This window comes from Podarcis muralis, chromosome 2 (genome assembly GCF_964188315.1).
Source record: "Podarcis muralis chromosome 2, rPodMur119.hap1.1, whole genome shotgun sequence".
In the NCBI taxonomy this organism is placed as follows: domain Eukaryota; kingdom Metazoa; phylum Chordata; class Lepidosauria; order Squamata; family Lacertidae; genus Podarcis; species Podarcis muralis.
This window is the reverse complement of record NC_135656.1, coordinates 14274553-14383220: the sequence shown is the minus strand read 5'-3', so window position 1 is coordinate 14383220 and position 108668 is coordinate 14274553. Positions and strand designations below refer to the sequence as shown.

General features: G+C 46.8%; 1 protein-coding gene across 2 annotated transcripts; it reads right to left on the bottom strand.

The window, feature by feature from the left end:
• Positions 1-6790: 6790 nt before the first annotated feature.
• RBMS2 (RNA binding motif single stranded interacting protein 2) lies at positions 6791-81047 on the bottom strand. 2 transcript variants are annotated; one of them, XM_028710280.2, is made up of 14 exons: positions 80859-81047; positions 30770-30954; positions 24414-24472; positions 23436-23527; positions 21065-21222; positions 17327-17406; positions 16165-16274; positions 15094-15140; positions 14806-14899; positions 14482-14532; positions 13260-13370; positions 13078-13158; positions 8604-8690; positions 6791-8372 (listed from the first exon to the last, which is right to left on the bottom strand). In XM_028710280.2, the coding sequence occupies exons 1-13, from the start codon at positions 80922-80924 to the stop codon at positions 8610-8612; spliced, it is 1215 nt and encodes a 404-aa protein (XP_028566113.2). In that variant the 5' UTR covers positions 80925-81047; the 3' UTR covers positions 6791-8372; positions 8604-8609. The 2 variants fall into 2 exon arrangements, with proteins under 2 accessions (XP_028566113.2, XP_028566128.2); XM_028710295.2 differs by lacking the exon at positions 80859-81047 and adding an exon at positions 32657-32689.
• Between the last annotated feature and the right edge of the window lie 27621 nt (positions 81048-108668).

Sequence of the window (108668 nt, the reverse complement as noted above, 5' to 3'; positions counted from 1 at the left end):
GTTAGTAGCGTAAACTGTTTTAGCTCCTGGACAGACAAAAAGTGAGATTTCTGGAAGACGAAACGTTGACTTTTCTCCTTTTGCCCAACTCGCAATCGCCAACAGCTCTAGGGGTACTGCCTCTGACAGAGGAAATACATGGCAAAAACGGAAGCAGGAGGCCACAGCGCAACCTTGGGCCCTGCTGGAATAGAATTGGTTTGGAATACTATCTGCTTTATTTGCTAGCATGTTTGGTGTTGCCTCCATCCCACTGTCTGCTTTGATGGTGCTGGGTACGTGTGTGTTTTGAGCTGAGGTATTGGTATTTGTCAAGAGCATCACTTCTGGATAGAAGAGGCTCCCCAAAGAGCAACAGCTGCTGTTTGACAGCCATTAGCTCAGAAGTGTCTTACTTGGCTGTGCAATCACTTTTGGGCAGCTTAGAGCAGCCATCCTGTATCGTAGACAAACACATCCAGCTCCCTATCCAGTGAGCCAGTACTAGACATTCTAACAGCACAGCAATACCAAAAGTACTCTACCCCCAGCAAATTTCATTGACCTCTGCTCATTTTGATTCTGCAAGCCATGGCCCAAGGCAAAGAGTTCATTCCCTTTTGCTAACGGGATCGTTGCTAGTTCAGTTTGTTGTTTTGCAGTCACCACCTGCATAACCTGAGGCCAGTGGTTTTCCTTTCTCTTACGGAAACCAAATTCCTGCAAACTCAGTATTTAGCTAGAGCCCCAGAGTATGGAGTCTGAAAGCCTGTTCATGGCAGGTTGGTTTAAAGGCAAGATCCCTTGTGCTGTGACTTTTGACCGTTCAACTGCTCCCAGGGGGTCCAAATAAATCCACTGTTTTGCTTCAGCGAGCCCTTTTAAAAATAAAAAAGGCTGCTTTGAAAACCAACAATGGCTTATGCCATTCCTGGACTTCTAGGTGGAAACTTTGCAGCATTCATCACTTATGAATTCTTGCCATGCTTGGGGGTCGCACACTGAGGTCACAAAACTGTGCCCTACCTGTGGGCCAAAGATTTCTGCTCAAGTTCAAAGAAACGAACTAACGCAGCGTCAACACACTTTACAAAGGAAATTTTAAAAAAGCAAAATGTGGTACATCTTAACAAAACTCTCCAGTAATTAGCAGCAACACAGGGGTTATTAATCTTTTTTTTTTTTTTTAAAAGACAAACATTTCTCTTCCACCTACCCCCTTGAAACAAAGCAGAGGAGCCCAGAGGGTTTTCTAAGGGTGAGGTGGGGGAACTCGCCCCCCCTGGAGAAGGTGCAGTTTGCCGGTTCAGGATGTACAAATGAACTGCAAGTACATGTGAGGTAGATGTGTAGCTAAGAATGACAAAAAACAAACAAACTGGAACTGGTGTGCATAAAAAATGAAGGGACGTTCTGAACCGGGTTTATTTTATTTTCCTCCCCCAAATAGCACCAACAACTTCCAAGGAGGACGGGGTTTTGATGCAAGCATGGAATCGGCAGGCAAAGAGTTTTGGATGGTGGAGCTTGTTTTTGTTTTAATAAAAAAAGATGCCAGCATTTAGGAGAGACAAAGGTTTTGAGGCTCATCTACAGTCTACTCTACTAGGTCTCTTGAGGCAGCCAGCTGCTTCCTCTTCCTCTTCCAGCATGGTGGGAAGGCTGGGTGGGGCAAGCGTGATGCAGGAGATGACAAGAAGGGGGGTGGGCTGGTTTGTGCAGAGGGAAGCTGGGCCTTGTTGGGCATAGAGTGGGACAAGGCGGCAAGGTCATTCATTCACCAAGTGGGGAAGGAGCAGGTCGGGAGAGGCCTTTACTAGACGGGAAGTTTAAAGTGCAGGGACTGGTTCCCCCCACTGGCAGAATGGGATAGGGGAAATCAAGGCACAAGATTAACAGAAAAAAAAATCTAGCAGCTCAGAGGTCCATGCTCCTAGGGCCCAGGGTTTTTGCTTTTTTTGCCTACGGTCCCTATGCTACACATGCACGCTTGCAAATCATGCTTTTGCGCAGCGGTCGATTCCCAGAGTGTAGGAAGGAGCCATGAGGATGTGAGCGGAAAGCTCAGACCGCGACTTTGCTCATGAGAAAGCCACAGATCGGGCTGAAAGCAAAGGTGCTCCACGAAAGCAGCCAGGAGCCTTCCTAGCAGTTAGGAGCTGGCGTGGTCAGGGGGGGGGGGGATGAGCGGTGCCATTTGACGGCCGGTCTCTGCAGCCCGTGGAGGATATTCTCGGATGCTTCTCCTAACTGCTAACCCTCCTTCCAGACCTGGGACGATGGGGTCAAAGGGCCCCAAATGCAATGACTCGTTTGTCTGTCATAGGTGTCCCCCTCAGGAAAAGAAAAGCTAGGAAGTGCTTTAGGGAAGGTGTGGGGAGTGAGAACAGGGCTTAAGACCATGGGTAAGCTTTGCAGTGGCAAAGTGTAGGGTCTCTATCTGGGCCCGCAGCACACAATCTCTCAGGTCTGTGCACGTCCACCTTTCCCCCACTGTAATCTTACTTCCTCTCACACTGCATTAGCATCCAGCCGTACGCATACCCTAATTCTTCCCTTTACACCCTATCCTTTCTCCTTACCCACCCAGCCCTGGCCACAATCTCTCCCTTGCCTTCGCTACCCCTACCCTCGGCCTCCCTCTCGCGTCTTGTGTTCCTTGCTGTTCTTAAACCAGCCCTTGCTTCCTTTCTGCATGGGACCGGGCCTTAATAGACAGCTGCATCTGGCTTAAGACTCGGCTCAGGTAGAAACCACACTCCATTTTTGTTCGTTCTTTTAAAAAGCGCAGAGTGGCACCAGGTTAGCCCTGGGAGACCTTGTTTATATCTTTGGCAAACAAAAGAAAAATGTGGCAAAGAAGAGGTAGGGACATCGGCATGAACGCTTAGGTCGAAGCTGCTCCTGTCCTCCTCTGCTGGGTTTTGACAAACACAAATAACGTCTCCAGTCCCAAAGGCTGCCTTGATGCAAAATGGGACTCAAACTCTTCCTTTCCTTTGCGTTCCTCCTCTCACCCCACTTCCACCAAGAGCTGCCTCCTAGTCTAAATGAGAGAGCGACTGACCGGGGGGAGTGGGGAGGCTAGAATAGAGGGAGCTCTTAAACACACCGGAGGAGAAAGCAGATGAAACAAGTCTGCAGAACAACTATTTTTTAAACAGGCTTAGGATGAGAAGGAAGCATGGGCAACAGCTAAGCAATTTGCCCTGATCCAGAAAACTGGGGCAGCGGCTTAGGATGGCTCGTACGCACTCAAACCTGGATGGAAGAGATTTGTAAGGGGTTGCCAGGTGTGTTGCAGTATGGCATCTGTTTAGTTTTGTGCTGCTGGCTGCCTAAGCTCCTCTTGAACAAATGCAGAGAGACTTTCTGCAAATAGATTGGAGTCCCTAGCAAAAGACGGATACGGCCTGTGAAATGCTGATCCTATAGTAAAGCCAAGTCTTTCAGGGCAGTGAGAGAGATGAAGGAACGCAGAAGTAAAATGCAACTAGCCTAGGAAAACATTGCAACGTTAGCTACTGCTGAGATGGAGGTCAACCTCAGTTTTGGGAAATGAAACTTATTTAATAATATAGCTGCATGCCAGCCATGAAACACAGGGACACACATTGAAAAGACCATTCCCACAACATTCCAAAATGCACTCCTTTCTGAACTGGAATTTAATCCCGAAAAGATTCGCAATCCACGAAATCTGTGGCGTGCACAGCAACCCCACCAGGAAGGCTAAAGACTGCAGTCCCCGGTTTGAAAGCAGAAATTATTTCATGGAGGGTGATGCACAGTCACTCTGAAACCAGCACTGAAGTATTTGTATCCATGATACCAGGAATTCCTTGCTTCCAAACCAGCTCTTGTTATAGATAACTAGTCACAAATGGCAATTGGGCAGTTTCGGGTGTATATGCATTCCTATGCACAATGAACACATCCAGCCAGTTCAGTAAGACCCAGATAAATATTGCATCCAGATGTACATCTAGATTAATATCTGCAACTGCATCCCTACGCACTTCACAATGCTGTTTCCATGCATGGCGCGCCCTTGATGGAGCTGTCAGACTTTGCTGTATTCCTTATTTCCCTAAACAGAATCTTATGAATCCTGACTTACTGAATTCATAGGACCTAGAGGATTGAACCTTTGGCTACAACTAACTTTTGCTGGACTGAGTTTATTTCTTTGTTTTATATTTTGTTAGCACTGCAGAGGTGGAACCAGAGCAGGGTCATAATCGAAACTGAATTAAGCTGAAAAAAGGGATAGTGGGAGTCCCATACAGACATCATGTTTTGAGTGGGGTTTGTTTACCTTAACCATGGTTTAAGTGTTACTTTACATCTGACTTCCTAAACCATGGTTAAATGTTCCTTCTGCACTGAGCAAACCATGGTTAAGGCAGTTTCTCCATCCTTCGGCCTGCAAGACGGCAAGCAGATCTTGCTGGTGTCTTATTATATACATGCCCTCCAGGGGCAGGTTAACAGAAGCTAACCATGGTTTCAGTATATTCTGAAATACTAATCAGAGGTGGCAGCAAGCCATGGTTAATGCGAACCATGTTTAAACATTATGTTTGCATTGAACCATTGTTAGAATTTAGTTCTAAGGACATGCTTTGGAAGATGATCAAGACTTTTACATGGCCATGTGCATCTTACCTACATGGGCTGAATAAATCACATCCTTGGCCACCAGCATCGAATGTCTATATCTAGTGTATTTCAAGCTTTGCTAATTTATCCGAGTTTATCCATTAAAACTTTGTTATCAAAAGCCTTATATAAAACGGTGATTAAAATAACCAATATAGGAGGGGAACATAATTTCATGCTCACATACTTAATTGGTTCTTGGTATGCAGTAAATTTAAGAGAAGGCTCAATATACTGTTTTCACAAATCTCCATGCTCCTTTTTTCTCTTCTTTCAAAACCTGGGATTCTCTAAGCAGTTATGTACTACCATTTGCCTGAAATCCCAACACATCTGATCATGTTGGACAAGCAGAACCCGCAAGGAAATTATCCTGCGTAAGCTTTATTAAAATTAACGGCAGTGGCAGAAGTGCTCCTGTGAAGCTTCTAGCCGTGTCAATCCAAACAAAACTTCCTAATGGATCGGTGTGATCCAGAAGGATTGCATAGAGGACTCAGCCGAAAACTTGGAAAGTGGCTTCTGATGCTGTGCGATGTATTTTATTTTGGGCAGTGGGGGTGGGATATCAGGAAATCTGGTGCAAGAATGGAAATGTTGGTGCAAAAGTATTATTTGGGTTGCTGTCCAGATTTGGAGCACACTAGAAAACCAATTAATTGAGCCCGAATCTTTTTACAGCTTGATCTAAGGAACTGCTGTGGACAGCACAAGTTGGGTGTGTCATGTGCTACACCGAAACTACGTTTTTGAATGCTGTGGTCTGCTGGCACCCAAATGAAGTAAAGACTGACTTGCGAAAAAATAAGACAACCAGCTCTCAGTTCCTGGAAACTGCCACTTGGGTAACAGGATGATGATGTGCGTAGGGGGGGAGTTGTTCTGCACCCATATCTCTATGGTGCGGTGCGCTTTTGGCCATTTGAGTGGAATATTGTGACAAGCAAAGTTCAACAGAAACACAAGACACCTTTTGCTGATTAATTTTGGCCTAAATCTCTTCCCCTACTCAGCCGGCTGTTAGGCCTCACCTTGCAGAAGTCAGTTTAGCCCCTGCCGCAAAGCTTTCAGCGATGAAGGTGTGCGGGGGCCCGCTGCCCAAATGAAGGCACTTCAGTTTAGCTCAGCACCTTGGGGTAAATTCTCAGCTGAATTTGATTCAGTCTAAGCTCCAGTCCGGGGAAGGGGCACAAAAACAGCATTCTGGGAATCGACTGATGTTACAAGCAGCGATTCTGCTTGCTTATAACGAGACCTCTCCCTTGCCGATATCTGAGGTATTAAGTGGGGGTGCCTCAGTCCTGCGTTGCCACCAATTAAGGGTGCAAATTTGGGGGGGGGGGTGTGGCTGAGGAGGACAGACAACAAAGAAGCGTATGACTTAGGAGCTATGCAAGGCGGGTGGGTGTACTGAACCCTTATCTTTCCAAAAACCTCAAACACTCCGGTTAGGGAGGAAAACCTGATCCCACTTAACAGTCAGGACAAAGTACAAATCCTTTAAAAAGAAAAGAAAATACCAATGTCCTGAGAAACGCAAAATTAAAAACAAAGGGAAAAAAGCCCAGTTCTGCAGGGATACCTTCTCCCAATGCCATTCTACATGTGCTGTGCATACATACAAACACACACACACACACAGACAGACACACACACACACACACACACTTCCACGCTCTCAATCCCTGGCTCACATGACACCCGTATGGCCTCTGCAATTAAGTCCTCCCTGATTGTCAGCTGCATAAGAGCTATTTCGTCAAAGGTATGTCAAAGGTATGAGTTGGGCGTCAAGAAAGGAGGAGGGGGGGGAAAGGTTTCTCATGATCACATCTGGAGGGTGGGTTGGGAAGCGGGAAGCAACATCTAAAAACAAGGTGGAAAGGGTCAGCTTCATGCCAGCTGGGCTGATTTTATGGTGGAAGAGAGGATAAGTCTTTTAGCACCATCTGGTTGGGAGAAAGCGGGGGGTTTTTTTTGGGGGGGGAGAAAACGGAGAGAAAACATGCAGAGGTGGTCTAAAGCACTTGGTACCTTCGAAAGGCTCTCCAGGGAAACGCGCTGTAGGAAGGGCTGGATTATTGCACATAGTCTCCTGCTATTGCGAATCTGGGGAGCCAGCAACCAAGGGCTTGGGGTTTTTTTTGGGGGGGGGGTGAGGAAGGGAAACGTGCATAGTAACTAGGATATCCGTTTCGAGGTGGGGGTGGGGAACTCAGCCATCCCCTGCAAGGTGCAAGATGCTCCCTGTTTTGTGTGTGGGTTTTTTTTTAAAGCAACCGAAACAGACCTCCCTGCCCCCACCCCCCACCCCAAATCCCCCCCTGCCAGCTGGAAGCATCGACCTCTGCGCCCCCAACTGGTTTGCCAAGAAAAGAGAGAGGCTGTGTGCACCTGGGTTTGACAGGCATGCAGGAGTCGGAGGGGGGGCATACGGCAGCACAGTCCGGACCGCAGGCAGCAGAAGGCACTGTGTGTGTGTGTCCCAAGGGAGGGTCGGGAGGTGGGGCAGGAGAGGGCAGGAGGGCGAAGCACTGTTGCTGGCAACGCGTCCATTCAGTGTCCAAGAGTCCGGAAGCGACGACACATCACGGGGCAGCAGGTTCCTCAATCAGTTTATTGTTCCCCTGATCCAGAGCAGGGCGGGCGAGGGGGGAAGTCCGTGTGGAAGCAAAGAAGGGTCTGCGCAGAAGCTCAAAACAGAGTCCAAAGCAATCCAGCAAGAACCGGTCCCATCGGACAGGGTAGAGGGCAGAAATCGAGGTCTGGAGCAAACTTTCTTTCTTTCTTTTTTTTTCTCTCTCTCTCTTTCTCAGCTGGGGCAGAACTTTTGCCCCCCGCAAAATAGTCCGTTCATCAAAAGCCACCAGCCACTTCATCTCCCTCCAACTTGACAAGTTTTTACGCAAGCCCCTCTTGCTGCCGTCAAAAGTTCATATTTTTTTTTGTAGTTTTCATTTTTTTGTAGATTTTTTTTTGTAGGTTTCCTTTTTTGTTTTTTTGTAAATTTGTCTTTTTTAGAAAAAAAAATTACCCTCTTGAAATAATAAAATAATCCTTTCAAAGCAAAATCCCCACTCCCTCCCCACTCCCACCCCAAGGAAGAAAAGAAGAAGTCTGCATTGATTTTTTTTCCCTAACAGCTGCGAGGTGGGGCTTTCTCAGAGCATTTTTTTTTCTTATAAAACAACAAAAAATATTCAAACACTTTTGCATATTTGTCCTTTAAAAAATCTTTTAAATGACCAAAGAAAATAAAACAAATTAAAAGGAGCAAAAAAAATCCTCCCAGAGTTGGAGAGCCATCTTTCCAAAAAAGAGAGCGAGGAAAAAAACACAAAACAATAACAATTGTTCTTCTCTGGGGAATTTTGTGGCATCCAAAGCGTTTGACTTTGCTGTTAACAAGAAAATTAACGCGCAAACACACGCACACGCACACACAAAAATGTTTTCCTTGTATTAAAATAGTCCTTAGTCCATCTGTACATCTAAGGGTCGGGGGGCCATAGCCTTTCCACCCCCACGCTAACCTCCTTTGGTTCCTCGGTGTCAAAAGTCTATTGCGGTTATTTCCTTTTTTAAAAAAAAACACAACAAAAACAAAAACAACCTTTTTTCTTTGCAGGGAAAATAAAAATGGTTCCATCTTCTAAACGCAGCACAAATTAAACAAAAATAAAAGTTGTCTCCCTCGAAGTGATTGCTCAGAGCTGAGCTGCTCGATGGTGCTAGAAGGATGGAAAGTGGAGGTAATTACGAGGGCGGGTGCTCTCCTGAGTTGGCCCCTGCTGCGCTTGTGGCCCCGGGGTCAAGTCAAAGTGGTCCAGCCTCTGGCACCATCCCCGGCCCTCCTGGAACTTGCTGATAACCAAGCCTTAGACAGATGTTGCTTTTGCCCTCTGGGAGAGATGGAGCTGTCCTTCCACGCCCCACACAATGCCTCCCCACTTCCACCTTACCTGTTGTTACTTGTTGTACTGGTATGAGTAGGCAGCATGATCCGATGGGGACTCCACTGTCACATGGCTCTGCTGGCCACTGTTCTCCTGTGACAAAACACAGCATCTTAGACAGCGTCTTAAAAAGCAGAGACATCACCTTGCCAACAAAGGTCCGTATAGTAAAAGCTATGGTTTTCCCAGTAGTGAAGTACGGAAGTGAGAGCTGGACCATAAAGAAGGCTGATCGCCGAAGAATTGATGCTTTTGAATTATGGTGCTGGAGGAGACTCTTGAGAGTCCCATGGACTGCAAGAAGATCCAACCTCTCCATTCTGAAGGAAATCAGCCCTGAGTGCTCACTGGAAGGACAGATCCTGAAAGCTGAGGCTCCAATACTTTGGCCACCTCATGAGAAGAGAAGATTCCCTGGAAAAGACCCTGATGTTGGGAAAGATGGAGGGCACTAGGAGAAGGGGATGAGAGAGGACAAGATGGTTGGATAGTGTTCTCGAAGCTACCAGCCTGAGTTTGACCAAACTGCGGGAGGCAGTGGAAGACAGAAGTGCCTGGCGTGCTCTGGTCCAGGGGGTCATGAAGAGGCGGATATGACTAAACGACTAAACAACAACAACACGTTTCCTCCCGAACCTATCAGGTCCACCAAGTTAAGCAAGGCCGAGTTGGATCTGCACGGGTGTGGCAGGCCTAATGTGCACGGCGACTCATCTCTGGTAGGTCTTGCCCCCATGAAGCAGCTGGGGAGACTGAAGGTCCCCACCTCCCCCACAGCTGCCTAAGTCCCCTCCTCTCCAGAGTTTCCCCCAAGCAATCTGAGACTGTGCCTGCACGAAGTGAACTCCTCCTCTCCCCTCTTCATGCCTCTCCTGGTTCTGGGAGACCAGCGGGGAGAGGAGCTCATTGCAGCAAAAGCTGGAGACCCCAGGACTCTTCACTAGCCTGTCTCATCTTTGCCTCTTGGCTTCCCTCCTGCTTCAGCTTCTGCCTCTGATTCTGGTCTTCTCTCGGCCACAGACTCTCCCTGCTCATTGAGCCCTGTTACCTCTTCAGTTGCCAGCACCTCCTTCTCCCAGTCTTGTCCTTCTGACAACTCATTGTTGTCCCACCACCAATCCCCGGGCTCTGAGCCTTCTTCCCTTGGGGGTTCCTCAGCTGCTGCCTCTCACCATTCCTCTGTGTCCAAACAGCTTGTGACAATCTCCTAGTGTAGGCCTTGCTCTCTGCCCCATCCCCCTCACTTCCCTTCTTGTGTTTTTCGGCGGCTCTCTCTCATTTTCCTCCTCATGGCACACACACACAGGAGTTTGCTGCTAAGGAATGTAAGCAGAGAAATGTTGACACTGGCCCTTTAGCCAGGCCTCCACTCGCATGGAAATGAGTCAGGGGGCCAGGTGATCTTGCTGCCCCCTCTACAAAGATGATCCTTGTTAAACATTAGTTGGAAACCAAAGTCCTACACCAACTTAAAATGGTTCAGTAGAACGATACAGTCATACCTCAGGATAAATACACTTCAGGATAAGCATTTTCGGGTTGCGCTCCGCGGCGACCCGGAAGTAACAGAGCGCGTTACTTCCAGGTTTCGCCGCTCGCGCATGTGCAGACGGTCAAAATGATGTCACGCGCATGCGCAGAAGCGTCGAAACACGACCTGTGCACACGGTCGTGTCTTACGTTCTGTTCAGGATGCGAATGGGGCTCCGGAACAGATCCCGTTCACATCCCGAGGTACCCCTGTACTTTATATCTCCTAAAGCCAGAGGGCAGTAGTGGGGAGGAAGATGGTTTCACAAAGCTCCAAACAGGCCAGACCATTTTGGCAGTAGGATCAGGAACTAGATTTATTTCTCATGCGGGCAAGAATTGCCTTTGAACACGGTGGTTGGGGTCTAGGCCTGGGCTGTGTACACACCATAATTTAAAGCGCCCACACGCGCACACACTCTCCTGAGAACTGCAGTTTGTTAAGGGTGCTGAAATGGTAGCTTTGTGCAGATCCTAAGATTGTTTCAGAAGGGGGTGCTTAAATGTGCCTTAAACTTATGGTGTATACAGTGTTATTTTTCTAGAAAAGGGGTTCCGGAGTTTGCAGTGAACTTCTCCCTTGTTCTCTTAGAATGGCAATGGCATCCACCTGACAGGGGCCAGAACTGAGTTCCTGCAAGTTTTGGCTAGGGAAAAAAGCCCTGGGTGTGTATACACACCGGATTCCTTCCTCCCACTCACCCACTTGCCTGTTTTAAACACAAACAGGTGCCTCATCCCTACAGCTGTTCTTAGGCCAAGATAGCCTGGCCACTATAATCCACTCTCTGATAATCTCAGGATTGGATTACTGCACTGTGTTCTAAGCAACCCAGGAGCAGAAACTAGCGTTGAATGCTGCAGCTCGGTTACTTTATGGCAGGGGCGGGGAACCCCTTTTTGGTTGGTGGGCTGGATGCAACTGTGGTCTACCCTTCATGAATCACATTTGACGGCAGGGCTGCCAATCACATGACCTCACACAACACCTGGTGGGCCCAACCCCTTGTCAAAGCAGCATGTCTTGTATTTGGTGGCAATATTATTATTATTATTATTATTATTATTATTATTATTATTATTATTATTATTTATACCACGCCCATCTGGCTGGGTTTCCCAGCCACTCTGGGCGGCTTCCAACAGAATATTAAAATACAATAACCTATTAAACATTAAAAGCTTCCCTAAACAGGGTTGCCTTCAAATGCCTTCTAAAAGTCTGGTAGTTGTTCTTCTCTTTGATATCTGGTGGGATGGCGTTCCACAGGGCAGGTGCCACTACCGAGAAGGCCCTCTGCCTGGTTCCCTGTAACTTGGCTTCTCTCAGTGAGGGAACTGCCAGAAGGCCCTCAGCACTGGACCTCAGTGTCCGGGCAGAATGATGGGGGTGGAGACGCTCCTTCAGGTATACTGGACCTAGGCCGTTTAGGGCTAAACGCAAGCAGCACTGGTAAAGGGGCAACCAGGAGCCTGCGCTCCCACCTGTTCCTTTGCGAGCATATCTTGCGCTCAACAGCCTTTAAATTTGGCAATGAACGCTAGTGGGTTCCTGCGTGGATCCAACCCCAGCAGCACAGCTTGCCCCACGTATAACGGTGGCTTATGCCAGCCACACTTGTGAAGGCAGAATCAGGAACACACTCTAAGGCTCTCAGCTGTTGCTTTTCAGCTTCAGTTTCATCTGATGTCAGGTGAGTGACAGGTGTGTTCCTGGATGGGGGATAGTAACTTTGTGGGGCAAATTAAGAGTCCTGGCAGGGCCAGAGGTTTGCCGTGCCTGCTGTATGATGTCCCAAAGCGGAATCTTTCAGGAGTAGCCCTGGGTTCCTGGGACTGATTTAAAGTTTTGACTTTAGTTGTCTAAAGATGCAAACGGCCTAGGACCCAAATAGAGCGGTATCTCTGGTTGCGAACGGGATCCGTTCCGGAGCCCCGTTTGCAACCTGAGCAGAACACAACCCGTGTCTGCGTGTGCGCGGGTCGCAATTTGCCACTTCTGCGCATGCGCGTGACGGCATTTTGAGCATCTGCGCATGCGCGAGCGGCAAAACCCGGAAGTAACCCGTTCCATTACTTCCGGGTCGCTGCAGGACACACCCTGAAAAGATTTATCCTGAAGCGCCTTTAACCCGAGGTATGACTGCACATGGCAGACAGCCTCTCCCAGTACATCCGACCTGGGCTTTAAAATGAGTGGGGAGGCCCTGCTGGCCATGTCTGTTATAGGCACCCAGAACAAAGCCATTACAGCAATTACAGAACTCCTTCCCATTAGAGAGATGACTGGCCAGTATTGCTTTTAGCCATCTTTTGAAAGCACTTTTTCCTCCCTTATTCTGGTTTCTGGAAGAAAGTGACCCAAAAATATTCAGAATTGACTGTGATGGTGCCGGCTGTGGAATACTTGGAAGTCGAATGGAATCCGTTCCAGAAGTCCGTTCGACTTCCAAAACGTTCGGAAACCAAAGCGCGGCTTCTGATTGGCTGCAGGAACCTCCTGCAGCCAATCGGGAGCCGCGGAAGCCCCGTCAGACGTCCGGGTTCCAAAGAACATTCACAAACTGGAACAATCACTTCCAGGTTTTGATGATTTGGGAGCCAATTTGTTCAGGAGCCAAGGCGTTCAAGATCCAAGGTACGACTGTACTATGTATTTTGCAGTACAGTGGTACCTCGGGTTAAGTACTTAATTCGTTCTGGAGGTCCATTCTTAACCTGAAGCACCACTTTAGCTAATGGGGCCTCCTGCTGCTGCCGCGCCGCCGGAGCACAATTTCTGTTCTCATCCTGAAGCAAAGTTCTTAACCCGAGGTACTATTTCTGGGTTAGCGGAGTCTGTAATCTGAAGCGTATGTAACCTGAAGCGTATGTAACCCGAGGTACCACTGTATATTGGTGCCTGGCATGCACCCCCAACTTAGAGAGAAATAACAAAAGGGCCTCTTACCTCAACTGCGACACTAGAGGAAGGCACAGGTGTGTACTGGGGGATGTAGGCTCCTTGCATAGCTGCTGCTGCTGGCATGTACTAGTGGGACGGAGGGACAGGAGACGTCAAAAAGGCGCAGGAGACGAGGGCTAAAGCCCCTCCGAGAAGGGGGAAGGGTAGAGGAGGAAGAAGACACTTACCGTGCCAGCACTGCTGAGGGACAGGTGGCCCAGCTGCTGAGTCAGGGGCCCCATCATGGAAGTGGGCTGGATGGAAATCGCATGGTCCATGGTAGGTGTCAGCACTGTGCCCTGTTTAGCAACAGCAAGAGAGAGAGAGAGAGAAAGAGAGAGAGAAGGAGAGAGAAGTTAAAGAAAAAAATTGTGGGAATAAGAGAATGGAGAGAGGGAAGTGTCCATAAAGGGCCTGGAATAACTCATGGCAGAGGAGACACTGGCAGCAGTTAAAGGTGGGGGTACCTTTGAAGGTGGCCCGGAAACTACAATTAACCCAGAATGCGGCAGCTAGACCGGTGACTGGGAGCAGCTGCCAAGACCACATAACACCGGTCTTGAAAGACCTACATTGGCTCCCAGTATGTTTCTGAGCACAATTCAGAGTGTTAGTGCTGACCTTTAAAGCCCTAAACGGCCTCGATCCAGTATACCTGAAGGAGCATCTCCACCCCATCATTCAGCCCGGACACTGAGGTCCAGCTCCAAGGGCCTTCTGGCAGTTGCCTCACTGCGAGAAGAGAGGTTACAGGGAACCAGGCAGAGGGCCTTCTTGGTAGTGGCGCCTGCCCTGTGGAACACCCTCCCAGCAGATGTCAAGGAAATAAACAATTGTCTGACTTTTAAAAGACATCTGAAGGCAGCCCTGTTTAGGGAAGTTTTGAATGTTTGATGTTTTATCGTGTTTTTAATATTCTGTTGGGAGCTGCCCAGAGTGGCTGGGGAAACCCAGCTAGATGGTCGGGGTATAAATAATAATAATAATAATAATAATAATTGAAGTGAAGTCAGGAGAAGCCTCTGTGATTTAAAATAATTAGGTGGCGTATGCTGGCTGCAAGGCAGGGGTGAAGTTTTCTCTACATTCATCATGGTCCCCTCAGCTTTCTGGGTGCAGAGGATACCTAGCCAGCCTTGGGGAAAGAGGGTGTCGTCTAATATCCTGGACCAGAACTGGACAAGGGCCTCAGGCTTTATGTTGCTCTCTCATGTGATGCTTAGATGACTTTTTGCATCTCCTGCAATTGCAAAATACAAACTTCACGAACGTTTGATTTTAAACTGGCTCTTCTGCTCTGCATTCTGCATCCAAGTAAGTTTATGTTCCAAACAGAAAGGGTGTTACTTGCAAATAAAATGCCCTTAGACAAGAACTCCAGGTGGATATTATGGGAGGAAGGGGTCTCACCGTGGGCGGCATGAGGTATGACTGATGGTGCATCCATGACGGGCTGTGAACCTGCAGAGAGTAATAGAAGTAGATAGTTACCAGTAACACATTTCACTTAGTAATTCTTGGAAAAGCTCTTAAAAGTCGGCCAGTCTTATTATCCCCATATCACTGATAGGGAAAGGGCTGTGAGATAAGTGGCTGAGGTGAGATTTGAAGCAAAGGCTTCCAGATTTGCAGCTCACACTCGTAGGCCCAAAACAGATCTATGACAGTAGATGTTTGAATCAAGGCCTGTGCTGATCACATACAAAGCTGGGGGTAAGAGTAAGAGAGAAGTACCTGGTAGGAAGAAACGGGTGACGGGAGATAAGGAGAGAGCGCAGTCTGGGCAATCATCCTGTTGGGGGCCAGGCTGTAGGGTGTTGTGTAGAACCTGCAGAGGGTATGGGGAGAAATCGTTGAAGAGCTTCATATAGCTTCAGAAGAAGCTGAATGTACAGCCCTTCCCATAAGCTCACAGATATGCAGATCTTATTCTGCCAGGTCTCCTTGAAGGCTATGGCCAGATCGCCTACCAAACTATTTCTCGGTTACAATGTGAAGAAACAGGCAAAGCAGAAGACATACCCATTTTGTAGCGCCGTTGTGGGGTCATAGGTCAAGGTCATCCCACCCTGCATGGAAATAGTAGACAGTTCATATGTGGCTCCTCCCATTCTCCTGACCCATCAAGATCCCAGCTCAACCAATCAGCAACTGCTTCTCTGCCTTCCTAGGGGCAGGTTGCAAGCCTCGCCCTGCTTAGTGGAACCCCTGATGATGCCACCTCAAACTCCTGCAGCCAGCCAGGACCCTAAAAGCAGGGGCAGGAACACTTTTCTGTCCAGTGTGCCAGATGCTAATCTCCCCAACCCATGGCAGGCCAAATTGGGCAGGTGGGTGTCCCCCTGCCAGTTACCTGGCGTCATAGTAATGTCCACCAATCCTGCACTTTGAAGCCCCAATTGTCGGGACTTCAAAGCACAGCACAGGGCTGTTTGAAAGCCCTTTGTAAGCAGTGCAGTGATACTCCTTAAACCTCCAAAAATTGAAGGCTTAAAGAGCTCGTGAAGGGCTTTCATACAGCCCAGCACTGCCTGTTTGGTTTCTGGACATTCAAAGAGGGAAGGAGGGAAGGAGGAGCGGTTTCCACTGAATGGAAACAGCTTTACCTTCCTTGATCAATGCACACTCTCATCATCAACTGATGGGGGTGGGAGCGCACTTTGCTCCATCAAAGGAACAAAATGAGCTCACTTTAAGCTCTGAATTGAAGTTCTACTCTTACCTGCCCCACAGCTGACGTCGTGTATTATCTCAGGTGTAGGGCAGGTGGGCGTGGCTTCCAAAATATAGGGAGCCCTGGCAGGCTCTGTTCGGCCTGTGGACTGGAGGTTCCTCACCCCTGCCCTAAAGAGAATGTCTAATCCCCAAGCCTGCAAAACCTATGGCCAGCCCACTAAACCAAAGGCCGTCCACCAGCCACACGAAATAGCCAGCCAGGAGTGTGACAATCACTCTGTTTTTGCAGTTTCACACATGCAACAAAATGTTCACACGAGAGGGTTGTTGAGCTCTGGGCTGACTGCCGCATGTGGCTAACGGACTGGTCTCCGACTGTTGCAGCCTCCCCCCATTCCCTGCTGCCCCCCCCCTTACCGTGTCATTCTCCCGTGGCCAGGCTCGCCCGTTCTGCACATATTTGCCCTGATTCTGGCGCTTCTTCTGGCCGCCATCAGCAAATTTGCAAAGCAACGGATCTGGAGGTGCTGCAAAGGGAAAGGAGCATTTTGTGAGGGGGAAATCACGACATGCAGTTTCCCAACTGCACTGCAATGTAGGTCTCTTGAAAGACCTACTTTGGCTCCCAGTACGTTTCCGAGCACAATTCAAAGTGTTGGAGCTGACCTTTAAAGCCCTAATCGGCCTCAGCCCAGTATACCTGAAGGAGCGTCTCCACCCCCATCGTTCTGCCTGGACACTGAGGTCCAGCGCTGAGGGCCTTCTGCCGGTTCCCTCACTGAAAGTTACACGGAACCAGGCAGAGGGCCTTCTCGGTAGTGGCGCCCGTCCTATGGAACGCCCTCCCACCAGATGTCAAAGAGAAGAACAACTACCAGACTTTTAGAAGACATCTGAAGACAGCCCTCTTTAGGGAAGCTTTTAATGTTTAACAGACCACTGTATTTTAATACTCTGTTGGAAGCCACCCAGAGTGGCTGGGGAAACCCAGCCAGATGGGTGGGGTATAAATAATAAATTCTATGCTATGCTATTGGGACGCGGGTGGCGCTGTGGGTTAAAACACAGAGCCTAGGATTTGCCGATCAGAAGGTCGGGGGTTCGAATCCCCGTAACAGGGTGAACTCCCGTTGCTCGGTCCCTGCTCCTGCCAACATAGCAGTTCGAAAGCACGTCAAAGTGCAAGTAGATAAATAGGTACCGCTCCGGCGGGAAGGTAAACGGTGTTTCCGTGCGCTGCTCTGGTTCACCAGAAGCGGCTTAGTCATGCTGGCCACATGACCTGGAAGCTGTACGCCGGCTCCCTCAGCCAATAAAGCGAGATGAGCGCCGCAACCCCAGAGTCGGTCACGACTGGACCTAATGGTCAGGGGTCCCTCTACCTTTATGCTATGCTATGCTATTCAAAACAAAACAGCATTGGAAAAGCTTTATCGCTTGACTTTGCGGCATGCAGAAAATGGCTCAGAGTTCTCCCTTGCTGTTCCTCACAAGAGCAGTCCACACATCCTCCCGAGACAGTCTTAGCTGCCAGGCTCCCAACCACCACTCAACCCTCACAGCCAACTGTGCTTCTCACCTGGGACCCCTGGAGGTGTTTTGATATATTTGCCATTGAAGTGCGTGATGATAGCTTCACACTTTTCTGTAGACTCCATCCTGGGGGAAGAAGGGAAAAGAAACCATTGGTGACGCTGGGCTGGGAAGGGTGTCAATGTAAGCGGAGGAGCCACACTTATTGCAAAGTTGTAGCCCGCCTGCTCCTGGTCACGCTGAGATTCCTACAGACGTGAAGCAACAGTGGGATAAAAAGGAGGGAGGGACTAATGCTGTTCTAGGTTGCATCAACAGAAGTCTAGTGTCCAGATCTAGGGAAGTAATAGTACTGCTCTATTCTGCCTTGGTCAGACCACACCTGGAGTACTGTGTCCAGTTCTGGGTGTCACAAATTAAGAAGGATGTTGACAAGCTGGAATGTTTGCAAAGCAGGGTGGCCAGTATGATCAAGGGTCTGGAGGAATAGTTGATGGACTTGGGTATGTTAAGCCTGTTTAAAGAGGAGACTGAGAGGAGATATGAGAGTCATTTTTAAATATCTCAAGGGCTGTCACATGGAAGATGGAGCAAGCTTGTTTTCTTCTCCTGTTCCAGTGGGTAAGACTGGAACCAATGGCTTCAGGTTACTAGAAAAGAGATTCCGACTAAACTTCAGGAAGGGAATTCCGATGTTAAGAGCTGTCACCCACCTTCTCCCATCAGGGCTTCTGTGCCTGTAATGGCTGTGTGTGAGAGAGGAATTCAACAGTAATGCTTTACCCAAGAGAGATGTGTAGAGATGGAAAATCTCTAGTTGCTGGATTTCTGCTTGTCAGGAAAACTGCCCGAGGTGAGCTAGCAATCCTAAGTAGAACACTTCTATCTTATAACCAGTTTCTAACTCCTTTCCGCTCAAGGATTCACATATTAAAAGTGATTCAGTGAGCGCATATGTAAATAACAGTTAAGACAAGAATCAGCTTTCTATGTGACTTTACCAGAATCTAACCCACAGACAGGATTCTTAAGGACCCTGCTTGCAGATTCCACTTGGGAAAGTTATTTAGGTGGTACATTCCCAATGAACATTTCTTTAAAAATGAATCCAAGAGCTCAAGACTTAAGATTGAAACAGGCCTGGAAAGCCCAAATTACTGCGATTCATTCCATTTTGTTGACTGAGCACCTGTCTAGAATCGCTTTCATCTCCGGGCAATCAGATGCATCAAATCCAGGGCTGCAAGGAGCTGCTGCAAAGTTGGCGCGTGTCTATACACTGCTATGCTGTAACAACTGCACACATTATTATTCCCTTCTAGCTTTTAAGAGCTACTGGACTTGCAGTTCCACATTCCCTGCCACAAGGAGGCGCAGGAGAATATTTGGCTTGGACAAACTGGAGGAGGATGCCAACTTGGAATTAGGTGTAAAACTATCTGAATTTCTCTCCTATCCCATCAGGAACAATGACGTCCGGTGCCACCAGCTGGCTAGAAAATAAAGTAGCCAAGGTACAATTCCTAATTCTAATTTAGGGAATGGTGCAATCCAAAGTGCCCCCCTTGGGTATGTTGATGGTGATAGAAAGCTGCAAGGTGGTGCTGGTTGGAGGAGTCGGAGGAGTCAGGGCCCATCTGGTGTAAAATGCAAACCTGGCAGCAGGGGGCATTGCAGGACAGAACAGAACAGGAGAAGCTGTTCCAGCTGGTAGAGGAAGCAGGGAATGTGGGAACTGAGATGGCTGTGTCCACCCAGATGTGTCTGAGCGGATGAAGACCACCAGGGTATGTCTGCCTAAAAGTACTTCTACAGCCTGGCAAATACCTTGCAGTGAGTTTGGCATTTGCAGAAAGGGGATTGATTGAAAAACTCAATACAGCGGTACCTCGGTTTACGAACTTAATCCGTTCCAGAAGTCCATTCTTAAACCGAAACCGTTCTTAAACAGAGGCGTGCTTTCCCTAATGAGGCCTCTCACCACCACCGTTTGGATTCCATTCTTAGACTGAGGTAAAGTTTGCAAACTGGGACACTACTTCCGGTTTTGCGGAGTTCGTAAACCGAATACAGTGGTACCTCTGGTTAAGTCCTTAATTCGTTCCGGAGGTCCGTTCTTAACCTGAAACTGTTCTTAACCTGAAGCACCACTTTAGCTAATGGGGCCTCCTGCTGCTGCCACACCACTGGAGCAAGATTTCTGTTCTCATCCTGAAGCAAAGTTCTTAACCTGAAGCACTATTTCTGGGTTAGCGGAGTCTGTAACCTGAAACGTCTGTAACCTGAAGCGTATGTAACCTGAAGCATATGTAACCTGAGGTACTACTGTAGTTCATAAACAGGGCAGTTCTAAAACCGAGGTACCACTGTATTGTGAGTCACACAGCGTGTTGCAATAAACCAGGGAAGGGGACCTGTTGCCCCTTAGATGTTGCTAGGCCCCAACTCCCATCAACCTCAGCTGGCATGCCCAATGGTTGGAGAGATAATGGAAGCTGGAATCCAGCAACCTCTAGTTTTCCCACTCCTGCACTAAACAATATAGCTGTTGCATGTATGTGGGGAAACAGACACAGGGATGTGGATCCCCTTGTTGAACATAATGCCTAGATCAGCTGAGAAGGAAAACTGCAGCCTTGGACAACCTTGTGGTCCAAATGAGCAAGAAACAGACAAATCTATGTAACCTCAAGGTTAGATTACTGCAATGCGTTATACGTAGGGCTGTCTCTTAAGACGGTTTGGAAACTTCAGCTAGTGCAGAATTCAGCAGCCAGCTTGCTCACCGGGGCAAGACAGTTTGAGCATATTACACCGATCCTGGTCCGACTGCACTGGCTACCAATTAGTTTCTGAGCCCAATTCAGAGTGCTGGTTTTGACCTATACACCCTTAAACGGCTCAGGACTGCAATACCTCAAGGACCGCCTCTTTCCATATGAACCTACCCAGACCCTGAGATCATCTTCTGAGGCCCTTCTTCGTGTGCCTCCTCCTCGAGACGTCCAAAGGGTGGCAACACGAGAACAGGGCCTTCTCTGCAGTGGCTCCCTGTTTGTGGGATGCTCTCCCCAGGGATGCTCTGCTGGCGCCTTCATTATACACCTTTAGGTGCGAGGCAAAAACGTTCCCCTTTAACCAGTCGGCCTTTGGCTGATTAACATCAGATGCCCTTTTAAAATGTGTTGGGGAGGGGGGCGTTATTGGGTTGCTCTTTTTATTTTTATTAGGTATTTTGTGTTTTTGTATTGTGTCTTCATGTTGTGAACTGCCCTGAGACCTGTGGGCACAGGACGGTAAACTAATTTAATTTAATAATAATAATAACCATCAACACTAGGCCCTAGGAATAGGGCATACATCGTATAAGTGGAAATGCAAACATTCCCCCCAGGTGAGGGAGTGTGTGTTTGTTCAGCATATCTGCAAACCTTCCATACATAAGGGAGGGTTTGTCCTAGCAAGTCCCTGGGCAAAAGCCCTTGTGGAAGCAAACGCTTGGACAAAGGCGTCTAGGTCAAGACTCGGCCAGGTGTGGGCTTGCTAGCCTCTGGGTGGCCAGTGATTTCTGGGTCTCTGTGAAAGCAGAGCAGCGCAGCGACAGAGACAAGTGAGCACATGTCTGCATGGGAAGGTGCACAGACACGCCTGCCTCAGGGAGCATACCGGCGCAAGCTGCCACCATTGTGTGAGGCGAGATCACAGGAGTTAAGAAGCCAGACCCCAGCAAGGGCTGGAGCACAAGGGAGTCTGCCTGTAGACAGAGAAAGCCCGCCCTCCTGACCTGGCAAAGCCGACCCCTCGGCTGGTACCGCTGGCGTCGCGAAGGATGCGCGTGGAGATGACTTGTCCAAAGGGCTTCAGCATCGACTCCAATTCCGCCTCGTCCATGCCCAGAGGCAGGTTTGACAGGTAGAGGTTGGTGGGATCCTGCTCCTGTTGCTATGGAAACAAGAAAGTCAGGCTGTTGCCTAGCAATCGTCCATCCCGTCCCTGGGGACTCGTTCCTTTCAGGCCGCCCCTTCCCTTCCCAAATTCGCAGCCTGCCTCAGTTCACGAGACTGGCCGTTCCCCAACCTCAGTCATATCACAAAGACTCTCAATGCCTAAGAAGGAGGCAAGGCACAGAATTTGGTCCGTGATCACAGTCTGCACCCTGGAGAGCCCTGTCGAGAAACACCCTACAGTGGTACCTCTGGTTACGAACTTAATTTGTTCCGGAGGTCCGTTCTTAACCTGAAACTGTTCTTAACCTGAAGCACCATTTTAGCTAATGGCGCCTCCCACTGCTGCTGTGCCGCCGCTGCGCAATTTCTGTTCTCATCTTGAAATAAAGTTCTTAACCCGAGCTACTACTTCCGGGTTAGCGGAGTCTGTAACCTGAAGTGTTTGTAACCTGAAGCATTTGTAACCCAAGGTACCACTGTACTGGGATATTACAGGGCAGCTTAAGGCTTAGGATTTCTGCGTATCAGAAGGGACCCATGATTTCATACAGAGAGTTAGCGCTCGTCCGAAGCTCCATTTGGCCTGCTACTTTCTCTGGGAAAACCCACTCTTTACCACTATAAACGGCAATCATAGAATTGTAGAGTTGGAAGGTAACCCAAAGGCCATCTAGTCCAACCCTTGCAATGCAGGAATAATGCAGGTTTGTTCCGATTCAGCTGCAAAGAGCATGTTTCCCAGGGGAAAGTTGCAAAACAGCCTGGACCTGTGCCTAGAAAATGTGGGAGAAGTAGAAAACCACCTGGACCCATGCTTTCTAGGCCCGGGACCAGCAAAAGTGTGGCTGAGCCCTCAGGCAGCATACAAGACACCTATGTCTGTTGCATGCATGCATGCAAGTATTACGACGCTACACAGTGTGGACGATTCATTTGAAAACCCCATATATATATATATATATATATATATATATATATATATATATATGCAGGTTTTGGTGTCCTCGGGTGTCTTCCCGTGTAAAAGTTGGGGTGTCTAGGCGACGTTTCGACGAGGTCTCACTCGTCATCTTCAGGCTGGTGCTTTCGGCTTCTTGTTACTGGAACAGAGCAGGATCTCAGTGTTTGAGTTCCTATAAATACTGTTGAGGAGGTGTGGCCTCCAATGTTCTGGGCAGAGAGGAAGTTCCCAGGCTAGTGTGCCTTTTCTTCTTTTGTTCCTTAATTACTTGAGGGATATCTTGAGTGATTTCTTGAGTTGTATCCTGAGTACCACTTAGGTGGGTCATTAGGTGTGGATTAGTTGCTAAAGCCTTTGTGTCTTGACCTCTTGAACTTTGTGAAGAGTTTTTCTGAGAAGATGGCTGTACTGCACTTAGTTGTGCTCTGGCTTGGCTTCGTGTATAGGGGCGAGCTGTGGTTTTGTGGCCTGTGCCAGCCAGATCTGTGTAGGGATTGCAGGGGGGTGCAGCATCCCGAGGTGCCACCATGGTTTGGCTACTGGATGGTGTCTGTAATTTATCTGTGGAGAGGGTCTGGGTTTGGGTCTGGTGTGGTTGATTGGTGATGGCGTTCTGTGTGCCTCTGGATCTGGTGTCAGTTTTTGTGTCGCCTAGACACCCCAACTTTTACACGGGAAGACACCCGAGGACACCAAAACCTGCATTCCTGTACCCGTGAAAATCTACGAAAGCATATATATATATATATATATATATATATATATATGCAGGTTTTGGTGTCCTCGGGTATCTTCCCGTGTAAAAGTTGGGGTGTCTAGGCGACGTTTCGACGAGGTCTCACTCGTCATCTTCAGGCAGGTGCTTTCGGCTTCACCGAAAGCACCTGCCTGAAGATGACGAGTGAGACCTCGTCGAAACGTCGCCTAGACACCCCAACTTTTACACGGGAAGATACCCGAGGACACCAAAACCTGCATTCCTGTACCCGTGAAAATCTACGAAAGCAAATATATATATATATATATATATATATATATGCAAGCTGGGAAGCCTGCCCCAATCACAGTTGCCAAACACATGTACACAGATGTTTAAAAAGACAAGCTTGTATTGTGTATGTTTTCTGCATTATGTAGGGAGCTGGCCTGGGATTTGAACTGCAGCCTAGAGGCTGCCCTCCTGTCTTCCCTCCTGGAGAAGGAAGGACTGGCATCTTCCCCCATAGGTGCTGGGGCACAAGTCTTACCTTGGCCATCTGGGCCTGAACCCCACTGGCTTTGAGTGCAGTCACTGCCTTCTGGGCCGCTGTGGGGCTGTCAAAATCCACAAAGCCATAGCCTGCAGAAATCAAGGAGATGGAAATAAGAGGGCAGGCCTTGCGTACCTTGCTTCGAAGGTGGAGAAACGGCCTGTGCAGAGAAACACTCAGCTTTCTACTAGTTAGCATGGCCTAGAGGAACCCCCCCCCCCAATGTCTATGGCGCAGTAGACCCCTTTCCCTGACCTTCCCCCCACCATGCGCACATGCGCACACTTTTCATTAGCTTGCAGTGCCACACCCTCCAGCTGAATTCTCAGATGAATTCTGAGCGGGCAATGCTGAGCTTGTGTTACCTGGCTAGTTAGCAAACATTGGCAGGAAAGCGAGGGAGGGGGAGCCCGCCTCTCACTGTCAGGAAGACCGCAGAGCGATTCCCCTTCCCCTCTCCAAGCCTCTGTTCTGAGTGGATGCTGCTCCCTCCCTCCCCCCCATCCCATCCCATCCCTCAGCAATGTCTGGCATGTCAGGAATTCCAATCCCCCCACCCCCCCACTGGCACCTCCCTCTCACACAGATAACCCAGCCCCACCTCCCAGACAGAACCAATCTTCCCCCCAGAAACTTGGCTCCGGAATCGAATTCTCATCCTTTCCTCTCCCCCTTGCCCCTCTTTCCTTTCCAGAGTTATGAGCCCCCTCCCTGCCAAACCCGCACCCCTTGAGATTGAGTGAACTTGTGCAGGGAAAGGTATCTCCTTGGGGAGAAGGCTCGGTCCCAGAAATTGGGTGAAGGATGCAGTGAAGCACTCCGGCCTCTTAGCTCTCCCTCTTCAAAACCACAAGCAAAACCCCATCTGCCCTGAGCTGCGATTCCAGCCCCATATGCCCTTTCCTTCTCAACGCTGCAGCACTGTGCTCCCCTCACCCAGTTGGCAGCGCACCGCCCCCCCCAATCTGCACTTGCCTTTGCATTTGTTGGTCGTTTTGTCCAGGATGGCCTTGGTGGAGACAATTTTGCCATATCTGTGGGGCACAAAGGAACATGGTGGAATTAATGCCGTTGCTGTTCATAGCCAACATCCAAAAATATGCCACATCCTTCCTTCCTTCCTTCCCTGCTGAGCAGTCCAATAAGCTCCAAGCGTCTAGTGGTTTGTGCAGGCCTGAGCAATCCCCTGGGGAGAAATCCGAGAGAGTGCTACATTTCTAAACAGGCCTCAAAAGCCGGGCTAGGAATCATGTCTCTACTGGGTAAGGCCTTGCCCTCTTCTAGAAACCCGAAGAACATTAATACATTCTGTAGGCGATGCTTTCCCCCATCACTAGAATTGTGCAACTGCTGAAGGTGTGGTTCAGGGGAGGAAAAGTGTCGGGCAAGTAACAGCTCCTGGACAGAGGGCTGACTATGGGCCAAATGTCACTTTACATGGCAGGCAGGTTTGCTGCTGGCTAGCGGGGCTGGGCGATGTTGGGTTTTCAACACTGCAGTGTATCACCAGCCAAACACGATATACCCCAATGTTGAAAAAAGCTGCGTTAGCTCCAGCCGGCGAGATACCGGGTGAAACTGCCGCAGCTCTCATTGTGGGAGCTGAAGCGCTTTCACCCCAGCGCCTTGTGGGCTGTGGCCCCAGCCTGCTGCTCAGCTGGGGGGCGGAAAGGCTCCTGCTCCTGCCCCTCTTTCCTCCGGTGGGGTATGTGTGTGTCGTTCATTCCAGGAGGAATGACGCAGCCTGCCCTCCCGGGCGAAGTCCACAAGGTGCGGGGTACAAAGCCACCCTATCCACACCTTGCGGAGAAGGGCTGCTGGCGAGCGCTGGGCCTGCCGGCAGCACCAAAGAGCCCCTACACCGCTGCCATCCACCGGGAGGGCGGGCTACATCTTTCTGGGAGGAAAGGCGCAGCACACCTCCTGGAGAAGGCAGCCAGGTGGGGTCAAACTGCTCTCAGCTGGGAAGGGCGGGCTTCGCCCTTCCCAGCCCCAAACCCCCTCCTACTGGCATGCAAGCAGTCCCTCTGTCTCCAGCAGCCAGCTAGTTTGTCTCTCCCTCAGCTCGCTGGGTGCTGGAGGCAGAGGGACTCAAGAGCGGTGATGGTTTCGCCAGCAATATACCGCTGAGTGAAGCTGTCATCGCGGCCTGCCCCCACATACCGGTCCTGGGCGATATAGTGATATATCACCCAGGCCTACTGGCTGGTCATATGTCTCCTGGTGAAGACTCCCAAAGTCTGAATTCTGTAAACGTGTAATGGGTATGTGTGCCAGGGAGTTCCCCTTAAAATGTTACAGGTGCTGATTAGGAAAGATATGTCGCTGTCAGGTGGTGGACACATTACCCTGGCACACCACACGAAGGGAGTAGGGCTAAGCCGGGGTGAGCCCTAAAGGTGGTGATGGATAACTTTGAGGCAGGTTACCAGTGACAACACAGCGCAAGCTGTGCCCAGCAAATAGGTGGCAACAGGGAGAAGGAGACTTCTAGACCAGGAAATGCCAAATTCAAGCGTCTTAATTATGATTACCTTGCATAATTTATTCTGCTTTTCTGCCTGCCATGAGGGAGGAACAAGGAGTGATGTGGAACACCTAACACAGTTGCCAGCCAAAGCAGAATAAATTATGTGAAGCAATCAATCTACGCAAATTAACAAAACTCAAGGTTTTAAAATTGGACTTTCCTTGGTGTAGAAGTATGGGGGTGCTGCTGTTGCTTTTTAAAATCCCTCACCAGATATTAAAAACCCACTGTTACATGATACGACCGCAGACATTTAGAACGCACAGAGTTCAGATTGTAGCTCTTATGTATATCCAGTGCAAACCTGCAAATTGCCTTTATAGCGATCTACTTTAAAATAATCAGAACATTAAAAGTGCCTTAAATGGGTGGCCCATCCTCCCAGCATGCCCCAAGGCAAGAATAAGAAATCCCTGGAGCTATGGAAAATTGTCTTTAACAATGCTGGGGTTGACTCCTCTCTGGCCAGAAAAGTTTTGAACCTTTTGAACCCCTCCTCCCAAAGAGAAGCATTCCTTCCAACTGCTGTTATATGAAGTGAGGGTGCCGTCCAATCTCAGGCATGGATATTGAGAAGTAATTCCCACTGACTTCAGCAGGAGATTCTCCCTGGGTCGCTGCCTTACAGACACAAAGCGCTTATTTAGAAAGTGCTAGGCACCCCTGCCCGTACGGGCCAGTTTTGCCAGACTCCAGGGTTGTGCGCTCATCTCACTCTATAGGCCGGGGGCCAGCGCTGTCTGGAGACACTTCCGGGTCACGTCACCAGCGTGACAAGCTGCATCTGGCGAGCCAGCACAGCACACGGAACGCCGTTTACCTTCCTGCTGGTAAGCGGTCCCTATTTATCTACTTGCACCCGAAGGTGCTTTCGAACTGCTAGGTTGGCAGGCGCTGGGACCGAACGACGGGAGCGCACCCCGCCGCGGGGATTCGAACCGCCGACCTTTCGATCGGCAAGTCCTAGGCGCTGAGGCTTTAACCCACAGCGCCACCCGCGTCCCAAGAAAGTGCTACTCCCAGCTTAATGTATACAGGATTGCAGCCCTTAAACATCTCCAGCCTATTGCAAAAACCCGGTGTGAACGCAGCTGCCAATAACCGGCCAGCCTTTCTCAAAACAGGCGACGGAGTCCGATACTCCTTCCCCTCCCCCAAACAATGAACCCTTCAGAGTCCATCCCAGCTGCCCCCTCCAACCCCAAACCGCCCCCCCCCCACCAATGCTTCCTGCTCACCCTGAGCAGGATTTCCTGCCCAGGAAAGGACAAGCCCAGGAAATCCGACCGGCGCCAAGAACAGCCAAGTTCTGGCGCCTCCCAGCCAGCACACAGGGGAATCCAGCTGCAGGGTTTCAAGAGCAGGATGAATGCTGTGGTTGCAGCGATGAGATCTCAGGCTCGGGGAGGGCGGTGGCGGCGGAGGCTGCTGCTCTGCAGATGTGGGAACCGAGAGGCGGCAGGGGCACGGCACGCAAGTGATGCAAGGCAGTGGCAAAACCAGGAATGCAACCCACAATCCTCAGCTCCAAGCCACTACCAGCGTTCGACTTCTAGGCCCCATTCCCTTCCCCATCTCCTCCCCGCCCCCTGCTCACAAGCAGCTTGCAGAGATCCCTTCCCTCACACTCAGCCCAGGCAGATTCCTGGTTTTGAAGGAGGCGTGTTTGTCAAGTGTGGCTTTGGGGCCAGATCCAGCATTCCAGGCTGGGGTGAGCTGAGGTAAGAGAGGAACAGCCCCCTGCCCGCCCCTCCTAGCCACTTAGCTTTAAGCACTCTAGCCTATTTCAGTCTTCTCCAGGCAAGGAGAAGTGGGATCGGGCAAGCTATGGCAGAGAACATAAATACACAGGCGTCTCTATGTCAATACATAACTGCAGTACTCTCTCTGTGAATGCGCACACTAGTAGGCCCCCTAATTGCCACCGCCTCCCAAAATCCCTTACAATAATCTTTACTTGGGGTACAGCTATCTTCACATGGCCACTCATGAGATCAGGGATGACCCAAAGAAATGACATTTCTTGCCATTCAGAGTTAGGGTATTAGACAGGCTACTGCTGAGGTCCACAAAGAGCCCCCTAAACAGGATGGCAAAGCTGGAACCATTGGAACTGCTGTAGCTGTTATTGGGCTTATTTATGTCCTTGGAAGGGATGCAGGTGGCACTGTGCGTTAAACCACAGAGCCTAGGACTTGCCGATCAGAAGGTTGGTGGTTCGAATCCCCGTAACGGGGTGAGCTCCCGTTGCTCGGTCCCTGCTCCTGCCAACCTAGCCGTTCGAAAGCACATCAAAGTGCAAGTACATAAATAGCGGGAAGGTAAACGGTGTTTCCGTGCGCTGCTCTGGTTCGCCAGAAGTGGCTTAGTCATGCTGGCCACATGACCTGGAAGCTGTACGCCGGCTCCCTCGGCCAGTAAAGTGAGGTGAGCGCCGCAACCCCAGAGTCGGTCACAACTGGACCTAATGGTCAGGGGTCCCTTTACCCTTATGTCCTTGGAGCATTGGTGATGGGTAACAAGATTGCCCGAAGGTCACCACTGGAAGGCAGGCAGGCATCCCATCTGGCAGGGCCCTGAAAAAGATTTCAAGGAAGGGGCCGGCCCCCCTCAAAATTCCCTGGCAGCCATGTACACACTCCAAGAGGTGTGCTTGTGTCACGCCGCAAACCACGGGGCATGTGTACAACACATCAGCGGGGCGTGCTGACATCTTGAGTGCAACCCTCTCACTGCAGCATCTGCATGCAGCCTGCTGACGTCACACAGCCCCGGCTCCCTCAATCACGGGGGCAAGGAGGTGCGCTCACTAGGAGGTATGTTATGCCACAAGGGTTGCAGGGTCTCAAATATGGGTTGCTTCCAGACAACCTGCTTATTGAGCATTCATCCTGATTTGCTTGCATAGAGTTTGCTGGGAGGCTATGTGACACTGCGCTCACTAGAAGGACAGATCGTGAAGCTGAGGCTCCAGTACTTTGGCCACCTCATGAGAAGAGAAGACTCCCTGGAGAAGACACTGATGCTGGGAAAGATGGAGGGCACAAGGAGAAGAGGGCGACAGAGGACGAGATGGTTGGATAGTGTTTTCGAGGTTACCAGCATGAGTTTGACCAAACTGCGGGAGGTAGTGGAGGACAGAGGTGCCTGGCGTGCTCTGGTCCATGGGGTCACGAAGAGTCGGACACGACTAAACGACTAAACAACAACAACAATGTGACACTGCATCAAGTAATTGCTATAGTGCACTTTCCAGTGCGTTATCCTGGCATTTCCCTTTCCACAGTAAAACTGATTTTGGGGTGTCGGGGGCAAGGGAGTGGCTTTGTTATAAAGGTAAAGGGACCCCTGACTGTTAGGTCCAGTTGTGACCGACTCTGGGGTTGCGGCGCTCATCTCGCTTTATTGGCCGAGGGAGCCGGCGTACAGCTTCCGGGTCATGTGGCCAGCATGACTAAGCTGCTTCTGGCATACCAGAGCAGCGCATGGAAACGCTGTTTCCCTTCCCGCCAGAGCGGTACCTATTTATCTACTTGCACTTGACGAGCTTTCGAACTGCAAGGTGGGCAGGAGCAGGGACCGAACAACGGGAGCTCACCCGGTCGTGTGGATTCAAACTGCCGACCTTCTGATCGGCAAGCCCTAGGCTCAATGGTTTAGACCACCTCACCACCCGCGTCCTAGATAAATATATAATTATAGTTAAAATAGCTTGTTGTGCATGGAAGTGCTCCCCTTCACGATGGGTTGGTGGGGCCTGTAAAACCTGGATTGGAGGTGAGGATACAGATTCCGTGCTGCCTGTTTGCCATCCTCACATTTAAGGACTGGGCCTCATTGGAAAGGTGCAAACGGCACGGCCGAAAGCAGTTTGTGCTTCTTCTAGCCCCATGACCTCTCCACATGGAGCGCCTTCAATGGGCCAGGAGGCAAAGTGCCAGCCAATCTATCCACTGACGATTTGGCTCCAGTTTAGTTAGTAGGGGGAGGCGAGGCAAAGGTGTAGAGAGTCAAGAGGGAAAATAAACCAGAAGAGAACACACACACAAAAAGGCAACAGGAGATCTGTAGGCAGCAGCAGAATTGCTCTAATTCTTTGTTTGCTCTAATAAGCAAGCATGACCTGGATCTGGCCTGCCCTGACCTACTGTAACTAAGGCTTCCTTACTGATTTAGCGGATTTCCCTATAGCAACCTCCTTTGGCCACAACCAACCCCCAACCCCTAAGTCTCGATCCTTTCTCCTCCTAATCCACACAGAATCATAGAATTGAAGAACTGGAAGGGACCCTGAGAATGATCTAGTCCGATCCCCTGAAATGCAGGAAGATGCAGCTGTCTCATACGGGGACTGAACCTGCAATCCTGGCGTTATCAGCACCACGCTCTAACCAGCTGAGCTATCCAGCATGCTGTCAGCTGCAGTGATATTACTGGATCTCTTGTCGTTGTTGCTTCTCCTAAAATCCCTCCTGTTGGCCCATGAGGTCCCGCTGGATCTAACTTAGTAGCCCCCACCCCTTGTAAGCATAGGAGGAATCTCTGAAAGCCGTTTACTGCCGATGTCTGTCTTGCAGGGAATACGTTTTGGGCGGCTTAAATGCTAATGCCTCCATTTGAGAACCCTGACCTTAGAGGGGCTGATGAAAGCATCTTCTCTAAGACCGGGGTTTTCACTCGGGGTGGGGAGGGGCTGCCATGGAGATGGTTGGGAGGGCAATAAATTATTGACCCGGTTCTTTTCAGCTTCCGTTTACAGCATGACACCGCCCTCCCGGGTCTCTTCGTCCCAGTAACTTACGGTTGGCACAGCTTGACAAGGTCCTGGTCTGTGGTACCCGGGTGCAGGCCCCGGATGTAGAGATTTGTTTTGCTCAGCTGGTCCCCTCCGCCGCCTCCGCCGCCTGGCCCGCTGCTGCTGCTGTTGTTGTTGCTGCTGCCACTGGGACTTGGGGGTGCCATCTGCTGGGCCACTGAGACATAAGGCTGCAGGGCAAAGGAAGAGAACAAAATGAGGGTCTGGGACTGCGGGAAGGTGCAGATGAATTACAAGGAAAGGTCAAAAAGATTTAGGGCAGCATATAGGAAACTTGCTAATAGGACTAGACTTCCAAGGGCATGGAAGGAGCAACGTGGAACCCAAATCGCCCCCACTCGGCTCTTTCTTTCACTTCCTCCTAAACTTTCTAGGATATATAAAAAAGCGAGCTGCAACTGTGAGATCCATGTGCAGAATGCCTTGCAGAGAGAGGGAGTTGGTAGAAGACAGAAGGCTCAATTGTCTCCTTTTTGCATAAGCTCCCTGAGATGCAGCCAGTCTTGGACAGCATCAGATAAAGAAGCTTTTGGGACAAAGATAACCATCATTTCCTCTCTTCTTCCACCCCTACTTTAAAATCAACCAGCCGACATGCATTTGTGAGACCAGGGCGACCTATGCCAAGTTTGCTTTAGGGAGCTTTGAGTCGTTCTCCCTCATACCACCCTTCCTGGCCAAAAGAGGTCCCTGATCAATTGCCTTCAGTCCCCTGATGGGGAGAAGTAAGGAGGTTTCCTCATCCAGGATGATCAGAAGTTCCACCCTCCCAATGGATCTTAACCCCTGAATGCAACAAAAGCCCCCCAACACTGCCACCATCAGAGAAGAGAGCACAAAAAGGAAGGGGAAGCTGCCTCTCTACCATTGGCCAAGCCACCTTTGATGTCACAATCACGCCAGTCAACAAGCAAATTTAGTTGGAACATTCTCATCTTGGGGGGCTTGTAGACAATCCTTTTCTTTAACTAACAAAAGACTTTCTCAGTACCCTGAACAACAATTTATTTTTATTACTATTGCTCCAAAAATCTAATACTTATTTTAGTTAGCACGTCCATTCTTAATGGTGATTGCTATGTACAGAATTATTCCCTGATACCAAAGGTGCTTCCAGGTGGGTTTTTACTGTGAGATGGGTACTCCTCAGGCAAGCAAATTTTTCACAGCAACCACACATCATTGACATCAAAATGCCAGCCTGCATTCCCCCCATTTAATCCAGATTTACCCCTTTGAGGAAAACACTAATAAAGTTTATTTTTAAATTGCTTACAGTATCTGAATGTCCCATTTACAAAATTCAGCATAAGCCACATCTCCCCTCCTGCCCATACCATTTTGATCTTTTCTTAAAAAAAAAAAAAAGCTCTTCTGCTACCCTGTTCCAGCCCCTTAAAAAAAAAAGAATGCGTTATGATGCTTTTGGCAGTAAACTGGGGTTCATACAAGTGAATTCAACACTCATTTCCTCTTGCCAGTCAATCCTAGGAATTGTACTTCTATGAAATAGGGTTACGGACAACAGTATTCTCAGAACACCACCAAACAACAATTTCCAGGATCCTTTAGGGAAAGCTAAGATAAAGTTGCATGGAAACCGAAGAATGTTTGGAATGAAGATATGCCCTTATGCCTTTTGAATAAAATCTTTTAAAAAAATAATTTGGAAAGTCCCTTGAAGACTAAAGTTGCCAACTGGCCAGGGGGAAAAAACTGGCTTGGCCTGTCCCTTGCACCTTTAGCAGAAGTGTGTTCTGCAGAAATAAGCTGCTGCTTCTTTTTACAGGACGGTGATAAACATTAGAACCTGACAATGTCTGCAGATCAAGCTGCTGTTAATGATACAAAAGCAGGGTCTGGTATATATACCTTGGCAACCTTATCCATATCCTTCCATATTTCATTTCCTTTTTCCACGCGTGAGGAGCAACTAAATATTATTTCTTCTATCTCTCCGAGCTTGCTTCCCAGAGCAAGCCACAGCGGCTCAACGCTCTTCGCAGAGATCCTTGTGGCGTCTCAGAACATTACCCGTTCCTCAGGCCGCTGTCAAGGTCTTGTGACTGCAGGAGGAGGGGAAGGAGTCTAAAATACTGGGTTGTTGAGCATTCAAAGTCATTTCTCTGCTCCGGGGCATGTGTGGGGCTAGACAAGATGCACATGTGTTTGGCCGCGCATGGAGACGCTCCGTTCCCATCATTCATTTGCTAAGTGCTGCTGAAGTCACCGAGTCTGCCCTGCCCACTGGGACAATTCTGGGTGGGGTATTCATATTGCAAAACTGCTATGCTATCCAGCAGGCCTGCTAAACGCTCGAGAGAGGCCTAAGCTGGGATCGGAAAGGAACAGACAGAGAAGCATCAGCGGAGTTAGAGCGGAGTTAGAGCGGAGGGGAAACCCACATGCAAGGACAGCAGGGGCAATGCAAAAGAACGTTGTAGGCTCTTTTTAATTCACTGCTACACCCTGATTACTTTGAATTCACTAGCAAGGACCAAAACCAACCTCCACTGCTTGTTAACCATCCACTAAAAGGATAGAAAAATGTAATTTTATCACTTTTAAACACCCTTATTATTGAGGCGCGTTTACAACTAACTTTTCAAGCGATAGTCCTCAAGAAATAAGTCCCACAGCAAAACACTTTAATACTGGGCTGTTTGCCCTACCGTATCAGCGCAGGGTGGATGAGTTAAATAAATGTGATTTTGATCCATGCTGTAATTACCAAGAAAAATGTATCAATTTGAACAACTGATTTAAAACAAATTTTTTCCTATTGTGCAAGTTATACTACCTGAACAAGGCTATGTATATTACCATAATAATTACTATACGACTACCATGATAATAAAAATGAATTGGTTTAACACAGAATAAAACCTTTATACAATCTAGGCACATAAACAAACACCTTTGGACTGATTGATTGATTGATTGATTGATTAGAGACAATATGAGCAATGGTGAAAATGAATGGATTTCTGTTTACCTGTCTCTAGGGCGGCCAGATGCAAAAGCTGATATGATTCCTTCACCTTTAATAGCTGTCATGTATGTTACAACTGCTGAAGCTCCCCTCTTCTGAACAATGCATCTGGCCATCATACACATGGGTTTGGTTTTTAAAGGCAGACTTGTGGTGCAATTCTAGCATGCATGCATGCACGCCCTCCATGTTGATGTGGCTGGGGCTGGACGGCGCATAGCTGCCTCTCCGCTGACCTCCCCTGTGGTGGTGATGTCAGTACCACCCAGATGGAAGGAAAGCAGTAGCCAGCAGAAGGCCCCAATGTGCCTTTCAGGGTGGGGATCCAAGAAATCTAAAGCCATGGGAATCCCCCTGAGGGGCCTGATCTTCAGGACCGCTACCACCAGCCTGGAGCTGGCATAGACTGTCCTGACCAGCACAAGCCAGTAGGGCAGCAGACAGCGGATTCACTAGCCCATCCCTCTGTTCTCTGCCCCCACGCTGGTTTATGTTAAAGTCAGATTTGATTTTAAATGAGGTCGTTATCGCAAAGAGATTTTCAGGCTGCAATCCTATGGCCACCGACCTGGAAGAAAGCCCAGCTCAATTCAGTGGTACATATGTCTGAGTGAATAACAACAAACAAACAAACACACAAACAGCAGCAACAACAAAATTATTTATACCACGCACATCTGGCTGGGTTTCCCCAGCCACTCTGGGCAGCTCCCAACAGAGTATTAAAAACATGATAAAACATCAAACATTCAAAACTTCCCTAAACAGGGCTGCCTTCAGGTGTCTTTGAAAAGTCAGATAGTTGTTTATTTCCTTGACATCTGTTGGGAGGGCATTCCACAGGGCGGGCGCCACTACCGAGAAGGCTCTCTGCCTGGTTCCCTGTAACCTCACTTCTCACAGGGAGGGAACCACCAGAAGGCCCTTGGCGCTGGACCATAGTTTCCGGGCTGAATGATGGGGGTGGAGATGCGCCTTCAGGTATAGTGGGCCGAGGCCATTTAGGGCTTTAAAGGTCAGCACCAACACTTTGAATTGTGCTCGGAAACGTACTGGGAGCCAATGTAGGTCTTTCAGGACCGGTGTTATATGGTATCGGCAGCCTCTCCCAGTGCAATGAATATGATTGCACTGTTAATACAACTGGGTTAAATGCCACCTTTAAACTGGGGTGGGGTGGGGTTTAAACCTCTCAGGTTTAGTTTTTAAAAATCTGATCATTGTAATTTTTAACAGATTTTTATCCACCCTGCTTCAGTGAGGAGCACATTATTGTTCTCTCTCCCTGTTTCGATCCCAGGTACGATCTTCCATTGCCCCTGGCAATAGGTACTGGGTGATGGCATGACAGCAGGGAATCGCACAGCTATTTCTTCCCAGCAGAACAGGAGTTATATACTACTCCTGAACTATTCAAGCAGTCCAAGGAAAACAGCATGCAACTGCTGCTGGGTCATGCAACCATTGTACACCAAACTGCCACTGGCCAAGCAAAAGCCTTAGAGCAGCAGGACTGCACAGCAGTTCCAGCAGCAATCTGTTATTGTGAATACATCCATAGATATGGGAGTTAAGGAGCACACCAAGTTAAGTAACTAACGTCATCAAAAGCAAGAGAAGATTGGGTCCTTGTGCCTTTAATGGCTGAGCAGAAGAGAGAATTTCAGCCGGTGCAGCTCTTCTTGCCCCAGAAGAACTCTGAATTGGCAAGCAAAACTTCCTGAAATTCCCTCTTCTGCAGTGAAGGTTTGATGCAATGTTCAGGTTCAGCGAGAGCATGTTCTGAATACCTGTTATCATGTAGACTGGCAAGCAAGAGTGCTGGCAGTAATTTCATGTTGTATTTGCGGGCTTCCTGGAAGCACCTGTGATAGATGTGATAGAAGTTTTAGCTATTCTCTATTGCACCACCCTAGGTAGCTGCAGGGGGCGATTCAACTGATCTGGCTGCAGGGCCAGCCTTGCGTCAAGGTTTGCAGGCTGCTTAGCCAAAAGCAAAAGCAGAGGGCAAGGTCATTTTTTCCTGGCCCGGCCAACTTGCTTGCTTACTTATTTATAGCTTTGCGAATTAGGTGAACAGTTTGCTTTGCTGCTGGGCTCCCCCCCCCCCCCCAGCCAAAAATGGCCAAGCTGGCTTCACTTTCTGGTTCCTTCACAGGATCTGATTGGTGCTGTGCTCGCTGTCCCAGAAGGCTGTGCCTAGCTCAGAGAGATGTGAAAACAGAAGAAAGATGCATGCCTCGAATTTCTGGTTTGCAATACAACTTTTTTTAAAAAACAACACCTTCACCAATGTGGAATTGAGAGCTGCCTGGAGAAAACAATTGAGGAAGTCAACATTTTAGTGTGCCTGCATATGGACAATGGGTACCCTCCCCAAAAAGGAACAGGTAGCAGCAAAAATGGGAGTCACTACTCTTTCAGATTGGGATCTTAGTTTGTGTGGAGGAAAGGGGTTTTGTTTTGAATATTTAGAAGTGTAATCAGGGGTCCCTTTACCTTTACCTTTAAAGGTAAAGGTAAAGGGACCCCTGACCATTGGGTCCAGTCGTGGCCGACTCTGGGGTTGTGGCGCTCATCTCGCTTTATTGGCCGAGGGAGCCGGCGTACAGCTTCCAGGTCATGTGGCCAGCATGACTAAGCCACCTCTGGTGAACCAGAGCAGCGCATGGAAACGCCATTTACCTTCCCGCCGGAGCGGTACCTATTTATCTACTTGCACTTTGACATGCTTTCGAACTGCTAGGTTGGCAGGAGCAGGGACTGAGCAACAGGAGCTCACCCCGTCGCAGGGATTCGAACCACCGACCTTCTGATCGGCAAGTCCTAGGCTCTGTGGTTGAACCCACAGCGCCACCTGCATCCCTACCTTTACTTTTAACCTGTCTGCAAGCAGATCAACTGAGCACAGTGCTTCTGCATGAAACTGAGGGCTTCGCCACACCTCCAACTACCTTGCCACTTTCCTCAGGAAAACCTGAATCAGACCAAATGGCAACTGAGTTTTCCTTGAATTGCCATTTGTTCTGATTCAGCGGTAAAGTGTGTGTTTTCCAGGGGAAAGTAGTGGGGCAAACGCAAAACTGCTCGGATCCATGCCGAGAAAGCATGGGGCAAGCGGAAAACCTCTAGGACTCCTGCTTTGTAGGCATGGAACAAGCAGAAGTGTGAACGAGCCCTTAGACTGGGAAGGAAAACTGAGGGGACAATTGAACCAGATTGCGGCAAACTACAGGACATTTTAGACATTATGAATATTCAGTAGAATAGGTAAAGGTAAAGGTACCCCTGCCCGTACGGGCCAGTCTTGCCAGACTCTAGGGTTGTGCGCCCATCTCACTTAAGAGGCCAGGGGCCAGCGCTGTCCGGAGACACTTCCGGGTCACGTGGCCAGCGTGACAAAGCTGCATCTGGCGAGCCAGCACAGCACACGGAACGCCGTTTACCTTCCCGCTGGTAAGCGGTCCCTATTTATCTACTTGCACCCGGAGGTGCTTTTGAACTGCTAGGTTGGCAGGTGCTGGGACCGAACGACGGGAGCACACCCCACCACGGGGATTCGAACCGCCGACCATGCGATCGGCAAGTCCTAGGCACTGAGGTTTTACCCACAGCGCCACCCACGTCCCTTTTCAGTAGAATATAAATATCTAAAATAGATAAATATGGAGGATGTTTGACTTAAGAATCGAAACCAGCCTCAGTTCCAGCTCTGATCTGTAACATTAACTGTGGGCTACACTGCAGAGCTGTTATAAACTACAGTGGTACCTCAGGTTACATACGCTTCAGGTTACATACACTACAGGTTACAGACTCTGCTAACCCAGAAATAGTGCTTCAGGTTAAGAACTTTGTTTCAGGATAAGAACAGAAATCGTGCTCCAGAGGCGTGGCGGCAGCAGGAGGCCCCATTAGCTAAAGTGGTGCTTCAGGTTAAGAACAGTTTCAGGTTAAGAACGGACCTCCGGAACGAATTAAGTACTTAACACGAGGTACCACTGTACTGTCTCTCAGCACAGCCCCACAACCAGCAATAGTGTAACAATAACAGTGGGCTACGCTGCAAGGTTGTTTGCAAGCTTATTCTCTGAGCCCCTCAGCCCAATCCTCAAACTGCTACCGATGTATTATAATAATTGTAGGTTTGTTGTAAGCCATTCTCTCCCCCTTAGGCTAATCCACACAGACCTTTTGCCCCAACCTGCAATCTTCAGTGGACTACACTGCAGAGCTGTCACAAATCGCTCTCCTTGCCGTAGTTGCTAATGTGAAATATAGGGAATAACACTGCACGTGAACCTCATTTGGCAGGGCTGTTATTGAAACTCTTGGTTTAGTTTTTCAGTATTTATCCCCCCCCCCCCAATGAAATAATACCTGGCTTCAAAAGAGAAATGCCCTATGCAATCACAGAGATAGTTCTGGAGCCTACAATTTTGTAAATTCAAAAACGGGCACTCTGGATACTTATTGCCCCTGCTTTGTCGGCAACCCCCATTTCACCTTCTGGCCTTCCAACCAGTCCCTCCATTTCTACTTCTCCTGCTACAACATAGCAGGCAACTTCAGTTTAGTTATGTACTCTTCTCCTAGGCTTAGGAAAATAGTCTAAATAGGTCTGGGATACAGCAGTAAAGAAATCTGAGACAGCTGCTGGCTCCCACAGGGTCTGTGCTATTGGGCAATTCCCTTCTGCAAATCAAAACGCGGCGTTACATCCCCACTTCCTCTAGTTTTATTGATAGAGAATATGTTGGTTCCTGTCAACCTGCAACTGTTCCAGCACAAGGCCCTTTCCCTTATCCAGCTGATTTCAGCAACCACTGAGCAAATGCAACATAAAGACGTCACTTCGTCGTGGTGGGTGGATATGCGCTTACTCTAGTAAGTCCCAAACTGAGTGCCGGGCGTGTAAGTGTGCCACAAAAAAATAAACAGAAATAAAATACTTAAAAAGACTCCTGCGAGTGCCCACCCACAGAGGAGGGCTGCCTGCTGCAATTGTGCGTGGTTTATTTCTCAGCCATCAGCTCCTTCTAATCAGTCTCTGATTCAATGGGTAATTCTGCCCTAGCAGGTGTGATAGGAGCATTCACCAACTCCCCATACAGAGACTCAGAATTAGCCCTCTATAGAAAGAGCTGCCTGTTGCTTCCTTGCGCAAATTAATGCTACAGGCTTGCTTGCCTCCTTTCAATAAAAAAACATGCCCAGAAGAGTCACAGAGCACAGCACAGCGCATAGGGCTGCTCTGGGCAGAGGGGAGGATAACTCCCACCTTTTCACATTTTAACAGCAATTTGTAAACCACTCCCGAGAAGCAGTGGGCTGACATTTCATTTTCATTTTTCCAGGTAGGTTAGTGAATTAAAATGGAATGATATTCTTCTGTGGACAGCCCTGCAAGCTTGCTGGTATGAGGCTGATTTGGTTGAGACCTAACAATTGTCAAGTGCGGCACAACCAGAAGTTTCCTGTGTCTTCACTCGCTTTTTTATTTCGACATGGTCACACTCACCCCAGTTCCCATTTTCACTTCATGCACAAGGAACATCTGAGAATACAACTTGCTCGTTGTATTTTTAACACTTCTATAGTTTATTGTGGAGGGATAATGTGTGATTCATATGGGAGGGCAGAGTATTACTTTTCTGTTTTCTTTTGTATATCTGTCATCTGTGGAATATGTCAAGAATGATTGTTTGCTGTATTTATATTGCGGTGGTGGATGGCTTTAAACAATAACGTTTCATTCATTCAACTGTGAAGATATGTTGATACAGATCAACATCCAAAAGGGTTCTAAGAAACACCAGGCCCACAGAACTCATTCTTCAGCCGCAGGCCTCTAAACCAAGGCCCAGGGCCAGATTGAGACATACCGAGGCCTCATAGCATTACCAAAAAATTATTCTAACATCAAGGACAACAATGGAAATGTAAAATAAACTTTTCCTTCTGCAAATATACTGGTACAAAAAAACAACTAAAAGCAAACCATCTAAATAAAGCATATATTTTGCAACAAGCCTGTTTGCAGACGAAATATTGTCTCAGAGCAACAATGTCTGTTTTAGAGTCGTTTACTTTTTTTTTTTAAGCAGTTGTGTCAAATTTGAAATTTAGTAGTTTTTTAGTATGCGTCGAGACTTGAGGCCCCCAGAAAAAGAAAAAAAAAGGGTACAGAAACAGGTTAAATTTTTGGATAAGGATTTGCTGAACTAACAATTTAAATTGGAATACAAGAAGGGGAGGTATGAGAAAGTCAGTGAAATATGTTATTGAAAAATAGGTATTGTGAAACTTATGTGTTTTAAAACTTTTTTGCTTTTTTCTTTTTTGATTCTTTTTTATTGTATTAAATTTGAAAACTTTAATAAATATCCTTAAAAAAAAAAAGAGAGACTTGAGGCCCCCATATATTGAGGCCATAAACTGTAGTTTACTGCAGACGCTCCTAGTGTCCCTGTTTTCCAGGGGCAGATTAACAGAAGATGTCCCGGTTTCTGATTTGATCCCAGAATGTCCCACTTTTCCTTAAAGGTAAAGGTAAAGGGACCCCTGACCATTAGGTCCAGTCGTGGCCGACTCTGGGGTTGCGGTGCTCATCTCACTTTACTGGCCGAGGGAGCCGGCGTACAGCTTCCAGGTCATGTGGCCAGCATGACTAAGCCACTTCTGGCGAACCAGAGCAGCGCACAGAAACGCCATTTACCTTCCCGCCAGAGCGGTACCTATTTATCTACTTGCACGTGATGTGCTTTCGAACTGCTAGGTTGGCAGGAGCAGGGATCGAGCAATGGGAGCTCACCCCGTCGTGGGGATTCGAACTGCCGACCTTCTGATCAGCAAGTCCTCGGCTCTATGGTTTAACCCACAGCGCCACCCACGTCCCTCACTTTTCCTTAGGACGTCCCTATTTTCTTCAGAGAAATTTTGGAGGGTATGGAATTATGCGACTCCCAAGCTAAGGAGATAAGTGACTATACCACCTTTAGAAGACATCTGAAGTCAGCCCTGTATAGGGAAAGATTTAATTTTTAAAAATGTTTTTATATACTGTATGTTGGAAGCCACCCAGAGTTGCTGGGGCAACCCAGTTAGATGGATGGGGTATAAATAATATTTTGATTATAATAACTATTATTACAGAATAGGACATCGTCATCAGAGAAATGTTGGAGGGTATGGCATATATTTTGCAACAAGCCTGTTTTCATAAGAAATGTATCAGAACAATCATAGCTGTTTTAGAGTCTGCTTTCCTTTATTTTTAAAGCAGTTATGTCGAAATTGAAACTTGGTAGTTTTTTTAATACATGTTGAGACTCGAGGTCCCTCAGAAGTGGAAGCTATAAACTGTAGTTCACTGCAGTTGTTTGTAAAGCCAGCCCAGCCCACGCCCCTGACCCGCAGTTGGTCCAGGGGTCAGCAAACCTTTTCAGCAGGGGGCCGGTCCACTGTCCCTCAGACCTTGTGGGGGGCCAGACTATATTTTGGGAAAAGAAAAAAAAAGAACGAATTCCTATGCCCCACAAATAACCCATTTTAAATAAAAGCACACATTCTACTCATGTAAAAACATCAGTCAGGCACCACAAATAACCCAGAGATGCATTTTAAAGAAAAGGACACATTCTACTCATGTAAAAACACGCTGATTCCTGGACCATCCATGGGCCGGATTGAGAAGGCGATTGGGCCGGATCCGGCCCCCGGGCCTTAGTTTGCCTACCCATGAGTTAGCCCAACTGGAGGGCCACTCTGAGGCATGAAGGTCGCAAACCCGTCTCACCTCTGGGTTGAAAATTTGGGAGGCGGACAGGACTCCTCAGGTGGGCAGCTGTGGTACAGGAAGCCTCCACGTCTAAAATCTCTGCCCTAAGCCATCTGTCATATGCACATCAGTGTCTTGCTCCCAGGGGGAACAGGAGAGCCGGCTTGGGCAACAGCCCGACAGAGCCCGGGCAAACTCACCACCATGCTACCTCTTCAGCCTCCTAGGCTGAGCCAGTCAGCCATTTTCCAAGGCAGGAAAAAATGTGTGGTTGCTAGGAGACGCCATTGTATGCTTCTAACCAGACAAACCCGCTGGGAGGGCAAACGTGAGAAGGGCAGGAGGCCGCGGACCTGGACCCCTAATTTTATGCCAGGGGTTTATGGCCTTTTGGGTGGGGGCCTGCGGGCACATTTGCAAACTGGAGAAATGGTCACAGGCACCCCACAACTAATGGCTCCAATACAATGCTTTTTTCAAGCTTCGTTTCAACCCGGGGGGGGGGGCACCAGGGAAGGCCTCTCTGGGCATGTTTTAGGGTACCCACAATTCTAGGGCAGCTCCTAGTCATGCTTATTTTAGTATTCATTTAGACCTATGGCCTGTCCTATATCCAGGCTCCAGGGTGACTTGGATCAATTGACATTCAAGGAACGTGTCTGCACCTAAAGGACTTGGAATCTAAACATAGCCAGTAAAAAGACTTGCAGGGCAACCAAGGAATTCTATATGTGACAGCAATATATATATATTCTTTCCTATTATATATATTTTCTCCTATTATTTAAACTAATTATTTAACACTTGAGTTTTGTTTTTGCAATTTTACAAAAAAACCCACCAATAATACACACCGTATTTTCCTGTGTATAAGACTAGGGTTTTTTCCTGAAAAATGTCAAAAATTAGGGGGCATCTTATACACGGATATATCTTCCCCCATTTTCTTAAATCTGAGTCCCCAAAAATAGGGGGTGTCTTATACATGGGGGCATCTTATAGACGGAAGAATATGGGGTGGGTGGGTGTATGGGAAGAGAAGGCCCCCTGGAAAAGACCCTGATGCTGGGAAAGATGGAGGGCACAAGGAGAAGGGGATGACAGAGGACGAGATGGTTGGACAGTGTTCTCGAAGCTAGCAGCATGAGTTTGACCAAACTGCAGGAGGCAGTGGAAGACAGGAGTGCCTGGCGTGCTCTGGTCCATGGAGTCACAACAACAACATATATATATATATATATATATATATATATATATATATATATATATATATATAAAAAATAAAACCTATTGAGATACTGGGAAAATTGTACTGACTGAACAAGTGAAGGCCCAGGCTAAATGTGAGGTAATCTGAAGAAAGGAAGTTCCATGGTGAACCATGGTGTTTGCTCAGGTATACAAATGCAGCCCTACTCAACTTCCACTGCCACCTGACATCAAAATGAGGGTGAGAAGCTGCAGGGTTTTCTCAGTGATGTGCCCTGCTCCCCACAATGGAATTCTCTACCCCGTGGAAGCCTGCGAAGCCAGCTCTATTTTAGAGTGAAGACAGACCTACAATAACTCCCAACAGTTTCCTTCCAGCTTCGCGACGGAACTGACAAACAGGTGGACACCTCTGAGTTCCGACATCTTGGGGCTCTCCAGACATCCTTTTTATTGTGCATTTGTTATTATTTGTGTTCATAACGGTATTGGGATAGTATTGCTTTCAATACTGTTTGTGTCTGCCAAGGTTTTGGGGCGGTCACACTGCTTCATTTCAAATCAGTGCATACCCCACGTACCTTCTTCCGCTGAAATCCCCTAACTTTTCATACCACAAATGGTCTGGGGTTTTTGTGTGTGTCATGGTAGCATTGGGGATCAGGATAACTCCGCCGCTAATGCGCTATTATTGTGTGAAGAACATGTTGCAGAAGACACCGGCAATAAAACACACCAATCTGGAGAAGCCCGAAGTGTGGCTATCAAAAGCTTCTGTGCAACACAACACAAGAATTTATTCAACTTATTAGCAGCATTATAAATAATCAGGAAAAATATACAAGGGAAGAACTGCAAGAGAGGACCTGCAACGTCAAGCAAGGTCAGGCAAAAACTCTTTGCATGACTCCTGCAAAGTTAAATAAAGTTTTGCAAGAGGTCGGCTTCAGTTAGATTAGTTCTAACAAACAGAATAGAACACCAGGAAGAATCTCTCTTATCCAATTTACCGGTAATTAAAACATTGGCAAAGTTTTTTGCTTTTAAGGCACATTTAGGAATGTGATTTGAATAAATGCATGAAATACTTGACATACATTTACAGGCTACACTATGAGGGATGAGCATTATGGGGAGGGATTTTTTAGGTGGCAGGAGAAGCCTTAACCTACCTACCTGCGATTGGGAAAAGCTGGCACATTTATATCACAGTTTTATACTGTTGATTACCAACATGTTTGAGGAGCATAATGTTGCTATGCTGAGGCCGTTTGTGGAGCTCCCCAAGGGCCAAGGCTCCTGAAAACAGCTGATTCCAAGTTCAACCCTTTCACAATTCTGCCACTGGTGGAGTATAATGAACTGCTGAAATGAATTCTGCATAAGGACCAAGGTAAGGGAGCCAACAGAGGACGCGGGTGGCGCTGTGGGTTAAACCACAGAGTCTAGGACTTGCCGATCAGAAGTCGGCGGTTCGAATCCCCGCGATGGGGTGAGCTCCCGTTGCTCAGTCCCTGCTCCTGCCAACCTAGCAGTTCGAAAGCACATCAAAGTGGAAGTACAGTGGTACCTCGGGTTAAGCACTTAATTCGTTCCGGAGGTCCGTTTTTAACCTGAAACTGTTCTTAACCTGAAGCACCACTTAAGCTAATGGGGCCTCCTGCTGCCACCGCGCCGCCAGAGCACGATTTCTGTTCTCATCCTGAAGCAAAGTTCTTAACCCGAGGTACTATTTCTGGGTTAGTGGAGTCTATAACCTGAAGCATTTGTAACCAGAAGCGTATGTAACCCGAGGTACCACTGTAGATAAATAGGTACCGCTCCGGCGGGAAGGTAAATGGCATTTCCGTGCGCTGCTCTGGTTCGCCAGAAGTGGCTTAGTCATGCTGGCCACATGACCCGGAAGCTGTACGCCGGCTCCCTTGGCCAATAAAGCGAGATGAGCGCCGCAATCCCAGAGTCGGTCACGACTGGACCTAATGGTCAGGGGTCCCTTTACCTTTAAGGGGGCCAACAGGCCTAAGGACCGGCTACAGTTGCCATGATTCTCACTAGTCTGTTGGCTTTGTGACATGATTACCAGCCTTTTTCTATAAAGCTCCCTGCCTTGTCCTCCAGTTCTGCTTGCCTATTTGGGCCAGAGGCCTGTCTAGAAGCCTATGAAATGTGCAGGATTGCAGCCACTATGCTTTCCAAACAGTGAGCTCACCTGTTTTCAAAGCTAACGGTGAAAACTGAGCTGCTCCCAGTGGATTGAGCCAACAGTGAGGAAAGTAGTCTAACACGATAGATGGGTGCAGCGGTGTCTGGAGAAATGTATAGAGTGGGATTGCCTTACTAATGAAATTTGGAGTTGGGCCATTCCCGAAAGTGATGCTAAAAGCATCTTCAGGCCTCTCTTGAAACACTGTTCTGCATGTGTGAATGGCTTTAATGTGGCTTTAAACACATTAGGGTTTTTTTTAAAAAAAAAAACTGGTTGAAGCTGGATTTCCAAATGAATAACAGACCAGGCAAGCATCTCTGCATATCTGTGAAAAGTGGAGCTCTTAGTGAATTGCCTTAATGATCTTGACCACAATGCATCATGAGCTCAAACAAGGGTGCCTCTTCTCCTGGGTAAGCTGTGGAGTGGGAGATTGCAGGACAAAAATTCGGCACCAGCATATAAAACCAATTCTGGCATGACTGCATTGGCTATCAATTAATTTCCAGGTTCAATTCAAAGTGCTGGTTTTGACCTACAAAGTCTTATGTGGCTCAGGATTCCAGGACCGCATGGACTAAGGGAGGTGTGAAGAGTGGCAACACAAGAACAGGCCTTTTCAGTGGTGGCTCCCTTTTTGTGGAATGCTCTCCCCAGGGACTCATGGCCAACACTGGCTGCTTTTAAGCACCAGGCAAAAATATTTATTTTCAGCCAGGTTTTTGGCCCTTAACCTGAAGAGTTTTAGATACAGTGGTGCCTCGCAAGCAGTGGCGTAGCGTGGGGGGTGCAGGGGGGGCCGGCCGCACCGGACGCAACATCTGGGGTTAGGGCAAATCCACGGGTTAGGGGGCGCAAATCCACGGGTTAGGGGGCGCAAATTACTTGCCTTGCCCCGGGTGCTGACAACCCACGCTACGCCACTGCTCGCAAGACGAAATTAATTTGTTCTGCGAGTTTTGTCGTCTTGCGATTTTTTTCGTCTTGCGAAGCACGGTGTCGGGAAAGTTTTGGAAAAGCTTCAAAAACCTCAAAAAGCTTTAAAAACCTCAAAAAAGGCTACCACACCGCGTTCTATGAGTTGCTCCTCGAAGTCAAGTCGCAACTGTATTAATGGTGTTAAGAAAAAGGAAACAAACTTGCAAGACGTTTCCGTCTTGCGAAGCAAGCCCATAGGGAAAATCGTCTTGCGAAGCAGCTCAAAAAACGGAAAACCCTTTCGTCTAGCGAGTTTTTTGTCTTGCGAGGCATTCGTCTTGCGAGGTACCACTGTACTGTGTCCTGCTTTAGTGGGTGGCATGTGTTAGACAGATTTTTATGTATATGTTTTTCTTTTCATTTTATATTTGTTTTCATTTTTCTATTATACTGTAGATTGCTTGGGGTTCACTTTCCATTACAAAAGCAACCAATAATTACAATAATAAATCAATTTATATGAAAAAGACATACTGGTGCATTAATGCATAATGTTTCCATCATTTGGGCAAACATATATGCCCTATTGGGCTGCACTGTGCAGGAGATAGTATTCTGCAGAATGTGCTCTTATTTCAATGCAGAAGGGAAGTGAACAAAGGGAAGTGTTTTATTTGATGTGCTTTGTTTAATGTTTATGCCTATGTTTATACGTGAATCTTTTCATGTCGTAAGCCGCCTTTGATCACGGTTTTATCTATGGAAAAGCAGCATACAAATATGATGAAAATGATGATGAAAATGCAAGACAAGATAAGGACAGAAAAGGGCTTTTGGCTGGCCAGAAGCAGGAAATGATAGCCTTGGTGGAGTTTCTAACTCTGAATGGCTACATGAGCACTCCCACACTCAAATCTTACTACATTTTTTAAAATTGCAAAATGTCCTGTCTGGCCGGGGAGAGAGGTAGGGAGAAACATGTGATTCATCAGCAGTGATGTTATGGGAACTGTCCAATAGGGTGCTCTCAACATTCACTCACTAGTGTAGTCAGAGAGGAGTTACCAGGACTGGAGCTTGTCTGGAATTAAGGACTCATCCATTTCAAAGAAGACATCTGCTTCCCACTTAAGGATGACAAGTTTGCTTGAAGGAATGTGGTTGCTTTTCCAGTCGCAGCAGCAAAGTGCAGAAAGCAACGCTGTGCACTGTGTGCCGGCAATGCATTTGTTATCATAATACGCCGCTGTCAAAATGTTATCGAAAGTTTTATTGCTTTTTGCATTGTTATACCTAATGGCTGAAAGAATAAAATGCTTACTTAGGAGGAGCACGGTGGAAGTGTGTTGGGGGTGGGGAGTCCCTATGACAAAACGGCCTCGGTCCAGTATACCTGAAGGAGCGTCTCCACCCCCATCGTTCTACCCGGACACTGAGGTCCAGCGCTTAGGGCCTTCTGGCAGTTCCCTCCCTGCGAGAAGCCAAGCTACAGGGAACCAGGCAGAGGGCCTTCTCGGTAGTGGCACCCGCCCTGTGGAACGCCCTCCCACCAGATGTCAAAGAGAAGAACAACTACCAGACTTTTAGAAGGCATCTGAAGGCAGCCCTGTTTAGGGAAGCTTTTAATGTTTGATGTATTATAGTATTTTAGTATTTTTTTGGAAGCCGCCCAGAGTGCCTGGGGAAGCCCAGCCAGATGGGCAGGGTATAAATAATAAATTATTATTATTATTATTATTATTATTATTATTATTATGCTTGGAAGCAGCGGGGAGACATTAATATTCTTTCCAACGGAAGGTTTTCCATGATGGTAGATGCAAGGATTCTCTGAACATTCAGTAATTGTACATGAATGGTTTAAAAGAAAAGAGAAGCCTCGAGAATCATATAACTATTTGAACAACAGCTAGCATGTTTTTCGTTGCTGAGGTTTCATTATACAGTATAGTGCAATTGGGGATGGGGGACTGGCAGGGCTAAACAGTGAAGGAGGATGGGTGTCTTGAGGAAGCATGGGGCAGGGAGGGGGCCTTTAAGAGGCACAGGAGGTAAAAAGATGACAGGGGGTGTCGGCTATAGAAGGAGGAAGTGATTCACAAGCTGCTGCTTTCAGCTCAGTCTTTGCCACAAAGACTGCCTGAGCCTCGAGTTGGAGGCATCCTCCAGGTCCTAACGCCTGCCTCATTTATTTCTCTCCCCCCCCCCCTCCACCAGCTGGTAGCAGCTGTTGGCTTCTGATGCACATAATGTTCAGCAGCCACGGGCGCCTTCTGCCAAAATGGCAAGATTCTGCAAACCAGCAAGATTCCAAGACATTTTCTGTGACTATAAAAATCTGCAAAATGCTGAGACGAGAATGAATGGGTTGGGAGCTAGCCACTTTGGGAGAGAGCATTTTAGCCAAAAGGAGGTTTAGTGGAATGTAAGGGAAAGTTAAATGAGCTGCCTTGCCTTATGTTACTGACTCAAACCAACACTCGGGCTCAGCCCACACTGTCACTCCTTACTGGAAGCGAGTGTCAAAAGAGTCTTGAGGGTTTCCGAAACTTAAGGCTTTTCCAGGCTCTGTGTTCTTTAGTATACACTGTTCCAACATGGCAAGGAAGGTCACAACCCAGAACCAGTATCAGCCTTGAGCTGCTAAGAAATGTTACTTATTTGTGGGATATATTACTGCACAATGAACATCTTTTTGCAGTTAGGAGGCAAACAGCATGGACTGGAAGATTTGCACTGATATCTTGCACTGAATATAGTAAGGATCAGCGCTTAAACTGTGAACTCTCTTTAAACTGATCCGTGTCGCTAGCGTGACACCAGAATTGGACGTTTTATGTAGCCACTACATAAATATAACAATGTCTATAGAAATTAAGTCTCTTGCAGCAAAAACAATAGAGTCCTGTGGCACCTTAAAGAAGTGTTAGAAACTCAGATATATAAGCTAATCACCAAATGGCACCTTAAACCTAGGTTACAGTCAGAACGGAATGTCTAGGCGCCTTTTTTGCTATGGGATTTATTATTATTATTATTATTATTATTATTATTATTATTATTATTATTATTTTCACTTCTACAGTTTACCACTTTATAGTTTACAGAAAAAAATCTCAACACATTATAACATCAAATAAAACAATCCAGAATAAAACAAATTCAAGCTTCAAGGAAAATATTTCAGATCCTTCTATAAGTGACATTTTGCTTTCCCCATATTTATTTACCTACTTCATCTATAGAGCTGCCCCATAGCAGAAATACAGAAATACAGAAATACCTCATATTACGTTTGCTTCATGTTACATTCTTTCAGGTTACGTCCCGCGGCATTCCGGGAAGTACCGGAAAGGGTTACTTCCGGGTTTCGCCGCTTGCGCATGCGCAGAAGCGCAAAATTACATCACGCGCATGTGCAGAAGTGGTGGGTCGCAACCTGCGCATGCGCAGACGCGCCGCTGTGGGTTGCGCTCTTTTCATGTTGCAAATGGGCCTCTGGAACAGATCCTGTTCGCAACCAGAGGTACCACTGTACTCTAGAAAGCCAATGTGGTATACTGGTTAGAGCGTTGGGCTAGGACCTGGGAGATCAGGGTTCAAATTTCCACTCAGTCAAGAAGCTCACTGGGTGACAATGGGCCAGTCACAGCATCTTAACCTACCTCACAGCAGCGTTGTAGGGATTAACTGAGTTGGAAGGTGAACCATGTATTCCTTGGGGGAAAAGCTGAGATATAAATGCATTAAATAAGTTCTTCTTAAGCCTACCTGCTTAAGAAAGCTGGAGGGGCCAGCCAGCCAGAGATATCAGTTGTCAACCTGGCATCCAGAGATCTCCACGTGGTCGCAGTTGGACCCGTGTCAGTAGCAAAACACTCCTGGTGCCTGGCTAATTTCGAACAATGCCTTAAAGACTAACAAATATGCTTTGTGGTTCGTATGTATGTATGTATCTCAGAAGCTTAAATACCCCTTAACACCATAGCCGCTAAGCGGTGTACAGTGGTACCTTGGGTTACATACGCTTCAGGTTACAGACTCCGCTAACCCAGAAATAGTACCTCGGGTTACGAACTTGCTTCAGAATGAGAACAGAAATTGTGTAGCGGAGGCGCGGCGGTAGCGGGAGGCCCCATTAGCTAAAGTGGTGCTTCAGGTTAAGAACAGTTTCAGGTTAAGAGCAGACCTCCAGAACAAATTAAAAACTTAACCCGAGGTACCACTGTACATGGGACGTGGGTGGCGCTGTGGGTTAAAGCCTCAGCGACTAGGGCTTGCCGATCGAAAGGTCGGCGGTTCGAATCCCCGCGGCGGGGTGCGCTCCCGCTGCTCGGTCCCAGCGCCTGCCAACCTAGCAGTTCGAAAGCACCCCTGGGTGCAAGTAGATAAATAGGGACTGCTTACTAGCGGGAAGGTAAACGGCATTCCGTGTGCTGCGCTGGCTCGCCAGATGCAGCTTTGTCACGCTGGCCACGTGACCCGGAAGTGTCTCCGGACAGCGCTGGCCCCCGGCCTCTTAAGTGAGATGGGCGCACAACCCCAGAGTCTGTCAAGACTGGCCCGTACGGGCAGGGGTACCTTTACCTTTACCACTGTACAATGTGGTTGCAAACACAGGGAACAGCTGATTTAGCAAAAAGACAGCAGAACAGCAGCATGGAAACGCAACAGCCGCCACCTCTTTCACATCATTTTCCAGGTATGCATGTCTGGAGGTTGCAATCTGATGTCTGCCAATGGTACTACTAGCCGCAGTGCCTCTGTTCTACCCCCACTGTCGATATAACTCTGAATACCAGCTACCAGAAATCATAAGAGGAGTGCTTGTAGGATTTCCACAGGATGTTCTCCTGGCCCTTTGGCCTGATCCAGAAGTGGTGCTCTTACGTTTCTGATGTCTTCCTCTCTCTGTACACTGGCTATTGGGAGCTAGCTGTTCACCCCTCTCTTGAGAAGTTTTAGGTTTAACCATGGTCGAGTCCAAAGCATGTTCCCTTGCCAGCAGGGAGGGGGAAATTGCAAAAAAAGCTCCCCTGTGCTTGTCAGCACGTTGAGGAAATGTTGGAAATGAGCATTATAATGAAGCTGCCCCATACTGTGGGGGTCTATCTAGCCCAGAATTATCTTTTCTATCCAGCAGCATCTCTCCAAGGTCTCAGGTAGAGGTCTTTCCCGAAAAGGACTTTCTGACCTAGTAGGGCTATTTTTACTTTCACGTGGGGAATATAATGCCAGACTGCATTAGACAAATATTCTCAGTGCCCAGGACCGGATGCTTCCAAAGAAAGGAAGAAAAGTGGAAACCTCAGGTCAATTTTAGCAAAACCTTTTTTCGTTGCCATCATTCACTCATCTTCACGCTGTCATAAATTGGAGACAACCTGAACACGAGATTTAAGTCACCTCAAGGTATCTGGTTAAGGGGAGACTCTTGAGAGTCCCATGGACTGCAAGAAGATCAAACCGATCCATTCTGAAGGAAATCAGCCGTGAGTGCTCACTGGAAGGACAGATCCTGAAGCTGAGGCTCCAATACTTTGGCCACTCATGAGAAGAGAAGACTCCCTGGAAAAGACCCTGATGTTGGGAAAGATTGAGGGCACAAGGAGAAGGGGACGACAGAGGACAAGATGGTTGGACAGTGTTCTCGAAGCTACCAGCATGAGTTTGACCAAACTGCGGGAGGCAGTGAAAGACAGGAGTGCCTGGCATGCTCTGGTCCATGGGGTCACGAAGAGTCGGACACGACTAAACTGTTAAGTTGTGGGCGAACATATCAGACGACACAGCGATTCTTCCAAAGCAGCTCTTTATTTGTAAGCTGGAACAGAACTGAACTGAGGAGCTCAGTCAGCCTGCTTATATAGAGCTCCAGAACAATCTTAACTGTTGCAACTTTCTAAAACTATCCAATCACTGAACGTCACTTTCGATCCTTCATTTGCATAACTATCTACAGTATCCCCCTGCTGGCCCAGGGTGAGAACTTCAGTACATAACATAAACAACTAAACAACAACAACAATCCTTTTTTCCTTTATAAAGTGAGGAACAATTTCACACGTGCCACTGTTAAGGGCTTCCTCGCTATTGCCCTGCATGTGCAAAAGACAGAAATGTGGTTTTTAAGTGGCCTTGTGCATCAGTTTTCTTAACTGACCAACAGCCATGCAAGAAGGTGGATCTGCAAGCACAGTTCAACCTCCTTGCAGTTTTTATGCAGTCTGTGAACAGATGTGATCTTTCAGAAGTGCATTTCTAGATCTTTGCCCACTGTCTTCCTACAGCGTTGTATGCCTTTAGGAATCCTTTCTTTTAAAACCAAAACAATCAAACGGACAACCCCTCTCCCCTCTATATGGAAGGATCTCTTTGGTCATTATTAACAGATGCCATCATCTGCAAGTCACAGATAGTTATTTCCTTAGGAATGGATTCCAGTACAACAGTTCTGTTTTGCAGAACTCTTACAGGAGAGAAAAGGGAAATAAAAAGAGAAAGATCAGCAAAATATGCCAGTAGCAGCAGATGCCATGCCTTTGTTCGGGGCTTTGTTTTTCCACATACATATTTATACATATCTACATACTTTACAGATACATACAGATATACATATACTTATCTTCCTACCTACCTACCTGTCTTTCTATACACATAATTAACCACGATCTTAAAATCTATTTCTCTATACTTCCAAGGGTTGAGGGGTAGATAATATGGAATGATTGGGTTGATACGTCACATTACAGAATTTCACCTGAGGCTATCTGCAGGTGACTATGAGCAACTGGGAGGTTTTTCTCTACAGGAGTGACACTGAAACCAGGAAAAGCATCAGATGTAAATGGTGGCAACACTCCTTAATTGAAGCAGTGGAAGACTCACAGACCCTCTGAAATGCAGTAATATTTATTTATTTATTTATTTATTTATTTATTTATTTATTTTACCCCACCCATCTGAGTAATATTAAATGATGTGTTAAGCGTACACCGCCTTGATCTATTTTACAATGTGGTGGCATAAAAGTGTGTGGTTGTTTTTTTTAAAAAAAGAAATAGAATATTAAAGACAAAAATGTTCTATTTAGAAAGTACAAAATACAGTGGTACCTCGGTTTAAGAACAGTCCTGTTTTTGAACGATTCGGTTTACGAACTCTGCAAAACCGGAAACAGTGTCCCGGTTTGCGAACTCTACCTCGGTCTAAGAATGGAATCCGAATGGTGGAAGGGCACCGGCCGGCGGCGGGAGGCCTCATAAGGGAAAGCGCGCCTCGGTTTAAGAACGGTTTCGGTTTAAGAACGGACTTCCGGAACGGATTAAGTTCATAAACTGAGGTACCACTGTAGTTCAAATTGCACGTATCTGCTGTGAACATTTGCTGCGGAACTATGCTGCCCTCACTGCAGGAATGGGGAAGCTGCAGCCCTTCACAATTCCAATTGGCTGAAGTCAGCATGGCAAATGGCTAAGGATGATGGGAGTTGTAGTCCAACAATGTCTGGAGAGCCATCCCTCACTCACTGCAAAATGACAGCAACTTTATTTACGGGTGGCAAAACATATCTCTGGCTCCCAGGCCATGATTAGAAAATAAAGGAGCTCATGAGAATAGAGAAGACGACCAGAAGCATTTTTACTGGGCATTGTAGGAGATTATATGAACAGAATGGATTGTAAGCTGTTTTTATATGCAATGACGGCAGCAAGAATATTATTGGCACAAAAATGGAAGCAAGGAGAATTACTGACGAAAGAAGATTGGAGGATGAAATTGATGGACTATGCAGAATTAGACAAGCTAACAGGAAGAATTCGAAACCAGCGGGACCAGAGATTCACAGAAGATTGGTGTAAATTTACGGACTATTTGACGACCAGATTACATTTGTAGGTTTGCAAGAAGGTTTGTGAGGTGAATAATTTGAATTATTGCCTAATTGGATAAAAAGGGAGACGTTAGCTAAGATAATTAAAGGCAATATGAATTTAAGAAATGCAGAAGAAATGATAAAAATGGGGGATCATCAGAGGTGTTGATGGAAGTCCAAAAAGATTGTATAGGATGTGAAATTTTATGGTATGTATGATAATTAATATGTTTAAAAATGAATAAAAAATATTTTTTTAAACAAAGAGAATAGAGAAGACTATTTAGCTATCATGCATACATTCCAAATTTCCTTCAAGAAGCTTAAGGACATTTACCTGATTCTCCCCACCATCACCACCAGTTTATCTTTGCCACAACCCTGCAAAGTAGGTTGACCTGAGAGAGAGTGACTAGTCGATTGTCATCCACTGAACTCCATGGCTGAATGGGGATTCCTGAGCTTGACTCTCTAACCACCACCCCACTCTATGATCTCCATGGTCCTGTCTGACTTTAAGAATCTAGCAGCCAAACTTTTGGTTATGCAAGCTTACGCCAACTTGGAGGGGAAAGAAAAGGAAAAGGAAACATGAATCACAGCTCCCACGCCGCTGGGATGAAAGTTGCTCTGCTAAATCACTCCCTGTAATGACACTCTGATGAGTCACACCCAGACGGACAGCGACCTACAATCTCACACAACAGCCTCTGACTGTTTCAGAGAAAGAGAGAGAGAGAGAGAGAGGAAAGACTGGAGCAGGCTGTCCTCTTTAGCGTTTTTGGCCTGCAGCGGAAACGGCAAATGACATCATAGGCTCTCACAAGATGCCTCAGCGGTGACGCCATGAGGGTGCGGTGTGGTTGATACCATGACATTCCTGGGTTCTGGCGTCTCTTTTCAGCCCTACTGAGGTCTGGAGAAATCAGCTCTCATTCAAAAGCCAAGCCCGAAGGCTGCAAACGGAGCTATAAGTCAGGCAACTGAGTACAGTGTAAATTGTGAGGATGTTCATTCATCGAACCAAGATGGGTATGAATAGTCCCCAAATAAGAGATCGATTTGAAGCACTCAGCTCTGCCCCTCTCGAAAGCTTCCTGCAAACCGAGTGCATTTGTACCTGGCTTTCTGAACAGCAATCTTGTCCGAGGACAAAGACCCTGAACGAGGTGCCTCTAAGTTAGAGGAGTTCAGAATTTTCTGCAGTGGACTACAACGGCGACCCTGCGATAGCATCTTGATCTAACAAATGCTGCTGTCCTTGTTCACCCAAGCCACCTCTGAATACCTGGTCAACTAATCTACACTTCAGTCAGTCCACATTCCAGGCTGAAATATACTCGGAGTCGAGAGTGGATTTCATGGTCTTTATTCAGCTCATAGTGGTGAGGAGGAATGAATGTCCCCTCAAAGTATCTGCTTTATATACATTATTTACACAATGGGCTGCACATGATTGGCTAATTCCGGAATTCTCCTGTAGGCCAATCAGGTTGTGGATTCACTTCCATCTGGAGCTGGATTGGGTGGCTCCTGCAGACCAATCATACTGCTGCACTGTTCTAGGACCAATCAGACTGCTGCATTCTGAATCCTGTTGTTCTAGGACCAATCAGACTGCTGCATTTTGGATCCTATTGTTCTAGGACCAATCAGACTGCTGCATTTTGGATTCTATTCACTCAGTACATAACACAGGCCATGCACTCCAGATGACAAACCTTCCTCTACCAACATGATGTGAACTGAAGGACACCCTTACTTTGTCCACGAAGTTCAGCAACATTTCCAACAGTGGCCAGCCAACCAGATGTTTCCAGGTGCTCACACACAGGTCGTGACAAGAGACAGCCTACTCGTTTGCCCCCAACATCTGGCAGTCAAAGGTATACTGCCATTGCGCATGGGGGTTCCATTCTTAGCTATGGCGTCTAACAGCTGTGAATTAATCAGTCTCGTCTCACTTTGCCGCAACCTGCACAGCTACTTCTGTGCACCACAACACTGAATCATAGAATTATAGAGTTGAAAGACACGACAAGGGCCATCTAGTCCAACCCCCTGCAATACAGTGGTACCTCGGGTTACAGACGCTTCAGGTTACAGACTCCGCTAACCCAGAAATAGTACCTCGGGTTAAGAACTTTGCTTCAGGAGGAGAACAGAAATTGTGCAGCAGCAGTGGGAGGCCCCATTAGCTAAAGCGGTGCTTCAGGTTAAGAACAGTTTCAGGTTAAGACCGGACCTCCAGAACAAATCAAGTTCTTAACCAGAGGCACCCCTGTACAGGAATCTTGTTGTCTAACATGGGGATCAAACCCACAACCCTGAGATAAAGAGACCCGTGCTCTACCAACAGAGCTATCTTTTCTCATGGGAATAAATTCCATTATGTGAAGAAGCACTTCTCTTTGTCCTGAACTGACAGCCAATCAATTTCTCTCCATGATATAATTTGGTAAGCCTCTCTCCTGTTTCCCCTTGGTACTCATACACACTCTCACACACACACTCGCTATAATTTGACTGCTTTCCCTCCGGCGTCAGATCTTGGCATGCCTTAAGACCCAGAGCCCTGTCCAAACCTCCTGATGAGCACAAGTCATACGCCAAGTTCCCTGGCTTTGACCTTTGACCTGTCCAGACCACGCCTTGACTACGAGGCTCAACTCATTCCTTGACATATATCCTCCCAGGACTCGGCTTCTGACGCCAAGCGAAACCTTCAGCCGCCACGCTGTGTCCCTTGAACTTGTGCACACATTGGGGCAGGGCTTTCCAACGCAGTTGCTAGGCGCTCGAAGCAGATTTTGCGCTGCGGCACCTCTGGGACTCCAGAGCAAGCTCTGCATAGTTCAAACAGTTTATATCCTAACTCGGCAAATAACCAGGAAGGACATGAGGGCATAATTGGACTGTAGAGCAATTCGAGCAACCAGTTGCTTGACATCACACGCCTTGCCGCAGGAGGGTGTTTTGCAACGAAAGCCCTGCAAAAGAGGGGCTACCTTGGGCTCCGTCTATAGCATATGTGAACAATCAGTGGGTGGACTGGAATTGCAAAAATGCATGCATACATATTGTAAGACAGGAGGGTTGGCTGACTCATTCTTACGTGGCCTACTTTTTTGTTTTTGTTTTAATGAGAAGCCCTATAAGATGATATGATTCACAAAGCAAACATCCATACTTGGGGCCCAATAACAGTTTGCATCTTAACTCATCTGTCTTAAGTGATCCTGAGTGTGTCTTCTTGCTCACCTTGTCCAACATTCTGTGCAAGAATTCCAGCAACCAGCTGGCTCTACATCAGGAATGGGGAACCTAAGGTTGGGGGGGCGGGCTCTCTACCTGGCCCTTGGGAATCTCCCCAGACCACACCTCATCCCCAGCCACCCCCCTCGTCAGCCCTGCTTTGCACCCACCTTGAGTGCACCCACCTGAAAGCTCTGATAATACTGCTTGCTTGCCTGGTTGGAGGATAGGAAAAGACTCACGAACAGTGTTAGAAGCACAGATTATATAAGCAAGGCGCCAAATGGCTCCTTAAACCAAGGCTGAGGTCGCCAAAATGGAATGCCTAGTTGCCACTTTTGAGGCAAGTCTTTTTCAAATGATGGACTGACTGTGATTTTCAGTTAAACCTCAGGCTAGTCCAGATGACAACCTTGAGCTAGGTTAAGAATGTGAAGAACTTAAAGAAGAAAAGTCGCTTGATCCAGGGGCAGTCCACATACATATCGGCCTATTCCAACCTCTTTTTCTTTAGGATAGTTGTTCTTGCTCAGGTTACACAGAAAAATCATTTTGGTTCCAGAAAGTTATTCCAATTGTGCAGGTAAAATATAACTGACTGAATTCTACAGAATGGGGTACAGTGCTATCTTGGTTCTCAAACTTCATCCGTTCTGGAAGTCCGTTCCAAAACCAAGGCACACTTTCCCATAGAAAGTAATGCAAAATGGATTAATCTGTTCCGGACTTTTAAAAACAACCCCTAAAACAGTAATTTAACATGAATTTTACTAATGAACGAGACCACTGATCCATAAAATGGAAGCAATAAACAATGTACTGCAGTCACACAATCAATCAATCAATCAATCAATCAATCCGTAGCTAAACTGGATTCCACACAAAAACAAACAAAAAAAGCCACAAAAACGCAAAATAAATAGCAAAAAGAGACAGACCTCAGCGTGACACTCTAAACGGAAGCGTGGCACTCTAAACGGCGTGTGCCATTCAAATCGGAAGCGTAACACTCAAAACAGAGCATGTCTGGCATAAAGTTTGCAAACTGGAACACTTCCGGGTTTGCAGTGTTTGGGTTCCAAAGTTGTTTGAATACCAAGGCATTTGAGAACCAGGGTACCACTGTACTAGTGTCTGAATACAGTCCAGATCCAAGGATCCCCAGGTATGCACCTCCAGATGGTGGAGATGTCAGGCTCTATCCTGGCGGCCAGACATCTTCACTTGGTCACAAGTGGTCGATAGCTAGGTGGATAAAGCACCTGGCGCCTGGCTAATATCAAGCACCGAGTGTATGTAAAAACTAACCTACCGCATAAAGGTAACATTCACATTTACTGCTCAGGCTGCTTTCACCAGGGACCCTGCCTGCCACTGGAACATGGCCCCCAGAAGGTTGCTTGGGAAGAAATGTGGCCCTTGGTTTGAAAAAAAAGGTCCCTCACACCTTCTCTAAGTGACAGGCCCTGGCCTACATTCTGCTCATCTGTTGTGAAAGAGTAAAAGGAAATGAGAAAAGTTCGGGGAAATTCATAGCCGCAGCAGCATGAAGGCTGTGAAATGCACTCCCCCTGCAGTTCGCCCTTCTTCCTCAGTACTGGCCTTCTGGAGGAGTGGTGCGCATCTGCATAAAAACGTCACTTCCCTTTGGCCTTTTGCTCAGCTGGCTGGCTTTGTTTGTCTTGACCGGTGCCCTTTCTCTGCTTTTGTTGGCTGATGAGCTTATATCTCGCTGCACGCCACTCCGAGCGCAGGAACGGCAGCTCATACACGGTTTGGATAAATAATAATTCCACCAGTTAATTAACTATTTGCAGGGGTGGGAAAAGAAATATGGCTGAAGGGGTTCCCCATCAATAGTTAAAGACCTTCCAAGTGTCCCTATTTTCCAAGGACAGTCCTGGATTTACTGAAGGCATCCCGGTTTCTGCTTTGATGCTGGAATGTCCCGGCTTTTCCTTAGGACACTCCTATTTTCATCGTCGAAATGTTGGGAGGGGATGGAGTTATGCAACCTCTGAGCCAAGGAGATCAGTAACTATGAAACCTTTAGAAGACATCTGAAGGCAGTCCTGTATAGGGAAGTTTTCCCATGTTTAATGTTTTATTACGTTTTCATATATGTTGGAACCTGCCCAGAGTTGCTGGGGCAACCAGTCAGATGGGTGGGGTATAAATATAACAACAACAACAACAACAACAACAACAACAACAGAATAAAGGTAAAGGGACCCCTGACCATTAGGTCCAGTCGCAGCCGACTCTGGGGTTGCGGTGCTCATCTCGCTTTATTGGCCGAGGGAGCCGGTGTACAGCTTCCGGGTCATGTGGCCAGCATGACTAAGCCGCTTCTGGCAAACCAGAGCAGCGCATGGAAACGCCGTTTACCTTCCCGCCAGAGCAGTACCTATTTATCTACTTGCACTTTGACGCGCTTTCGAACTGCTAGGTTGGCAGGAGCTGGGACCGAGCAACGGGAGCTCACCCAGTCGCGGGGATTCGAACCGCCGACCTTCTGATCGGCAAGCCCTAGGCTCTGTGGTTTAACCCACATAGGACAACCCTATTTTCATCAGAGAGATGTTAGAGGGTATGTAGCTATGCAAGGGCTACTGGGGAACTCGAATGGCCCTGAAAGCCAACTGCAATTGCCAGGCCACAACTTTGGTGCAGCAGGAGAGCCTTTTAAATCCCTTGATGTAACAGGAGAAAAAGAGGCATTCACAGCTTCTCCCCATCAATTCTTCCTCCAAACCTGCCTGCCTGCCTACCTTGCCTGGCCCGCATACTGTAACAAGCAGGGTCTCAGGTAGGCTTCAGAGGTGGAGCTGGTAGAGAAGGTGATAGGTTGAGGGGAGAAACAGACAGAAGAGGCCACAGCTTCCTCTTCTCCCACTGAACAAGGGAATGTAAAACTGCATGCATGCCTTCTGGAGAAATGTCCATAGTTTAGTGGGGAAGCACATGTTCAGTACACTAAAGGTCACAGGTTCAATTCTGTTACGTACTGAGTGGAATAGGATCCAAAATGCAGCAGTCTGATTGGTCCTAGAACAATAGGATTCAGAATGCAGCAGTCTGATTGGTCCTAGAACAATAGGATTCAGAATGCAGCAGTCTGATTGGTCCTAGAACAATAGGATTCAGAATGCAGCAGTCTGATTAGTCCACAGGAACCACCCAATCCAGCTCCAGGTGGAAGTGAATCCGCAACCTGATTGGCCTACAGGAGAATCCCGGAATTAGCCAATCACGTTGGGCCCACTGTGTAAATAATGTATATAAAGCAGACATTCTGGGGGAACTGCCATTCCTCCCCACCACTATGAACTGAATAAAGAGCATGAAATCCACTCTCGACTCCGAGTATATTTCAAATTTCCAGATCCCTGGTCTGACTGGAAGCTTCCTGTATAGCTATCCCCCCAAGGCTAGCAAAAAGCTGCCCTGGGGTTCTGATTGAAGCTGAAGGAACTGACAGCAGAGGTTTTTTTGCGAAGTGGGGAAGAACCCACAATCTCTTTCCCAGCCACAACAGTGAGCTTCTGCTGCAGCCGAGAAAATTCACCTGGGTCACCCTGAGGTTGCAGGAACAGGGTGTTAAGAACATGGGCAGAGCCTGGCTCAAAAGGGTTTTCCCAGGGCGGAGAGAACAGAATAGGAAGTAAGAGGTGCTGCCCTCCCTTCCATTCCCACAACTTCCTCATTAGGGTTTCTTTCTACACAGGCAGCCATGCCAAGCTTTCGCTGGGGGTTCAGAGGGATAGGAAAGGCTTAGGGCTGTGTGCTTTATTGTGTTTTTAATACTTTGTTGGGAGCCGCCCAGAGTGGCTGGGGCAACCCGGTCAGATGGACAGCATATAAATAATACCATCATTTCATCATCATCTGTGTACGCATACCAATGTATGAAGAAAAAAACAGTTTTATATGACACTGTTGTTTCTCTCCCTTTGCAAGCCGTAAATGCTTTGGCTAAGTTTTTCATCTTGGCCTTAAGAATGTGAAAAAAGTACTGTACTTTCTTTTGTTCATCCCAAATCTTCCAACTTGTACCCCACAAACGCTGCTGTTCTTTGCCCTTCTCAGTATTTACGTATATTTTGAATTCCACTGCAGCAGAAACAATAGGAGAGACTTGTGCCACCTTAAAGATTTGCACATTTATTACAGCATAAGCTTTTGCGAACTATGGTCCATTTCACCAGACGCAACAGGAACGGCATCTCAAAGAATCTGAGCAGGAAAATAATTTCTGCAGCTTTCTTAATAAGAAACAACCATGATATGTAAAAGGATGACTTCTAAGGGCAGGTTAGAGGAAAGATCTCACTTGTCAAGACCTCTCCAATCTGGCTGTCTCTGTACATGGTTTATTATACTGCTTGCCTACTATTACTCTCTAGATTTTATAACCCTCTCTGTTTTAGACACGTCTGTTTTACGGACAAAATGCATATCATACCTGCCAATAATGGAGGTTCCAAACGAGGGAAGATACAAAGCGCAGTCTTCTTGTCTAAGCTCTGCAACTCTGCTGTACATTTGCACATCCATTCATCTCACAGGGACCTTCATAGGAGGCCTTCTCAGCAACTTGTGCACTGTGTTAGTATTCTAGCACAGTGGTACCTTGGTTCTCAAACTTATGGTAATCCATTCTGGAAGTTTGTTCCAAAACCAAAGCGTTCCAAAACCAAGGCACACTTTCCCATAGAAAGTAATGCAAAATGGATTAATCCGTTCCAGAATTTTAAAAACAACCCCTAAAACAGCAATTTAGCATGAATTTTACCATCTAATGAGACCATTGATCCATAAAATGAAAGCAATAAACAATGTACCGCAGTCACACAATCAATCAGTCAGTAGCTGATCTGGGATTCACACAGTCACAAGAACAAAACAAAAAAAGAGCCACAAAAACCAAACCGAAAAATAAATAGCAACAACAGACAGAGCTCAGCTTAACACTCAAAACGGAAGTGTGGCACTCAAATCAGAAGTGTAACACTCAAAACAGAACACGTTCGGCTTCCAAAAATATTTCACAAACCGGAACACTTACTTCTGGGTTTGGAGTGTTTGGGTTCCAAGTTGTTTGAGTACCAAGGCGTTTGAGAACCAAGGTACCACTGTATTTGGAATCAAAAAGGTACTTCATCACGTCATTCTCAAAGGGCTCATCCACCCGTCTGCTTGTCCTGTGCTTAGAAAGCACGGATCCAATAGGTTTTCCGCTTTCCCCATTCTTTTTAGGCTTGGCTCTGAGTTGCTTTTGGTTTGTCCCGCTGTTCCCCCCAGGAAAACTCACTTTTTACTGCTGAGATGAAGCAAACGTCAATCCATGGAAAGCCCAATTGACATTTGCTCGGATTCAATGGTAAACAGTGGGCTTTCCCTAGGGGAAAGCAGGAGGAAAAGTAAGCGGCATAGCGTCAGTTGTTGGTGTCTAGGGTGGGTGCACATGCCCTGGGCAGGGGGCACCAGCCCAGCCCTCACCACTAGAGCGACCCCACGCCCACTGGAGCAAAGCGGGGCCACACTGAGCTGCCTGCCCACCCAAGCAGGGAGGAGCCCAGCCACCGACATGGCCCTTGGCGGGTGGAGAGGGACACCTGGAGTTACCTGCGTGGGAGCACCTGGTCCACATCCCCACAAAAATTGTACGCCCACGGCCACGGCACCCCTGGTACCCCCCCATGCTACGCCCCTGGGACAAGCAGAAGTGTGCACAAGTCCTGAGATGAGGGGCAACCAATGTTGAGTTGTTTGGGCCAGCCATGATCCAGAGGGACGTAATACACACACACACATTTCACAGATTGTCCATTCCAGGAGCTGTGTTTTCAGAACCCCAAATGTGCTCTTCAAATCCCCCCACTTTAAACAGAAGCCAGAGGGTTTGAAAAGAAAAGCCCATGGGCACATGCACAGTGTCAGTTTCCTGGTTTTCCTTTACCCTATTCTCAGGATCCCCAATCTGCTTTAGGAAATCAGGAATGCGGAAACTGCGGCCTGCGAGTTGTGTGGGAGCAGCTAGCCTTAACGCACTGGATGAAATCAAGGTCCATCTGCGGAGAGCATTTGGTTGTCTACATGGACTGCTTGGGTGCTTGTGGGGAAGATTATAAATACGGCTGACTATCACCAGCACCTAGAGCAGGGTCTCCCAAACTTGGGTCTTCAGCTGTTGTTGGACTACAATTCCCATCATTCCTGACCACTGGTCCGGCTAGCTAGGGATGATGGGAGTTGTGGTCCAACAACAGCTGGAGACCCAAGTTTGGGAAACCCTGATCTAGAAGTATGCTGCCTCTCAACCTGGATGTTCCATTGAGCCGTCTCTTTCCCTCTATCATCCCTCCTCCTTTTGAGTCATTTCTATTAGATTGCAAGCCTTTCTTGCATAGACATGTCTGTTATCTGTAGCTAAATAGTCATAATCATGGTTAATGGCTGTCTATCCTCAAGAATGAAGCTCTGCCAAAAAAGAGAGAGAGAGAGAGAGAGAGAGAGAGAGAGAGAGAGAGAGAAGGAAATTACACTGCCAACGTTTAACCCAGGGTTTCCCCAACTTGGGTGTCCAACTGTTTTTGGACTACAACTCCCATCATCCCAAGCTAGCAGGACCAGTGGTCAGGGATGGTGGAAACTGTAGTCCAAAAATAGCTAGATACCCAACTTGTGGAAACCCTGATTTAACCTAATGAACAGCAACTTGAGTTGTCTGTTTTGCTCCAAGATGACTTGACCATCTTCCTTGCGTCATCAGGAGCTATTGCTTTGTATTCTTTGGGTACCTCTTGCGCAAGGCACCTGCTCCCTGCTTGCGGGAAACTTCGGCCATAACTGCACAAGGGGAGCAGGGCGGCTAGATCAAGGGAAAGGAGATCAAGCAAGGGAATCAGTTAAGAGTCTTTTTGGTCCCTGTCTAGCCTTTGGATTTTATGAAAGTCACGCACAACTCTGCTCCACCGGGTGCATTGCATTAAATATGTCCCTAATGCAAAGAATCTGCCGTCTGGTTTTAAAAGCAGCTTAAGTTATAGCCTTATCTTCAAGAAGAAGAAGAAAAATGTGGCATTAGAAATGGCTACATAGAAAGATGTTGATCGTATTTCCAGATGCAAGTACATCATTGCTCTTAAGTCCGTGAGCAGGGGGTCTCTTGCATAAGAGGATGGCTTTGGCTCTGGTTCTCCTAACATCTGATGGTCAAAGTAACTTCACATGGATATATGGTCAAATGTTGCACCAGAGGGGTGCTGGGGTTAAAAATGGATCTTTCCAAAATTGTATACAATACATACACACCTTGGACAAGTGCGCAGATAGGAATTTGAGAAAATGCACATCTAAGTACAGTGGTGCCTCGCAAGACGAAATTAATTTGTTCCGCGAGTTTTGTCGCCTTGCGCTTTTTTTCGTCTTGCGAAGCACGGTGTCGGAAAAGCTTCAAAAATCACCAAAGTCTTTAAAAACGTCAAAAAAGGATACCACACCGCGTTCTATGAGTTGCTCCTCGAAGTCAAGTCGCAACTGTATTAACGGTGTTAAGAAAAAGGAAACAAACTTGCATGACGTTTCCATCTTGCGAAGCAAGCCCATAGGGAAAATCGTCTTGCGAAGCAGCTCAAAAAACAAAAAACCCTTTCGTCTAGTAAGTTTTTTGTCTTGCGAGGCATTCGTCTTGCGAGGTACCACTGTATGCACTTTGAGGCTAATTATTTTCAAAGCACAGAGTAATGCAGAAATGGGACAGAATTCTGAGTAAAAAATGCACAAAAGTGACCAGAAACCGTAAGGATCTGTCCAATTCTAGCATAGGTTAGGGATTTAGCTGGTTTGGTAACTTCTGTGTCTTGTCATTGGCCCACCAAAAGGGGATTTCAATTTCAACTGGTGCTATTAGAATCGGAAACAATAGCAGACGTTTGAGACTATAAAGTGGGCTGAATTGTACAAGCAGATTTCTACACACCAAGGTTAGAAGGTATGCTTGCTTGAGATGTGCTAGTCTTCTAGTTGGTTACTGATTCTGCCTGAAGGGCACTTTTAATGAGGGCGTGGAAAGTCAGAGGCCAAGACCCCTTGACCCCCCAAATGGCTTCCCCCACCCCCACAAGCCCAATTGCCACAGGTGCACCTGATCCACCCCCATCTTTCGCCTCTGGGGTTAGCAATTAGAGGACCAGATGGCACCAACTTCAGAAACCAAATCCACAGCATCATTAGAGGGCGGCAAATTATCAGATGCTTATTCTGTGAAAACTGTCTTAATTTCTCTCCTGCCATATCCCACAATGAAAGCCATACCCCAAAACCCTACAGATATACAAATGACAATATTTCGAAACCTTCAGGCTCTGAGCCTGCAAAAGCCCCCCAAAACCCAAAAGGTCACCAGACAGAAAACCCCAAAGGTGACTCAATACGCATCAAACCCATCTACTGTTCTTATCGTGGCCGATTTGAATATTTAGATTTTCTGCCCTAGGCGTTAAAATGCCCTAGGTTGTGCCTAGTTTCTATTTGGACAAGTTTAACCTACACCCTTGTGTTGTGAAAACCCAACAAGATAACACAATCTACCTGAGCCCTTTGAGGAAAGGAGCAGAATACATATGAATGAAACTGATAGTCACCTTTGTAGGAGACATGGGCATAACCATCAAAATTGATGGGAAAATGGAGATCCTTGAGGTTCCAGCAACAGAGACGGTGATGACATTGCCAAAGTTTTCTCGACACTCCTGTAGGCTGGGGGCTTTCCTTTTTACATTTAATGAAAGCTGCCCTTTAGAGGGAGAGCAGAGTGGCTTGTGAAACTCACTCGATGGCCTCACTCAAGACACAAGTCTCTCAGCTTACTCCCACTCTTGGGAACCAGAATGTTTCTGAATACCAGTTGCTGAGAAGCACTATTTTCCAGGCACAGATTTACAGAAGCCGTTCTGGTTTCTGATTTGATCCCGGAAGGTCCTGCTTCCCGGAAGGTCCTGCTTCCCGGAAGGCGCTATGGGTTAAACCACGGAGCCTAGGACTTGCCAATCAAAAAGTCAGCGGTTCAAATCCCCGCAACGGGGTGAGCTCCCGTTGCTCAGTCCCTGCTCCTGCCAACCTAGCAGTTCGAAAGCATATCAAAGCGCAAGTAGATAAATAGGTACCACTCCAGCAGGAAGGTAAACGGTGTTTCCATGCACTGCTGTGGTTCGCCAGAAGTGGCTTAGTCATGCTGGCCACATGACCTGGAAGCTGTACACCGGCTCCCTCGGCCAATAAAGCGAGATGAGCACCGCAACCCCAGAGTCGGTCACGACTGGACCTAATGGTCAGGGGTCCTTTTACCTTTACCATAGGCGACAAGCAATTGCATGCAGCTGAGTGACTGGGCTGGCAGAGGAAGGGCAAATCACAGAATCATAGAGTTGGAAGGGACCCCGAGGGTCCTCTAGTCCAACCCTCTGCAGTGCAGCAATCTCAGCTAAAGCATCCAAAAAGAGAGAGAGGAGAGGAGAGAATCTCAGTAACACACGTGCCAGATTCTACATATGGAGAATCAATGAACAGCACTACCCCCCACCGATTTGAAGATGCTTTCTGAGCTGAAGAACAGACCGCGAGGTGTCTGAACGCTACTCCTGCTAACAGGGAGGGTGAAAAGAAGACATAACATTGCAAGTGCGGCAGGTGGTCTGCAAACACCTTTGCCGCCCTGAAAACACACAGGCATTCTTCTGTCCTGGACTTAGATGAGAAGATAACAAAAATAGTTCTGCTGCCTCCCAGCACCGTCATTTTTTATTTTATTAACAGTATTTATACACCTTCCAATAACCACGTTGTCTGGGTGGCACCAAGAGGAGTGGGAGAGAGAGAGAGATAAAGGTAGGAATTTATGTCTGAATGGTACAGGGAGGCTTGGAGACATGGGGGGGGGGCAGAGAGAGGCACCATCAGAGCACCAGGCAGCAAACTGGACCCCTGGACATTTGCTGAGTGGGGGATAGAGCAGTCCCACCCATCCCAAATGCCAAATCCTTTGACAGGAGGAAGAAGAAGCCCCAACTTGTTCCTCAGTCAGTAGAGAATGAGACTCTTAATCTCAGGGTTGTGAGTTTGAGCTCCACGTTGGGCAAAAGGATTCCTGGATTGCAGGGAGTTAGACCCCCTCACGGCCCCTTCCAATTTTATGATTATAGAGTCCAAGTTGCACTTGATAGGCTGCATGGGTCCAATTCTGCTTTACAAATACAGTCATAAAAAGGTAAAGGTAAAGGGACCCCTGACCATTAGGTCCAGTCGTGACTGACTCTGGGGTTGCGGTGCTCATCTTGCTTTATTGGCCAGGGGAGCCGGCATACAGCTTCCGGGTCATGTGGCCAGCATGACTAAGCCGCTTCTGGCAAACCAGAGCAGCGCATGGAAACACCATTTACCTTCCCGCTGGAGCGGTACCTATTTATCTACTTGCACTTTGACGTGCTTTCGAACTGCTAGGTTGGCAGGAGCAAGGACTGAGCAACAAGAGCTCACCCCGTCGCGGGGATTCGAACCGCCCACCTTCTGATCGGCAAGTCCTAGGATCTGTGGTTTAACCCACAGCGGCACCCACGTCCCATTCTGCTTTACAAATGCAGTCATACCTCGGGATAAATGTGCTTCAAGTGAAGTATTTTCGGGTTGCGCTCTGCGGCGACCCGGAAGTAACGGAGCGCGTCAAAATGACGTCACGCGCATGCACGGAAGTGGCAAAACGCAACCCGTGCACGCACAGACGCGCGGACACAGGTTGTGTTCGCTTCAGGATGCGAACAGGGCTCCGGGACGGATCCCGTTCGCATCCCGAGGTACCACTGTGTGTTTGTGTGTTTGTGTGTAGGTTTCTGTTTCCTTTGATGAAGCAAAAATACAGAGGCAGGACACAGATCTGCTGCCCTTCTCACTCTTACAACCATAGGGATGTGCCCATAAACTGGTGTTTCCCACCTCGTGGGATTGAGGGGAGTGGGGTGGGGACTTTTGACCTCTGAAATAAACTAGGTACCCACACACACACAAAAAGAGGTTATAATTTTAGAGTGTGCAAGAGTAAGAACTAACCACCCTCTGAGGAGTCCACGCCGGATGAGTCACCATTTGGAGCCTGCCTCCTCCTCCTCCTCCTCCAATTAATTCAGCTGATTCTTGCTTTTGGGAGTGACTGAATGAAGTCCCTGGTTCCAAACTTCCTTCTGCCATGAACTCGCTTCACGCTCATAGGCAAACTTCTGTTCCCTGTGGCTTAGCTTCCCCCGGCTGCCCCTTGCCCGCCTCTGCCTTGTGAGAAGAACAGCAGCAGGACTGCTGCCCGATTCAAGAGATCTGCTGCTGCTATCCAGATCCACTGACTTGGGAGTGAGGGCTCGCCCACACTTCCTCTTGGTCCCGTGGGTGTGAGCAGTTTGCTGCTCGCCCCGTGCTTTCTAGCCACAGATCTGAGCAGCTTTGCCTTTCCTCCACTGCTTTCCCCTGGAAAACCAGCTCTTTAGCACTAAATCAGGGGAAAAACCCCAGCAAAAACATGTTTTCCTGGGAGAAAACAGCAGGACAAATAAAGTGTGGATGACCACTAAGCCCCGCTGGATTCAAAGGGGCTGACTTCCACGTAGACATCATCTCTTTTTGAAAATGTCGCTTCACTACATTTCATATCCTGCCTTTCCTCTGAGGAGCTCAAAGCAAAATACGTGGTGTGTGTCCCGCCCCCTTCCAATTTATCTTCACAACAACCCTGTGAGGTAGGTGAGACGAAGAGAGAGAGGTCACCCAGTGGCCTTTGTGGCTGAGTAAGGACCTGGACCCAGAACTTCCTGGCCCGAGACCAGCACTCTAACCCAGGGGTAGTCAGCGTAGCACCACCCGAAACATTGTTGGGACTCCAACTCCCAGCAGCCCCACGCAGCCTGGCCAAAGGTGAGGGATGATGGGAGTTGTAGTGCAGCAGCATCTGGAGGGTGCTTCAAACAGGCTGTCCCTGACCGGACGACTGCACTGCGCTAGCTCCCTGGTATGTATAACAGTCCAGTTGCAATCGCAGCAGTTTGGGGTCAAGTAAATCTGTGTGTGAGAGGGGGAAATAGTTATAAAGGAGGGAAAGCATTCTACGTTCATTGATTATGATGAATGCATGTATCACATTGCAGGATTCATCCCAGAAGAAGTATCATTGCCCCTTTTCTCTCACATACAGAAAGGTAAAGGTAAAGGGACCCCTGACCATTAGGTCCAGCCGTGGCCGACTCTGGGGTTGCGGCGCTCATCTCGCTTTATTGGCCGAGGGAGCAGGCGTACAGCTTCCAGGTCATGTGGCCAGCATGACTAAGCCGCTTCGGGCGAACCAGAGCAGCGCACGGAAACGCCGTTTACCTTCCCGCTGGAGCGGTACCTATTTATCTACTTGCACTTTGACGTGCTTTCAAACTGCTAGGTTGGCAGGAGCAGGGACCGAGCAACGGGAGCTCACCCCGTCGTAGGGATTCGAACTGCCGACCTTCTGATTGGCAAGTCCTAGGCTCTGTGGTTTAACCCACAGCGCCACCCGCGTCCCTCACAGAAAGGTAGGCCTCCTCTAATAAAGTGCTTGCCCATCTCCAGTGCTTATGAGGGTTTGCATTATAAATATTTATTTTTTTAAAAGAAATCTCTGCCCGATTAATCAATGACAGCATTTCAGATCAAGTGATTTATCTGATTAACCAAGTGCTGCTGCCCTAGATAACAGGTTTGTAAACAGCCACTCGCCTCCTAGCAGTGGTCTCCAGGTAAGTGTTTTTTAGAGAGGGGATCGGAATGAAATAGTGCACCGCAAATTACTTAGGCCTATACAGTGGGACCTCGGGTTAAGTACTTACCGGTAATTCATTCCGGAGGTCCGTTCTTAACCTGAAACTGTTCTTAACCTGAAGCACCACTTTAGCTAATGGGGCCTGCTGCCGCGCCGCCGGAGCACAATTTCTGTTCTCATCCTGAAGTAAAGTTCTTAACCTGAGGTACTATTTCTGGGTTAGCGGAGTCTGTAACCTGAAGCGTCTGTAACATGAAGTGTATGTAACCCGAGGTACCACTGTATAGATAAGTAGAGAAGACTACAGGCTGGCCAGCAGGTAGATTTTTCGGCTAGGAACTTCTGTGAACTTACCTGGAAGGCTGATTATATTACTGGCCTACCTTATAAGTTGTTGTCAGGATTGCTAAGATAATGTATGTGGAGCATTTTGAACAACCGAAAGCAGGGTTGGGGAAACATGTAGCCCTCCAGATATTACTGGACTACAGATCCCATCAACCTGGACCTCTGGTCATGCTGGCAGAGGCTAATGACAGTCGAAGTCACTATATAAATGTTGTTGTACACAGCGCCACCCACCAACAGCTGATTCCTCAATGAGAGCCAGCATGATGTAGCATTTAGAGTAGTGGACTAAGACTGGGGAGAACTGAGTTTTAATTCCCACTCAGTTGAATCAGCTGCTACCTCGCAGGGTAGAATAAAAGAAATAGTGCATTGACTGCTAGGAGACAACATGGCTTATGAAGAATAAGTTTTGCCAGATCAAGCAACCACTTTTGCTAGAGCTACTAGACCTGTTGATCATAGGGACACCATAGAAATAATATATCTTGATTTCAGCAAAGCATCTGATAAGGTGTCCCATAATATCCTTGCTGACAAAATGGTAAAATGTGGGCTGGATAATACAGTTGTTAGTTGATGTTAGGTAGCTGGTTGAGCTACCATACTCAACAAGGGCTGAATAATGTCTCTGTGTCAACCTGGAGAGAGGTCTTGAACAGAAAGCCACGTGGCTTTGATCTAGGCCCTGTGCTGTTCAATATTTTTATAAATGAATTTAGTTGCTTATCAAGCTGGGAGGGGCAGTTAAACACCACAGAAGAGATCCTTTCAATTGAGTGTTCATCATGATTTAGACGCAGGATGCTACTGGGGCCGTCATATGCGTCCTGCTTTCAATATGATTTGAGCCTGTAAAAGATTCAGGTTATACCGCTTTGGTTGCAAACGGAGCATTTCCTGGTAAAATCTTGTAGCCTTTTATTCTACATGTGTCCTGGTTTTCTTTCTTTCTTTTACTCCCACTTTTAATGTGCCCAAGTGCAAAAGCGCTGAAATGAAGCCACTTCTTTGTGATTTGGCCACTCACATACTTCCTGTTGTTGCTGGATACTATCATTCGGGGGGGGGGGGGTAAGGCTGGGCAATATCTGCTTTCCAACATCGTAAGACACCGCCAGCTAAGCTTTGCAATATGGCGGTATATTACGATGTCAGAGAGAAGGTGGGGAGGAAGAAGGCAGTTGCCGGCCAGCCAGACGATTAGCGTCACCATGCACAGCTTCTGCCTTTTCATGTTGAGGCCAGGCGGGTGCTGCTGTTCCAAGAGGGGCGTATCAGCTGGGGCACGACATGGCACAGCACCACAGAGCTGCTGGCTTCTCCGGAACCACCAATCGCAGCTCACAAAGGTCTCTTGCTGTGCAAGCAGCAGCGACCAGGAGCCCGCGTTCCACCTGGAGATTCCTTAGGTAAAGGTAAAGGGACCCCTGACCTTTAGGTCCAGTCGTGGCCGACTCTGGGGTTGCGGCGCTCATCTCGCTTTACTGGCTGAGGGAGCCGGCGTACAGCTTCCGGTTCATGTGGCCAGCATGACTAAGCCGCTTCTGGCGAACCAGAGCAGTGCACGGAAACGCCGTTTACCTTCCCGCTGGAGAGGTACCTATTTATCTACTTGCACTTTGTGCTTTCAAACTGCTAGGTTGGCAGGAGCAGGGACCAAGCAACGGGAGCTCACCCCGTCACGGGGATTCGAACCGCCAACCTTCTGATCGGCAAGCCCTAGGCTCTGTGGTTTAACCCACAGCGCCACCCACGTTCCTTGGAGATTCCTTGGACCAGCGCTATTTGTCTTTTTCCGTGGCAGGTAAATAGAAACTCGGCTCTCGCACCTAACCCACTCTGCTCACCTGAACTTTCAGGCTCGGGAGGCGCAAGCTGCCTTTGCAGGCTGCCAGACGGGCATCGTGGCATACCAAGGATTCTTGTTACATTTCCAGATCGTGAATTCTAAAATCGCTCTCACGATTTTAAATTCAAACCATTTTCAGGCAATGTATCAAAGCGTCACCCAGGCCTACTAGGGTATGGAAAGAAATGATGGTTTATCACAGCCTGAACATAAGAACCTGGCAGTATGGCATCATAGCGCAACGAACTTACACTCGAAGAAAGGCAACAGGCGAGAGAAGCTTAAGCCGTTCCTACATACCTCCTGTTGATGTCATCTGCTGGCATTCCTGTTTGTTTGTTTGTTTGCTTGCTTGCTTGCTTTTTCCTGCAACCAAGCATGGTTGGCACAGCAGTTGCAGCCAAAAAATAAAAATTTGGAAATATGGCCGCACGGTTTCATCAACTTGTGTTCAAGGGGGAAAGGAGTGGGTTGGGAATGGCAGGAACATAGACAGAGCGAAAGTGTGGGTGCATTAAGGCAGGATCATTAAGGAAGCACAGCAACTTATAAACTGGGGAGATGTGTGGACAGTCCAGTTTAAATCCACTTCAAATGTGCTATTGATGAATCAAACATATGTTGCTTTATACATCCACAACAAAACAGAAGTCTGGATGGGCCTAGAATCTATATTCAAAATCATCTTGAGAGGCTGGAACACTGGCCAAAACCTAAAAGATGGGGTTTTCACCAGAGATAAATGTAAAAGAGATTGAAGCATAGGACAGGAATAAGGTGTCTTAGTGGATCACAAGCAGGACATGAGCCAGAACTGTGATGTTGCTACTCAAAAAGTTAAGCAATCTCAGGCTGCATTTACAGGAGCTCCACGTCCAGATCACTGGACTAACAGTTCCAATCTATTCTGCATAATGGCTTTTTCCACCTGCCTTGCCCCACCTTGCAGCCCTAGGAGCCTTTCCCAGACCATGACTTTAGGAACCGCAGAAGAAGCTGGGAAGAGAAGAGGAGTATAAAAATAATTTTATAAGTTGTGTGTCTTTGTTTCTCAATTTGTATTATTTTAGACATTGTGACTTGCTGCTATTTTTATTGACTATAGTTTAGAAATTATTGTAATTGTTAAGAGTGAATTTCTGTTTAATTATTATTTGTTGGTATTTAATTTTATCGTGTTCTGTTATATTATAATGGATTAGTGAATATTACATTATTTGATATAAGATGTTTAAAGTTTTTATTTTGACATTTTGGTATTGGATCAGATTGCTATAAGGTGTGCGTGGTCTTGGTTGCTTCTTCGGCTTGTAAACTGCTCTGCGTATAGTAATATAGAAAGGCGATATGAAAATTAAAAGTGAAATGAAAAAATGAAATGAAATGCACTGGCTGGACCACTTCAGGACTACTCTGCCCAATTCTTTTTTAAGCAGAATATTCACCAAGAGGATGGTGAACAGTTTTGGAAAACGAGTCCTGGGAGAAACAACGGAAAGAGCTGGGTGTGCACAGCCTGGGGAACAGAAGACTGACATGATAGTCGTCTTCAAGTATCTGAAAAGATGCTACCCGGAAAATGGAGCAGACCTGTTTGCCATTGCAACAGAAGGCAGGACCAGAACCAGCGGATGGTCATTGCAAGGGAACAGATTTTGGGGTAAACATTAGGAGCTCTTCCTAAGAGAGCTGTTCGGATAGTTCGCTTTGGAAGGAGGTGAGCTCTCCTTAAAGGTAAAAGTAAAGGGGACCCCTGACCATTAGGTCCAGTCGTGACTGACTCTGGGTCATCTCGCTTTATTGGCCGAGGGAGCCGATGTACAAAGTGCAAGTAGATAAATAGGTACCACTCCAGCGGGAAGATAAATGGCTGGGTCATGTGGCCAGCATGACTAAGCCGCTTCTGGCAAACCAAAGCAGCGCACGGAAACGCCGTTTACCTTCCCGTGGGAGCGGTACCTATTTATTTACTTGCACTTTGACGTGCTTTTGAACTGCTAGCTTGGCAGGAGCAGGGACCGAGCAACGGGAGCTCACCCCGTCACAGGGATTCGAACCGCCGACCTTCTGATCGGCAAGTCCTAGGCTCTGTGGTTTAACTCACAGCGCCACCCACGTCCCTTTTGGGTTCTCCTTAGGTGGAGACAAATTTAAGCAGAGCCTGGATGGCCTCTTGGTAGAGATACTCAGTTGCATCTCCTGCAAATTCGGAGGTTTCGCTTAGATGTCCTTCCATGCCCCTTACAACTCTACAATCCTACGGTTGTCGTGAGGTTGCTGCAAGGCTGAAATGTGAGAGAGGAAGACCCATATATGCCTCCTTAAGCTCCTCGCAGGAAAGGCAAGCTACAAATTTAAGAAATAAATAAATAGTGGCAGATGCAACAGGGAAGAAAAAACCTACACACTGCCCAGAACTCCTTGGAGAGAGGACAGGGAAAAATTCAGATAATATTTTTTGTTAAAGGCTCATTTGGATCCAATTAAGATCTCCCAATTTTATTTCGTTTTTAAAACTTCAACCATGACCCCATAACTTAATATAGTTTTTAAAAGTCTTTTTAAAGCCCAAAGTGACCAAGAAATGAGAAATGCAAGGAGGTATAAATAGCTACGTTTCCAACTGAGAGTATTTCCACTTATTAGCAAAAAAACAAAAACAATAAAACTGCAGAGTATCAGCAAACTCTAATGCACAGAATTCTCTTTGCTTCCAGAAGACAGTCTTCCCTTGCCTATCCAATCCATTTCAGTAAGATATTAATTTTATACAGTCTTAAGAGAACACAGGTCAATGCTGGGTTCAGCAGAACAGTCCATAAAGAGTTAGAAGTTGCCCGATAATAAACGTTGGAAATGTAATGAGACTGAAGGTACATTCTTTCACCTTTGGTGGATGTGCCCAAGGATTAAGGCATTCTGGGAGATGATTTATAATGAAATGAAAAAGGTATTTAAATATACCTTCCTTAAGAAACCAGAGGCCTTTCTCCTGGGCATGGTCGGCCAATTGGGGTTAAAGAAGGATAGCACTTTTTTTATGTATGCAACAACAGCAGCAAGAATACTCATCGCGAAATATTGGAAGACACAAGATTTACCCACCAGGGAAGAATGGCAGATGAAGTTGATGGACTACATGGAATTGGCGGAAATGACTGGCAGAATCCGAGACCAGGGAGAAGAGTCGGTGGAAGAAGACTGGAAAAAGTTTAAAGACTATTTACAGAAATACTGTAAAATTAATGAATGTTAGAAAGATGTTGGAATGAAGTTATATGGCTTTAGTAGAAATGTTATAAGGAATTAAGTATAAATAGACTAATTAGAGCATTAAAGGGAAAAATAAGGTTAGAATGTGTTAAGACAATTATAGGATAGAAAACAGAGGAAGATGGAAAGGAATTGCTGAAATAATTAATAGAAGTGGAATACAAAAAGGGAGGTGTGAGGAGGTCGTGGAAATTAGTGAAAGAAAGATAAGATATTGAAATTGGACTGTGTTTTAAATGGTTTTTGTTTTGTTTTGTTAGGTGTATGTTAGTGTTTTGCAGGGGGGTTTTTTGTTGTTGTTTTTTGTATCGTATTGTATTATTGTATGTTTTTTCTTTTTTGGTTTTTCATAGTGTTGTGTTCAATTTGTTGGAAAACTAATAAATATTATTATATTTTTAAAAAAGAAGTTGGAAAACGCAACTTCCACAACCAGAGACACAAACCCGTGTGTCAAAAGACCCAGGAAACATGTTTATAATGTGCACATTTATCCTATCCCACAAACAGACACTCCTTCACACATGCAGGCATCTCTCTGGTTAGCTGCATTCCCATGAGCAATGCAACAGCTTTTACCAGCTTTGTCTGATCCACCAGCTACAGCCATGTCTGGATGTGGGTAACTTAGCCACTGTAGTCCCTGCATGGGTCACAGCAAGACTAGATTACTGCAATACATTCTATTGTGGGACTGGTCTGGAAACCGTAGCTAGTACAGGACCGACCAGCGTTTGAAATTTGCCAGGTGCACTTTGCACCTGGCTATCGGCCACTTGCAAACAAGTTAAGATGCCCGGGCGCAAGGAGGGCGTCTGGCATCTCCACCATCTGGAGGTGCATGCCTGGGAACCCTTGGATCTTGACTGTTTTCACACACTAGCAACGCATCCTGTAGAATTCTACCTGTTATATTTTTATCTGTGCAATCAGAAGGAATTTCTGGAATCAAAAAGTCATATTGAAAAATACGACGTTCGAGTCATCTGGCCCCCAAAGGGCAACTAGGCATTTTGTTTCGAGACTGTAACCCTGGTTTAAGGAGCCATTTGGCACCTAGCTTATATATCCGAGTTTCTAACACTGTACAGAACGCAGCGGCTAGATTGCTGATGGGGGCAGATGGTCGGCAGCACGTGACAACCAGTTGGTTAGAGTGTGGTGCTGATAACACCTCGAGGTTGCAGGTTTGATCCTCGAATGGGACAGCTGCATATTCTTGCCTTGCAGGGGGTTGGACTAGATCATGGGTAGGCAAACTAAGGCCCAGGGGCCGGATCCAGCCCAATCGCCTTCTAAATCCGGCCAGCAGACGGTCTGGGAATCAGCATGTTTTTACATGAGTAGAATGTGTCCTTTTATTTAAAATGCATCTCTGGGTTATTTGTGGGGCATAGGAATTTGTTCTTTTTTCTCTCTTCAAAATATAGTCTGGCCCCCCACAAGGTCTGAGGGAATGTGGACCGGCCCCCTGCTGAAAGAGTTTGCTGACCCCTGGAGTAGATGATCCTCAGGGTCTCTTCCAACTCTATGATTCTATGACCCCTCTGCTCAAACATCTACACTGGCTGCCCCTACGTTACTGGCCCAGGTTCAAGGCTCATGTGCTGATATACAAATCCCTGAACAACTTGTGTCCAGGAGTGCTTAAGGACTGCCTGAGTCCTTGTATCCTCATCACTGAAATCACCCCAAGGAGCACTGTTAGTTGTTTTCCGTGTTACAGAGGCCCAACTCACCTTAACCAGAAGTCGACCATTTAGTGTCGCCAGTCTCATACCATGAAATACTCTTGCAGTAGAGATTCAGCAGGCACTCTCGCTTTTGACTCTCGCAAGACGTTTTTACACCAACAGGTCTATGCAATTGTTTAACATTTTCTGGAGCAGCCAGTCATTTCAACGATGGTTCCGTACTGCTTTTAATGGCTTTTTAACAGTTTTATAGCGCTGTGCACCGCCTCAATATTTGGTGAGAGAGGATGGTATAGAAATACTTCTATAAATAAACAAATAAACATGTGGACCAGTAGCTTAAGTGCCTTCTCGTTGTCATTGTTATTGTCTCGTTATTTTGATCATGGTATTTTTCTGAGTTACCTGCCTTCATGTGAACAATGCAACATGTGAGCCAATAATAATAGTAATAATTTATTGTTTATATGCCACCCATCTGACTGGATTGCCCCAGTCACTCTGGGCAGCTTCCAACCAATTAAAACACAGTAAGACATCAAACATTAAAAACTTCCCTAAACAGGGCTGCCTTCAGATGTCTTCTAAAAGTCAGAGAGTTGTTTAATTCCCTGACATCTGACAGGAGGGCGTTCCATAGGGCGGGCACGACTATCGAGAAGGCCCTCTGCCTAGTTCCCTGTAGTCTCACCTCTTGCAATGGGGGAACCACCAGAAGGCCCTCAGAGCTGGACCTGAGTGTCCGGGCTAAACAATGGGGGTGGAGTCGCTCCTTCAGATATATATACTGGGCCAAAGCCATTAGGGCTTTAAAGGTCAGTACCTACACTGTCTTGTCATAATCTATACTACTCATTTTGTGAGTGATCAGCTTCTGTGGTATATTACTCAAGCAAATATGGGCAAGGATATGGGCACCTGAATAAAGACCTCCAATATAATATGATTCCCAGCTCAGAGATAAACAGAACTTGATGCACAAACTCCATGTGCCTAGGCTGCTTTAGACTCACCGGCTGACACCCCACTCTTAAACACAGTGCCTAGAATTAATATTCATTAAAATAAATGAGTTTCATTTCCCTTTCCTGCATTTAGGTCAAGGGTGCTGCTAGCTGAAGCCGAGGGTGAAGTATTCCAACTCAGGTGATCTGCATGTATTGTAGTCCTACATACACACAGTTTTGAGATCACTGATCATCTGTCTAACTTAGAAAAGTCTCACACATGGCTACGCAAATACTACACACTGCAAACGACCTGACCCCCAATCACGATTATCCAAATTCAGCCTTAAGCACCCATGTTAGCTGTCAATCAAATCAAGGATGAGACTGTATACACGCAACCACAGTTGCACCTGCTCACCTATGCACGCACACAAATAAATGTGCACACAGACACGAGGGCAAGTTCCTGAGCACTGGAGTGGCACCAGCAGCACCAAATCCATGAAACAACACGCTAGCCCCGGGAAAGTCACTTGAAAGTACTCCAAGACGCACTCATAACAAGAACATTTTGAAACACACACAGATAACCCACCCATACAATGCACTGCTTAAAGGTAAAGGTACCCCTGCCCATACGGGCCAGTCTTGCCAGACTCTAGGGTTGTGCGCTCATCTCACTCTATACGCCGGGAGCCAGCGCTGTCCGCAGACACTTCCGGGTCACGTGGCCAGCGTGACAAGCTGCATCTGGCGAGCCAGCGCAGCACACGGAACGCCGTTTACCTTCCCGCTGGTAAGCGGTCCCTATTTATCTACTTGCACCCGGAGGTGCTTTCGAACTGCTAGGTTGGCAGGCGCTGGGACCGAATGACGGGAGCGCACCCCGCCGCGGGGATTCGAACCGCCGACCATGCGATGGGCAAGTCCTAGGCGCTGAGGTTTTACCCACAGCGCCACCCGCGTCCCTGCTTAGAGGACTGTAATAAAGCAGTATATAAAGTGTCAAAAGAAATAAAACACACACATGTCAAGTTATGCATACGGAGGCACAGGTAGAATATGTGCACATGAGTGTGTGTGCGCACACGACCGGTGATATGGTTTCAGTCTTACCTTGAATCACCAATTATAATAACCGTGCCAGCACTGTTGGCTATTTGTCCTTGTTGTTGTCGTTTTAACAGGACAAGCCACTAATATGTGTCCACAGCTCACCCATCACAAAATGCTGCCTTGCTCCTTATTGGCACAGACAGCCCCTCCATCAATGCAGAGGTCTTCCCGCCCCATATCTGCCTATTTCTACAAATTCCACATCAGTCAATGGTCAGAAGAGGAAAATGTCACCCAGTTTCAAAAAGAGGTTGGCAGGGAGGCGCAAGGAGATGGCTAAGACAGCCACAGTTCCTTTGAGTGCCATACTCATCCCTAATATGGATAAACACAATTAATGCCCCAAATTGGGCCTTCCCTCTACCCCAGGTTTCTGTCCAAACGCATTACTATAGTGCCTGCAGTTTGCACATTTGCTGTAGATCTTCCACAGTCCCCGGGGACAGACAGAGAGGAAACTGAGGCACAGAGCAGGTAACAAGCTTATTCTCCCCTGCCACCACCACCCCTTTCACCCAACACCATATGCATACAAGGTCACACAGTGAATCAACAATAGAGATAAGGTGGATATTTAAAATGCCAGAAGTCTGGGCTCCTATTTCCAACTTCCCGGGGGTCTCCCCCTTCTATCCTTCTTCCCTGCCCTGGCTAGAGATATAACTTGGGGTTCCCTGAAACCCTAGAGTACTACTAGACCACATTTCTTGCCAGAGGGGGAAATAATCCACACGTTCAAATAAATAGCCAGGCTAGTCAAGATGCATTTTCCAAACCTGACAAGGCTATTCAGGTTCTGAATGACAGTCCTGACGAGGAGGGGGTCGTGCTGGGTTCAAGCCCCCATTTCTTACAGCTCCCTCGCATCCTCCTGCAAGCTACATGTCCCATCTTCCCTGGCATGCAGAGTATTCTCGCCTCACCCCAGATGTGGGGAGCAGAAAGGGCGGTGGAAGAGGAAGGGGGGGGAAGCCTCCTTTATGGCACACTCTTCCTCAGAACACGTGGATGCCATAGAAACCACATCCTGGAACCCCACCCTCAAGAATACCCCGCTGGGGGTGGCTTCGGAAGTCTCCATCCCCCTGGAAAGAGCCAGGAGAGGGTTAAAAAACAAGGCCTCAGTCTGATCCTGGTGTGAACACCCCATGCCTAGAATTTGAACTGCCTGCTTCCAGTACCCAGCCCCTCCTGGATGCAGGTCCTCCGTTCTGTAGCCAAAAAAAAAAAAAAAAAACCCAGACGAGAAACCAAACACCCCATAATCAGGGGTGCAGGGAGGAACCCACAGAATATTAATGTCCCAGGGAGATTCACTAAGTGCTGTGATTTCGCTGCCTGTTGTTCTGGTCTACCCAGCTTATTTTTTTTTTAAATCATTCTATTTTTTCGTCCCCATCGCTCCGGACTCAAAGTCGCCCTTGGGAAGACTCCGGCCTTGGCAAGCGGGGTCTGGCGGTGCGAGGGGCGGATGGGGGTCACCCCGGAACAGAGGCCAAGATCAGCCAACCCAGGAGGTGGGCTTCCCTGTTGGGAAGCCAACCTCCTAGCTTCCTAACCTCCCCAAATAATTGGCAATATCTGTCTCCCCTTCAGACACCAAGACCACCACAGCGGGGTGGTGGGGAAGGCAACCCTGGTTTTCCTCAACCCCCCTCCTTTTTTTTTTTAACTTATCCTCCCTTCCCTAAGCCAAGGACGTTTCCAAGATCTTGGAAATAGGAAGCAGAAAGGGGAGGTGAGATGGTGGGGAGCCAGGACTGGCTTCTTCCTTACCTTCTTGTTGCTCTTGCTATAGCCAAAAGTGGCGATCCCTGCTCGAGGAGGCACAGAAAGGAGCATTTTCGCTTTAATGTTAGAGAGCTTGGGAAGGGAGGGGGAAGAGGGGGAAGAGAGAGAGAGAGAGAGAGACACTCACACACACACACACTCACACACAGAAAAGAGAGAGAGAGAGAGAGAGAGACAGGGCTTCTGGCTTACGTCACCAAGGCAAGCCAGCTTGGAATCCAGGGCCAGAGTGTCTGCTTTCCGCAAGGTCCTAACGCCTGCCGCTGGGGGAAATGGGTAAGGCTCCCTTCCTCATGCAGCTGGGAAACAAAATAAAGAAATAAATAAACGGCAGAAATCAAAGCACACGACTGACAGCACACAAATCTCCTGACACAAAAGTCCGCCTTCGAGAGAAGAACACCCAGGAGGGAATGAGCCGCATAGCTGTCAACTTTTCCCGTTTTTTAAGGGAAATTCCCTTATTCCGAATAGGATTCCTTGCAAGGAAAGGGAGAAGTTGACAGCTATGCTGAGCCATAGGGGACGCGGGTGGTGCTGTGGGTTAAACCACAGAGCCTAGGACTTGCCGATCAGAAGGTCGGTGGTTCGAATCCCCACAACGGGGTGAGCTCCCGTTGCTCAGTCCCAGCTCCTCCCAACCTAGCAGTTCGAAAGCACGTCAAAGCACAAGTAGATAAATAGGTACTGCTCCAGCAGGAAGGTAAACGGCGTTTCCGTGCGCTGCTCTGGTTCGCCAGAAGCGGCTTAGTCATGCTGGCCACATGAACCGGAAGCTGTACGCCTGCTCCCTCGGCCAAGAAAGCGAGATGAGCACCGCAACCCCAGAGTCGGCCACGACTGGACCTAATGGTCAGGGGTCCCTTTACCTTTTTATGCTGAGCCGTGAAGTTCACAGGGCACCCAGCGGCCCTGGCGTGGCATCATCCCCTTTTCACGCGGGCAGTTTTGCCACTCGTGATGCAAAAAAACCCCACCATGAGAACTGCCTGCGATACACTGCAGGGTTGGCGTGCATGCAAAAAAAATCACACCATGTTCTTCTGACACCTGAAGGGAGGATCTGTTGCGATTTCCAAACCACCCAGGGCAGTCAGTGTTAAAATGTCAGGAGGCATTTTCTGTCCCTTTTTTTTTTTTTTTTGCAAAACTGAATGCCTGGGCAGTTAGCTGAGAGCCCCCTTGTGGTTTGGTGTTTCCCTGGATACAAACTGATTCCTGCACATTTTTATAGCGGAGAACAAATAGAATCTCACAGTTGTTTAATCGCTAAGTCCTCATCTGGTTTTTAGATTCTCTGGAGCACTTGGCTTGCTAGCATCCGCAAGCAGAAGCAAGCTTTCTTTTTTCCCTGACTTAAAACTAGAGGTACCCTTTTTATATCACACAAGGTCTAGAGTTACCCAGTTGCAGAGGAGCCTATTCCATGTGATTCTGCATGGGTCACTGATCTGGGCACAACTCCTGTTTCGAAGGCAAACCAAGAGCAGTCAATCATGCAGAGAAGCAATGAAAAGACTCCTCTGAGGGCAGGTAATTCTGCTGCCTCTGCATAGGGAATGATTAATTGCTTCAACTTCACCAGATGCAGAGAGAACAGAGAAGGAGCCACCCTTGCTCAGAAGGGAGACTGGAAGGAGCCAAAGGCCAGAGCAGGAAATCATGCAGAGACACAGCAGGCAGCCTCCTCCAGGCTCACAGGAGTCTTTAGGTATTTGATCTACTTCTCATGATGCTCTAGTGTGTCCCAGCACAAAGGACGCTTCCAGACAGTCTCTTTATTGAGCATTCATCCTGCTTTGTTTGTTGGGAAGTTAGACCACACTGCGTTATCCCACACTTTCCAGACCCTTTTGCTATTGGTTCACATCTGACAAAAAGTCAGATGTAAAGAAGTAGAAGGTTCATTTTACCACATGTCGTGGACGTGCAAAGTAGCTGAGGAGTTTGGGGAGATGATTTATAATGAGTTGAAAAATGTATTTAAGGTAACTTTCCCCAAAAGACCAGAAGCTTTTTTTCATGGAACTTTGTAGTGTCAGGCATAGCCCTATTGGCTTTAGCCCAAACGTAGCAGAGTTTTCCTGCACAGCGAAGAAGCTAGTTGCGGCGGTAATGACTAGTCAGCTAGACTCAGAATAACTATTTACAGGATTTATTAAAAGGAAAAATAAAACCAGCAGAGTTTCTGCATACAAAAACAAAGCAAAATAAACCCTCTCTTTCTCTCTCTCTCTCTCATAACCATACACAGCACTTCTACTCCTAACACACCTCACCACAAACTGAGCTAGCAATCCCTTGATAACAGAGCAGAGTGCTGGTCGTTAACCAATCAGAGTAGTTTCTAAGTCAAGCAGACCTGGGCTTTCTGCCAAGAGTAAATTGACACCACCTTGAGTTAATTGTGAGAAGCTAGAATCTGCAAGTTTCCCACGAGAACCAATTAACAGAAACTGAACACCCCCTCACAGATTCTGCTGAACAATTAACACCAAATACACCTATGTAGGAGATCATTTTTCCAGCAAACCTAAACCCTTGCACATTCGCTTGTTCTTTATCTTTGCCAATGGTTTAGTTAACACATCTGCTACATTTTCTTCACTTGATACATAAGTACAGGTGATTACATTGTCTTGTACACAGCAACGTACATTTTGGTATTTTACAGAGATATGTTTGGAACGCGATTTGAAACCCTCTGTTTTACTTAAGGTTATACAAGCTTGATTATCAATGTAAACTTGTACTGGTTCTCCACAATTTACATTTAAATCTGCCAACAAATGCTTGAAATAAATCACCTCGTTGCACAATTCACTCAATGCGGCGTACTCTGATTCCGTTGATGACACACTTACAACGTCTTGCTTGCGTGACCGCCAGCTGATTAAAGCTCCACCGACCATTATGACTAGTCCTGTGACAGATTTTCTATCCGGCAAATTTCCCCAGTCACTATCACAGTAGCAACTCAACATTTCATCCTCTGAAGAATTTAATTGTAACATACAGCCAATTGTCTGTTTCAGGTACCTCAGAACTTGTTTTACCCCTTTCCAGGCATTTAGTGTGGGTTTTGAGACCAATCTACTTAATATGCCTACTGCATAGCTAATATCAGGTCTGGACCACTGTGCTATATACAATAAACTTCCAATTACAGAGTGATATACATCAGGATGTTCAAATTCAGGACCCTCATCTGTATGAAGTGTTTTTATGAAACCTGGATCCATAGGCACCACTGCCCCTTTGCAATCCTGCATCCTGTATGTAGTCAGTAGTTGTTTAACTTTGTTCTGCTGACTAATTAGGCAGCTGCCATCTTGGGCCCAGCACACTTCCAACCCTAGATATGTCCTAACCGGGCCTAAGTCTCGTCATAATCTTTTCCAGGCCTCTGAGAGTATCCTTGAGCCACTAAACGAGCTTTGTATTTGTACTCTCCTGTCACCAGAGGTTTAAGTTTGTACACCCACCTGCAGCCTACAATCTTTGCCCCCTCAGGCGCTGCTACTGGTGTAAAAACCTTGTGCTCATTCAGAGAGGACATCTCTTCCTCCATTGCCTGTTTCCAGAGCTCTGCCTCCTCTTTTGGTAACTTTAACACCTCCTGAAAACTCTTGGGTTCTGCAATCACACTAAACACATTTGCAGTATCAGGAGAAAAACGCACTGGAGGCACTCCTTTGTTTTGTCTTTTAGATCTTCTGGGAGAAAATTTTTCTTCTGACCCACTTTCCTCCTCAGAACTTCGACCTCTCTTTTGTTGCTTAGCAACTGGTCTTTGGCTAACTCCACTTTCTTGAGAGCTCTTATCTGAACTTTCCTCCCCCTCAGACTCTGATTCTCTGTGTCTACCTTCAGAGTCATGAAGCTCCTGGGAAGGTTCAAACCAAACCTCAGTACTGGCATGTAGTCTCTCCCAGCCACTATGTTCACAAAAACTGGCATTCCTGGAGATCACAATGCCATTTGTCCCTTCAGCAAAGCGGAAACCTTTTCCCAGCTCCTGGTAACCCACAAACACTAACTGTTTGGTCTTAGGATCTCCCTTCTTCCTCATTTGTTTTGGAATTAATACCCAGGCTTTTGATCCAAACACATGCAAATGGTCAATTTTGGGTTTTTTCTGAAACAATTTAAAGTACGGGGTTGTACCTATTGTTTGATGAAAGAGCCTGTTTTGGAGATAACACGCGGTGAGCATGCTCTCCCCCCAATAAGACATGGGCAAATCAGCATCATCAAGCATGGCAAACATCATATCTTGTAAAGATCTGTTTTTCCGCTCTGCAACGCCATTCTCCTCTGGGGAAAAAACGTTCGTTTTTCTATGCCCAATGCCACGCTTTTGTAACCAATCTTTAAAGGCATTTGACATAAATTCACCACCTCTGTCCGTCTGAATCCTTTTGAGTTTAATGGACAGAAATCTTTCCACAGATGCCACCCAGCCTTTAAACTTAGTGAACACGTCACCCTTATTCTTCATGGGAAAAACCCAGGAGTAACGCGTGGCGTCATCCACAATTGTTAGTGAAAAGCGCGATCCACCCCTGCTTACAGCAAATGGGCCAATTACGTCCATGTGAACCAGCTGTAGCGGTGACTCACTAACTCTGTCACTTCTGGGGTAAGAGACTCTGTGGGTTTTAACCTTTTTACAAACATTACAATCAAGGTACTTGTTACAACTCTTTAAATTACCCCCATCAGCCAATTCAGACATTTTTAGTACACTTTTCCAGCAAGCATGCCCCATTTTCCTATGCAATAAGTGCACACAGTTGTCATGTATAGCTTTGTTATTCACTGCAGGCTGAGATTTACTGACTACTGCTGCAACTTGAGATCCTGCTTTAAGCCAAAACAAGCCTCCCTCTGACTTAGCAGTGCCTAAAATCTCACCAGCCTTCTTAATAATGCAACTGTCTCCTTCAAAATGCACTTTAAACCCAGCTTTTAGCAAACAATCTACAGACATCAGATTGCTCCTTAATGAAGGCACACACAGTACATTTTGCAGGCATTCACGAAGACAAGGAACAAAAACTGCACCCCCCGAAATCACTTCGGAAGTACTTCCGTCTGCTAGAGCCACCTGGCTGCGCTGTGCTGAGTTCTTGGAAACAAACAATTCATCTGAATTCACGATGTGGCGAGATGCTCCTGAATCGACCACCCAGACCGCTTGTTTCTCATCAGCAATCTTGACCTCGCCGGTCACCAGCTGAGCCGACTGTTTTCGTTTGAAGAACTTCTTTTTACGCTGCTGCTGCTGATCTCGTCTCTGCTCCTGCACCGGCAACTGAGACTTGACCAACTCCGGACATTGTCGTTTTAGATGCGCTGAAGACCCACATCGGAAACAACGTCTAACAGCAAACGCTGACTTCTCACCGGCACGCTGCTCTTGCTTCACCTCTGGTACGGCATGAGAACTCCTTCCAAACCGCCCGCCTGTAGAAGCCTCTGCAGCCAACGACCTTTCTTGCCGCTTCTGCCATTCTTCAATCAAACGCCCAGTAACGTAACTGACTGATAAATCATGCTCCTGCATGCCTTCTAGAGACAAAACTAAATTATCCCAGCTTTCCGGGAGAGAACTCAAAATAATAGCCACCTTCTCCTGCTGGTCTAACGCACAGTCTCTTTCCTGTAGCGCAACAAACTTTAACTGTAAACTGTGTAGGTGTTCCTGCATTGTAACCCCAGGCTGTAACATTGCCTTGTACAATGCCTTGCGAATGAACAGCTTGGAAACCGCTGTCTCACGCACATGGAGTTCTTTAAGTGCTTGCCACACACCTCTAGCTGTCTTGATTCCCCTCACATACGGCAACTGGGAATCTTCCAGCCCCAAGACAATTGTGGCCCTTGCTCTTTGGTCTTTATCGAGGTCTTCATCATCAGGCTTCACAGGAAACTTACTCACCACTTGCCAGAGACGATCCCTCTGCAGCACTGCCTGCATGCGTTCCGACCACAGCAAGTAATTGGAGTCATTCAGACGCTCAAAAGCCATCTGAACTGGTTGTGAGGCCATCTTGAGAGCGATGTCCCTGGAACCCGGAACCAGCTACTCACGACCACCGAGAGAGAGAACAGGAACCACAGCACCCAGCACTCACACGCTGCAGCTGTTGTCCTTCTGTCCGCTGCGTCACCAGCTCACCACGGTCAGGAACCAGCCAGGAACAACAACCTCTGGAACTACTGGAACCAACGCCGTTGATGCTGACACCACCGCAACTCAGGCTGGCAGCACAATGCCCATAACCTCATGGAACTTTGTAGTGTCAGGCATAGCCCTATTGGCTTTAGCCCAAACGTAGCAGAGTTTTCCTGCACAGCGAAGAAGCTAGTTGCGGCGGTAATGACTAGTCAGCTAGACTCAGAATAACTATTTACAGGATTTATTAAAAGGAAAAATAAAACCAGCAGAGTTTCTGCATACAAAAACAAAGCAAAATAAACCCTCTCTTTCTCTCTCTCTCTCTCATAACCATACACAGCACTTCTACTCCTAACACACCTCACCACAAACTGAGCTAGCAATCCCTTGATAACAGAGCAGAGTGCTGGTCGTTAACCAATCAGAGTAGTTTCTAGGTCAAGCAGACCTGGGCTTTCTGCCAAGAGTAAATTGACACCACCTTGAGTTAATTGTGAGAAGCTAGAATCTGCAAGTTTCCCACGAGAACCAATTAACAGAAACTGAACATTTTTTACTAGTGATAACTGGAGCAGGTGAAGTTGTGCCCCCCAAAAAACAGATAAATCAATTTCTTTATGCAACTATGACAGCACAGATATTATACGCACAAAAAATGGCATGATGAGGTGGTACCTACCAAAGAAAAATGGCAGCTGAAATTAGTAAAATATGTAGAATTGGCAAGTTTGGCGTGTAAAATTAGAGATCAGAAAGAGACTGATTTTAAAGAAGATTGGGAAATGTTTGCAGAATACTTTAAAACTCACGTGTAAAAATGTTAGAATGCAAATAGGATTTGAGGAAGAACAGTAGGGGGGGTGAACTTTTTGTTTTTATTGTAAGATAAGGCAAAGGCATAGAGTAACTATAATATACAGCATAAACTGAAATTTTGAGGGAACCAAAGAGGGTGGGAGGAAGGAAGAGAGGGAAAGTCATAGATGAAATGTTGTTGAATTGTTATCTGTTGAAAAATTATAAATAAAATTAGAGAGAGAGAAAGAGAGAGAGTCAGATCTCCTGAGTAAATGGGTTTGTTGTAACTGCACAACCTGAAAACAATGATAGTCTGAAAGCATCCATGGTTAAATCCCAATCCCACTATAACGCAAATATCCTATGGCCAAAATATTTATTTTCAGTATTTCAAGTATTTATTGAACTTAGAAAGTGAGTTTTCTTTCTGCAGAGTTTGTCTGCTTATCTGTCCAGCACATAAGGAGTTCCCACAAACATCAGCATCCTCTTCCCACCTATGAAGAGCATCCCTATACAATCCGTAGTCCTGACACATGCAGCCTAGGACATGTTAATGGGATTATATATAGAAACCTCATCCATCCATTCATTCACACCTCTTTTCCTTATAAGTCCCACTGCCTTTAGACAGGTGACCCATCTTCAAAGCTCTTGCAGTCATGTGGAGGAGTCCACCAACTCACCATTCAGGTAGAACTGTATGAAAAGTAGGGCAACAGAAGGATCATCTTTCATCCGCTTCATTCCTCCACCTTCCCCTTGTTTTCTTGACAAATTGAGATGAATGGGCCCTTGCCATCTTTGAATTCCTTATTATGCATGTGGCCCCTTTCAACAGCAGGAATCCTTTGCTGGATCCAGACCTTGAACCTTCAACTGTAACAAAAAGGTGCTTTGATTAATTTATTATTATTAGTAGTAGTAGTATTAGTATTATTGATATATAAGCCGCCTTTCAGTACAGAGTAAACCACAAGGTAGTTTCCAGTATAATATTTAAATACACAATACAAATAAAATCAAACCACAAAATGCTAATAAACGGAAATTCAATATAAAAATAATTACTAGCAGTATATCAGACAAACAAAGGCACCAGACACCAGTTAAACCATAAATCTCTCCAAAGGCTTGAGAGAACAGGTATGTTTTAAGACAAAAAAATTTAATAACTTGGTAGACATCCAAGGGCAGAGACTTCCTCAGGTGGGGTGCTACTACAGAGAAGGCCTTGTCCTGTGATCTTTGTATAGTGTGATCTAGTGGCAGCATTCTGCACTAGCTGCAGTTTCTGGACCATCCAAAAAAAACAAAACATATAGAGCATATTACCAGTAATCAAGATGTGAGGATTCTATACCTGAAGGAGTGTCTCCATCCACATCGATCTGCCCGGACACCGAGGTCCAGCTCTGAGGGTCTTCTGCCGGTTCCCTCACTGCGAGAAGCAAAGTTACAGGAAACCAGGTAGAGGGCCTTCTCGGCTGTGGTGCCCACCCTGTGGAATGTCCTCCCATCAGATGTCAAGGAAATAAACAACTATCTGACCTTTAGAAGATATTTGAAGGCAGCCCTATTTAGGGAAGTTTTTAATGACTGGTGTTTTAATGTATTTTTAATGTCTTGCTGGAAGCTGCCCAGAGTGACTGGGGAAACCCAGCCAGATGGGTGGGGTATAATTGATAAGTATTATTATTATTATTATTATTATTATTATTATTCAGTACTGCAGTGTCATGGGCTGGTTGGACGCAGAGGAATGGCAGGAGGAACCAACTGGAGAACAACCACCGGAAGAAGGCTCAAAGCCCAGGAAGTGGTGGTGGGACAATTATGAGTGGTCAAAGGGAGAAGACCAGGAAGAGGAGGTGTCGGAAGCTGAAGAGATAACAGGGCTTAGGGAGCGGGGAGAGTCTGTGGCAGAGAGAAGTCCAGAATCATGCTGAAGCCAATGGCAAAGGTAATTCCATACCCTCCAACATTCCTCCGATGAAAATAGGGACGTCCGATTCAATTATTATTTTTATTCTTTCATTTTTTTACTTTACTTTATTATTATTTTTATACCTCACCCATCTGACTGGGTTGCCCCAGCCACTCTGAGCAGCTTCCAGCATATACAAAAACACAATAAAACATTAAAGATTAAAAACTTCCCTATACAGAGCTGCTTTCAGATGTCGTCTAAAGGTTGTATAGTTGCTTATCTCTGTGGCTCAGGAGTCGCATAACTCCATACCCTCCAGCATTTCTCTTATGAAAATAGGGACATCCTAAGGAAAAGTGGGGGACGCGGGTGGCGCTGTGGGTTAAACCACAGAGCCTAGGACTTGCCGATCAGAAGGTCGGCGGTTCGAATCCCCGCAATGGGGTGAGCTCCCGTTGCTCGTTCCCTGCTCCTGCCAACCTAGCAGTTTGAAAGCACATCCAAGTGCAAGTAGATAAATAGGTACCGCTCCAGCGGGAAGGTAAACGGTGTTTCCGTGCGCTGCTCTGGTTTGCCAGAAGCGGCTTAGTCATGCTGGCCACATGACCCGGAAGCTGTACACCGCCTCCCTCGGCCAATAAAGCGAGATGAGCGCTGCAACCCCAGAGTCGGTCACGACTGGACCTAATGGTCAGGGGTTCCTTTACCTTTACCTAAGGAAAAGTGGGACATTCCGGGATCAAATCAGAAACCAAGACGGCTTCTGTAAATCCAGGACCATCCCTGGAAAATAGGGACACTTGTAGGCTCTGCAGTTCAGGATACAAAACTGCAGGGAGTGGTATTGGTGGTAGTGGTAATGATAATCTCAATGAAAGAATAAGCAGGGTGAAGCACCCTTCTCCCCAAAGCGCCTTCATGTTTCTAACTTCTGAAGAAATTAGGAGCTGCCTGGCTGGTTCAGACCAAAAGTCCATCTACTCCCGCATTCTGCTTCTCACAATGGCCAATCGGATGCCTCTGGAAAGCCCATATAAGCTGGGCAGGAAGGTAATATAATATCAATGAGAACCACTGCTATCTACAAAGCAACAACAGAGCATTCCTCAGCTTAGCACCACCCTAGAGGAGAGATGGTGCGGGCCACGTGGAAAATGCGTTCCCCATTCTTCATGGGGAAAGCCATGAGAAAAAGCAGAGAGGGGGTAGAATATCACCCCATAACTTATCCCCTGCAGCACAACTCTCCTTTGTGTCATGCTGTATTACTGAAGACAGCTGGCATCACGTGCTTCTCAAGGAGCTGCACAGAAGAGGGGATTTCTAGTTTTGGTACCATCCGGATGGAGAGGCGCATATCAACAGAAGTGCGGCCTGGTGGAATCTGGAACCGGAAGAGCTCTGCCTCGGTCTCCCATCTGCGAAATAGGAATGACAATGGCCTTCTCCTTAGGCTTCGTTATCCAAATCTTGGGACTGTGTGCTCCTTTCAAGGCCAGGCCCTAACCAGTGGCGTAGCGTGGGGGGTGCAGGGGGGGCCGGCCGCACCGGGCGCAACATCTGGGGTTAGGGCAAATCCACAGGTTAGGGGGCGCAAATCCACGGGTTAGGGGGCGCAAATCCATGGTTTAGGGGGCGCAAATTACTTGCCTTGCCCCAGGTGCTGACAACCCACGCTACGCCACTGGCCCTAACCAGCCCCAGCTATCAGCACCTTCCTTCAGTGTCTTAACTTGGCTGGTACATTGGTACCTCGGGTTACATACGCTTCAGGTTACATACGCTTCAGGTTACAGACTCCGCTAACCCAGAAATAGTGCATCAGGTTAAGAACTTTGCTTCAGGATGAGAACAGAAATCGTGCTCTGGCGGCGCAGCAGCAGCAGCAGGAGGCCCCATTAGCTAAAGTGGTGCTTCAGGTTAAGAACAGTTTCAGGTTAAGAACGGACCTCCGGAACGAATTAAGTACTTTACCCGAGGTACCACTGTAATGCCTTTTGATTGGCTCAATGGAGATGCATGGGGAGTGTGCATCAGTAACTCTCTGACGTTTGGAAGGCTGGAATGCAGGCAAAAGGTTTGGTTAAGAAGGAGGTCAGCTCAATTTACTCCCATTTCCATTACGTGAGCAGGACACTCTAAAAAAGATTTATCCTTATTTCATTGTGTCGCAAAGTCCATGCACCCTTGCTTGTGCGTGACTCTGAGCGACCCCTTGAAAGCTTTCCTTGGTTTTTATGAGCACAACTTCTTCTAAAGGAATTCTGAGTTTGTTTATTTACTAGGGTCCTTCCAGATGGGGGGGCTTCCTATCACAAACAGGTTGTTCAGATATTACAAGCAGGACGTTAGAAACAAGTTTTTTTTAAACTTAAAAAAAATAATTATCAGATTTTCCGCAGAAATGGGTGAATCTGGATTAAATGGGAGGATGTAACAGGATTAAATTTGGATGCCGACGGCATTGTGTGGATGCTGTGAAAAACGTTTATGCACACAGAGCGCCAGTTCCATATTAAGCACCCAATTTGAAGCACATCCAGCACTAACCTTTGGAGCAGTGTTTCCCAAACTTGGGTCTCCGGCTGCTTTTGTTTTGTTTTTGTTTTTTAAAATGATATTTATTAGAGGTTTAATAGTTACAGAAAAAAGAAACAATAAAAAGTTAAACAAAACAGTACCTTAAAAACAAAAACAAAAAACAATACAGTAAAATAACATGAAAAACAAAAACATTTAAAAACACATCCAATATTTCCGTATCTTTACCTTTCATTTACTTGTTTCATCGACCTCCTCACACCTCCCTTTTTTGTATTCTAGTTCAATTAGCTATTTCAGCAAATCCTTTCCATCTTTCTCAGTTTTTGTTCTATAATTTATCTTAACACAATCTAACCTTAAATTTTCCACTTTGGCCCATTAACAATCTATTTTTACTTAGATCTTTATAACATTTCTGCTAAAGCCATATATCTTCATTCCAGCATCCTTCTAACATTCATTAATTTTGCAATATTTCTGTAAATATACTTTGAATTTTTTCCCAATCTTCTTCCACCGACTCTTCTCCCTGGTCTCGGATTCTGCCAGTCATTTCCGCCAACTGCGGCTGCTTTTGGACTACAGTTCCCATCATCCTTGACCACTGGTCTTGCTAGCTAGGGATGATGGGTGTTGTAGTCCAACAACAGCTGGAGACCCAAGTTTGGGAAACACGGCCTTTAGAGATTAGTCTGCATGGGGCTCCCAATGGCAGTCCACCCATGCCCCGCTTAGCTTTACAGAGCTAAGCAAGGGGATTAAGAATTAACTATCTCATATTAGACTGTCATCTGATCAAGATCTGGGACAGTGTCTTACACTGTTCGTACAAGTGAAAGGTGAGAGGGACACAACCAAAGCTCCCCTAAAATAATGCACAGGCATAGACCCACAACATCATTGCCAGCGTCAGAAATAGGGTTGCCAACTTTGGAACTAGACACGTTTTTTTCAGAGCAAGTACACACATTTGCAGGTGATCATGTTAGTAAAAAGTTTCATCTACTGATTTGTGCTCTTTTAAAACACAGGAGCAGGCCAGGCTATTTTTCTTCTGCTTCTCAACAGTCGACAACACTAGCTCCGTCACTAAAATTATATCCTAAACGTACAGTGGTACCTCGGGTTAAGTACTTAATTCGTTCCAGAGGTCCGTTCTTAACCTGAAACTGTTCTTAACCTGAAGCACCACTTTAGCTAATGGGGCCTCCCGCTGTCGCCGCGCCCCTGCTGCCCAATTTCTGTTCTCATCCTGAAGTAAAGTTCTTAAGCTGAGGTACTATTTCTGGGTTAGTGGAGTCTGTAACCTGAAGCGTATGTAACCTGAGGTACCACTGTATAGGGGAAAGACACCCTTCCATCATTATTTAATTGCTGAAATTGCAAGTAATTGGCAATTAGTCTGCATTGAAAGGATATGAGGATCCTTACCCACTTCAAGCCTACTGGACTCCTCACCTACCTGCATGAAGGTTTTGATCATTCCCCCTTAACAGAAGCTAGATGCCAGGCAGAAATTCAACAGATGCAGTTTTTCCTACCCTGAAGTCACAGAGGGAAAATCTTAGCCTCCTCCACCAAGCATCCCGCCAGAAGGATCTCCTGCTCATTGCCTTGCCCTGTCTTGCCTTCCTACAATATCGCACCCTCTACGCTTTCTTTGCCCTTTGCTGTTCCCAAGCAGCACAGAAGCACTCCCGTCTACTGCTGCAGCAGCAAAATGCTCCCCTTACAGCTGTCAGGCCCAGACCTTGAAAAGGCTCCAGTCGTTTTTTTTTAAGAGCTGCACACAAATGGGAAATTTTCAGCATACACTGCTTTTCCCATTCACATGCAATAGCAGCGGGAGAATTTCCAGAGGCAGAGAAGTCACAACAGGCAAGACGCTGCCTTCTGCACAACTCTTATAGACACCGGATCCCTCAGGAGTTTGACAATGCAACCTAGTCACTGCCCTAGGTTAGCCTCCCTGCAATCTGCAGATGTTTTGGACTACAACTCCCATCATCCCCTGCATCATATGGCCATGCTGGCTTGGGCGTTGCAGGCCAAAACACCTGCAGGTTGGGGAAGGTACGTTTCTGAGCACAATTCAAAGTGTTGGTGCTGACCTTGAAAGCCCTAAATGGCCTCGGCCCAGTATACCTGAAGGAGCATCTCCACCTCCATCGCTCAGCCCGGACACTGAGGTCCAGCTCCAAGGGCCTTCTGGCGGTTCCCTTACTGCAAGGTTACAGGGAACCAGGCAGAGGGCCTTCTTGGTGGTGGCGCCCACCCTGTGCAATGCCCTCCCATCAGATGTCAAGGAAATAAACAACTGTCTGACTTTTAGAAGCCATCTGAAGGCAGCCCTGTTTAGGGAAGTTTTTAATGTTTGATGTTTTATTCTGCTTTAGTCTTCTGTTGGGACCCGCCCAGAGTGGCTGGGGAAACCCAGCCAGATGGGCAGGGTATAAATATTATTATTATTATTATTATTATTATTATTATTATTATTATTATTGCTCCAGGTAGCTCCCTCTGGTTGCCTAGCGGGCCTGAATGATGTAGTCTGTGGGGAGGGAATTTTACAAAAAAGTAAAATTGACATTAGTTGCTCTATCCGGTTTCCCCTGGCCCTGCCCAGTATTGACACTAGGCCTCGGGCCAGAAATGGTTCCTCGCCTCATCCACCCTTGCGAGAGAGCTCATCCTTTCACCTCACTTTGTGATGGTAGCATTGCCAAGTAAAAAAATAATTTTAAAAACAGCAGCAGCCTGCTATTTTTGGCTTAGTTCAAAGTTGGGGAACCTGTGGCTTTGCATCTGCCATCATCGCTGCCCACTGGCCATGCCGGCTGAAACCGACGGAGGCTGGGAGCCCAATAACATCCAGAGGACCACATGTTCTCTGGTTTGGGTCACTGGCTGGTTAGAGGGAATAGCTTAAAAAAACAAAATTTCTTTGAGGACCAGTTGCCATGGAAGCATGAGGAACACCTGTCCTCTCACAAACAGCCTCTTTTATTTCTGTCCCCCCCCCCCCCCAGTGTTGCACCTTGATAAATAGGTTGCAATGGCTCTGGGCCTCTTCAGATATGCTAATTTTTTATTTCAAGCCAGGTAAATCTTAAAGGGGGCATTATTGGGGTGTTTTTGTTTTTATTATGTATGCTGTGTTTTTATATTGTGATTTTATGTTGCGGGTAAAGGGCAGTATACTACTACTAATAATAATAATGGTGATAATAATAATAATAATAATAATAATAATAATAATAATAATAATAATGGTAGTGGCCCGGTTTTTATGGGGTAAGTGAAAACAGACGTATCCTAAGCCAGAAAGAGAGACACAGGTCACAATGCAGAGAACTCATGAGTAGAGAGCATTAATCATAGGGTTGCAGAAGGAACTATTATATGATACTCACCTATCAACTCACCAGTAGGACAGATAAAGATGCTTTGCTGTGCATGAAGTTATATCCTCAAATCTCATCCCAAAGCCCAAAAGCAAACAGAACTTGTGACAATATTTTGCAGGTGCCCTGCAGGAAGGCGCAGATGCACGTTCTGTGATTGCTGAGTAACACTTTGCTCCGTTTAGTACACCTTACATAACTCTATTTTCACTAGCGCCTACTAGTGACAGTAACTGCTCTTAGCTTTACAACTAGCAGATCCCATAAATTGCAGGCAGGCCTAGTTCTCTCCCACAAGAGGATCCCCCTTCTGGGTGAGATGGAAAACCTGGCTTGAATTTGGAAAGGCAGCCATCTTGGTGAATTCAGTAGAAGCTCAAACGATATTTCTTTCAACGTATATAGTAATCCCAAAGTTTTATGTACCACCTTTCCATACCCTCCAACATTTCTCTGATGAAAATACTGACGTCCCATTCCGTAATGATAATTTTACTATTTATACCCCACACATCTTATCTGGTTGCCCCAGCCACTCTGGGCAGCTTCCAATATATATAAACACATAATAAAACATTAAACACTTTTAAAAAAAACTTCCCTATACAGGATTGCCTTCAAATGGCTCAGGGGTTGGATAACTCCATAGCCTCCAACATTTCTCTAATGAAAATAGGGATATCCAAAGAAAAAGCAGGACATTCTGGGATCAAATCAGAAACCGGGACGGCTTCTCTAAATCAGGGACGTCCCGGGAAAATAGGGACACTTGGAGGGTCTGCCTTTCTGCAGAGCTTTACAAAAATACAGGATAGCATACTGCACAAAATTAGAAACGAGCATGTTAAAAGGTAAAAATATATTTGAAAGCCCGGGAGAATGTTTTGAACAGACTATTTGCCTAGCACACAAAAAATTACAATGTTGGCGCCAGGCAGGCCTCCCTCGGGAGGTCAATCCATAAACAGGGCGCCACAAATACGGCATCGTGAGTAAAAATGCTTGGATCCTTCCCATTTCTTATCCAGCCCATTTCTTTGATCAGCTTTGGGTTAGACAAGACAAAAAAAAATGTGCCTAATAGCACTCTACTCAAAAAGGGACAGGCTTAACTCAACGCAGCCTTGTACTGTATAGGGTACTTTTTAAATGTCTAATGTTTTATTATGTTTTTATAGATTTTGGAAGCTGCCCAGAGTGGCTGGGACAACCCAGTCAGATGGGCAGAGTATAAATAGTTAAATTATTATTATTATTATTAGTAGTAGTAGTAGTAGTAGTGGTGCTTTTTTCTGGGGGTACGCAGGGGTACGTATACCCCTAAACATTTTTTAAGGAAAAAAAGCACTGATTATTTTTATTGAGGAGGTCTCTACTTTCATCAGAGAAACGTTGGAGGGTATGGATGCTCGATCACGGAGCTTTTGCTCTTTCCTTTCAGAAAAGACAAACAGAGCAAAGGAAGGAATCTTATTATTTTTAAAGAGAATGCTAGGGTGGAAGCCTAAATAGAGCCATGCGCTCCATCCTGAGGAGTCTGTGCTCTCTCACCCCTGTTTTGTAAGGTCTGCTTGCAACTGCTGGGCGTTGATGGAAGTGCTCTCTGGGCAAGCTGATATAGTTTCTTTTCTCTCGCGTTAACTGATTATTTCACATGACCCAGAGCTGAGCTCCTGCACAGACAACAAAGTCCCAGGGTTGACTGCAACCCTGGCAAGCCCTTGCTTTGAGGCAGTGTTGTCTTTGCTAACCGGAGGAGGTCAGAAGGAGCCCCCCTCCCTTCTCCATGGAAGTAAAAAACTGCCTCATCCGAGTGGAAAAGGGTGGGATCCAGCACTGGGGAAGCAGCCAGGCTGGAGAGGCCTTTGCTGGCGTCACAGCCTCTGGGTTTTCCAGCTGGCAAGACCCGGCCGTAACTGCAGATGTGCTGGATGCCAGCCCAACTATCCGCGAGGGAGGGGGCAAAATGGTTGGGAAATATGTGGCCAGCTTGTTTTGGCTGAATGACAGTTTCTGTCCCAGGCTGGGGGAAGGGTATGAGAGGGCCTTGCTTTGCAGCGACCCCAAATGGCTAATTTCAGGGATTGTAGTCCTTGGGGCATTTGAGAAGCAGAGTGCTTGTTTAAAGGAAGCGTGCGAAACACCACCATCACTATATGGTGTTCTTTAATCATTCTGCACAGCTCCAAACCTGAGTTTACTCTGGTTACAGAATCCAGTCCAGGAGTTACCTGTTGCTCTCTTAAAGTATGCCATTGCTTGTCTAAATGTACAGTACTTATACTTAGAGCCAGACAGGAAAGACTGATGTGATGCAAACTGTCTCAAACCATCCAAGAGTCCCTATTTTCCAGGGACAGTCCTGGATTTACAGAAGCTGCCCTGGTTTCTGATTTGATTAAAGATGCCGTATTACAGAAAGTGAACTTTTTTTGCACAGAAATCGCCAAAATCCAATATGGGTTGCCACACGTCCAGATTTTCCTGGGCCGATTCCTGCCCGGACACAGTTCCCAACAGCCGAAACCTGGGGAAATCCGGACGTATGCCAACCCTAGATTTGAGCCCAGAATGTCCCGCTTTTTCTTAGCACATGCCTATTTTCATCGGAGAAATGTTAGAGCATGGGTAGGCAAACTAAGGCCCGGGGGCTGGATCCGGCCCAATCGCCTTCTAAATCCGGCCTGCGGGAATCAGGGTGTTTTTACATGAGTAGAATGTGTCCTTTTATTTGAAATGCATCTCTGGGTTATTTGTGGGGCATAGGAATTTGTTCACCCCCCACCAAAAAAACAATATAGTCCGGCCCCCCACAAGGTCTGAGAGACAGTGGACCGGCCCCCTGCTGAAAAAGTTTGCTGACCCCTGTGTTAGAGGGTATGGAGATATGCGACCCCTGAGCCCCACAAAAAAAACCTTAAAAATTTAAAAAAGCACAGAATCAGCAAGCCTTGTCTTTGAACAGGGGGGTGGGCACCTGATGCAGGGGATTAAAAGCAGCAGTTCTTAGAGAGCATGCAGATGTATATGGGAGAATGTGGTTTCCTACCCCACCCCAGCAAATACCTTGATTCCAAACCATTTCGGTCAAAAACAGCACTTTGAACTGTGCCCAGAAACAAAGACGATGATCGTTAGGGCCCCCCTCCAGATGTCCTTTTTATTGTGCATTCATTATGATTTGTGTTCATGACGATATCAGCACAGTTTTACGTGATCCTGCTTCCAATCCTCATTGCACCTGCAGAATTTTGGGGGCAGACACATAGCTGAGTTTCCAATAAGTGCGTGCCCTGTAAGTCCCTACTTTTTATACCGCAAGTGATTCTGTTTACCCTCCCGCTTTTGTTGCACTAAAATGCAAGAGTGGCCCCTGCCCCAAATGCCAACTATGCAGTAACACTAGGGAAGCATCACAGAACAACGAAAAGTAGAATGATGTGTGGACAATCCAGTATAAATCTACCATTATGATTGACGTGTTGCAGAATACATCTTCTGAAACAGAAAAAAAATGGAAGTACCCATTATCTTTTGTCATGTTCTAGCCTGACCTGTGACTCTTACTATAAAACTGGGTGGCTTCAAATAAATAAAATATAACACAAAGTGGGTTAAAACGAGAATGTTAAAAGTGACATGGTAAAGGAAAAGGTACCCCTGACCATTAGGTCCAATCGTGACAGACTCTGGGGTTGCGGCACTCATCTCGCTTTATTGGCCGAGGGAGCCGGCGTACAGCTTCCAGGTCATGTGGCCAGCATGACTAGGCCGCTTCTGGCGAACCAGAGCAGCGCACGGAAACGCCGTTTACCTTCCTGCTGGAGTGGTACCTATTTATCTACTTGCACTTTGATGTGCTTTTGAACTGCTAGGTTGGCAGGAGCAGGGACCGAGCAACGGGAGTTCACCCCGTCACGGGGATTCGAACTGCCGACCTTCTGATCGGCAAGTCCTAGGGTCTGTGGTTTAACCCACAGCACCACCCGCATCCCCAAAAGTGGCATGACAATGGTATAAATAGGTTTTTTAAAAAAGTAAAAGGTATAAATAATATGGAGTTAAAACAAAACAACTCATGCCAGATAAAATTACATGCAAGGGGGCCAAGACACAGATTCTAGAATGGGACTTGACAGCTAGAAGCAAGCTTGATGTTGTTGAAGCACGGGACTCCCAATCTCAAGGTTGTGGATTGAAATCCCATGTTGGGCAAAGGATTCCTGCATTGCAGGGGATTGGACTAGAAGACCCTTGGGGTCCCTTCCAACTTTGCAATTCTATGGTTCTATGATTGCCAGCAGCTGGGGTCACAAGGAGAAGGGAGCAAGTTTAGCCCCCTCCTCAGTGGTATTCCTGAGTGCATCTCTGTATTTCTCATATAAATCACTGGCTCTCATTCACCGATTAGTATGAAAGGATAGGGGTGCACTTTACACATTCATTCTATGACAGGCATAGGCAAACGCGGCCCTCCAGATGTTTTGGGACTACAACTCCCATCATCCCTAGCTAACAGGACCAGTGGTCAGGGATGATTGGAATTGTAGTCCCAAAACATCTGGAGAGCCGCGTTTGCCTATGCCTGTTCTATGACAACACAGCCCTAGGAGATAGCATTGCAGTGGAGCAAAACCTGCTTGACTATCCATCCTCCACAGACAAGAGACACCATGGGAGGGAGTAGGCCCAGCCCTACCTTGAGGCAGAGAGAGGGGCAGCAGATGCTATAACAGCAAGGTGCTAGAGGATAGAGTTGCACAGCATCCTCTTAACTAGTCTGCTGCCTTCAGGCCTTGGAGAAGAGCCTGTTCCATCACCAGTGTTGAAGTAAACGTCAGCTGCTAGTTTGGTTGTCTTCTGCACACAGAATGAGGTTTTTGGGGGTGGTGCCAGGCTATTTTGCATCCTTGGCAAGGCTAACTACTTGCACACGCACCCCGCACCCCCCAATGCTAACTTCAATTTTCAAAAACGGATATCTCGCAGGAAAAAAATGAAATGCACAAAACTCTAAACTGCTAGAGTTGTTTTAAACTGCAAGGATAAGTAATGCAACCATCTTGGATTATCTTTCTCTAATGCAAAAGGAAATGTTTTAGCACACGAGTCAAATTGTGGTGCTAAAATTTAGGTCTCTTCAAAGTTTCCGTTTCAGGGTCATAAAGATCTCACTTTGCTTGCCTTTTCCTTTGCAAATTTTGCCACCAATTCCTTCAGCTCAGGTGCCGAAGCTTGGGCAGATTCAACTGATATAGTTGGCAAGCCAGCTAGTCTCTTTTGCAGTATGGTTGAGCATATTTAAATCTGAGCTTTCACCACTTGTCGCTGACACTGGAAGTGTGAGAAGAATCCTTAGAGCAGCAGAAACATTAGGCACATTATCCAGAAATTTTTGTGGTAGTATGAAGAGTTGTACTCCTTACAGCGGCATAAACTTTGGAAGTCTTGGAGCTACTGCTATAAGTTCACAGCCCAGATGTTCAGCATCAGTACAGTATCTTTGTTTCCATTGTGCATCCATGGTTTTTCCAAATTCTTGCAGACCTTAAGGACATTTTCAGTAGATTTTTGTATTGATATATATCATACAGAAAGCCAAATAGGGAATTATATTGTTGTAGCTGTTGGAATCTCTCTTCAACGGATTATATGGCCATGTCTAAACAGCACAGTAGAAACCTACTTTGGACATGCATTGCCTTTTCTTGGGCCTCAAACTGCCATTACTTTTTCTTTTTTTCTAACTTTTTCCGTCTCAAAGTTTGATAGTATTTCTAACTCCTTCGCCATCTCAGTAGCATCTATCAAAACTTGTCTATGTTTCATATATTTGTTTAAAAAAAAACCCATTTCTAATACATTAATTTCTTCAAAAATAATACAATTCTTCAAAATATAAAAGTAAAATATTATCAGAAATTTATAAGGTATAACAAAAACGAATCTTTACAAAACTGTACATTTAAAGCACATTGTTTACCCCAAAGAATCCTGGGAGCTGTAGTTTGTAGAGCTATAATTCTCAGAAATATGTTGAATGCGTATGTCTAGAGACAACGGATAAAACAAACGACATTTGTGTTTAATGGTTATCGCATTTGTATTTGCTTAAAAATCAATAAAATGTGTTTAAAAATAATAATTCTCAGAAATACAACCCCCTCACAGAACTACAGTTCCCAAGATTATGGGGGAGGGGGAACCGGTGTGCTTTAAATATATGAATCTTTTCAATGCACATAATTGGGCCTGGAGAGGGCTGACCGATATCTGGTTTTCAGCATCGTGATATATCACCAGCTAAACATTGCGATATACTGATATATTGTAGTGTCTGAAATGAGGATGGAGCTATGCAGAGGCACTAGCCTTCACGGTTCACGGTTTTCCCCACATTGTGATTTTTCCATAAGACACACACAAACACACAAATCACGGTTCGCAATATATTGCCAGGGAGGGATTCCTCCCTTGCGTTCCTCAGGGCCTGGAGGCCATGTTTGGTTTAGGGAGAGGGACAGGTTTCAATAAACAGCACCTGGCCCTTGCTCCAGTCTTTGGCAATGGTCTTTCCACCCATCCCACCCTCTGCTCCCCCCCCCCAAACAACCACTAGTGCTTAAGCAATTAATAATAATACCGTAATAATAAAATCCTTTCAGGACCATTCTTTCCCACATATGCAAGCCTTCCCAAGTGTCCCTATTCTCCAGGGACAGCCCCAGATTTAAATAAGCCATCCGAGTTCCTGACCTGATCCCAGAATGTCCCGCTTTTCCTTAGAACATCCCTATTTCCCTCAGAAAAATGTCAGAGGATATGGCAGGATGCCCCTATTTCCCTCAGAAAAATGTTGGAGGATATGGCAGGGTGCCCCTATTTCCCTCAGAGAAATGTTGGAGGGTATGGCAGGGTGCCCCTATTTCCCTCAGAGAAATGTTGGAGGGTATGGCAGGATGTCCCTATTTTCATTAGAGAAATGTTGGAGGGTATGACAGGATGCCCCTATTTTCATTAGAGAAATGTTGGAGGGTATGGCAGGATGCCCCTATTTTCATTAGAGAAATGTTGGAGGGTATGGCAGGATGCCCCTATTTCCCTCAGAAAAATGTTGGAGGGTATGACAGGATGCCCCTATTTCCCTCAGAAAAATGTTGGAGGATATGGCAGGATGCCCCTATTTCTCTCAGAGAAATGTTGGAGGGTATGGCAGGATGCCCCTATTTCCCTCAGAAAAATGTTGGAGGGTATGACAGGATGCCCCTATTTCCCTCAGAAAAATGTTGGAGGATATGGCAGGATGCCCCTATTTCTCTCAGAGAAATGTTGGAGGGTATGGCAGGATGCCCCTATTTCCCTCAGGAAAATGTCGGAGGGTATGGCAGGATGCCCCTATTTCCCTCAGGAAAATGTCGGAGGGTATGGCAGGATGCCCCTATTTCCCTCAGGAAAATGTCGGAGGGTATGGCAGGATGCCCCTATTTCCCTCAGGAAAATGTCGGAGGGTATGGCAGGATGCCCCTATTTCCCTCAGAGAAATGTTGGAGGGTATGGCAGGGTGCCCCTATTTCCCTCAGAGAAATGTAGGAGGGTATGGCAGGGTGCCCCTATTTTCATCGGACAAATGTTGGAGGGTATGGCAGGATGCCCCTATTTCCCTCAGTGAAATGTTGGAGGGTATGGAATAAGACGTTCCCCAGGGCTTTTTTCAGCTGGAACTCTCCAGAACTCTCAGGTGGGCGCCATTGCCATTCTAAGAGAACGAGGGAGGTGTTCCTGGTGATCTCCAGCACCTCTTTTTCTAGAAAAATAGCACTTGGACGTCCCTATTTTCATCGGAGAAATGTTGGAGGGGGTGTAATAGGATGTCCCTATTTTCCCTGGAGAAATGTTGAAGGTTGCGCACAACGTGCCTCCCACATGCACCATGTCAGGCAAAGGAAGCACTAGGGTGTGTGCCGGCGAAACTGACTTGCTGAGGTTAGGAAACAGGCTGTGCTGAGTATTCATATTAAAGCGCCTCGGGGAAAGCCTTGGCCTCTCCCTTCTGTAGCTCTGCAAATGGGAGAGGCAGTCAAGCCAGATGGAAGAAGAGCAGTCTCTCATTTCCTCCAGGGACGGGAGCCTGGCTTAGAGCGAACACAACAGGACCCTGGGCAAGGATGCTTCCATTGTGAGGCACTGAGAAAATTCCTTGCGCGCTCTCTCTCTCTATATATAACACAAAGACCCTTGGTGGCCTGCGATCTGGAGAGGGAACTTTTCTCAGGGCCTCAAGGGTGGAGGCCTTTTAGCTAGGTTATTTCCGGGTGCAGGGATTTAAGGACACATGGCGTCATAACTCACAGGAAGCTGCCTGGTGCCAGGTCTAAAAGTCCGTCCATCCAGCCCAATAGTGCCTGCTCGGACTGGCAGAAACTCTTCAGCGAGTCAGGCACAGGTGTTTCACATCATGTCTTACCTGATCACCTTTTTAACAGGAGGTTCAGGAGACCACTGGTCCCATCACCTCCTGGCAAATAGAAGGGGAAGAAATGGAGGCAGTGAGAGATTTTACTTTCTTGGGCTCCATGATCACTGCAGATGGTGACAGCAGTCACGAAATTAAAAGACACCTGCTTCTTGGGAGAAAAGCAGTGACAAACCTAGACAGCATCTTAAAAAGCAGAGACATCACCTTGCCAACAAAGGTCCGTCTAGTTCAAGCTATGGTTTTCCCAGTAGTGATGTATGGAAGTGAGAGCTGGACCATAAAGAAGGCTGATCGCCGAAGAATTGATGCTTTTGAATTATGGTGCTGGAGGAGACTCTTGAGAGTCCCATGGACTGCAAGAAGATCAAACCTCTCCATTCTGAAGGAAATCAGCCCTGAGTGCTCACTGGAAGGACAGATCCTGAAGCTGAGGCTCCAATACTTTGGGCACCTCATGAGAAGAGAAGACTCCCTGGAAAAGACCCTGATGTTGGGAAAGATGGAGGGCCCAAGGAGAAGGGGACGACAGAGGGCGAAATGGTTGGACAGTATTCTCAAAGTAACCAGCATGAGTTTGACCAAACTGCAGGAGGCAGTGGAAGACAGGAGTGCCTGGCGTGCTCTGGTCCAGGGGGTCACGAAGAGTCGGACACGATTAAACGACTAAACAACAACAACAGGAGACTAAGCATGGGACTTTCTGCATGCAATGGCCTCAGAAGTTCTGGTAGCCTAATGCGTTTGAACATTAAAATTATTTTTAAAATTCAATGTAAGACGCATTCAAAAAAATTAAATTAATGCCAGCCCAAATGCTTGAATGCCTTTGCATGACTTAGAACCTAGAAGCAGAGTTTCCAACGCTTAAAATTTTAAAAAGCACCTATCTGGGAGGGATCCATGGGCAGAGGTCAGGTAACTGATCCCAGAGTGGCCCTGAAACATAGCCAGGTCTGATCCTGAGCACCACTTTATTCAACAGGTCTTCCTCAGGGGTAACCATGCACAGAACTGTCACCACAGATCCAGTATTTTGGAAGCACATTAGTTCAGAGTTTGAATGAAGCTCACTGGGAGACCTTGGGACAATTACTGTCTCTTGGCCTAACTTACCTCACAGGGTTGTTGTGAGGATTAAATGAGGAGCGGGGAGAGCTATGAGATCCTCTGAGGAAAAGGTGAGATATAAATACTACAATCAAATCAAGTTCAAAATTTATTGAAACCGAGGATCATTGATTGATTGATTAAGTTTCTAGTTCTCATGAGACTCTTGGACATAAGGGAATGTCTGCAAAATATTGCAAGTCTCTACAAAACATTATTAAATTCCATTCTGTCTTTAGAATTATGAACTCCTGCATGAACTATTGTCCAAAGTGATTATTCACCACAGAATTCTCTTTATCAAAGGCCTGCAAAAATGTTGACACTATCGGTAAGCAGGAAAACTACTGCCACCTAGAGGGTTGTCTAAGCATAGCCCCAGGACAAAATTACTTACCTGTACTTTTATGCTGTGTAATATATATATATATATATATGGTAATACAGCAGCTTTGAACTAGTCAAGAAGAAGGGATGAAAAAGGTGTTTCCAGCACCTAGATCAGAACTCTCGCTTGCAGCCTATGGATGTTTATACAGAAGCAACCCCTAATAAGCTAAACAGGGCTGAATTTGAATGAACAGCCCAATCCTATGCAAAGTTAGCTGCTCCTAAACCCATTGATTTAAATGGCATTAAACCCTGCACCCTGGGGACACAGGTGGCGCTGTGGGTAAAAGCCTCAGTGCCTAGGGCTTGCCGATTGAAAGGTTGGCGGTTCGAATCCCCGCGGCGGGGTGCGCTCCTGTTGTTCGGTCCCAGCGCCTGCCAACCTAGCAGTTCGAAAGCACCCCCGGGTGCAAGTAGATAAATAGGGACCGCTTACTAGCGGGAAGGTAAACGGCGTTTCCGTGTGCGGCTCTGGCTCGTCAGAGCAGCGATGTCACGCTGGCCACGTGACCCGGAAGTGTCTCCAGACAGCGCTGGCCCCCGGCCTCTTGAGTGGGATGGGCGCACAACCCTAGAGTCTGTCAAGACTGGCCCGTACGGGCAGGGGTACCTTTACCTTTACCTTTTAAACCCTGCACAGGACTGGACTGTGTGTGTAGATAGTACTGCAGCCTTCGTGGGACTGAAGGAAGTTAGGAAAAGTTAGGATAAAACCAGTCTTCGAGAAATCTCCCATTTGAGTAGATAAGCGTGAGCTTGGAGACTGGACTCCGGTTCCAGCACATATAAACCCCTGCACAATAACATCAATTGCAATGACAATAAGCAAATATTCTGTCCCTGCTGGCCCCCCACTTCCTAATCTGTAAAGTGGGAATAGCATTCAGGATGGTTTTTTTGAATTTTTCTTTTCTTTGCTGTGTGCCAAGGGCGTTTGGTCCTAGATGCCTCGTCTCTTGCATGTCAACTAAATTGCCCAACACCGAGTTGGAAATTGTTACCCAAATTAGGGGTGGCAAATCTATGTGGGTAATCCTCTCATATTGTGCTTGTTAGCAACTTTATTTATATATATAGGCCTCCTCTTCAACCTTTAGGAGCATATCTGTATATACTGAAAGATTACTACTATTGAAGTAGGGACACGGGTGGCACTGTGGTCTAAACCACTGAGCCTCTTGGGCTTGCCAATCGGAAGGTTGGCAGTTCAAATCCCTGTGACAGGGTGAGCTCCCGTTGCTCTGTCCCAGCTCCTGCAAACGTAGCAGTTTGAAAGCACACCAGTGCAAGTAGATCAATAGGTACTGCTGTGGTGGGAAGACAAAAAACAGTGTGCTCTGGTTTTTATCACGGTGTTCCGTTGCGCCAGAAGCAGTTTAGTCCTGCTGACCACATGACCCAGAAAGCTGTCTGTGGACAAACGCCAGCTCCCTCAGCCTGTAAGCGAGATGAGCACCGCAACCCCATAGTCGCCTTTGACTGGACTTAACCATCCAGGGGTCCTTTTTACCTTTTTACTATTGAAATGCATGCCAACAGGAACATGGTGACAGGGCTAACCTAAAACAAGCCCCATTGAGTTCAGCAGGGATTACACTCAGGTTAGTAGCCTGAATTTCTGAATAGCAGTTACAAAGCGTGATTGTTTCCTTACACAGTAGTCTTCAGAGAGCCTCCCCAAACAACAATTCTCTTTGGGCTTCATTGTCGGCCAGGTAAATCAACTGAAGTACATTCTCTAAACAGGCCCTCTAAACCAATTTAAGTTGGGATCCACAAAGTTAAATCCACAAATCCTTATCAGTTCAAGCATAGTAAAGAGATTTCCACTAGAACCAACAGTCATGTGCTATTTTAAAAGATGTGTTTTTAAAGGAGGAACTGCACTCCAATGTTTCTTGCCTGCACACAAACACGCACTTGTGGATATACATGACTTTTCTACCCATATATGCATTTTTCAAAAATGCAGGTTTGTCTGGCTTCCAGACCACAGTTTTCGAGTGTACGTGCTAAAAATCCAGTGTGCTTATAACACAGACATAAGAAAGAAAGCCAGCCACGGTGCAAGCCCAGTCTGGCTCCTCTGCTAAATGGTAGGAAATTGGAAACAATTATTTCCTTCCCCTTTGTGCTGGCCTCCTTTCTCTTCCAAAAAAAGGAGAGAAATGCTTTTAGTTTCTAGGAAATCGTTAACACATACTTTGCTGGAAAGTGGTAGAGAAAAACTGTGCCTTAGCCTGGTACAACAACTGAGAGCGCATGCTTCTCCAACATTCCCTAAACCGGAGAACCTAAACTCCATACCTGGACGAAATTATCTCTCCTTAGAAGAATTTAAAGGTAAAGGTAAAGGGACCCCTGACCATTAGGTCCAGTCGTGGCTGACTCTGGGGTTGCGGCACTCATCTCGCTTTATTGGCCGAGGGAGCAGGCGTACAGCTTCCGGGTCATGTGGCCAGCATGACTAAGCCACCTCTGGTGAACCAGAGCAGCGCATGGAAACGCCGTTTACCTTCCCGCTGGAGCAGTCCCTATTTATCTACTTGGACATGACGTGCTTTCGAAATGCTAGAAGAATTTAGCACATGCTAAATTGTGACCGTGGAAGCCAGAAATCCCACAAACAAAGTTGTCCTATATTATATGATATATGACATAAGATGTATGATATTTATGGTATATATTAGGCATGTCCAACAGGTTGATCCCAGGTAGCAATCGCTTTAGTGTTTCCTTTTGCCAACACTCCCCCTCCCCCCCCCCAAAAAAAGAAAAAAGCTCAACAAATTTTGCCAACCCTCCTCTAACAAAAGCTCAGCAACTCCTGGCAATAATGGGTAGATCACAGCCAGTATTTTTACACTGTAAGTAGATCGCAGTCTCTTGGGAGTTTGACGTGCCTGATATAATACATGATATTATGATTATATGCGCCTTGCACACACAAGCGGCGTGAGCA

Excerpts from the sequence above, each read along its gene's own strand:
- RBMS2 (XM_028710280.2), bottom strand. The coding sequence starts at position 80,924 with ATGCTCCTTTCTGTGCCTCCTCGAGCAGGGATCGCCACTTTTGGCTAT. Across the intron at positions 21,223-23,435 it reads TTCAGGCCCAGATGGCCAAG|CAACAGGAGCAGGATCCCAC; the intron begins GTAAGACTTGTG and ends TTGTTTCCATAG. Across the intron at positions 17,407-21,064 it reads CGAGGGGTCGGCTTTGCCAG|GATGGAGTCTACAGAAAAGT; the intron begins GTCAGGAGGGCG and ends TTCTTCCCCCAG.